This window comes from Equus przewalskii, chromosome 21, assembly GCF_037783145.1.
Source record: "Equus przewalskii isolate Varuska chromosome 21, EquPr2, whole genome shotgun sequence".
NCBI classification, from domain to species: domain Eukaryota; kingdom Metazoa; phylum Chordata; class Mammalia; order Perissodactyla; family Equidae; genus Equus; species Equus przewalskii.
This window is the reverse complement of record NC_091851.1, coordinates 20,297,220-20,407,547: the sequence shown is the minus strand read 5'-3', so window position 1 is coordinate 20,407,547 and position 110,328 is coordinate 20,297,220. Positions and strand designations below refer to the sequence as shown.

The window sequence follows — 110,328 nt, the reverse complement described above, 5'->3', positions numbered from 1 at the left end:
CTCTAAAAGCAGCTCCCCTCCTTTGTTTTCTGGTTTCGCCTATGGTTTGCCATAGCATGCACACCCCGAATTGTCATTGTTTTAGCTATTCTCTCATAAGCTCATTTTGAGATAAAATAACAGGCAAAATTGCTTTTTAAGTTGACAATAGTTATATATTCAGTAAAAATTAGTTAGCACCTTCTGTGTCAGGGAGTCTCCAGAATAGTAAGAAAGTGGCAAGTGCTATGAGGAAGTTACGGATGAGATGCCATGGGGATTCTGCAAAGGGGAGTAAATTTCTCAATTTATACTTTGTATTTCTACTAGGTAGAAATGCTGAGAAGTTTGGAGGTAAAATGAGGATGTTCCATCCCTCCACACAATAAAAAGTCTGGGAAGATGTATTCCTGCCCGTCAGTCTAATCCAGCCGCTGCGACAATTCCCAGACTTGGACTCCCCGGCTGACCTCCTCCACTAGCTGGAGCAGGAGCATCTGCTAAGGGTAGTTTTCTCTTCCTTTTGTTTTCAGAAACCCTTCCTTAACTTCCTTAAGTAGAAGGGGAGGCGTCTGCGTACCCTCCTTACGTGTTAATCCACTAGGTTAGAGAGTAAGCGTGTTTCATGAGGTCGTAGGGAATTGGCTTTGAAAGTCAGAGGGCATTTGAGCTCCCCACCCACCCCGGGGTGTGCCCTTGGGTAAGTCTCTGAGCCTCAGTTTCCTCATCTTTGAAACAAGGCTAGTAACACCTAGGGCGGTCGTGATGATTATATGAGATATGGCACTTAAAGGACCCAGCAATACCTGGTGGAGAACAAGTGCTCAAAAATGTTAGCGGCTCTATCGACACCATCATCATTGTTATTACATTGTTAGCTTCCAAAAGACAGGGTAATCTTTTGTAGCCTGTTCCTCTCTTTGTTGCCTAGGACATAGTAGGGACCCAGCAGATGTTTGTTGAATGAACGAGCAAATCCACCCAGGAAGCTCTAGTAACAGTCAATTTCACATTGCCCTGACTAATAGCAGCTAACATTTATTGAACACTGTTCCAGAAACTGTATGACGTCCCATTGCCTCGTTTAACACACAAGTTCATTGACCTTGTCTGGCCTTCTGATTTGACTCCTGCAGCGTTGGTGTCGTTGATTGCAGATGGTGACGTCTGCTGCAGATTTCTGTATTATTTCCGTGAGGCCGACAGCAGCATCATTTCTGTAGCATAGCCACTGCTGAGATAGGAGTCTGGTGTCATGCTGACGTCAGGCCCTGTGTCCTCATCTCCCCAGGGATCAGCTGGCTTCCTTGATGCAGTTTCCTCATCTCTTATTGGTGGATTGCTTGACGTTACACTCCTGAGACAGCAGGGCTCAATGCGAGTTTATGGCTGCAGCCTCGCAGCTTGCCAGGGCCCCATTTATCCTGGGATAACGTCCCGTGGCATCCCTTCCTCCTCCTGCCTCTCTGTGGCCGCTTTCAGAGCAGTGCAGCAGCTCCAGGGGAGGGCAGACCAGGGAAGGTCTTTCTAGTTCTTCTGCCCCCTCCCTGTGTGTGACTTTGGGTTAGAGAAGACTTCAGGAATCATCTAATCCAATGCTTTTTATGCCGTTCTGTGGGGTTTTAGGGTTCAAAGGAGCCCCTCCCCCAATGAGGAGCTGCTTTTGGGGGAGAAGAACTACCTGAACAGGCAGAGCCTGGGGCATCCTATCTCTGCTTCAACCAGCGTGAGCTCTGTGACGTCTTTGGGGCCTCGAGGAACAAGTTTCTTTTTATCCTTCAGTAGAAACTTTGACAGCAAGACAGCACAATGTTAGGCAGAGGCTTTGAGCAAGATCTCTATGCATTTATTTGTTCATCCAGCACATTCCCAGACACTATACTAGGGCGCTGGGGATAGAGCAGTGAACAAGAAGCTCCTGCCACCACGTAGCTTCTATTCTAGTTGGAGGAGACAGACAGGAGAATATATACCACGTAGTGCCTCTCCAAGGAGGTGACACGTGAGCAGAGACCTGGAGGAAGTGAAGGTCGTTCAGTGGCAGGAGGACGTTCCCGGCAGAGGGAATGGCCGTGCAGAGTCTCTGAGGCAGGAGGCCGGAGCAGCTGGAGAGGAGGCGATGGTGGAGCCAGTGGAAGGAGGAGAGAGGTGTGGGGTCTAGATTACTAGGAGGTTAGAGACGGTGGAAAGGACTTTAAATTTTTGTTCTGTGGGAGATGGGAAGACGCTGGAGGAGTGAGCGCAGAGGAGTGACACGACCTGATTGACAGGTCATTTGATTTGTCATTTTGATTGTGTGAATTATCGTGTTGTTCCAATGTTATACTAGGTGTCGAAGGCAATGACAAGACAAGGCCCCGATCATATTAGCTAGGAAGGCGGAAGTGATCCAGAAGGCACTGTAATAAATGACACATAAGATAGGGAAGGAAATAAGAGGTACCCCACCGTGTCGGAGAAAAACCAAGGGAACACCCCATTGGTCATGAATGCAACTGTGAGTTGATAATGACCAAAAGAGGGGACTGTGGACAGATCGCTAGGACCCCTCTCCCTGGTCTAACAGGCAAAGCTAGCAAGCAAGCTTTAAGTCAGTGCAATAAACTCCGTGCTGTGCTGTGAAGCAGCTGTTCTGTGGAGCAGCCGTGCAGGCCACCTTGAGCCTGTGTCAAGTGACCTGGCAACCCCACACCGGCTGGACAGATCCACAGCAGGAAGAGATAAAGGGGGACCTCGCTCTCACGTTTCCCAGCTGCATTTCTTAGAGACGGAGGGACTAATTAACGATCCTGGTCCTTCCTCCCTCCACACATAGCTAACATCAGCATCTCGGAACTTGTTTGATGTATAACCAAGAAATTCTTGTTTGTGTTACCCTCAATGTATAATCTAGAGAAAAGTCCGGATGCGCTCTATCTCTTTTTTAAAAATCTAGTTGTAGGTTTTTTTCTCTTCCTCTTCCCTGCACGTGCGCTGTTTGATGAAAGAGATGTAAGCTGCGCTTAAACTCGCAGTCCTCAGAGTGGCTCCATCAGAGCGCTCTGCTCAGCTGTTTGCCTGGGTTCGAACGCCTCACCCTGATTATTGAGTAAACTCCTTCACTGGTATCACCCGACTCTTTGTTTCAGCCAACAGACCTTTGTGGCTACTGGGTAGAGAATGGATTTTAGGGACCAGCATGGAAGCTGGAAGCGGAGGCCACTTAGGAGGCCGTGGAAGGAGTCCAGGTGTGAGGTGACGACAGCATGGACCGTGGCAGTGGAATGAAAAGATGAGAGGCACTCAGGTCTGAAGGTAGAGTTGAAAAGGTCTGCTAAGGAATTCCACGTTGGGTGGGAGAGAAAGAGGACCATGAATGACTCCAAGGCTCGGGGCCTGAGCCCTAGGTGAAAGGCGCCGTTTCCCGAGCTGGCGGAGGTGGGAGGGGCGACAGCAGACATCTGTCACCGTTTGCCAGTTCCACTGCTTTCCACGGCGGAGGAGGAACTGCCACATGGGGACGGTAGAGGTCTGAGACTGGAGGGGTGTTTTAGCTGAGGTTTTCCCATCATAGCGATTTGTCCCAGGTCCCACAAGCTGGATCTAGAACCTAGATCAACTGATCCCCAGTGCCAAGCCCTCCTAGTATCTATTAGTGTCAACAAAATTTCATTTCTGTTGACCGCCCCTTCGGGTTCAGGCAGCGGTGACCAGAGGCGCTGGGCCGCCAGTGGTGCGTGTTGATGCTCGACGGCTCAGTGCTGTGACGAGAGCTCATGTCATGCAGATCAGCAAGGGGGCCAGCCTTTTCTTTTCCGCAGTGGCACGCTTGGCAGAGAATTAGACAGACTGGGATACATTTGGAAGAGGAAGGTCAGAATGGCCGAGCACTGAAGACCACGCTCTGAACAGAGGCAGCCCAGAGCTGGGACGCTGACCTGGAGAAGCCCAACGGGACTGGAGCGTTTCCTCTGACGACTCAGGCCCGTGTGAGGGAACCTGCCTCCTGCTACTGCATGTTTGCTGGTTTCGATTCCATATAATTTGTAGTTCTCATATAATTAAGTATTAACTTTCAGCTCTCGATGGCCGTGGCTACTTCCCTTGGCGGGGGAGGCGTGTGACCTGGAGATGAGGTAAGCATTCCTGGTCACCACACTTTTGCCAGCATCTAACTGATGTGCGTTCCCCAGCCTGAAAATTTTGAAACAAATGGAAATAAAGATTTGTGTAACGTTTTATAACCTATTTTTTCACTTTAAAATGTATTATGAACATTTTTCTGTCATTAACTATTCTTTTAAAATAGGACTTTAATCATTGTGGTTGATTTTGCTTAGGGGGTCTGAAGTTTTAAACTGGGTCTTTTGGGTCTTGACCTTGAGGGAGATGAGATTGTTCCCATAGGGGCCTGAAATAGTGAGGCCTCACCGAAGCTGGAGAGGAGTTGAGCCGAGGGAGAAGAGAGTGGGCTGTGGCCTAGAAAGCTGGTGCCGGGGTATGGGCTGCACGCTTGTTGGCTGGGAGCCAGAGCTCTGTCCTTTGGGAGCTTCACTGTTCCATCACTTAGGAACCTGGACAGGTAACAGAATACCACGGAAAGTGCCTTAAAAAAAGCAGAGATCTTTTTCACAACAGGTCTGAATTGGGGAGTTGTCGGCATTGGTTCAGCTGCTAAATCTTGCTCTGGCAGCTCGGGCTGGGGTATCCTTTCTCTCCCCTCTTCCTTGGTAGGTTGGCTTTTGTTCTCATGGCCTCATAAGTCTGCCCTGGCTCTTGGCATCCAACCTTCATTCAAGACAGGAAGAAACAGAAAAGGAGCAATGCCAACTGGGTCTGTCTTTTTTTTTTTTTGAGGAAGATTAGCTCTGAGCTAACATCTGCTGCCAATCCTCCTCTTTTTGCTGAGGAAGACTGGCCCTGAGCTAACATCCGTGCCCATCTTCCTCTACTTTCTATGTGGGACGCCTGCCACAGCCTGGCTTGATGAGTGGTGCCATGTCCGAACCCAGGATCCTAACTGGTGAACCCTGGGTCACAGAAGCGGAATGTGTGAACTTAACCGCTACGCCACCGGGCTGGCCCCTGGGTCTGTCTCTTTTTATCAGAAAAGCAAAAGCTTTCTCAGAACCCCATCCTCATCCCCACCCCAGCAGTCTTCCACTTGGCCAAAACTATCTCACACAACTGCCCCGAGATGAAAGAGAGGCTGGGAAGTGAGTGTTGAGCATTGCAACCTTTCTTGTAAAGGCAGACAAGGGAGAAAGGGGTGGGGCAGCGCTGGCCAATGGAACTGGAATGCGAGCCATGTATGTAATTTGAAATGTTCGAGTAGCCACATTTTTTTAAAAAAAACCCAGGTGAAGTAAATGTTTAAAATATGTTTTATTTAATGCAATATATCCAAAAATCACTTCAGCATGTAGTCAATATAAAAATTATTAATGAGATATTTTGGACTTTTTTTTTATATGAAGGCTTCGAAGCCTGATGTCTATTTGACACAGACAGCACATCTCTCTTTGAACCAGTCACATGTCAAGGGCTCAGTAGCCGCATGTGACTAGTGACTAATGTATTAGACAGCACAGGTGGAGACTTGTTGAGTGAGCGAACCAACAGTGTCTTGCCAAAACTATTTTGTAGCTACTGGTTTTTTCTGTAATTGTTTTCCTTTTTCATTCTTCCAGTTGAACTTAGAAAATGCCACCTTGTCTCAGCCTGCTGAAGAGAAAGAAGTAAAGAGGATTTGGGTTTGTGTTATGACTAAAGTAATAAAGACGGGGAACTGGAACCTTCTAGGGCCAGGCAAGGGGGGAGCAGTGGAATTCAAACTTTGAGAACCTGGCATGGCACTGTGGATGGATGAGAGGAAAGGGACGTGAGAGGTAGGCTGCTTGCTGTAGTGACAAAGAGTAAAGTTCTTGTCAAAATCAAACTATATTTTTTTCTGATTACAGAAGTAAAAATGTTATGAACTATAAGGAAAACAAAATTTCCAAAAATAAAAGGTATTATAATGCTAGAGATAGTCCCTGCTAACAATTTATTTTATTTTACTAATTTTTGTCCTTATGAATACATACATTTGTTGTTGTTGTGAGTGGTGTCAAGTCAATTCCAACTCCTAGTGACCCTGTGTATAGCAGAACAGAGCCCTGCCCAGTCTTTTTTGGCCATCCTCTCACTTGCCAGCGCTGTATCAGGCAATGCTCCACTGCTATTCATAGGGTTTTCATGGCCAATTTGTTCGGAAGTAAGTGGCCAGGTCCTTCTTCCTAGTCTGTCTCAGTCTGGAAACTCTGCTGAAACCTGTCCACCATGGGTGACCCTGGTGGTATGTGAAATACCAGGGGCATAGCTTTCAGCATCAAAGGAACGCGCAGCCCCCACAGTATGACAACCGACAAATGGCTAGTGTGGTTCCCTGGCTGGGAAACAAACCTGGGCTGCAGCGGTGAGAGCGCCAAATGGTAACCACTGGACCACAGGGCGGGCTGTATACAGACATACTTAGACACGTATATATTTTGAAACAAATTGAAATAAAGATTTGCGTAACATTTTTTTCTTTTTTTATTGAGTTAAAATACACATAACATAAAATTTACCCTCTTAACCATTTTTAAGTGTGCAGTTCAGTGGCATTGTGTAACGTTTTATAACCTTTTTTCCACTTTAAAATATATTATAATGACCCTTTTTCTTTGTCATTAAATAGTCTCTTTTTTTGCTAAGTAAAATTAGCCCTGCCAATCCTCCTGTTTGCTGAGGAAGACTGGCCCTGAGCTAACATTGTGCCCATCTTCCTCTACTTTATATGTGGGGCTCCTGCCACAGCATGGCTTGACAAGCAGTGCCATGTCCGCGCTGGGATCTGAGCCGGTGAACCCTGGGCCGGCGAAGCGGAATGTGCGAACTTAACTGCTGAGCCACTGGGCCAGTTCCTAAATAGCCTCTTAAAATAGGATTTTTAATAACAGTGATGGTATAGTATTCTGTCTTGTGGGTCTCCTAGAGTTTAATGTAACCAGTTCTCTCTTGGACATTTAGGTTGTCATCAAGGTTTGCCTGTTGTACACAGTGTTGCTATAAACCTCTGCATATCTCAGCGCACATTTCTGATTTGCTGGCTGAGGGTTATGAATATTTTAAGGGAATTCATGCACGTTATCATCTTCTTGAGACTTTGTACTAACTGGGACTGCTAACAACACTGAAGGAGAGTGCTCGTTTCATGAGGAGGAGCTTTCTAACTGGGTTGCCAAAGAAAGAATGGGAGGCAGTGAGCTCTCCGTCATGAGGACTCTTGGAGCGTGGGCTACAGTCATGGTCCCAACTCTTTTTTCCTAATACTGATCATCAATTATGACGGCCTCTAAAAAGAGTGCGCCCCTCTCTGTTGGCCCCTAGGTGGACATCGCAGAGCTAGATTGTTTGGAGGAGGGGATATTATAGAAAGAAATACTGCAGTGGGGCCAGGACTGGGGTAAATGACCTTTAAGGTTTCTTCCAACCTTAATGATCTATGTATGATGCTTATATTTTTCTGATGAGTTGTCCACGTGAAGTTTCTAAGCTGATTTTGAAATGTGCTTGTCTATGCTCTCAGGAGGCTGGCACAGGGTGGTTTCCTCAAGGGCTTTTCCCAAGGTATGAGTCCTTTTGAGGTAGAAGAGATTCTCCCAGAGGATGGGAAGTGTGTCCTAAAATCAGCGTTGCGTTGTTCAACTCTTATAGATCCCGCTGATCTTCTGTCTAACGTTCTGTTAGTTGCTGGGGGCAGGGGGTGTTAAAGCCCCCAAATGTAACTGTGAATTTGTCTATTTCTGCTTTCAGCTCTCTCAGTCTTTGCTGCTTGTATTTGACACCCTGTTGTTTGGTGCCTACACATTTAGGATTGTTATATCTTGGTGGATTGATTCTTTTCTCAGTACGTAATGTCTTTCTTCGCCTCTAGTAATTTTCTTTGCTCTGAAGTCTACCTTATCAGATATTACTATAGCTACTCCTGCTTTTTAAATTTTTACTGTTTGCCTGGTGTATCTATTTACATCCTACCTATGGTTCGAACTACTTATGCTTTGAGGTTGAAGTGATATTCTTGTAAGCAGCAAAAATTTTTATCATGTTTTCTTTTTTTTAATCCACTTTGCCAATTTCTGTCTTTTGATTGATGTATTTAGACCACTTACATGTAAGATAATTATTGATATGTTAGAGCTTAGAGCCATTTTATTATTCATTTTCTATTTGGTTCCTCTGAGTCTTATTCCCCTGTTTCTCCTTTCTTGACTTCCTCTGAGTTTCTTGAATATTTTTTAGGGTTTCATCTTGATTTATTTATAATGTGTTTGAGTGTATCTCTTTGTGTAGTTTTCTTAGTGGTTGTTGGCATTACATCATCCATATGTGACTTTACCACTTCGAGTGAAGTGTGGAAACCTTACTTTCATTTAGGTCCCTCTACTTTTCCTCCTTTTAAATATCATTTACATGAGTGTCAGATAGTGTTTTATTTTTGTTTCAATCATCAAATATGATTTGTAAAACTCATGAGGAGAATAGTCTATTGTACATACCCATATTTCTGGGTTTTCCCGTCATTCCTTCTTCCTAAAGCGCCAAGATTCCTTCTTTTGTGATTTCCTTTCTGTTTGAAGAACTTCCTTTAGCCCGTCTTTAAGGGTAGGTCTACTGGTATCAAATTCTTTTAGCTTTCCTTTGCCTGAGAGTGGCTTTATTTCCCCTTTATTTATGAAGGATAATTTTGCTGGACATAGAATTCACAGTTGGCTGTTCTTTTCTTTTAGCACTTGAAAAATGTCATGCCACTTCCAGCTGGCCTCCAGGGTTTCAGATGAGAAATTGAGTGTTCAGGAAACACTCAAATTGGTGTTCCCTGTCTGTAATATATCCTGCCTTCCTGGCAGCTTACAAAATTTTTTTGTCTTTAGGTTTTGGAAGTTTAATTATTGTGTGTCTTAACATGGATTTCTTTAGCTTTATTCTCTTTGGAGTTTGCTCAACTTCTGGAATCTGTAGGTTTGTGTCTGTAAGTTTTGGAAAGTTTTCAGCCATTATTTTTTTAAAGATTTAAAGATTTTATTTTATTTTCCTTTTTCTCCCCAAAGCCCCCCAGTGCATAGTTGTATATTCTTAGTTGTGGGTCCTTCTAGTTGTGGCATGTGGGACGCCACCTCAGTGTGGCTTGACGGTACCATGTCCACACCCAGGATTCGAACCGCCTGCAGCAGAGCGTGCGAACTTACCACTCGGCCACGGGGCTGGCCCCTCAGCCATTATGTTTTGAATACTCTTTTAGCTTCCTCTCCTTCTTCTCTTCTTCTGGGGCTCCAATGATGAACGTTGGCTTTTTTTTGTTATTATCCCACAAGCCCCTGAGGCGCTGTTCATTTTTTTTTTTTTCAGTCTGTTTTCTCTCTGTTGTTCACACTGGTCAAATTCTAGTGGTCTGTCATCAGGTTCACTGATTCTATCCTGTCATCTCCTCTCTAACAGTGAGACCACCTGCTGAGATTTTTTATTTCTGTGACTGCATTTTTCACTTCTAAAATTTTCATTGACTGTTTTTTATAATTTCTGTTTCTTGTTGAGATTTCCTAGTTTTTCATTTGTTTCAAGAGAATTTGTAATTGATTGTTCTGGCATTTTTGTGACAACAGCTTTAAAGTCCTCGTCAGATAATTCTGGCATCTAATTCACTGTGACTGGCATGAGTTGATTGATTGTCCTTTCCCATTCAGTTTGTGATTTCATTGGTCCTTGGCGTAATGGGTAAGTTTTTACTGTTCCTGGACGTGTTGTCTGATTGTCAGGCTCCTTGGGGTCCTATTTAAATTTTTCATTTTAGTAGACTTTGCTGTGTTTAGGTTTAGCACGCAGGCACTGGCCTACTTTGCTGGGCTGTGGTTTCAATGACAGTTTAATTTTCAGCCTTTGCAATGTTATTTGGGCCTGTTTGGTTATCTGGTGCTGCTGGGGCTCCCATAGGCCCCTGTTGGTGCTGCCTGTCGCAGGGGAAGGGGTTTCCCCAGACTGGGGCTGCTGGGTGTCTCTTAGTTGGGTAGGGGAGTCTCAGGCCCATGGGGACAAACAGGCTTGTTAGGCCAGGTACTTGCTGAGGCAGGATCTCTTTTGTCACTGTCACCTGGCTACCCCTGTCTCTGGGTGGGGGAATGGAGTTTCAGGCCCATGGGGACAAAGAGGCTTCCTGGGCCAGGCTTCTCGTGGTGTCAGAGCCCCTCTTGCCAGCACCACTCCCCAGCCCAGTGTCTCTGGTGGGGATGAGCGTCCCAGGCTCCGCAGAAAAGGAGAGCATTTCCCTCGGCTGTACTTTTTTTCACCAGCGGGGCTCCCAGTCTGCTCCGCTTGCCGGGACTGCCAGGCCCCTCCAGTGCCGGAGGGATTCTCGTTCACTCCAGGGCAGGAATGAGCCTACCTGGGCTGCCTTTTTGTTGCTGGGTTTGGGGCCCAGGTTGCCTTCCATGTGGCGGGGGCACATAAAACAAGAACTCTTCAGTTGCTTTTGGTAAAAGCACCCTGGGCTCCTCTCCACCTTCTGCCCTTTCGCCCTGTGAGCAGTAAGTGCTTGTTGAGCGGCCCTTACAGTTGACTCCATGCCGTGCCTGGCACTTTCACTGTTTCGGAAATGCTCTGAAGTTATACCCCTGTATAGTGACTTGGGAGCCAAGCCCTGCTAGTCTTTTCAGAAACACGGCTGACAGTCATGTCGCGTTCAATCAAAACCCTGTATTTGATGGCGAGGCAGGTCCCACTTAGCAAGTACCAGGAAAACAGAAAAAAGAAAAAAGGACTTGAAAGCTCATCCTCATTGTTCCATAGGTTCACAAAAGTTCTGGGCTGCCCTCTGAGTAGAATTGCCTCTTCCCCCCTGGTGTGAATGTTTCATAAGAGCCAGGAGGTTCAGCATCCTCTGAGTTCGTAGGGAAACAAATATGAGTATAACAGACAACATCTTGGTAATTTCCTGCCATCATTTTTGGCATACTTTTATCTCAAAAAAAAGTCTACTTGTTTATTGTCAACACAGAGCCTCCTTCCTTTAAAATGCTTACTTGTCAGTGTAGCTTTGGGTTTTGATTTTGTTAAAGAAAAGGCTGTGACATAATACGCATCCTCTGCCCAGCGTGGCTTTCCTTGTCTGCCTGTGTGAAGCCTATCTTCCTTCAGGTCCAACTGTTTACTGCTCCTGTGAAGCCTTCCCAACCGCTCCTGCCCTACTCGGAAGTCCTCACTGTAGCATCTGAGCCATGCAATTCCATACTGTGTTGCTCTCTCTCCTGCAAGGGCATTGAACTCCCGCTCTCCCGCTTACTGTATTATTAAATCCTGTGTAGAATAAAATCCAAAATCTTTTCATGCTCTTTAAGGGCCTACATGGTCCTACTACCCTGCAATCTCCTCCCTCTGCCTAAACCCCCTTGCCCTTCCTGATCCTTGACATGACACACACACACACACACACACACACACACACACACTGTTGTCCCCAGTGTCTGGAACTGTGCCTGGTGCAAAAGCACTCAATGAATATCTATTGAATAATTAATGAATGGATTCAAATAAAGTTTACTATCTTGCCATCAAAAATGTAGTCTGTGTTTATTTTAAAACTTTAGGAAATATAAAAAAGTAGGAAAATCTTACCTAATTCCACCTTTGAGAAGCAAAATATAATTTACTCTCTTTTTAAGAAAATGTCTCTTCCTTGTCCTTTTATGATTTATGGTATATTGGTTGGTTTGTTTTATATGGTTATAGTCATAATATATTTTTGTGTAGAATTTGATCTTTTTATGTCTGTATGCCTTGCTTTTTCTAACTTTTATGTGTATTTATTTATACTGCTGCTTATTCCAAAAAGGATTGGAGGTGCTGTGATATGTGTAAGGACAGTATTTCTTTCTGTTGCCTGCAGCATGCCAGCCTGCACCTTACTCCTACCAAGTGCTCATGGAGTGAAGGAGCGAGGCTGGGGAGACTTGCTTTCCAGCAAAGGGTGGATGCGTGGTGGTATCTGACTCTAGGAAGTACCTACCAGCTGTGCCCATGGCATTGTGCCTTTAAAACCAAGTTCTGTCTCTGATCGTTTGTATGGACCCATCTGTGTTTGTCTCTCTTTTCCAAGAAGAGCATGTCTGAAGGCCTGGTCACAAGGAGTGGCCTCCCTGTAGATCAGATTATCATTCCATCCTGCAGATGTATATCACCAAAGGTGCTGTTTGCATGCGAAGAATGCTAAGCCCCAGCCCAGCAGCTGGGAGTATCTGTACTTCCTTGCCTCCCAACCCTTAGAGGCACATGCTCCTGACGCAGCCAAAACTGCCATAACCCTCCACCCTGCCAAGCTCCAGGATGCTTGGGCTGGGAGGTTGCAAAAAGGGTGACATGCGTAAGTTTCTCAGAAGCTAGGACCCTACACCGGTGCTTGTAGTTACTGGCATAAGTAGGTACACCACACTCCCTCCTGCTACAGGATCACTACACAAGTCTCTACACACACACATACACACCCCTACCTGCCCCAACCTCCTTCCCCATCAGATCTCAGCTCTGATGTTGCCTCCTCAAGGAAGCCTTCCCCGCACCCTGGATTTCATCATGTGACCTGTTAAACAAAGCACTGCATATCCTTCCTTTCTTGCACTCATCAGAATTTATAACTGTGCATGTCTTTGTATGTCCTTATCCCCCCATTAGACTGGAAGCTCAATGAGGGTAAGACCACGCCTACTTTTATTCAGTGTGTCTCTGGTGCTGAGCACCATGCCTAGAACATGATAGTGCTCAATAAATGTTTTTGAATGAATGAATAATGACATTTGGGTCGCGGCAGTAAAGAGTTCAGATTAAGAGAGTGAGCTCTGCAGCCAGATCTAGAGTCCAAACCAGTTTTGTGACCTTGGATTGTGACATAACCTCTCTGTGTCACCATTTCCCTCTCTGTAGAATGGAACCGATAATACCAGCCATCTCGGATGGTTGTTGTGAAGATCCACTGAGGGACTCCGTGTAAAGACTTCGAGCAAAGCCAGACTCATGTCCTCAACATATGTTAGCTCTTATCATGACTACCATTGTCTACTCTTTTGGCCAATAGAAATATTGCTGTGATGAATATGCTTCTATATAATCCTTGATACACTTTTTATGAGTATTGCAATAGGAGAGATTCCTAGAAATTGAATTGTTGCATCAGAGTGTTGATTTATTTGTAATTAATTTTTGTGTATAGAGCAAGGGAGGCATCTAATTCTGCACGTTTCCAAGCAGAGAGTTGTGGGAAACCAACGCCCCTGTTAGTTTCTGGGTCAGCAGAAATTAGACAACTCGACATCCAGACATGGAGTCGCTGAGGGCGCGCATTCACTTAACTCAGGTGAAGGATATCTTGATGGAGTTTTCACAGCTCCCTGTGGCCCACCTTATCCCTCTGAGGCTCTCCTAGGATTGCAGAGATTAGCATTAGGGGGATCTTCTGTATCTCCTCTGCTTGAGCTTTTATTCCCAATACTGTGAGAGGTCATGTCTTTAATGCAATAGCTCCTGACCCCACCCTACACAACAATTTACCTAGTCTGTAATAGCCCATCTACACTTGATGTCAGGATGTCTGAGTTCTTGTTATCAGATTAGCTCTGTCATAGACGTAGTACATTCCCATTTAGCATAAGTGCTCTCCATGCAATGGAAAGCTTTCTGGGCTGGCGCCTCCCCAGCAGCAGGCCAGGCCACGACCTCTCACACTAGCCAGTTGCCCAACACCATTTACCAATTTCTACTAAAATATGGGGGTCTATTTCTGGACTCTCTTCTGTTCCTCTAATTCCAGAGTAGATGTTCCTTCAATCCACCCTGTTGTTCTTGTTTCTCCAAAAAATTCTTGGTGGTAGTCTCATCCAAGAAAACTCGAGAATCAAGTTGTGCACATTGTGCCCCTAACCTCTGAAAAGTACCTGTGTGCAGATGTTCACACATGCCCACACATACACACGTTCTTACACACACGTGCTTCGACTGGAGCTGTCGCTGGAATTATATGGAACCTATGGAATCATTTGGAGGGGAGTGACTTTTTTCAATACTGTCTTCTCATCCTGAAGCATGGAATATTGTTCCTCTTATTCAGGTCTTTTGTGTTCCTCAGCAATATTTTAGAGTTCCTGTATGTAGGCCCCACACCTTTTGTACTCCTTGTTGCCGCTATCAGCAGGGCTTTCTTTAATATATTTTTTCAGTTGGTTATTCTTGGATATGGAAACATCTTCTACTTTTGCTCTCATGATGAGAGGGAACTGAGAACTTTCCAGACACACGGCTAAGCTGATTTTCACTCCTACCTTTCAGGCAGAGTGCCAAATCAAAGGCTGTAAAGAACTCCCAGGCAAAGATTAGAATAACGCAGGAGCTGTTCACAGGGCGTGAGGTCCACGATTGGCCATTAGCATCTCTCCTCGGTTTGGTTGCTGTACAGCATTGAATACAGGTCATTTGAATTGAATAGTTATAAGCATTATTCCTGAGCAGTCTCAACTGGCTTGCAGGGTAATGTGAAGGAGCCAAGGGGCAGTGATACTGAAATACCTTTTAGATGACCCAATTTTATCTGCCTGTGAAGGTTTGGTTTTTCTTAGAATGCCTGCCCTATCAGTTTTGCAACGATGATAAGGTTAGCCTACGGCTTCCGCAGTTACTCAAACTATCTTTTGACCTTCAGGGTTGTTTCCTGTTTTTTAGGGGTTTTTTTGTGAGGAAGATTGCCCCTAAGCTAACATCTCTTGCCAATCTTCCTGTTTTTGCTTGAGGAAGATTGTGGCTGAGCTAACATCTGTGCCAGTCTCCCTCTATTTTGTATGTGGGACACGGCCACAGCGTCACTTGATGAGTGTTGCTAGCTCCGCACCCAGGGTCCGAGCTTGTGAACCCCAGGCTACCCAAGTGGAGCGTGAGAACTTAACCATTACGCCACTGCGCCAACTGCTTGACCTTCAGTTTTTAGTCTTTATTATCAAGATAAGATCTTGTACTGCTCCTTATTTTTTTATAATTTAATCATTTTATTGAGATATCATTGAAATACCATACAATCCACCCAGTCGAAGTGTAAAATTCAATGGTTTTTCAGTATATTCACAGAGTTGAGCAACCATCACCACAATCAATTTTAGCACATTTTCATCACTAAGAAGAACTCCTGTGCCTACTAGCAGTCAATCCCATTTCCCTGCAATCCTCCGCAGCCCTAGGCAACCACTAACCTATTTTCTGTCTCTATAGATTTGCCTACTCTGTGCATCTTATAGAAAAGGCATCACACAATATATGGTCTTTCATGACTGGCTTCTTTCACTTAGCATAATGTGTCCAAAGTTCATCCAAATTTTAGCATCTAACAGTACTTCATTCCTTTTTATTGCTGAATAAAGTCCCACTGTATGGATACGCCACATTTTATTTATCCATTCATGAGTTCATGGACGTCCAGGTTATTTCTATTTTTTGGTTATTATGAATTATGCTGCTATGAACACCCATGTACAAGTTGTTGTGTGGACTGAGGTTTTCATTTCTCTTGGGTATATGCTAGGAGTGCAATTGCTGGATTATATAGATGATAACTCCATGTTTAACCTTTTGGGGAACTGTCGAACTGTTTTCCAAAGCAACTGCCCCATGGTACGTTCCCACCAGGATCATATGAGGGCTCCAATTTCTCCAACCTCACCAAAACTTGTTATTATCTGTCTTTTTGATTATAGCCCTCCTATAATGGTGAGTGTGAGGTGGTATCTCATTGTGGTTGTTTTGTTTTGTTTTTTTAAACAATATCCTTTTTAAAGAGTTTATTTTTCCTTTTTCTCCCAAAGCCCCCCAGTACATAGTTGTGTATTTTTAGTTGTGGGTCCTTTTAGTTGTGGCGTGTGGGACGCCACCTCACCTTGGCTTGATGAGCACTGCCACACCCACACCCAGGATCTGAACTAACGAAACCCTGGGCCGCCGAAGCGGGGCATGTGAACCCACCTACTCGGCCATTGTTATTCTGGCAGAAGAAATGAGACTTGAATAGAACCTCAGGAGAAAAGAAGCATCTAGAATGCATGTAGCTCATCACCAAAAAAGAAAAGTGGTTATTTAAACATCTCAATCAACCATATATCCTTGTTACAAGTATTTCAAAACTCAGAATTAAATTACGACATGAACTTTTTCCTAGAGGCCCTTATTAATTATTAACTCTTAGTGTCTTGTATGTGTCCTATCTGACATGAAAATGCTCTCTATAGCCTGGAAAGTTCTCTATGAACACGTGTTAATTGATAAGATGGAAGTGTTAAGAGTAGATGGGTGAGGAGGAAGTACTGGGAGTATACTTAAGATAAAGATTGCTAAATTTAGGGAAGAAACACCTATAGGACTCAGATGTCTTAGAGAATAATCTACAGGGGGAAAAAAGAGAAAATAAATAGGGAGTTAAACAAGGATGAGAGAAAAATGGGAGAAACAGTCAATACTTCCATCAGTGGGGGCCTGTAAGACCCGAGTTTAGGGAGAATTGGAGAAAGCCTGTGCTGTGACATGTAATAGAGCGATGGCAGCTGCCTTTTACTCCATGCCTGCTACGTGAAAGGCACGAGGCCAAGTGTGTCACAGGATTATTATGTTGACTCCTTCCAGGACCCCTCCCCATTTTACAGTGAAGAAAACGGGGCCCAGAGGGGTTATGTAACTTGTCCAAAGTTCATAGGTGGCATCTGAAACCAAGGCTTTCTGAATCTTAACCGCTCAGAACTCTGGCTGTTTCTTCAAGGTGATGGACTATAGAGGGAATATTCCACTGTGCGTAGAAATAGAATTTGGGTGGAACTAGGAAGAAAATAGAAATTTCTTAATAAACTGCCAAGAGAAAGACCCAGATGAGGCAAGGCTAGACTCCGATAACTATATCAAAGAATTCAGACTAAGGATTCTCTAAAATAAAAAAAAGAAGACTAACTCTTGCAACAACTGAAACGGTCTTTATAATTGTATGGGAAGATCAGTTAACTGCTCTCACGTGTAAGTATGTGGAGATTGTGTGAGCAGCCCCCCTTGCTGAGCCCTTTGTCACCCCGTAAGCTCTCCCCTCCATAGTTGAGTAGGGTTGTTACTTTCAAGACTAGTGAAGTTCTGTTTTCCTGGGAGGAGTAAGGAGTATTCTGGAAAGAATAAGAAGAAAAAGACTATGTGGCCAATGGCAAAGCTCTAGGAGAAAACCAGTCCGTCCAATGATGAGGAATTGATAGTAAAGGGCTTGCCACGCCGTTTTTTTACCCCAGCCCGTGGCAGCAAGGAAAATCATGACCTGTAGCGCAAAAAGGCCATCACCCCTAGCCCCACCCCACCCCTCACCATTTCTCAGAGATGCATGGCTTAGCACTTGGCGACACTGGCAGTTTTGAGAGCAGAGTCAGTCTGAGGAACCACTGCTTGTCCTAACAGCTCCTCTCTGAGACACACCCTTATGACGGAGACCCCTGGGGCCAGGGCCTGGCCAGGAGAAGGAGCAGATGCTTCAGCTGGGCAGCTTGGGGATTATAACGATCAAAAGCCCTTGGTGCATCCGTCTTCACTCATCGCGTGTTAATTGGGGCTACTTTGACTTCTGGCCTGGGTGGAAGATTCGTCCTGCGCCTCCTTTAAGAGGCTTTGTGACATCAGCCTTTGTTTCCTCTGTTGGGATTTGTCTCAGGAGAATCCCAAACCATTCCATTATGGAGCAATCGCAGAGCCACAGACCAACCGTCAGACGAGTAAGCACCTAGAGATCACGCAGTCAGCACTGAGCATGCTGTCAGAGCTCTGTCAAGGAGCAGCTGGCTTTAGGCGCACCACGAAGCTGGTGAGACACCGTCATGAGACAGGTGCAGCTGTCGGAGCACACCTTACTCCCACCACACCTTTTTTCTGGGAAGCTCTATGTTTCTTTAATTTTAATTTTTTTTATTTTTGGTGTATGTGTGAGGAAGATTGGCATTGAACTAACATCTGTGCCAGTCTTCCTCTATTTCGTATGTGGGATACTGCCACAGCATGGCTTGATGAGCCGTGTGCAGGTCCATGTCCAGGATCCGAACCCACAAACTCCAGACCGCCAAAGAGGAGTGCGCAAACTTAACCACTGTGCCACCAGGCCAGCCCCTCCAGGGTTTTTTTAGACAAATGCTTAATGTTTTATCTTCGTTTGGAACTGTGATAGAGAGAGGGTGGAGGGTGGTGAGGAGGACAGAGGGGCCATGCAGCTGTAGGTTCTGAGCATCTCTCCCACCCCACCTTCATCTGAGGGTTCCTGTGACCACCCCCAGGTTCCCTAATTTCCTAGAAGGACTCAGAGGACTCAGCATATAGTTTACTCATGGCTAAGATTTATTACAGGGAAAGGATTCAAAGCAGAATCAACGAAGGGAAAACGTACATGGGATGAGTTCCGGAGGAAACCGGGAGCCAGCGTCTGAGAGCCCTCTCTCAGCAGAGGCACGCAGGATGTGCTTAATTCCTCCAGCAACAAATTGTGACAACACATGTCAGATGCTGTCGACCAGGAAACTCGTGGGAGACTCACTGCCCAAGATTTTTACTGGGGGCTGGTCACATAGACACCCCCTGCCTAGCATGTACCCAAGTTCCAGACTTCCAGAAGGAAAACAGGTGTTCAGCATAAACTATGTTGTTGGCATGAACAGCGAGCCCCCTTTATCACCCAGGGAGAGTTTCACAACAGTTCAGGGAACTGCTTGCCAGTCAAGTTCCCAGACGTCCGTCAGCCAGGGGCCAACCTCGCACAGCAGGCCTTTCGAAGGATAAGCCATCTCAGGCCTGCTGTGTTCGTTTCTGCATGGAAAGGAAATCACATTTCATTCTTTATTCAGTCAGAACTCAGTGTCGCCATCAATAAGGTGCAGTCCTAGACTCACGTTTCTAATCGGCCATCTCTAAGATCTCATTGGCCCCGCATTCTGTCTCTGTCTCTTGTGTACATTCTATTAGCGAGCAGCCCCTCCATCTTTCCTCTCCCCAGGTTATTCTTAACTTCCGCCTCTGTTCTACCTTTCACGACTCACTGGTTGCCACGTCCTGTAGTTTCTAGAGCTTAAATCTCTCTCAGACTTCTTACCCCCACCGCCACCTCCTCTGCTGACCTTCTGTCCTCTTCCTCTGGGGCAGTCGCTTTTTACTAGGTCTTTCTCTATAACCCCACCCATCCACTTTTTTTTTCCCCACCCGCCATCCATGATGGACTGCTGCCAGACTTCTTTTCAGTTTTTCTTTTTCTTAAAAACCATTTTTTTCACTTTTTGTTGTTCTGAAGCAGTTTAAGACTCATGAAACTAATGTTTTTATTTGCAACAATAATGCAGCCACATGGTAAAAATTCAAATAGGACCAAAGAGTATGCAATGAAAAGTTAAGTTCTCTTTCCTCCTACCCCCGCTGCCCTTCCACAGAGGCGCACGTGTTGACACTTTGTTGGAAACCCTTCCAGAAGTGTCCCCCACCTGTACAAGCATGTGTAAGGAGGGATGTCCCTGAAATACACTTGCTTTCCACACTGCCATACGGATGGGAATACGCCACATACACGGGGCCACACTCTACTCTTTTCTTGTAATATGTTACCTCCGGGAGCTTTCCTTATCTGAACACGCTGATCTCATTTTTTTTTTTTTTTTTTTTTGAAGCACCAGAGTATTCTATTGTGCGAGTGCAATTTATTTAACCGGTTCTCTCTTGATGGACGTTTAAGTTATTTCTAGGATCTTGCTATGCTGAAGAGTTATCTTTGAAAACGCAGGTCTGACCTGCCCTTCCCTGGCTCAGGCATCTTAAATGACTCCAATTGTTTACAGCTACGCCTCCGGCTGGAAGCCAGGCACGGAAGCAGATGTGCCTGGAGTTCTGTGTAGAAAAATGATAATTGAGCTGGTAAGTGATTAAAATTTTTTGTATGAAAACAACACAATTGTATTATGGTGTAGAATATAGAATTCTCGTGAGTTTTTCAGATGGTAGTAGAAGACGTCAAAAGAATTCATCAAGCCACACTCCCAGACTTCTCTAAAAGCTCATGTTGTCCTTTCTGGCCTAAAGGACATTAGTGGGAAGGTCTGGGGACCCAAGTCCGCAGGATAGAGCCCCAACTTCCTGGCGCAGGTGTGGGAGTGCTCATAGCTTCTGACTCCGGCGGAATCCATCTGTCTACCCTTACCGTCCACTTCTCCCCGTGTATTCTGTGTCTCACATTCACAGAACTACGTGCTCTCCCCTAGTTCCTTTGCCCAGAAGCTTTCTGTCCTTCTCATCCGATATACTGCCCATCCCGAGAGAAGCAGTTCAGCACAGCCTCTGAAGCCAGGCCACCTGGATTTAAATCCTGCCTGTGCCACATTTTTAGCTATGTGATCTTGGGCAAGCTCCTTAACCTCTCTGAGCCTCACTGACCTCATTCATAAAATGCAGGTACTAAAGGTGCTTGGTAAGATTGTACTGAGGTTTAAGTGGGTTAATATACGTAAAGCGCTTAGAACAGTACTTGGTACATGCTAAGTGCTATATAAAGGTATTGCTATTAATGTTATTATTATTTTTATTATTCAAGGTCCAGTTTCCATGATTCCCCCACGTCTCTTCTCCCTAGGTATTTGCACATTATTCCGTACCTTCTTTCTCTTCCCTTTAGAGAGTGTTCTCATGGAGAAAGGGGACCTGCCTCTTTATCTTTAAATCCCCAGTGTTTAATACATAATGGATAATCCATGGACGTTGCTTAGATGGTCACTGAATGAGATAGTGATTATAACAATAATGGTCTGAATTCTAGTACCTGTCATCATTTCCTTGTCCTGTCCATTTGTTGATGCAGTAACTGATGATGGGTTTTTTTCACGTCCTTAGTAGGGTTTGCAGTGAAAACATCCCTCTAGAAACCGTTTCTATTAAACCAGTGTTTCTCGAGCTGTGTTCGTACTTACAGTTATTCTCCTAAAACCAGTTCCATGGACAAATAAATCTGAGAAATTCTAGGTCACACAAAACCAACCAGACTCTCTTTACTATAGCACTTCTCAGAGCCTTACTAAGCTAGTTCACGTCCAGGAGGGGGTGGGCGGAATGCGACATAAAGTTAGCAAATTTCTTAACTTTTTTTAACCAGAGGACATTTTTCTCAGAATGTTATCAACATCTAGTGGGACTAGTTCTTTGGAATGACGCTGATGAAAAACTGCACCAACTCAACCTCATCCTCTCCTAGAGCTGCCTGGCCTGGGGCTTGGGCGTGCTGCCATTATGTCACCAAGTAATTGCCCTCTGTGGTCCCAGGCCTGGAGAGGTCTGTACTTCTCTCCAAAAACTCTTATCCAAGAACATCTGTGGCAGCTCATTTATCCATTCAGTAAAGATTATTGAGTTTCTGCTGTATGCACTCACCTTGGAGAAAATGGGATGCTTAACGGCAAGCAAGGAACTAGGATTCAGAACAGAGACCTTTTGGATGTGGAGACAGTGGGGCCCTCTGCTGGCTGCCCAGGGAACTGGGACAGAGTTGGTTTCTCTGCTCCAGACCTCTCCGTGGGTAGGTGGATAGGTGAGTAGCTTGGGGTCTCCAGAGTGGTAATTTAAAAAAATGTTTGAGTTCAAACAGCCAGCTGGAGGCAGCCTGGAAGCAGTATTTTCCCACTGCATCACGCTGCCTCTGAAGCTCAAGTTTCTGAGCCAGAGAAACACAGACACACAGTATAAGCAAGGAAGAATTTATTTCATGGAGCAGCCTGGGGTCCTTGAACTTGTTCAGGGACATGATAGGTTAGATATCTTTCCCACTTGCGCTCTCCTATCGATGATCCCAGATCATGTTTATTTACATAAATATCTGTCTTCTGGTTGCTTCCATCTTTGACCACTCTTGGTGAAGATGTGTGTGGCCTGAGATGCGCCGCAGTCAAAGCAGGGCGCACTTTAGAAGCCAGAGGGCTGTAGCTGTGGTTTGCCAGCCTGGCAATTGCTGATGGGAGGAAAGCAGGACAGCGAGAGTGGTGCCTCCAGACTGTGAGTGAGTTTGCGGTCCTGTGGTTCCTGAAGCTCCGTGTGAATACTAAGCCAACAGGAATGTAACACACACACACTGCAGATTAGAGTGATACAGGCCAGCCACTCTCGCTCGAGGCTTCTCACAGCCGCCCAGCCTGCTCACCCGGGGCCCAAGGCATGCTCCCCGAGGCACCAGGTGTTAATGTCATGGAACCGACGTCCACTCCCCAGGAACGGTGCTGCTCAGTGTCCTCGACAACGTCTCTCCGCTTTCTGAACGAAGTCCATGCACCCACCACGCGCCCCCCTGGTTCGTCACCCGCTCCAGCCCGCCTTTCCCAACTTCTCTTCTGATCTCCCTCTATCCTGGCTCCTGCTCTGCCGAGAACATGCCCTGTGCTTCCCCCATCCTGGAGCGTTTGCCTGCAACTTTCTTCCCTCTGCCTCTGCCTGCTGAGATCCTACGACTTTTCCACGGCCTGTGAAACAGTCAGGTCGGGGCGCAGCTGCATGGAAGAGAAGTTCAGCTACACTGGCTGAACCAAGTAGGGGTAAAATCGTCCCGCACAACAAGAAGCTCTGGGGCAGGCAGGCGAGGGGTGGGATGACAGCTCCACCCTGGGTTCCTTCCAGGAACCAGGCTCTTTCCATCTTCCCCACGCCTTGGTGATAGCTGCTGGAGTCTCAGCATTACCCACATTCCAGCCAGAAAGAAAGAGGCAGAAGCTGTCCTGAAAGAAACCTGCTCAAGTCTCATTGGCCAGAAAGGGGTCACCTACCCACCCCCAACTGCGAGGGCGTCGCGGAAGGCTTTTAGCTTTCTAGCCTCTATGGGCCGGCTAGAAGGGAGTTGGAATGAGTGTCTAATGATTCAACCTGTTTTAAATATTGCCTCCTCCCTGAAGCCTTTTCCAAGCCTCTGAAACTTCCTTAGCTTTCATGGAACACGTGCAGACCTGTTTTAGAGCGCTTACGTTGTTCCCTGCCTTATACACCTGTCTTACCTTTCCTTCAGGATTATAAGCTTCTCAAGCATGACGAATGAGTCCTTCACATCCTGTTTCCATTGTAGCTCCTTTAGGATTGATGTGTGATTTCAGCTCCATTCTCGTGTGTCCTTCCTCCGTCTCTCCTTTTCCTCAAATGCACCCATTAGACCTTCCATCAGGGTGTTTATTTCAACTGAGTTGAATTAAAAGGGAGAACCATGGTGTGGTTACTGGAAGCCTGTTGGATTTACGTGTTGGGTTTGGTGTTGGGTTGGCAGGCCTGAATCTGATGCCCGGTTTCACTGTATGACTTTGTATGAGTCGAAGGGCCTTTTTGCACCTGTTTCCTCATCTGCAAAATTAGGAGATTGAATTAGATGGTCTCAAAGTTTTCTTCCAGCTTTAAGAACCTAAAGCTTCTGATGGGTGGCAGCGATTAACTGCCCTAGGGCCTACATGGAGGTAGAGCCCATTCAGGCCCAGTGGGAGCCAATGGAACAGGGAACTGAGAAGTCCAGCACTTCTTACTCAGGGCACAGCGTATGGGCCCAGGCCAAGCTCAGAGGGGCAGGAAGGTGAGGAGCAGAAATTGAAAAGAGACTGGGCCAGAGCAGCATGGCTAGGAAGCTGGGGATGAGAGGTTAGTCCTGCTGTCAGCAGGCAAGAGCAATCTGGGGAGGTCATGTTTCAGGAAACAGACAACCTCCGATCCACAAATCTTGAAGCCTCACCTCCTGACGACAAGAGAAGGGCTCTCACGAAGACCTCCTTTAGATGCAGGGGAGCAGAGCCCACATCTGGCATCGTATGTCAGCTGGAACGGGTCACCAGTGCATCTATCTAAAATTCCTACATGGGATAAGGAAGCAAGACTTACGGCTTGAAGACCCAGGTCTGCCCTTGTGTTTCTCTGAACAAGTTAAATGTCCTCTGTGAGTTTCAGATTCCTACCTGTAGAAGATAGGCCCTGGCATCTATCACTAATGTTTCAATTTGTAGTACTGGAACAAAAACAGATTAAAAGCTGGAACAGCTTCCTAAGGCATCAAGTCCTCCTCTTGGCCAGAAATACTTCATGATTTGTGGGGTCCCTGAAGCATCTCTGAAGACTCCTGTGGCCGCAGGGAAAATCACTAGACTCGGTGACCTTGGGCTCCCTCCCTGCTCAGCTGCTCGATGACCCTGTGCCTTTTCTGATTATGGTTACAGCTTTTTCTTTTTTTTCACATTTTCTATCTACCATAGTTTGACCCCAAGTACCGGCATCTTTTACAAGAGATAATTGAGTTAAGAAGGTCTCATCATGGCTTGTGATTTCAAGCTGACGTGTTTCACCTCTCACAATGCTTCTTTCTGACCGTTCTTCATTCTCTTTATTGAAGTTTTCATTTGCCCTTCCCCACCCCACAGTCTCCTTTGTCCTGACCGCAGACACTCATTCACGAGATGGGATGACAAAACAGGCTGTCCCCAGCCCTCGTCTCCAGGTTCAATGAGTCACAGGCAGGCAGCGAAGCTGAGGCTGAAAAGAAACCTCACACCTGGATGAGGCTGCTGATTCTGCTCGATGCCGCACCTCAGCGGTGGAAGATGCTGACTCTAGTGTTTTATTCATGTGGTCTCTTGGGGGAAAAACATTTTGAGGTTGGTTTCACAAGTGACCTGCTGGACTGGTTTCTCTAGAGTTGTCCAGCCCAAAATTTGTGATTCTTCCTTCTCTTCTTTCAACTTATTAATAATAATAACAATGACAACAACAATGATATTCCACTGTCATTTATACGGTGTCTGTTAGGTTCCAGGCCTGGACTAGACGCTCCACATCCATCGTCTTTAATTCTCATTACTTTAGAAAGTAGGTATTATTGTCCCCATTTTGCAGATGAGTAAATCTCATGGAAATTAAGTCCTTTGCTCCAAGTTGCCCCGCTAGTAAAAAGCAGAGTCTGGATTCTAACCCAAGTCTGTCTGATTCCAGTACTCACGTTCTTTCTACCGCCCCGTAAAGAGATGGTGTGCCTTTTTTGGGTGTTAGGAGTTTGTGCCCATTTTGATAAATAGAGTAAAAAGGAAGAGAGCAGAGAAAAAGCTACTGATAATGTTAAAACTATTACAAAGTTACTTGGAAATGAAGTGAGAAAAAAGCGTAAAGCAAATCTTATTTCTGGGGCGAAACCACAGATCAACGTAGGTGCAAACATATCCGTTATCTCATTTAATCCTCCTGACAGCCCCATGAGGCAGGGGTTGTCACAACCAGAACCTTTTGCTGACAACGGATCAATGAATTGTCGCTTGAACACCTACTGTGTGCCAGGTTATTCTTGGGATCTGGGTGGGATACAGAGATGACTGAAACAGGGGTTACATGCAATCTTTATTTTGTTTTATTTTCATTTTTTTCCCACAACGAATTTATCATGAGAAAAGATTATCTTCCCCCATCCAAAAAATGACAAGACAAGAAAAAAAGTTAGACCATGCCCTTTTAGAGAGATCAAAGTCTAGGAGAAGAGACAGATGTGCACAGTGAACCAACATCCGTGGCAGATCATGGTAAATTTTGTCCAAGAATACACACGGAAGGGACAGTTTTGACCCTGGGAGCAGGAGCCCTTTCGATGCTCTGTGAATTAGCAGCAAGAATAATCCTCGTCCAGCCTGCCTCACAGGATGGTTGTGAAAGTTCGACAGATGGACAAAAGCTCTCAAATCCTGCACATCCTGTAAAGGGTTGTTATTCCTGCTCAGGTTTGCCAGTAGAGTTGGGAGTCTTAGTCATTCTGTTCCCCGGGGCGGTTGTGCTGGGTCTGGGGTCATCTGAGGACTGTCCTCTCAACAGTGTTGTGAGCCCTGGAGCTCATGTTGGGTGTGGCAGCCCCAGTAGCCACTGAGTTCAGTCCTCTTGCTGTGCTCATTCTCGCCCTCATTCCCTTTCTCTCCATCCTCTTGGATTGTGCTCCCTTCTTCGCTCCTAGAAATCTCTTTAATCCTCCTTGTCCTTTTTCCAGACTGTGGTGGTGTCCCCAAGACCAGCCCAGGACGCAGCACACAGCTGCGCTCACAGCTATGATTTATTACCGTGGAAGGAGGCAGCGCCAGATCAGCCAAGGGAAAAGGTGCGGGGAGCAGAGGCCAGGGGAGACCAGGCCCAGGCTTTCGGGCTGCTAACTGACTCTCACGCAGGGTGTACTTCATTCCTGCAGTAACCAACTGTGACTACACATGTGAAATGTTGCCCACCATGGAAGCTCACCTGAGCCTCGGGGTCCATGATTATGTCGGGGGTCCACCACCTAGGTACCCTCTGCCTAGCACGCACCAAAATCCTGGACTGCCAGAAGGAAAGCGGACGTTCAGCAGAAACCACATTGTTTGTATGAGCAGCTCAGCATGGTGAGCCACTCTTCATTTTGGTAATGGTGAGAACACTCCCCAAATCCGTGTTCCCAAATCACAGCCAAGGGCTACACCTGCGAGCAGGTCTTTCTAAAAATGGCGGTCTCGGGCCTGCTACGTTCGCTCATCTGCACAGTCCACCCCCTGGGCTCTTGGCCAAGGCATCTTTACAGCAAAATTGTCATGTCCAGGAGCCCATGCAGCAGAGTGAGACCGCCCAGCAGTCTTGATCTCAGACAGGCCCCTTAGGGGTGCTCGACGGAGCCACTTAAAACAAAGCCCAGTCACCACACCAGGTGGCTTTCTCCTTATGTGTTGGTGTGAGCCTTTGTTACCAGCCCGAGGCATTGCTGACATACAGCACAGCTTGGACCGTAAGTCGAAGCTGACCTGAAGCTTTCCAGGACTGAGGCGGTGACAGGAGGAACACACAGAAAGAACGCAGCCCAGAGGCATGCGTCGTACCCCTGGAAACAAAGAGCTGACAATCACTGGGGCACGCCAAGCAGGACATGCATTAGTCAGGCAGCACCAGTCAACAGGGACCCCAGTGTGGTCTCCCACCACGGGAACTCCCACCACTGGCTTCCAGCTCCAGCCAATTAATTCCATTCAGCCCTCGGATTCAGAGGGACTGCCTGAGGCCGTCAGTGACAAACGGTTTGCTTGTCGGTGACACCAGCTCGTCTGCTCAGGAGTGTGGATGTGTCTGGAGGTGTTCTGCGTGCGAAGTGGGGGAGCAGGGCCCCCTGCTGACCGGCAGCCATGGGCTGTCAGTGTGATCAGAGAGGCTCAGCCGTCAGTTTGAGTCGAAAGCTTTCCCGAAGCTTGGAAAGGCAGTTCAGGGAGCATTCCTTCAGGAAGAGGGGAAGCTTCGAGGGGCTGTCATGAAAAACAGCATTTGTGCTCCCCTGCGCCTCCCTAGGTGCCAGGGTTTTTGTTTTTTCTCTCTTGTCTCCAACTCTGTGTGTCCCATTTAGCAATCATAATGTTGCATTTTTAAAAATCTCTTACCATCATCCAAACCTTTCACCTGGAACGGTTGCATGCGAGAGAAACAAAAGCATTCTCACAGAAAAACGTTTTTATACAACTGAACCAGAAAGATCATCCTGTTCAGACGTTAGAATGAAATCCTGAGTTTTCAACAGCTTTCAAAATGGGTTTCCTGAACCTCCCATCCCTTTCATCCTGATCTTTTATCCAGCGAGCTGCCTCTTCTGGAGCGTGCTGTGTTTAATAATCAAAGTGCTCGCAAGCGTGTGCACCAGGAGACGGGGCAGGAGTCAGGCGCTCGTGCAGCGCAGCCAGCTGCAGCCGACCCACGAATCTGAGTGGAACAAGCAACGGCCGTGAGGCGGCTCTTGAGAGGCGGTCAAGAGTGTAATCTGTCCGGAGAGGGCGAAGGGGTCACAAGCCAGGGAGGTGCCCTCCCCCACCTTGCAGCTTTCCGCAGTAGCCTAAGTTAAAAGGCAATCAGTCTGTCTGATGCATTTCAGATGGTCCCATCAGGGCCAAAGCCCTTCCCTGTGGACATTTGTATGTGACCCAGATGGTTCAGCCAGCATCTTACCTTCTCATAGTTCAGGCCCCCAAAGGGGTGCCCTATATCTACATGGGCCCCTGAGTTGAGGCCCTCTTCTTTGGGCCAGTGCCAGCTTTAGTTCAGCACAGCTGGGGCTGAGGCTGAGGCTGAAACAGCCGCCAGCAACTAGAATCAGGTTTCAGCTCTGAGTCAGGTCCAGGCAATTCGGATCAGGGAATTCATGACTCCGAAAAAAGCCTTGGCAGCACAAAGGGCTTGACTCTAGAGGGCCAAGGGCTGGCTTCCCAGCCCCAGGGACGACCAGCAGGTCTTTCCTAAGCTCTTCCTGTCTTGTCATTCTTAGAGTCTAAGTCGACACACTCAAAAAGTATGCACAACAGGCAAGAAAATCATCAGCCTGTAAGGGTCGGCTTTTACAAGATGTGATATGATTTATAAGAAGTCATTAGCTGCTAAAAATCTTTAAAAACTCCAAAGTGTATTTTCAGCTGGTGAGTGCCTCTCCTTTGGTGTCAGTTTCCTTTTCCCAGAGGCTCCAATAGGTAAAAATCATAGTAAACATCATCAGAATGGAGACTTACTGTTGTAATATCCAAAGAGTTTAAATCCTAATTTGCTCATTAGTGGCAAAAAAGGAGGGAAGTCGGGTCTCACTAATACTGGTTTTTTGTGGGGTTTTTTTTTGCAGTTTCCCCGATTGGGATGATCTTTCTAGCATTTATGAAATTACAAGCCTATAACACTTTTCCTCAATGTTTACCATACATCCAGATACCATAGCCACAAAATACAAAGCCATTTTTAAAACTACCCCCTCTCCTTTTGTTTCTCATTGTGAATTTACTCAAATCCCAAGCAGGAAATTCGGCATGTGCAGGGTTAACATCACAGCAGCTGGGAGAGCTTGGCTGGAATGCCAGGGGGAGGTGGCACGAAGACATGGTGGCACGAAGACATGGTGGCATTGCCCCTTCTGTTTGTTTTTCCCTCTGGTTTAAAGTTTCGCTCTGTCAAAATTGACAACAGTGAATCCATTTTAAAATGGCGTCGGAGCTGCATTTCCAGAGAAATTGCTTTGCTGTCTTGAAACTGGGGCTGGGCCAAACCTTTGGGATGGGCCAAAACAGCGACTGTTTTACAAACAATTATCTGAGAAGTCAGCAGGAGAACCGACATCCTGATCACAAAGCTGAGGACTGCGGACTCTCTGAAGGTAGAATCAATAGTCAGTCAGGGTTTAGCCAAGACTAGCTTCTGCCTCCAACTCCAATTAAAATTCTTTGTGATACAACCTCCCTTCTTTGCCTTTAAAAGCCCCGGACTTTTATTCCCTAGCAGGACACTATTTGGGTTTCTACCTGAATCTGTGCTCCCCAAATTGCAATTCTTTGATCCCGAAATAAACGCCTCTCCGCCTCTCCTTTTGGCTCTTTATTTTTAGGTTAACATAATGGTGCCAGAAAGCGGGACCTAAAATGATCTCACTTTCGTGGACTGGCATCCCCTGGAAATGGTTGGGCAGCAACTCCCCCCTTGCGTTCAGCCACTTCCACGGACAACCAGCTCCTCCGATAGTGGGACCTCTCGGGCTCGGACCTCCCTCCCTTTGGTTGAGGTCAGTGCCTCTCTTTGGGATCAGTATGGCAGCTTTTGCCATAGCAGGAGAGGGGCCAGCAGGGGATTCCCTCGTTACTGCACACACATGGCTCTTGCTGCAGGAGGATTGCCTCCACTGAGCGCTCCCAATTCGGAGGGGTTTCCCTAGGTAGAAATTCTGCTTAGACAAACTTTGTTGTGGGTTAATATGCACATGAGGTAAACACTATTGCTAAGGGACATCTTGGAAACCAAAGCTGCCAAATTGGTGGGCGTGGGTCGAGCATTTAAGAGCGCTTAGGGTACCCACCACCTCAAGAAGTCTGCCAGGATGGGATAAGTTGGTCATAGAACAGGTTAGATTGACACTAGGTCACCCACTAACCCCAAGAAAACTTCCCTACAACAAAGTACACTGTAAAAACACCACTTGATCTCAACCCCATGGCACACACATCCCTCTTAGGTATCAGTTTGGCTCCAAGAGACCCAGGGCTTAGCTAACCCTGTTAACGTGCATATAAAGAAAACCCTATTGTCATTCAAGGTCACGCTTTTCTCTACCGTGGGATTTTCGTTATCTGCTTCCCTAGGATTTCCTCCCTCAGGAACTCCAGCTGGTTTTATGTTTAAGAATTCCAGTCCTGTAAATTCTTGACCCAGTGGACCCATAATACAAAAGATGATTTAAAGTTACAGTGGCCACTTTGGGGCTCTTTAGAGCTTCCAAAACTTGTCTTTTTACATAACCAGCTTGGAAGCTGCGTATTTAAAATCAGGCTGGCAGGATGGAGCACAGTTTTCAATTGGCGTACAGACAAGAGGAATCTCAAACTGCTGCCAGCCTGAGGAGTTATGCTGACCATTAGAAGGAACGTTCCAATTGGATAAGATCATTTAAGAAACGCACTCAAAAGCCAAGGCTTTAAAATTCCAAAATAGCTTCATTGAAAGATTTGTTGCAAAAAGCTATTAAAAAATTAAGATATAAGAGGTACCGCAAAGAAAAGACTACACAAAAGTTGGTTAAGTTAGTGCCTATACGGACACCCTCATATCTACCTTCGAGGAAGGGCCCCATATGGGCCCCTCCCAGAGTTAATGAGACTGAGAGATTTTCTAGTAAACTGCTATGTTATTTCCTTAAACAGCCAAGGGGAAACTAAAGTTAAAAATTAATAGAGTTGTTTAATACTACCAGAAATATTTACTATTTTCCCCACCTGAAACCTAACAAGATAGTTGAAAGGATTTCGTAACATGATCAGAAATTTGGCCCAACTGGAAGCTGATAGTCAGAGCCTGATGGGAATTTTTTTTCTAGGCTTTTCCCCACAAAGGGAAAGAAACAAATTAGGGAAAATGTAATTGGATGGGTATGTCAGGCCTTGATGAGCAGCTAACCTCCTCTGTTTGTCTCAAAAGGCTTATAACCTCTCTGGGAATTGTTATCTAGACAATCTCCAGTTACTAAGACTAAAGGAGAAAAAAGGGGAAAGAAGCTTTTGGAGATGCAGACTACTACAGAAGCACCCTTGTACAAAAATCTAAAGAAAATTTTAAAAAGTGGAGACTAGAAAATCTTTGTTTTGCATCGGTCTGTGTGTGTCTGTGTGTCTATGTGTGTGCTATAAACATGAGATATTTTTCTACCTCCAGGTGGTATTGCCAAACTTAAGAGCCCTGTTTAATTGGCTTTAAGGTCAAACACTTGTAAGATTTGGGCATTTTAAAGTTCTCAGAAGTATAACAGAAAGTAACCCAAATGTTTTTCAAGTTCACAAGATATGGACTAATCTTTGGTAAATAGAAGCTTATTGAAGTTTGTTGGTTTGATTGAAATAGGTATGTCCTCAGAGTTATCAGCACTGGATACGATGCAGGCATGCAGCCTTTATTCTACCCGGGTTTATCAGTCAAACAAACTTATGACATCTTTGTTACAAAATGTCAGCTATAAGAATAATAACTTACAATGATGGCTGATTTTGTCTAATGTCTCATGAAGTTTTTGTAGGCAATCTAAACATAATTATTGGGAACAAACAAACTAAACAGATTTAAGTAAGATAAAAAGGTTTTGGGTGAACGTTTTAACAATAATTATGTGTTATGGAATATGTACTTAGAACAACTTCAAAACCTTTTTGGCAACTTGAAATAGAGTTTTGCAAAATTAAGTTGAATGGTGGAAACTGATCGAGTGTCTAGATCATTTCCAAATAAGATGAAACATTAGACATTCATTACTAAACATAGCTTTACCTACTTTTGGCTTCTTATTTCAGAAAAAAAGAAAAACCCTAAAAGATGTTTGGGTTTATTAATAAATGCGTTTTGTGCTGAGAAATTTTCTATGAGAAAACACATGTTTCTAGAAAGTATTTATAAATCTGCCCATCTACAGAGTGCTAATGTAAAAGGCAGTTTATAATTGTTTACTTCTTAGTTTTCACTAAAAATTAAGGTTTCTAAGGGTTAAGAATTCTAATTAATACATGTTATTCAAGGTACTAAAAATTAATAAGGGAAACATCTCTATACGAGGAAAGTAAGACATATGTTTTCAGTTAACAAAGGTGTGAGAAATGGAGATACATTCTTTGTGAAAGAGAAGGAAAATAATTTCTCCTAAGGAGAGGCCAGAAAGGAGGGAAGGCATGGGACAAATTCTGAATGTAAAAAAGAAAGTCATAAAAGGTTTGTGGGGGCTGGCCCCTTGGCACAGTGGTTAAGTTCCCACCTTCCACTTCGGTGGCCTGGGGTTCGCCAGTTCAGATCCCAGGTGTGGACGTGGCACTGCTTGTCAAGCCATGCTGTGGCAGGTGTCTCACATATAAAGTAGAGGAAGATGGGCACAGATGTTATCTCAGGGCCAGTCTTCCTCAGCAGAACAGAGGAGGACTGGTGACCGACGTTAGCTTGGGGCTAATCTTCCTCAAAAAAGAAAAAAAAAGGTTTGTGGAAGAAGAACCCTGAGAAAAGAGTTTTGTGCATGGTCAAGTCAGGTAAGATTGAAATGAATTTAATTAAATAAATGTTTTAATATTAAAAGTAAGCTGGTGCAAAATTAGCATTTGGTTTCCTCTCTTTTAAAAGGATAGTTTTTTTGGACTTTTAGTCTGGTCTTGATAAAGAAATTATGAAAGGTTTCCCTCTACCTTTGAGAAAGTCTACCTAAAAGGCAGGGATTCTATGTTTGTCAAAATAATTTCCTATGTTCAAAAAAGCTGAGGCCTTGGGGCTGGCCTGGTGGCATAGTGGTTAAGTTTGGGTGCTCTGCTTCAGCAGCCTGGGGTTCTCCAGTTCGGGTCCAGGCACGGACCTATGCACCACTTATCAAGCCATGCTGTGGGAGACGTCCTACATATAAAAATAGAGGAAGATGGGCACAGATGTCAGCTCAGTACCAATCTTCCTCAAAAAAAAAAAAAAAGAATATACTGAGGCCTCTCTATTAAGAGAACTAAGGTTTGTTTTTTGGGTTTTTTTCCCAACTGTTTAACTCTCTGTGTTTGCATTTAACATCTTTTGTTGTCACTTTGTTTAAATGGATAAACAAGTGTTATTCACAGTAACCTGTGATCCTATTTGACCAACTGTTTTATATCGCATGGCTGAATGTTATTAATATGTGTTCTAAAAATTACATGAAATTCCTAAAAATCTGCTATGTTCTGGTAAAATATCAGTCATAATTCTAGTTATTATTTTAAAATGTTTGTCACAGAAATAACCACATTTCCTTATCAGTTGCATTGTAATCAGGTCTTTAACTATACCACTTTAAGTCTTTTGTCATTTGCAAATAGTTATTGTTTTTCTCTGATGCGTTTGCAAATACGTTTCATCTTCAGAGAAGTTCACGGAAAGGACCCTGACGCTTACTCTGGAATACAGGTTTCTGATAAACTTTCAGATCATAGAACTAAACTCGGTAAGAAATTACAGAACTCTCACAGAGAGACTGATGGCTTCATAAAGCCGCTAAGAAAAGATCAAGAGCAAATATTAATTACGTGGGACTACGTGAACCGAGGATGATGCTCTAATGTTTTGTTTTTCCAGATTTAAAGAAATCTTTTCTCCTAAGCTATCAACAATTTGGTAAGATACACCTTTGTGAACAAAGATGAAACGTTTACTTTTTCTTCCTACCTGAGCCCCCCAGAATTCAGAAACTCCCAGTGAGTATTATTGTTTTCATTTAATCAGGCCAAGTTTAAACAAATTAGTTTTACTGTGATTATCTTTGGTAAAAAAATGAGGGTAATTGTAGAGAGAAAAATTATGTTTGCACCTTTGTAGATATGAGGCTCTAGTCCCGTTAATTGTCTTTGAGGTTATGTTGTCTACGTGCAGACTGGACTGCCCCAGCCTCAGGTATTGTCTTTGGTCTCACTGACTGTTAGCAGTACCCTCTTTGGAAAACATGAGCGGGGCTGGCCCTGTGGCCGAGTGGTTAAGTTCGCGCGCTCGGCTGCAGGCGGCCCAGTGTTTCGTTGGTTCGAATCCTGGGCGCGGACATGGCACTGCTCATCAAACCACGCTGAGGCAGCATCCCACATGCCACAACTAGAAGGACCCACAAGGAGGAATATACAACTATGTACCGGGGAGCTTTGGGGAGAAAAAGGAAAAAATAAAATAAAATCTTTAAAAAAAAAAAGAAAACATGAGCTGACTCCACATGAGACAGTCACCATCAGATCAGTGTCTATTTGACACAGCCTTCCTCTGACCCCTTGTTGGCTTATGCGCGTATGACCCGCTACTTTAGGTCTCTAACGTCTTATGCTCTAGCCCTTCATCAACAGGTCAAAGAAGCTTCCCTGCACCCCAACTTAAAAGATCCTGTGGGTCACAGTCTAGAGGCTGATGACTGGGTATCCTGGAAGCATCATCAGAGGAAGACACCCCTGAGCTCCACTGGAAAGGACCTTACCAAGTGCTCCTAACCACTGGCATTGCTGCAGAACTAGAAGGCATTGAACCTTGCAGATCCATCTCCCGGCTGAAGAAGGCTCTGCCTGACATCTGGTCTTGTACGAATGCTGGAGGCCTCCAGATCAAATTGACTGGGGAGAGAGGCAACTGACGCCTGAGGCAGACAGCTTCCCCCGATGGCCAGACCAGGCCTGTGCTGTCACTTGCTGTTGTTTCTTACCTTATTTTCTCCCTCTCTTTCTTGAAATGACAATACTCTTATTTGCATCTCCCAATCTATTACCAAAGGGAGAACTTTTCCTAACCGTTGGGTTTGTCATCAGAAGCCTCGTTCTGTACATGAATCTTTAGTACATTTAATGACCAATCTCTCTGCCATTCCTCCCCTAAATCCTTGTGCTAAGTGTCTAGAACTCCTCGTCGAAACAATAAAATCTTTGGTTTAGTTGACTTCATTATAATAACTCTATGATTTGTGCTCCCTTAGAGGATATTTTCACTTGTATAGAAAGACCTATGGGGAACACACTGTTTCAATCCCTGTCAAACTGGGGGTCGTTATGCAGTTGGATTTTTGGTTGCACCTATTTGGTTATCGGATCGATCGGAAACTCAGCAGTAGGCATCACCTTTGAATCTACTTCACAAACTAAAATGTGAAACTAGTTGCACACGTGGTCAAGGGTGTTCAATGCCTGGTAGCATCAACCCCAGCAAAGCTACCAGATTTGGAAAAATACTTTTTCCTTTGGTAGGCACTGCCATGAACAGATAATATGATGAGAAATTTATGTAAAACCCTGGGGAATATCGTTAAATCTATGACTAAAGCAATAGCTGCCCAAGAAAAGTCTTTGCATCCCCTTTGGAGTGTATTAGATAACAGAATCGCTCTTGATTGCCTCTTAGCAGAACAAGCTGGGGTTGTTCTGTGATAAACACCTCTTGTTGGACTTGGGTAAACACCCCTGGTGAAGCAAAAACTGAACTAGCCAAAATGTGAGCACTGGCCAAACGGTTCAATGCAATGTCCACTGACCCCCATGGCTCTTTGATCTCTTTAGCTGGCTGCTGGCAGGAATGGCCTCCTGGTTCAGGTCTTTTCTCCAACTTGGACATAGCATTTTGCTTATTATCATGGGAGTTCTCGCTGTTGTAAAACTTTGTCTCTTCTGCATGTCCTGATGTCATATAAACACCACCTGGAATGCTCAGCACTTTGGAATGATTGCTAAGGCTTAGGAGCCTTCACCTGAGAAACTTTGACGACCTACCAACAATATTTGCCCTTAAAGGAACTTGACAGTAAGGCTTTCCTCTGCCCTGGCACTCCTGCTGCTCAAACGTGGCCTAAGGAAACCACTTTCCCTCCCACATGGGACATGACATACCAAGAGTGAACCTTCCTGACAACGAGGGACCCAAGATGCTTTGATGGTTGATCAGCAATGCTTTCCAATAGTTGATCAGCAAATGCTTTCAAATGGTTGATCAGTGATGCTTTCAAAGAAAACCCTCAGTCAAAAGTGGGAAATGTCAAAATTGACAAGAGCGGAGCCATTTTAAAATGGAGTCAGAGCTGCCTTTCTAGAGAAACTGCTTTGCTGTCTTAATCCTTGGACTGGGCCAAACCTTTGGGTTGGGGCAAAACAGCAATTGTACAAGCAACTGTTTGAGAAATCAGCAGGAGAACAGACATCCTGATCACAAAGACTGAGGATGGTGGACTTTCTGAAGATAGAATCAATAGTCAATCAATGTTTAGCCGAGACTAGCTTCTGTCTCCAACTCCAGTTAAAATTCTTGATGATACAACCTCCCTTCTTTGCCTTTAAAAGCCTCTGACTTTTACTCCCTAATGGGACTCTGTCTGGGTTTCTTCCTGTATCTGTGCTCCCCAAATTGCAATTCTCTGATCCCAAAATAAACGCCTCTCTGCCTCTCCTTTTGGTTCTTTATTCCTAGGTTAACCGCTCCTGGGAACTAACTTTTCCCTCCCACTTGGAGGAAAGAACAATGCAAATTTCAATCTCTTCGGCCCACCCGAAGCTCACTTTTTGGAATAGTTGGGCCCTTTTTCCTCTTATCCAGAGGAGAGAACAAAACCAAAGGCATCACCCAGGCTGGACTTTTCCCCCCTCACTTTAGCCAGCACTGCAAAAAGCAGCGGGGGAGCCTGCAAGCTGATTCTTCCGGAGTTGACGCTTTCATTGTCAGTTTCCACGGGCAACTTTTCCCTTCACAACGGGCGGCAGCTCAGCTGCTGATTTATTCCAGCCGTGTCTCCACAGCCATCCTGACTCCTAATGTTCATCATCTCCCGCCCCTCCATCCTTCCTTTTCCCACACAGTGTTTTCGTTGTATTTCAGAGTCAGGGTCCTTCTGGTGAAGCCACTTCTGATGCTCTGAGTCGGGGCTCCCCAGGACCAGCCCAGGTTCAGTGATTCACTAGCAGGGCTGACAGGATGCAGCGGGTCGTTATACTCACAGCTGCGATTTATTACAGTGAAAGGCTACAAAGCAAAATCAGGGAAGGGACAAGGTGCAGGGAGCAAAATCCTGAGGAGAGCACGTTCAAGCTTCCGAGTCCTCCCAGGGGAGTTAATTCCTCCAGTTGCGAACTGTGACAGCAGGTGCGGGATGTTGTCTGCCCAGGAAGCTTACCTAAGCCCAGAAGCCCAAGGTTTTTATTGGAGGCCAGTCCATAGGCACTCTCTGCACTGCATGTACCAAATTTCCAGACTCCTAGAGGAAAGCATAAACCACATGGTTTGTACAAACAGTTTAGCAGAGTGGGCCACTCTCTTCATTTAGGGAATGGTGGGAACCCTCCCAAAATCTAAGTTCCCGTATAGTAATGTGAATAAGAATAAATACATTAAATTGTGGAATGTCCTGAATTCATATTTTGAGGAGCTCATTCAAGGCCCAGCCTTTGGATACAGGACAATCCCACTGATTTATTCAGTGAGCCCTATATTTTAACTTTTTAAAGTAGCCTTACATTTAACTTTTTAAACTCTTTATTCAAATGAAACCCAGTCAAGACGCAGAGGAGAGGCACTGTGGGTGCCCGGGCATGGGGGTGTCCACCCTGCTCCCTCTTACTCCTGAGGTTCCACGAAGCACAAGTGAAATCCACTGATTCAGGACGACATTATTTATCCTTCAGATGATGAAGCCAAGGCCCAGCTAAGGTCTTGCAGTCTTAGAAATAGAACCTATTGATTTGGAGTCTCAGCTCATTTCGTTATTGTTATTATTATTTTCAGTAAATTCTACTAAGTGCCTCTTGAAGAAAATGGATTAAAGCCATCATTCCTAGTAATGTCTCCAAATAACCTCACTCATTCTCAAGACCGATAAAAAAATCAGTAAACAAATGGTCTGGCCTTGGAACATTCTCCAAAGTATGCCATGCTGTGCATCTCATCACAGACCGTCAGCCTGTCCCTTAGGGTCCAGCATAAGCAGTGCATTCTCCTTCAGGCCCTGACTTCTCTTCTGCTCTCGTGGGAGTTTGTGCTTTTCCTGCATGACAGCATCCTGGGCTGGCCTGGGCTGAGGTGGTGCCTATGCTTACTTGACTTTGAAGGCAGGGACCTTAGCCCATTCGCCTCCTGGGCAGTACTTAGCTGAGCACCTTACAGGCCCAGCTAATGTTCACCGGCTTACAGGAACTGGGTGGGGTTCACCAAGGCCACTGTGTTAACTGGCAAGGAGGGGCTGGCGTCTTAGCCAGTGCTGAGAAGTTGCCTTGAAAAACATCTCTTTACTTCCTCCTTCATTTCACAGCCTGGAAGCTGTCCATAAACTGATAAAGAGGCAAATGCAGACTCGCTATCTTCTAAGTGTCTCGTGTGTTTTTCTTGCCTCCAATAAATTTCTCTGGTTGTGAGTTAGATCCGCTCCCCATAGCTGGAGATTCTAGTCTTGCTGTGAAATGGATGCTTTGACTAATGTAGTTTTTTGCTGTATCCTACCTGATGTTAAAATATTTGTGATTTGCTTTCAAGCCCAATTAGCAATAATGGGGTATTAGATTTGGAGCAGACATTAGAAGCCAGTGAGCACACTTTCCTGCCCAGATCTCCTCTCTGACACCTGGATGGTTAGCCATCTTCCCTTCTCTTTGTCCACTCTGGACAGGGAGCTGACTTGCTTTGGGTTCAGCACATTCCAGTGTTAGATAAACTCCAGCTTTGGAGAAATCTTCCTTGCACGAAGCTGCTGATGGCCTCTGATGCCGCTGCCCCCTGGGTCTTGACTCCATCCTCTGGGGTACATGAGGTACACCTCATCTCTCACATCGTCCTTCTTTGAGTTTCGAGTGTGCAGTTTTCAACCAGCCAATTTCATTTTAACATAGAACATTCATGAAGGATCCTGTGCATTTTGCCGGGGCACATAGAGTGGTGTTAGTAGATAAATGCAGTGTGGCACGTTCAGTTCAACCTAATTGTACATTGTCATGTTTAAAGGAAATCACTCTAAAGAGGATATCCTATGACTCCATTTATATGAAATTCTAGAAAAGACAAAACGATAGTGAAGTTCTGAAAGCAGATTAGTGGTGGCCGGGGGTAGGGAGCGGGAATTGGCTGTAGCAAACATGGGAACCCTCTGGGGTAAGGAAAATATTCTAGATCATCATTGTGGTGGCGAGTATACTACTGTACATTTTTCAAAACTCATCAAATTCTACACTTAAAATTTAATTTTATTGTGTGAATTGTAACGCAATAAATACGACGTTATCTCTGAAAAAAGAGAGGGAACTACAACATCCCCTTCTCTATCCTCCATCAGAAATTGTTTTCTACCGTCTGAAATGTAGATATGCAGCCAAAGCAGGTTCTGATCTGCTTTTTTTTTAACGTACATTTTATTGAAGTATAATATACATCCAGAAAAGTGCATAATCATTAGTGTACAGCTCAGTGAATTGTCACAAAGTGAACACATCCATGTAAACACCACCTAGATGAAGAAAAAAATTAGGGGCTGGCCCCGTGGCCGAGTGGTTAAGTTCGCGCGCTCCGCTGCAGGCAACCCAGTGTTTCATTGGTTCAAATCCTGGGCGCGGACATGGCACTGCTCATCAAACCACACTGAGGCAGCGTCCCACATGCCACAACTAGAAGGACCCACAACGAAGAATATACAACTATGTTCCGGGTGGGCTTTGGGGAGAAAAAGGAAAAAAATAAAATCTTAAAAAAAAAAGAAAAAAATTACCAGAATCTCAAAAGCCCCACTTGTAGACCCTTTCAGTCATTAGTCCATCTCCCCAAGGGTAACCGCTGTTGTGACTTCTAACACCATGATTTGTTTTGCTTGTTCTTGAACTTCATATGAATGGAATCATGTAGCATGTTGTTTTTTTTTTTTGAGGAAGATTAGCCCTGAGCTGACATCTGCTGCTAATCCCCTTCTTTTTGCTGAGGAAGACTGGTCCTGAGCTAACATCCGTGCCCATCTTCCTCTACTTCGTATGTGGGACTCCTACCACAACATGGCTTGCCAAGCGGTGCCATGTCTGCACCTGAGATCTGAACCGGCAAACCCTGGGCCACCAAAGTGGAACATGCAAACTTAACTGCTGCACCACCCGGCCGGCCCCAACATGTTCTCTTTTTTATCTGGCTTCTTTTGTTCATCATGATATATGTGAGACCCATCCACGATGTTGTGCATAGTTTGTTCATTTTTATTGTCCTATATTATTCTACTTTTGTAATTTTGTTTATCCATTCTTTTTTTTTTTTTTGAGGAAAATTAGCCCTGAGCTAAGCTAACATCTGCTGCCAACCCTCCTCTTTTTGCTAAGGAAGACTGACCCCGAGCTAACATCTGTGCCCGTCTTCCTCTATTTTATATGTGGGACACCTGCCACAGCAGGGCTTGACAAGCAGTGCATAGGTCCACACCCGGGATCCGAACTAGTGAACACTGGGCACTGAAGCGGAACATGTGAACGTAACCACTGTGCCACTGGGCCGGCGGCCCCTGTTTATCCATTCTGATGTTGATGGAAATCTGGGTTGTTTCCAGTCTTTGGCTATTATGAAGTGTTGCTGTGAACATTCTAGTAAAGTCATGCACTGCACTAAGATGTTTCGGTCAGGTGCCGGCCCAGTGGCGCAGCAGTTAAGTGCACACATTCCACTTTGGCAGCCCGGGGTTCACCGGTTCGGATCCAGGGTGCGGACATGGCACTGCTTGGCAAGCCATGCTGAGGTAGGCGTCCCACATATAGAGTGGAGGAAGATGGCCACGGATGTTAGCTCAGGGCCAGTCTTCCTCAGCAAAAAGAGGAGGATTGGCAGCAGAAGTCAGCTCAGGGCTAATCTTCCTCAAAAAAAAAAAAAATGATGTTTTGGTCAAGGACAGACCGCATATAGGACAGCGGTCCCACAAGGTTAGTACCATATAGCCTAGGTGCGTAGGAGGCTATACCATGTAGGTTTGTGTAAGTACTGTAGGGAAGGAAGAAATTTTCCCCTACCCTTCTAGGTTCTTCTGGCTGGTCTAGGAATTAAGTTGACATAGACAGATTAACAGGAGAAAAACAAACAAGTTTAATAACATATACATGGGAAAAACCCTGGGAAACTGAGTAACTTGCCAAAATGGCCAAAGCCCTCACCTTAATACCATCCTTAGCTAAAGACAAAAGAAGATGTTGGGGGTGGGGAGAGTCAGGGACATCAAAGAAAAGGAAAGCAATTCCCAGGTAGCTGAAAAGAAGCAAACGTTTGGAAAACAGGTGTTTGTTTGGCTACACAGAAACAAGAACACAGAGGGGGACACAACAAACAGGCTTTTCTAGGCTCCTCCCTGTCTACCACCTACTTCATGTTATGCTAAGGTGATAGCGTGGTTCCTGAGACAGGGTTTTTTAATCTGAATTTTTTTAGACAACTAAGAGAGAGGTAACAAGAAAAACTTTCTGTCTTTTGTTTCTTAAAATGAATCAGACTAAAATAATCCTCATGTTAAAGAGACACATTTTGGGGCAGGGAATTTTGTTCCCCTTTAGGACATTGTATGATGCTCAAGCAACAACAAAATTGCCTAGCGACACATTTCTCAGAACGTGTCCTCATCGTTAAGCGATGTGTGACTGTACTTGTCTCTTGGTGAACATAGGTAGGTAATCCTGTTGAGTATACATCTGGGAGTGGAATCGCTGAGTCATTGGGTATGCATATGTTCATTTTACTAGACGCTGCCAAACATTATTCCAGAATAGTTCTGTTTTACACACCCACAAGCAGAGTGTAAGAGTTTCAGTTGCTGCCCATCCTTGTTAACATTTGTTATTGTCTATTCTTTTCATTTTAGCCATTCTGGTGGGTGGAAGTGGTATTACATTAGAGTTTTAATTTGTATTTCCTGATGACTCATGAAATTGAGCACCTTTTTAATGCTTATTTGTCATTTGGATAGCCTCTTTTATGAAAGGCTTGTTCAAGTCTTTCTCCCACTTTTCTGTTGGGTTTTCTGCCTTTTTGATCTGCTTTTAAAATAGTAATTTTCTCCAACATGGTAATGTAGTAGTGACTTTTATAACAAACTTTTCAGGTACAAATCTACAGCTTCTTTATTGTTGCTTTTTAAATTTTTTTTTAATATTTTATTTTTTCTTCTTTCTCCCCAAAGCCCCCCAGTACATAGTTGTACATTTTTAGTTGTGGGTCCTTCTAGTTGTGGCATGTGGGATGCTGCCTCAGCATGGCTTGATGAGTGGGACCATGTCCGTGCCCGGGATCCGAACCGGTGAACCCCGGGCTGCCAAAGTGGAATGTGTGCACTTAACCACTCAGCCATGGGGCTGGCCCCTTTTATTGCCTTTTTTAAGAAAAATGTATTGAAGTCCTAGGAGATGATGAAATTTTAATCCTAGAATGAACCTAACACCCCAATTATAAAATCTATTTTGAAGACTTTTGTGGGACCCATACTGTGTCTCCAGCCTTGTGTTGGTTTGTGCTGATAACAAGGACAAAAGGTAAGGAAAGAGGCCCTGGGCACCCAGCTGAAGTTCATCTTATAAACCAAGAGGAGAAACTGAGGCCCAGAGAGATGACTGTCTGAGGTCACCCAGCACAGCAGTCCTCTTACTAAAGTATCTAAAACAGCAGGAGAGACCCGGAAGGCACTTTACTGGAGCCCAAAGAGTTTTCCTGAGTCAAGCTAACCCAGCCTTACTCTACAGTCAGCGAGAAAGTCTTTGCTCATCAAAATTCTACTCTTCCTTCAAGGTCCAGCTCAGATGTGGTCTCTTTGCGAATCTTTGTGGTCTCTTGCTGATCTTTCCAGCCAGACTCAATCTTTCCCGTGATCTCGGTCCTGGTTGGGTGGTAGCATTTACCCAGTTCTCTCTTGAACTATCTGTAGATCTGTCTTGCTGCCTGTGAAAGGTGGTGGGCTCCTGGGGAGGCAGGCTTGGCTTGTTTCTTTTTGTTGGGGATGATAGGGAAGAGGTTTGCATGAATCAGTTGCTCAGTACAAGTCTGAATGGAATTGCATCACCTCTAAGGAGAAAGGACCCCAGGGACTGTATGTTCCATGAAGCAATTGTCGGGCACATTCATGTGGAATTGATAGGTATCTTTATTTAGGAGGAGTGACTCTTGCACTTTTGAGAATAGGATCATGGGCCCCAGGGTCATCCAGAATGGACTTTCCTTGGTAGGACGCCCAGGGGTGTGAGAGCTGCACCGCAGGTCCCTGCCAGTCTGGCCTTGGTGGCTAACCTCTCCCCTGCTCCTGCACCAGCCAGAGGTCTCATGTAGAATCCAGAGCTGCTGCGAGGGCAGGATCGTAGAAGGGAGCCTTGGAACTCAAGTTACGCAAAGGCAGGCAAGCTAAGGTTAACTGGGAGAGTAAGGACACCGGGGCGAGGGGAGGCTAAACCCCCTCCTGCCTCCTTCTTCTTCCTGTTTCTTGCCCAAGGACCCCAGGTCCCTGGTTGGCAGCCCCAGCAGCATGACAGTAGCTGCAAGGGTGTGTGCAAGCATCTTTCTTCAGCTTCCCTTGCAGTCTAAGCTGCCCTGCCCGCTCTCCACCCCGACCCTCCCAGTGCTCAGGGTGACTGCACAGTGGCGAGACACAGGATGTGGGGAAACTTGTCATGTCATCACTCAGGCAGGGCTCAGCCTTGGAGTCCCCAGGACTGCCATGTGCCAACATCCAGGATTTGTGCATCGTATGCCTATTAAGGGAGCAGGCCTGACCTCAGCAGGAATTTCTTTGGACTTGAGGGGATAAAATCTTTTCTAACAGCCTGATCAATGGTCCCTGCAACAGACATAGAAGGTCTGGGGAGATGCTGTGGACAGCGTCCTTCCTGATTCCTGATTCTTAGAGGGAGAAGAGGTGAGCCAGGAAGGGAGGAAGGAAGAGCGCTCACAGACTCCTAGAATTTGGGGTTTTTGTTTGTTTTTTAACTCATTAGGGCCATATAATCAAATTAATGGAAAGGAAACAAAGAACCAGAGAAGCCAAGTAATTGGTTAGAGGCAAAACTTGGACTAGAACCCAGAACATGAGACATGAAAACTGGAAGGGCAATGGGGCTGGGGAAAAACTGGTTCTTGGTCGCTGCTGCGTGTCTGTCGAACGCTGTCCAGGCTGCGCCTGTGTTTCCTCATTTACTCCGTGTGACAATCCTGTTAAATCAATATCACGTCATTTTACACATCCACTCACATTTCAAAAAAAAATGAAGTGCCTACGATACTGCCCTGCACAGTCCTTGGCAGTGGGGCTGCAAGAAGGATGGAGACAGAGAGGGTCTCTGCCTATGGCGCTTGGGGAGGATGATCAGGGAAAGGAGCAGTTACGAAGCATTTTGTGGTTATGACAGAAGGAGTTCAGAGTGCTATGGGAGCACTGAGAGGGGTCCCAACTCAGAATTGGGGAGTCAGGGACGGCTTCCTAAGGATCCGAAGGGACCTGCAGTGACCAGACACAAGATATGAGGATGGAGATGGGTGGGTCCAGAAGATGAGAAATGAAGCGAGAGACGTAGGCAGACACCAGCCCCTGGTGGGCCTGGTAAGAAGTTTGGACTTATCCTAAGATCGATGGAAAGGTTTTAAGGGATGGGATGATGGCATCAGATGTCTCTGTCCTTCAGTGAGGAGGGTCCCCCGGAGGGGTTGGGACTAGAAGCGGGGAGATAAGCTGGGGGACCATAGCGTGATCCACAGCAGCAAGAAGAGTAACCTGAACTAGGATAGTGTCGGGGGGACGGAGAGAAATGGGTGAATCAAAGAATCAACTTAGGAATCACCAGACTCGATGACCGATGGTCTGTGAGGGGTGGGGAGCTGGAGGAATCCGGCGTGACTTTCAAGTTTTGTCCTGGGCAGCAGTGTCATGGCAGTGCTGCCATCTACTCAGTTCCCAGATGGGAGATTGAAGCTCGCAGAAGTAGCTCGTCCAAGTTCCAACGGCTCTCAATGGTAGAGCTGGGACTCAAACCCATCCTGCTTGACATCTTCCTAATTCCAGTGATTTTGGAATCCTCCTGTTCATGATTATCTGCACAACAGCCACCAACAGCTTTGGCCAAAGCACACGGGAGGTGTAGCTTCTGCAGACTTATTTTGAGCCTTTGGTGTTAACTTGAAAGAAATGTTAAGAACCTCACCACCCAACCACCTGGTGCAGAGAGCTATTCACTATCCCCAAACGAAGCCTGGCTTAATGGAAGAAGCACTAACTTGGGTTAGGAGACCTGGGGTCAAGTCCTGCTCCGGCCACATCACATACCTTCTCTGGGCCTCACGTTCCCAACCTGAGAATTAAGGGGACTCATTCTCAGTTGACCTCTAACAGCCATTTCAGCAGCAACTTCTAAGATTCGACATGCCTTGGGGGCTGGCAATGAACTTAAGCATGTATGGTCATTAGCTAGAGGCTTCCGGGGGCCATTTAGTTTGACTTTCTAAATGATGTGTTATTCGCCTCTAAAGGCTCCCAGCTGTGGCCCATGTAAGCTGGGGCGTGCACAGGCCCCCTGGCATGTTGATCAACTGGGAATCTGCCGCATGAGCTGCCGAGAAGTGTCTTGAACATTCTCTAATGACCCCAGTGTGAAATAAGGATTGAGAACCACTGTCTTGAGGACCCCGGGGAAATCACCCATGTGTTCGTCAGCCGCAGGAGGCTGGTGGGAAGGACTGGTGGCTTCCACAGAAGAAAATCACCGTGCAAAGAGTCAGGCATTCCAGAGCAGGCAGGGAAGTGAAGGCGTGGCTGAGAGTTAATCCTGACTCAGTCTCTAAAATGTGTTCCTGGTGCCACAGAAAAAGGAGAGGTAGGGAAATGAGGTAAGAGTTCCAGGCTCTCCCCCCGTAGCTCCTCTCTCTTCATCCCCTCAAAGCATCTTCCCATCTCTCTGCTCCTCAAGCTTCAGCACGAGTATTGTTGCTCTCATCAGGACCAGAGAGGAAGATGACTTGCCACAAGTCCCATGAGAGAGGAAGACAGAAAATACTCTGGGTGGTTCTGAATAAAGCGAGATTATGTCCGGTCAAGAGATAGGAGAAGACTGTGTGAGAGCGGTACTTCATGAGATAGAAGTCCTCTGCTCTTAATAATGACTTAAATTTCATCAGCAAGAATCTGTCAACAAACACATCTGTGTACCCACTCTGGCGGGCTCCGTACCTCCAGGAGATGCAAACAGGAAAGATACAGACTTTGACCTTTACCCTCCAGATCAGAGGAAGTGATGGGCAAGAAAACATGCAGGCATGGTGCACTGTGAGAGGCTCTGGGAGCCCAGAGAAGGAGGGCCATTAAAGCTCAGGCCAGGCAGTCCAGGAAGGCTTCCCGGAGGAGTTGGCCCTTGAGCTGAGTTTTGAATTATCCAGGTAGAAAGGTGCGTGTGGAGGTGGAAGGGAGGTAGTGATGCCATTACAGTGTTTTATAAAATCCAAGGCCCTTATCCATCCATTATGTCATTTGGTGTTGCTGTGATGCTGGTTGGGAAGTTCATAGATTGATATTTCCATTTGGACCTCCAGACCCAGGACTAGGACGGAAGGCTATTCTCATCATTACAGAAGGAGGATCAGAGACTCTCATTCGACAAACACAGTGTTTATTGAAGGCATCTTCCTGTGTTGCTATTATGTCTATCCGTTATCTCACTAAGTCTCTCTAGTAGCTTGTGAAATGGATGGAGTTTTCTGTATTTTATAAAGGAGGAGGCCGAGGCTTCGAGAGATCGACTTCTCCATCGACACTCATGCACTTCATGGCTAAGCAGGGACTTCCTGGATTAAGATGAAGAATATAGGGTCTGGGTCGGGGGCGGGGTGAGGAAAGGCTGGTGGCGCAGCGGTTAAGTTTGCACGTTCCACTTCGGTGGCCTGAGTTCGCTGGTTCAGATCCCGGGTGCGAACATGGCACTGCTTTGCATGCCATGCTGTGGTAAGCATCCCACATATAACGTAGAGGAAGATGGGCATGTATGTTAGCTCAGGGCCAGTCTTCCTCAGCAAAAGAAAAAAAAAAAAAAAGGATTGGCAGCAGATGTTAGCTCACTTGCTAAAAAAAAAAGATGAAGAATATATTAATAAATAGTCCTACAGTGGGGCTTTCTTTTACCGCATCCGCCTGCTATATGCAGACTCAAAGGAGGGCTGAAGATGATGATGATGATGGACCTCACCCACTCCCTATTTCATCTCAGTTTGGCTGTAACGACCCAGCAACACTCATGACAATGAGATTGTTTTCATTTGCTATGGATAATTATAACCATGCCGCCCTAGCAAGCTTCTCTAACTCAACTCTAACTTAGAAGATGTCACAGCAGAGTGAATGACGTCCAGGGTTTAAGCATAGCGCCCACTTGATCTTTTCAGCTGGATTTCAAGTGGTGAGCCGGAGAGGTGGGTACTGAACTTTGCCGGAGCTCCCTAAGCTCTCCAGGCAGTGCTGGTTGATTCTAAAGATGCAGTGGCTCCCAGGGGTAGGGATGTGTCTGTTCAAGGTGATTTATTTCCAGGGAAGCGCAGCAGAATGTGGAGACTTGCGAAGGATGCATACTGGTTCACAATAATGTTCTGCAAACTGGCTTTGAGAAAAACTAGATGGTTTTACACTTTTCCTTGTAACTAAAATAGACGTTGGTCCAGTACAAGGAGAAGAACCATGGCTGTGAATTTTAGATGCACAGGAAAACTGCCAGGAGAGTGGTGGAGAGGGGAGGAAGGCTTTAATTTTTTAAAAATTAAGTTATAATTTACATACAGTACAATTCACCCTTTTCAGTATACAATTCTCCAAGTTTTGACAAATGCATAGAGCCGTGGAACCGCCACCACATGCGGGTCTAGAACCGCTCCGTCAGCCCCCAATTTTCTCTTTTCCCTTTGCAGCCAGCCCCTCCCAGCTCAGCCCCTGACAACCACTGGTCCGTTTTCTGTCCCTGTAGTTTTGCCTTTTCTATGTCTCATGATGGAATCACATAGATGTGGCTTTTGAGAGACTTTTCACCGTATACTTTTTGTGCCTCTTTGTAATTTTGTACCATGTGTATATATTAAAAACAGTACCTATTTTTTGAAAGTAAAAATCATGCTTCTAAATAATCCATGAGGTAAAAAGAAAACCCAGTGAAAATTGTAAAATATTTAGAGCTGATTAATAAAATAGCATTGATGAAATAGGTTTTGATACTATCATGCCCAAGGGAAGATGCAACAAAAGCGATACTTGGAGGACAATTCGTAAGCTTAAGTGCATTTATGAGAAAACAAAGATGTTTTTTAAGAACCTAAGGTGTTTTATTTTAAAAGCCAGAGAAAGAAAAAAAAGTAAACCCAAAGAAACTAGGATTATAAATAATCAAGATATTATTGAATAATTAATAAATAAAGAAGAAAAATAAATAGTAATAAAAATACGTATGATTTGTATATTGATGGACAAACCAACTTAGCGTGGTGCAATGAACACTGACTTAAGACCTTTGAGCCTCAGTTTCCCCAGATGGAGAAAATAATACCACCTCTCCTCAGCAGTGGGTAAGACTTCTGCCAATAAGGATGTGGCCGTGATAGCACTTCCTTTTCTGTGTGCGTGGGTATACACGATAATTATAGTGGGGACTAGGGTGTGCCATTAGGGAGGTTTCTCTTCAAGATACGACACATGTATCCCCTTAACTGGATTTCTCTTTTCTCTACCACTTTACATCTTTCCTTTCCTCCTGCACTGTTGATCTGCACTAGACAGACAGCACAGAAAAGGAACTGGGGCCACGGAGCCTTTGTCAGGCCAGTGGGAGCTCACGCACTGGATTCTGGGGTGCCCTGAGACAAGAGCTACGGCCCTGAATTAGGAGACCAAGATTCTACCACTTTCTAGCTGTGTGATCATGAACAAGCCTCTTAGCCTCTTTGAGTTTTACGTCTTTATCTGTCTAACGGGATCATAAAAATGCCCATATTACAGAGCTGTTAAGAGAATCAAATGAGATGATGTATCTGAAAGTATTTTATAAATCGCAAAGAGCTATAAAAATGTCAGTTAGCATGGTAATTATTTTTATTAAAACTTGTTCACTGAGACTATGTTCTAAAAATACTTCCCCGGTTCTCAGGGTGACTTCTGTGCCTGTGGCAGTGGGGGTTGAATGGTGGCCCTTCTGATCGCATCCCGGGTTGGTTGGCCAGCTGCCCAGCCAGCTACCAAAACCTCTCGGATTTCCCAGCTTTACAGGCATGTGGTTAAGCACAGGGCAATTGAAACTTTAGGGAAAGGATTAAGTAGAGAAAAGAGGGGGGAGTATTTCTTTTTCATTGCAAAGAAAGTTAGTTTCCTTTACCTTTGTTTCCTAGGTTCTTGGCTAGCCTGAAGAATTTTTATTGAAAGCTTAACAATTCGTATATGATTCTTTTTCTAAAATGTCTGTACACTAGATTACAGTGCTGTTCAATAGAACTATAATGCAAGCCACAAATACAAGCCATAAATAGAATTTAAAATTTTCCGGTAGCCGCATTAAAAAAGAAACAAATGTGGTGGATTTTAATTTTTTTTTGAACCCGGTATATCCAAACTGTCAGCGTTTGAACATGTAGTCAATATAAGAAATTAGTAATGAGACATTTTACAATATTTTTTCACACCGATTCTTCAAAATTTGAGACTCACTTCTAGCCATCTCAATTTGAACCCATCACATTTCAAGTGCCCAGTAGTCACTCATATGGCTGTGGCTGTCACGCTGGACAGTACGGGACTAGAGATTAGGCTTTGCTTCCAAAGAGTAGAAAACATGGCACGAATCTAAGTAGCTTCTTGCAGAGCATAGTGAGGGGAGAGAAAGGAGGACCAGATTTGGGTTCATTTGGTCATTCGTTCATCAAGTATTTATTGAGTATCTACTTTATGCCGAGCACCGTGGTCTCAGCTCTGCAGCCAACTCATTCGATGACTTTGGGCAAGTCACTTCCCTCCTCAGGGCCTCAGGCTCCCTGTTCCACCTTTGGGAAAATCCAGATACCCATATGGGAAGGAGAGAAATGTTTACACCGGCTGGAGGAAAATGCATCTGGGGGGCTGGCCTGGTGGCATAGTGGTTAAGTTTGCACTCCACTTGGGGGCCCCAGGGTTTGCCAGTTTGGATCCGGGGAGCAGATCTACATACTGCTCATCAAGCCATACTGTGGCAGGCATCCTACATACAAAATAGAGGAACATTGGCACAGATGTTAGCTCAGTGACAATCTTCCTCAAGCAAAAAGAGGAAGACTGGCAACAGATGCGAGCTCAGGGCCAGTCTTCCTCACCAAAAAAGGAAAGAAAATGCATCCAGAAATCATTAGCTTTCTGGTGGAGTTTTAAGAGGGAGTCAGAGGGCTGGCCCTGTGGCTGAGTGGTTACGTTAGTGCACTCCGCTTTGGAGGCCCAGGGTTTCGCTGGTTTGGATCCTGGGCATGGGCATGGTACTGCTCATCAAGCCATGCTGAGGCAGCGTCCCACACAGCAGAACTAGAAGGACCCACAACTGGAATATACAACTACGTACTGGGGGGCTTTAGGGAGAAGAAGAAAGAAAAACAAAAGATTGGCAACAGATGTTAGCACAGGGCCAATCTTTAAAATAAATAAATAAATAAAAGGGAGTCAATACCAATCACTTTCATTGATTGTGTTGATGGAGCTCTCGCAATCCTTTTGTTATTAATTTCAAAAGTGGATCAACCCCGTAGGATTTTACTGGAGGAGCTAATCACACAAGTCTTATGCCTGGAAACGGCGCTTTGTAGTGCTGGTGGTGTCACCAAGGACCCTGATTTCTTTATCAGTGTCTTATTGACCACCTTTTTAGGGAGGGCCTAAAGGAGTACTAATAAAACAAGTCATAAATTCCTTGGTGACACCAAGTGCTCTATAAATGCTAAGTGGTCATTTCCATCTATCGGTAGATTTGACTCCAGGAAGACGTCTAGGAGGTGTTGCAAGGAATGGTGCTAGGACTGTTTCGGCAACATCATTAAGACTTTGAAACAGTCTCATTCATTAACTTGTAGGTGACCATGACTTAGGCAGGACTGAGGCTTAAACAGGGAGAGGAAATCGAGTTTCACCTCCCGGGAACAGGGTGGCATTAGCCATCCAGCTCGGCCATCAGGTGAAATCAGATTTCGACTTCTGCGTTGGGAGAATGATTCAACACAAGTATTTAGAAACAGATAGAATGACCTAGAAAATAGAACTGTTGGAAACATTAAGTAGATAAGGATCAGAAAATCAGATGCCGTCGCTTGTGGTTGCAGCCCAAGCCAGCAGTGGGAATCAGGAAGCCCGGAGACAGGCAGACATCACAAATGGTAATGCAAGATCAGGGGTAAGCGTGGAAAAATAATCCTGGACGTTAGTATGTGGCCTTATAACTTTGCAAAGCGCTTTCACAACACTGTCTCATTGGAGTGTGGTAACAGCTCTGTGTGGTAAGCAGGCCGTGTATTACAATCCTCGCTCTACAGATAAAGAGACAGAGGCTTATAGGCAATGGGGCAAAGGTGTCTGTAAGAGGAATGGGTTTTTGTTTAGCATCGCTTCATCTTCCTGCCTTCCTAAGCTTCCCCAGAACAGAAAAGTGGCCTGATGCCTTGTACCACAATGTGCAGAGCTTCTCAGAAGAGCGTGTGTCTAGAGAGGTCCTAGCAGTTACGCAGACCCGCAGGGAACTGACGAGAGCTCGAGCGTAGAAGGAGGCTGGCCTCCACTCTCTCATCAACGCACAGACTCTTCCCTGTGGACAGAATGGAAGGAAAGGAAAAGAGCTGTTCTCAGCTGGCATATTTCCAGTGGCATCAGCCTCAAAAGAAGTGGCATCATTGCTAAGAGACACTTCCCTAGAACTGGACACAATGGGCTTCATTAGACAGGAAAAAATATTCTAAATCCTGTCTTATACACAACGATCCCTTGTCTTCACAATGCACCTTATAACTTAGGAAACTCCTTTAGCTGTCTCTCAATGACTCCACGCACGCAGCATTTCACAAGTGGAGAACCTCTTGTACACAGTGATTTGTCGAGTGAACAAATGAATCAACCAGTCTCCACTTCATAGATGAGAAAACTGAGGTCCAAAGAGGTCCAGTGGTTTGTCCCAGTGAGGGAACCATAATTGAAACCCCTGTTTTCTGAGTTCAAGCCTGGTTGTGTTCCTGTATGAGCTCTCCCTGGAGAGCTGGTTTCTGAACACACACCGTGGACTATCCCTGAGGGAAACAGTCCTGCTTTCCGTGAAGTGAGGATTTGGGGGTATCTCAGGTCTCTCTGATCGTTCCTAATCACTTACATTTCTGTAAATTCAATCATTATTCACTCTCTCTGGAGGAGTTGTAAAGAGACCAAATTGGCATTCTGCTTCCCAAAGAGCCCAAGGCAGAGTGAAGATGGCAGTAAATAGTAGTCAAATTTCTAATCATCCATCAGGAAACCAAAGCAGAAAGATGAATTCGTGAGCCATCAATCACAAGGGTAAAATAATGCCAGCTTGGCAAAGGGAGTGGAAAAAATATATCCACACATGTACTCCCTAAAGCACCCCAAGCAGCACCTGGTACTGAAATCCTGGTTTCTGGCACAGATTTCTCAACAGAGAAGACAGGGCTTATTTATTCCCAGGGAATTTCATGGCTGAAGAGCGAAATCTTAGAAGTTTAGAACCCCAGGTATTTATTACTAAGCCCCAAAGGAGGAAGGACAGTGTCAACGGTGAGGAAAAGGATGTGGTTTCTACAAATCCAGAGGTGTTTGGAGAGATGTACAAATTGTTTCTTTCAGGAAAGATTCAGGCACTACTGGAAAACCTCTACCGAGAAGGGCAACCATCCTCTTATCAGGAATTTTCCAGAATTCAAGTCTCCAAATTGAGAGGAACCTTAAATTGACCATCTCGTATAACCCCATTGACCCTGGCCCATCTGCCAACTGTCTCCAAAACATTTCTGTCACGGTCATCAAGCCTCCATTTGTCCTTCTGTGGTGGACAAAGGCACCAGCCCTTGCAGCACTGTCCCTCTTTATCTGAGTTCAGGAAAGGGTTGCCCCTAGGTTGAACCCAAACCTGCCACCCAGATACTTCTACATTGCAGCCCATTGCACACAAAGCTAATCCCTCTTCAATGTGACGGCCCGTCAGCTGCTGCAGAGTGTAATCCACATGCTTCTGTCCCATGCCACTAAGCATCTCCAAGCTAGATCTCTTGAGTCAGAGGGTGGTCCCTCAAAACATTCCAGGAAGAATTGGGTTTCCAGACCCTTTATCATCACAGCCATCCGCCTGGCCAAATTTCAGCATTGAAAGCTGGACTCCAGAGACTGTCTGACCTGCAGAGGGCACTTCCTCTAGGATGGTTACTTGACACCTACCTCTGACCTCAGAAAAATGCCCACTAAGTAGGGACGGATCGCAGGATGGGAGGGTGGCCTCTGATCTCAGGGCTGGGAGCTTTAGCAATGGTTGGGTCCGCAGCCTAGGACTGTTCCGGGTTGTCCAGGCAACAGGCAGCACCATGTCAATACCTGAGTACTGTAGTACTAGGGCCTGGCCCTGGGCCACGCTTGTGGCTGTGGGCCCAGCAGGAGGCGAGGATCCCTCAGGGCCAGGCCGACTCTGCCTTCCTGCAGCTCAGGCGGCAGCCCCATCAGACCCACTCTTGCCCCAGCAAGTTAGTTGTAATCTATACTCTGCCAGCAGCACGGCCTGCCCATCCTGGGCCTTGAGTCTCTCGAACACAGGTTTTAGAACCTCAAGAGAGAAAATGTGCCCAGCAAATGGCCAGGGGCATTTGGCCAGGGGTAGAGCAGGGGCACTGAGAGGCAGCTGGGTGTCAGCCATGCTCTGACCTTTGACATGAAACTCCCTCCCATGGAGCATCCACAGCACTTCAGACCTAAAGGAAGCATCGCAAAGCCACTTCCTGCTTCAAGCACCCAGTCCTGGTCTTTTCTAGGATCCAGCGTGCGGGCTCCATTGCAGGAGGGCACTGGATACGAGCACTTCCCATCCTCCCCCCATTGCTCGCAGCTGGAATGCAAGCTCAAAAACTCCAATAACTTAAGTATCACATTGGACCTAAAATGTGAGCCATCGGATCGAGTGGGCACCCCATGCTGAGGCTCGAGGACTGTGAGATCTCGGCGTCCAGGCCTCCCCGTCCCCATGTGTAGTGTGGTTTGGATTAGTCAGTCACCAAGATCTCTTCCAGCTCTGACTTTCTGTGATCGCTCTGCCGTCAGACACCCCAGGAATCAGCTGAGCTTACACTGCAGAGTGATTTCAGCCACTGTTAGCAGAAACAAGAAGGAATCTATACATCCCATTACTGGGTATCTATCCTAAGAACCTGAAATCAGAAATCCCAAGAGTCCCTTGCACCCCTATGTTCATCGCAGCATTATTTACAATAGCCAAGACGTGGAACCAACCTACATGCCCAGAAACTGATGATTGGATAAAGAAGATGTGGTATATATACACAATGGAATACTACTCAGCCATAAAAAAAGACAAAATTGGCCCATTCACAGCAACGTGGATGGACCTCGAGGGTATTATGTTAAGCGAAATAAGCCAGTCAGAGAAAGACGAACTCTATATGACTCCACTCATAGGTGGAAGTTAGTATATTGACAAGCAGATCTGATCGGTGGTTACCAGGGAAAAGGGGGGTGGGGGGAGGGCACAAAGGCGGAAGTGGTGTACCCACAACATGACTAACAAAAATGTACAACTGAAATCTCACAAGGTTGTAATCTATCATAACATTACTAAAAAAAAAAAAAAGAAGAAGAAGGAATCTATATTTCTGCCAATTGCTTCGCTTACAGTCGCGAGAGAAGGGAGGGTTTTGAGGATGCGAGTGGAGATGGAGTCCTAAACCATCCTTGCTATTTATGATGGATGTGTGGGGGAGGGGGCAGGCGCTCTGGGACCTCAGGACACCTGCTGGTAGGTAGCAGGGGTAGAATCCTTTGACCTCAGTCTCCGAGGCAGCCCTCCCAGCCCCGCAAGCCTGGTTCAAGGGCAGTCCCGCGTGCCGCCACAGGTTCCTCAACACCATTGCCGCACTGCCACGCGGCTGCCTCTCCACTGTGTCTTATTTACGCCAGCGCCCAGCATGTGGTGGTACTTATCTCGTTCCTCATCACTGATGAAATGGGCAGAGTCTCTCTACTGAGACGGGAAGGCAGGACAGGAGAGAGAGGTTGCGATGTGTTTGGATTTACTCTGCAGCAGCTTGTCATATTCCTTGGGCAAGTCTCCTACCTTCGTTTTTTTTTTTGGCTTTTTGGCTTTTTGGTGAGGAAGATTGGCCCTGAGCTAACATCTGTTGGCAATCTTCCTCTTGTTTTTTTTTTCTCCCCAAAGCCCCAGTACATAGTTGTCTACCCTAGTTCTAAATCATTCCAGTTCTTCTGTGTGGGACGCCGCCACAGCGTGTCTTGATGAGTGGTGTGTAGGTCTGTGGCCAGGATCCAAACCGGCGAAAGCTGGGCAGCCAAAGCGGAGTGCACAAACTTAACCACTTGGCCATGGGGTCGGCCCCCTACCTTCCTTTTGGTACTTAAAATAAAGGAGTCTGATTAGGTGAATATTTTCCAAATTATTCTGTAAAATTCTGGTTTCTCAGATATTTTACAGGAGAATAAACAGTCTCCGTGGGTAGTTTGGATGATGTAGCACGCTACAGGTCCCTCTTGGACAGTCACACATGTGTTAAATATTAAAGGCTCTGAGAAGTCCTGCTGCAAAGGCATCTATTTGATTTCACTTAAGCCAACTTTCTCTAAAATCTTCCGGCCTCCTCCTCCCCCTGTCTGAGGAACCAGTGTCGTGAAGTACAGAGCCTGGGAAATCTTGATGATTTCCCAAGCCTGGTATAGTGAAAAGACCATGGACTTTGGGGTCAGACAGACCTGGGTTCAAATCTTGGCTTTGCCTGTTAGTAGCTGTGTGGCCTTAAGTAAGTTAACTTGTCTTTCCAGGCTTGCTCTCCTCATCTGTGAAATGAGCGTGATAACACCTAATCCTTAAGGCTGGAGGTTGAGTATTATTATTATTATTATTATTATTATTGTTTAAAGATTTTATTTTTCCATGTTCTTCCAAAGTCCCCTGGTACATAGTTGTGTATTTTTAGTTGTGGGTCCTTCTAGTTGTGGCATGTGGGACGCCGCCTCAGCACGGCCTAATGAGCAGTGCCATGTCCGCGTCCAGGATTCGAACTGACAAAACCCTGGGCCTCCAAAGCAGAGTACACAAAATTAACCACTTGGCCACAGGCCCGACCCCAGTTGTTGAGAGTATTAAATGAGATAACAGCTATCAACCGTCTAGTACACATAGTACACATAGTATGTGTCTAGTACACGTAGTAGGCCTGTACCAAGTATCAGTTCCTTTGACCCACTACTTCTGACATTCTTCTGCCACCTCCCACCCCCATGCCCCCCAGAATCAGAGCCAGCCACCGGCAGGGCAGACAACGTAGCAGAGGGGTGTGCCGAGTCCGTGTCCTCACATGACCCTGAATGTGTTCTCTCAGCTTCACAGAAGGACCACACCCCAGCAGAACCCAGGTGAAGGGGCCGAGAGGGAGGCAGAAGAGAATCCTGCCCTTCTTTGCCAAGTGGCGTGTCCTCTCTGTGCTAGGCAACTAGATGCTGGTGATGAAAACAGAAGATGAGAGAATGCTTTCAAACTGTTCCAGAATAAATGCCCGTTGTCATAAACCTGCCACCTAAAGTCAAAGACACTTCTCAGGCTTCAATTCGAGGGCAAAGCCTAGACCTGTGTGCCTGGACAGGAAGCTGAAACAAAGGCGGTTGTCCGAGTGATGGCAAACAGAAAGGGCAGGGCTCAGGAGGGCTTCCGGGAGCTCTGCCACCAGCACAGCCATTACAGCATCTGCCCTTGGAGCAAAGCCACCACTTGACAAAACACAAATCAACATCAGATTGGTGCCAGACATGGGGCTTGATTGTCGTGGAGGAAACCGGGAGCCTGCGAGGGAGGCAAGAAGAGATAGCGGGGCTTGGCTCCTCGTAGGAACTGAACGAGCTGGTCGGGTCGTTGCGTCGGAATCCCCGTGGACTGATCTGGTTTTTGTACAGCTCTTTTCTTCCTCCCGTCCCACGGTAGGGCCATGTGAGGAGAAAGGACATGGGCCTGAGAGACATCGTGGCCTCCAGTCTTACTCTGCCTTTCTAGTTTCATGACCTGGAGCAAGAGCCCCTCTGAACATTGGTTTCCTCATGTGTAGGCTAAGGACAACCATCTTTGTCCATAGAGTGCTTGCAAAGACAGAATGGGCTAATCTACATGTATCCCGAAGTGTGGTACAAATAACTCTGATATGGGGACAAGGATTTTTTAATTTTAAGAGTTAGGTTTATTTAAATATGCATTAGAAAAATGATTAACACAGCAAACCTTGTTATGGATATTATTGATTGGTACAAGGCTAAAGTAGGTATGTGTGTTGAAGGGAAAAAAGAAAAGAGGGTTGATTTCAAGACAAATACTAAGGAAATAATGCCAGAGCTGGTGTGTAGATATGCTGTGTGAATGACTGAAGCGGGGGACGCTCTGCACAGAACCCAATGCGGTGGCCGGCACAGGGCATACGCTGAAGGGCATCTCTCCTTCCTTCTCTTCCACTCCCAAGAGAGGAAGGAGAGCAGGAAAGGAAGGGAGGAATGAGGGAGGCAGCAAATCCCCTTACTATGTACCTCCCTAACTGGTAGGTCTGCCTCAGCCCTCCTCTTCGCTTTCCACTTTCCCTCGGTGTACGAATTGCCTCCTGACCTGTTCCGTCCCAGACGTGCTTCTTAGTTCTCCCGTGAGGACCTGACTTTTGCCGTTAGTCTTCTGATATAATCAGGCATCAGGAGCTCTAAGCACCGCTACCAAATCCTTCTGCAACACGGTCCAATACGTCTTCCAGAGCATTCCAGGACATAGACATTTTAATGGACATGAGAGAGAAAGAAACAGAGACAGAGAGACAGAGAGTCAGAGACAGCGAGACAGAGAGTACGAGAGTTACTTATGGGAGGAGAGAAGAACAGGACTCAGGCGTGGAGGGTTGTGGGGACAGTAGAGTCATATCGTGACTCTTGAGTCTGGGACAGTCTCGAGTGTCTTCCTGTTTCTTAGTTGGGCTTTTTTTTTTTCTGTCTCTCTCTCGAGGAAGCGAAAATCTAAAGAGGGCAAGTGACTTGCCCAAGGAAACAGTAAGTTCCTAAGCCTGGATATCTCAATTCTGGGTCCTATTTCTTTGCTTTCTGTCCTAACGGGAAATAGGGGTACAGTCCTAGGGGAACCAAAGCCATTCTCCTTAAAACTAGTCTCTGCTGCTAAAAACAAAACAGAAACAAAACGCATGGACTAAATATCTCCAAAATCCAGACTCTCAGGTCAGGGCCCAGCCCTTAACGTGACGCAGGTGAGTGGCCCCAGAGGAAGAATCCCCTTCCTGGAGCAGAACTGTCATCGCACGAGAGGGGGCAGAATGGGAGAGAGATATGACTCAAATGTCACAGACGCTCGCTGTTCCTACTGAAAGTAGTAGACTTTCTTAAATAAGTGTTTTTCCATTTGCTGTATGGCTTTAGAACAATTTCCGGAGACTTTAAATGGTCTTTTATAATTCTCTACTAGTTAAATGGTTGTTTCGTTGGGGGAGTCCATTGAGTTCCCCACTTCACTGTTCACATAGTCACATCTCACATTGTGACTTTTTTCTCCCCTTATTTCAAGGCTTTGTTTGCTTTCTATGTTTTTTTTTTCTTGAAAAGACAATACATGACCACTCCACACCTATTAGAATGGCCAAAATCCAGAGCACTGACAACACCAAGTGCTGGCGCGATTGTGGAGCAAAAACTCTCACTCATTGCTGGTAGGAACGCAAAACAAATAGCTGCTTTGGAAGACAGTTTGAAAGTTTCTCACAAAAGTAAACACACTCTTACCATGCGATCCAGAAATCAGGCTCCTTGGTATTTACCCAAAGGGGTTAAAAACTTAAGTCTACACAAAAACCCACACACAGACGTTTACAGCAGCTTTCTTCATAATTGCCAAAACCTTGGAAGCAACCAAGATGTCCTTCAGTAGGTGGATGGATAAATAAACTGTGGTACATCCAGACCATGGAATATTATTCAGCACTAAAAAGAAATGAGAGCCAGCCTGGTGGCACAGTGGTTAAGTGCAAACATTCTGCTTCGGCGGCCTGGGCTCGCTGGTTGGGATCCCGGGTGTGGACACGGCACTGCTTGGCAAGCCGTGCTGTGGCAGCCATCCCATATATAAAGTAGAGAAGATGGGCACAGATGTTAGCTCAGGGCCAGTCTTCCTCAGCAAAGAGGGGAGAATTGGCAGCAGATGTTAGCTCAGGGCTAATCTTCCTCAAAAAAAAAGAAAAAAAAAGAAATGAGTTATCAAGACCTGGAGGAACTTTAAGTGCATATTACTAAGTGGAAGAAGCCAATCTGAAAAGGCTACAGACTATAGGATTACTACTACATGACATTCTGGAAAAGGCAAAGCTATGGGGACAGTAAGAGGATCCGTGGTTGCCAGGGTTTGGAGAAGGAGAGATGAATAGGCAGGGCACCTGGGATTTTTAGGGAAGGACAAATACTCTGTGGGATACCATAATACATGTCGATATACGTCTGTCCAAGTCCATGGAACGTACAACACCAAGACTGAACCCGGATGCAAACCATGGACTTCGGGAGACTACGATGTGTCAGCGTAGCTTCATCAGTTGTAGCAAATGTGCCCTCTGGGAGGATGTTGGTAATGAGGAGGCTATGCATGTGTGGGGGCAGAGGACATATGGGAAATCTCTGTACCTTCCCCTCCATTTTGCTGTGAGCTTAAAACTATTCTAAAAAGATAAAGATTTAATAATAGTAATTAAGAAAAAACAATACATGTATGACAGACACTGCTAATTGCCAAGCCCATATCCATTCTTTACATTCTTACTAACAGAACCCCAATTTTGCATGGGATGGCAGTATGTCCAGTAAGAAAATTCTATTTCCCAGCCTCTCTTAGTCGCCTAATTCTGAGCAACGAGATGTAAGCAGAAGCTGCTGAGGCAGACTTCCAGAAAATTTCTTTAAAGGGGTCAGAATCAGCAGGCAATGCTCTTTGCCTTCTACCTCCACACCTGAAGCACAGAGGTCATGCCTGGTGGTACAGCAGCTGTCTGTGAGCTTGTGACCTGACCGCGGGCCACAGTCTCAGGATGGTGGGACAGAGAGCTGGAAGGAGCCTGGGTCCCTAATAACATGGAACCAGCTCTAGACAGCCTGCCCTAGACTTTTCATTTAGTAAGAAAAATAAAACCGCTTGATTGTTCAAGTCGCCATTCCTTGGGTCTCTGTTACACACAGTGAATAGAAATTCCTAACTTAATACGTATTCAGTAAAAAAAAAAAAAAAAAAAAATCAATGGGTAAACAGCGAAAAGTCTGTCTCTTTGTGTCCTTAACCATCAGGCTCATAGGTCCTTTCCCCAGAGAAAAATCACTTTTGGCTGCTCCTTTTAAATTTTTCCAGATATTGTCTAAGTACATACAGGTGCATGTAAGCATAATTGTGCATCTATTTTTTTAAGGCTCTTTTGATGATAATTTACATCTAGAATCCTAACATTTAGGAGTTGGGGGGTGTGAAACACGTGAAGGTGATTTTGTTCAGAGATTCTCAGCAAGGGTCAGAGTGGTGGGCGTGGCCGCGCTGGTTGACAGTCACTGAGACTGATGGGAGGTGTTTTTGACGAGTGTGAGTAGAGCATGTGATGGTGTAGGGGCTGAAGAAAAGGTTGAGACCTACTGATTTAGACCGAGCTCCTCGTTTCCCAAGGTCCCAGAGTGAGTGAGTGAGTGACAGAGCCAGGACTAGAACCTCAGTCTCCAGCTATCTAATTTAGTGCTCCAATTTCACCCAGACTAATCAGTGAGGACAGACTCAGAGCCTGAGGAAGTCCTCCTAGGCGCTTTGCTGCAGGGCAGAAGATGAAGAGAGGCCAAGTATGCGGGGCCTGTTGGTAGCAGATAGTGGCTAGAAAATTCGTTATTTGGTCCTGCGCTGTAATTGACTTGAAATTCCATTTCCTTTCATGTTCCCTGTGCACAAGTCCTATGACTATTGCCACATCTCTAAGAGCATTTGGACTTGCCAGATCTTTACATTCCAGAGAGGTGAACAGAGCCTTTCCCAGAACTTCCTCCTTTCCTGTTGTCCTGACTCCTCCCAGAGAGAGGGTTCTAGTATGATACGCAAGTGACTCTTCTAATTTAAAGTTATTGCTTCCTTGCTGTGAAGGCCCATGTTATGCCAGGACAAGCCTTGGCCTTCTGCATTTTATATGGATCAATAAAATGGATGCATGAAACTAAGATCTAAATCTGTTGCATGGGAAATTCCTACTTGTCCTTGAGAATTAAAGAAACTTTAGTCTTGGATAAACTTGGCGAAGCCCAAAATTGCCAGTCAGATCCAGCCAAGAGCCAATACTCAAATTATAAAATAATTCCCTAATGCGTCATCTGGTGCTGGCTCCATTTTTATTTGCCTCAATCAGTATGTAACAAGATCAAATCAAAATGGAAAGTGCACCCTTTGGCTCATTCACAGCTGCCTCGTTTGAGAAGATATTGACGAGCTTGATAGTTAGGGCGTGATGGTTAGGGGGACGTGGCGAGTGAGAAGAGTTGATCACATCTGATCAAGCCTCTTCAAGGTGCTGCTCCCCTGCCTTTTCTCTGCTGAAAATGCCCTTTCCTCCAATTTTTGTTTGTTTATACCTACCTTTGAAGGCCTGGATCAAATGCTCTCTCTTCCGTAAATCTCTTCTGGAGTCCTTATTCCATTTTGATTGCTGACCTCTCACAGAAGGTGAACCTACAAGGCCCTATGGTGTATCTTAGTCACGTGTATTCTCTCTAGTCTCCTCTGTGAGACTGTCCACTCTTTAAAGGCAGGAATTCTATTTTATTAATACTTTTTTAGAAAAAAGAAAACATTTCTTTCTTGTTACATAATTTATGTGTATTCCTTATAGACACCTGACAATGTGGCAAAGCAAAATCAGGGAACACAAACCATTTGTATTTTATTGTACAACATTCTAGGCTTTTAAAATTCCTACCTTTGCTATAAGGATATATCAAAATTGGATCATCCCATACATAAAGTTTTAAAGTCTGCTTTTATACGACTATGTCATTAACATCTTTCTGTGATGATACGGTCATTTCTTAAAAATGGAAATATGTTGTCTGATTATAAAATATGTGCTGATTGTAAAAAATTGAGAAAGCATAGAATTGAGAGATTATATTTTCATCACACCACGTAGACCACTTTTTACGTTCTAGAATGTAGTCCTTTATATACTACATACTAGATTTTTTTCTGTGAGAGCGAGGATGTGTATATGTGTCACTTTCACATATATTTATTTAAATATGTTCATTCATGCATACAATTTTGTTTTTGACTATGTTGTGAACATCTTTCAACGTCAAATCCCTAAGATCAACATTTTTCATATCTACATAGATAATGTGTGGATCTGCCACAATTTAATAAATTTCTTGTTACTGAGCAATGACATTTTTTCCAAAATACTTCCTTTTATTAACCAATGTTATGGATCGTCCTTTTATACGCATTTGTATACATTCAGGTTTACAGGTTTTGGTACAAATTGCCCTCCATAAAAAGTACTCGTTTTTCCATTTCTCAAAATGTCTAAAGAGAGCCTTGCACATGGTGGACGTGATGAATGTTGGGTGGGTGAAGGAATGGAATCCAGAAGAAATTCTTTACCCCTCCCTCTAATCTTTCTTCTTTTCTTTACAGACTTGTGGGTGATCTATTCATTCTTCAGGCACCATGGGAAGGGCTCAGATTACAGGCAGATCTTGTGTAAACTAACCATTCAGTTCTCTTATCACTTTGATGGCTGGGAAATGAATCCTGAGAGGGTGCCCTTGCTCTGAGTCTGCCGGTGGGTGAGCCGCGGGGCAGGGGTGAGCCGCAGGGCGGGGGCAGAGGGGGCTCCCTGAGGCTGTCAGACTCCCAGCCCAGCCTCTGCCTTCCCCCACTTACCACATTCCCGGGACAGCCCTTCTTCCCTTCCCAAACCTTTAGGTTTCTTCCTAAATCAGATCTATATTCTGGCAGCTTAAGCTATGTCAGATGGCAAATATTATGCACAACATTGTACTTACAGTTACCACAGAGCATCCGCCACACATGATCTTGGACCTACTCTTTTCTGATACTCATTTATTATCAGTGCCTAACATGAAGTGGAGAAGAAGGAGCAAGATATTTGGAATCCAAAGTTTTAGATTTGAGTCTGGCTTCTGCTGAAACACACCACCTACCTGGACATCCATTTTCTCCCTGGCAAGATGGCAGTGCTCTAAAACCTGCTTCCTGGGAACCGGGTAAGGACCAGGGGAGACGGTGAATGTGAAAGCACATTTTGTGATAATTGTACAAATGTGTAATGATGTTAATAATATTTCCTGCTATGGATAACACTGAAAAAATATTTCCCTAATCTTGTATGCCCGACCCCTTCAGCTTTGCTAGGATGGGTTTCTCAATTGAAAACCAGGAAGGGACTAAAACGGAGTGTTGGGAAGAGCAGAGTACGGAGCTGGAAAGCCTGCAATCTAGTTCCAGGTGATTTGGGCCTCAGTGTTCTCATGGGTAAGGGGAACAAGTTGGACAGAAGGACCCCTGAACACTTCCGGCCCTGAGAAGCAGGTCAGTTACTCTGTGACCTTAGGCAAGTCATTTCGCGGAAGGCCTTGGTTTCCTCATCTATAAAATGAAGGGTTTGGGGTGATGACCTCTCTGGTCTTCTCCTTTCTGGGCATTTACACAACCGTGGTGGCCTGCCCTGACTTCCCTGTCCTCTAGCGTGCTCTTGGTGCCAGCGCTCTGACGCAAACTCGACCTTCCGGGCTGTGGCCTTGGAGCCCACAGGTGGGCAGCTGTGGTTTCTTCTCCTCCCCCTGGTTTTTCCACTGCATGCTCACAAATGGTTGAGTGACAGCTTGGCGGAACAAACCAAGGCTTCCATCAAGAGGCCCGGAACACATGGTGAGCGGGGACTGCCCCTCATCTGCCTTCCGCTGCCCCGGGATTATGCATCCTCATTCTGTTTCAGGGTGGAACTAGCCTCTCTGGCCCTTTCCCACTGTCCTCAGGCGCTGTGCGTTCCAGATGAACTCATCTGCAGTCTTGTCCCGGGACAGGCTGCATGCTCTCCTCCACTCTTTCTCCTCCTGCCTGGAAGGTTCTGTGATCTTTGCCTTTGGGGCATACCTGAAACACCTCCTCCTCAATAAATAACTCATCTTTATCTCCACGATCAGTATCAACGCTCCTTCTGAACTCTTTCCACAAGTGGTATGCACCTCTTCTTAGTTCTTATCAGTTTCTGTCCTTTAAGAAAAGTATCATTGTGCCCTATCTTCTGGAAGGCTGGGCGTCTCCTAGTGCTGACCACCCACCCTTACAACCGGGCATATGATGACACGAGTGCTGACATGAGCTATGAGGGACTTGTGCATGTCTACTCTTTCTTCAAAGTTTTGCTTTGTTTTATTTCTTCGTTTGGGTGGGAGTGGAAAATTTGGCATAAATACATTGAAGTCAAGGCTTCGCTGTTAGTCCTTGAGGGCCCTGCCTTCCTGATCTGCTCTGAGTTACTAACACCACCATTGCCAGCGTCAGTAACAAAGTCTCCTGAACGAAAGACCCAGAAAGACCCAGGTTCACTGACCTGGAGGATTCGTCAGGGACAGAGTGGCATAGATGGGGCCTCTGTGATCGGGTCAACCCCGGCTCAGGTCTTGATGTTGCTACTTGTTAGTTACGTAACATTCTCGTGTTACTTAGCTTCTCTAAGCCTCTGGTCTCTTAACTATAAATTGAAGTCGTAATCTCTCCCTTGTAGGGTTGTCATGAGGCTTAAAAGTTAGCTGATGTGAAACTCTTAACACAGAGCCTGGCACCAGGAAATGGTGGCCAGCCATGCAGATTTGCATATTCCTCTCCCAAAGGAATGTCACTAAGAGATTTAGACTGTCTTCTTAGGTGCCTGTTGAGTGACAGGGCGTTGTTCGAGAGGCTCAGAGGTGGGGAAGTCAGTGCATCTTGTCTTCCATGAAGGGCTTTTACGGATGTTCTCTCATGATTCCAAAGAATGGTCTAGAGGGCAAGTAGTGCAGTTTCGTTATACCCATTTTTCAGAGGAGAAACCTTAGGCTCAGAGAAGTTAAGTGATTTGCTCAAGGTCCGTCTGATTATAAAAATACGTGCTCATAGAAGTTAGAATGTGGCTCTGAGACTGAAACCTGGGTTTGCTTGTCTCATTGCAAACCCGCTTTCCACAACACACTGGACTGATCAGGAGGAGGGGGAGACTTGCTTTGGGCCTTGGTCACGATGAGACCTGGATACAGGAGGCATAGGGAAGGTGTTCCAGGCGGGGGCATTTTATAAATAGGTGTAGAGCCAGCGACAATCAGACTGGGTTCAGGGAAACATGATTAGACATGTCTTACTGAGTAGCAGAGTTCATGCAGGAGTGGTAGAAAATAATGGAGTCAAGGTTGAACATACACTGAGGGGGCCTTGAATGCCAGACTAAGAACTTTGGGCTGTAATAGGCCATGGGGAGCCACTGAAGACCTCAGAGGAGGGGAGTAGCATGATCTCACCATCAAGAATGGTTGAAGAGAGCCGGCCGGGTGGTGCAGCCACTAAGTGCGCATGTTCACTTCAGCGGCCCGGGGTTCGCCGGTTTGGATCCTGGGTGCAGACATGGCACGGCTCAGCAAGCCATGCTGTGGTAGGCATCCCACGTATAAAGCAGAGGAAGATGGGCACAGATGTTAGCTCAGGGCCAGTCTTCCTCAGCAAAAAGAGGAGGATTGGCAGCAGATGTTAGCTCAGGGCTAATCTTCCTCAAAAAAAAAAAAAAAGAATGGTTGAAGAAACCAAGGTTTAACCTAGAAAAGAGGAGACTTGTTGGGAAGGAGGAGATGTTTGCCAGACTAGGGAGAACATGATCTTGTTGGATGACAGAAGCCCCAGACTTGTTTCACGTGGGCCCAGAGAGAGGTCGGGGGAGGAGCAGAGACGATCAGTGGGCAGAAGCTCGAGAGAGACAAATTCTCAGTTCAAATGAGGAAGAACTTTCTGGTCCTTTCAATGAACTTTAACCCCAGTTTACTGAGAGTCCGTCACAGGCCATGGGCAGTGGCGCCCTGGGGATGGAGCAGTGACCCGTACGGAAGAAAGTCCTGCCCTCCTGGAGCTCCTGTGAAATGGAAGAAGATGGGTCTTAAACAGAGTTTTCAAGACACACACGTGAGGAAAAGGGATTCTTGTGCTGGGAGAAAGCCTGGGTCTGTGACTTCTCGTGAGATTCTGTGCCTCTCCACGCGTTGTGAAATCTTCAGCAACCCTAAATCCCTTAATTATAGGGAAGAAAAGGCAAATGATCAACTAGTGTCTCGTTGTTTAAAACGCACATATTTGCATGTTCCATCTTAACTGGAGTCGGAGCTGCAGGGCGTGGCCAGGCAGGAATTTCGTCCTGCGCGCAGCCGGGTGACTCCACCTATGAATTGAAAATCATTTAGCTGAAATTGTGACATAGCATGCAAATTATGGCCCGCCTGCAGGTTGGGGCTGTGGCAGTGGCTGCGGGGGCCGTGGAGCAGTCCTCCGGCAGCTAATGCAAAGTTGACTCAGGGCAGACTCCCTTCGGAGCGGTGGAGGCGGGCTGCTGGGCAGTTAGCAGGCTAAAGCGCCGCCGGCTGGAGCAGCAGAGAGGGACAGAGAGAAGCTGGCCCTGACGTGTGTGCAACACCACCCTCCACAGAAGAGTGTCACAGCCACAATTCCACGGTTCTGAGCCTCTCCGCAGGAGGTGCGTGGGCAGGCTGGCAAGGAAACGGAGGCTCAGAGAAGTGAAAGAGCTCCCCAACGTGACACCGTGGGCAAGCCACGGAGCCCAGCTTTCAGTTGTGGTCTTCTGAATCCAACTTGGGCATGTTTCCACCACACGACTTTGGGGTCAAGATTGATCAGCTACAGATCCTTCCAGGGGAAGACCAAATGGTCAGTGGTCAGGCACCGCTGTCCACACTTGTGGGTCCCATTGCAAAATCTGCAACACTCGGGACCATGGGATTCTTTAAGGACAATAAGAATACTAAGGGGCTGGCCCAGTGGCACAGTGGTTAAGTGTGCACATTCCCCTTTGGCGGCCTGGGGTTCACCGGTTCGGATCCCGGGTGTGGACAAGGCACCGCTTGGCAAGCCATGCTGTGGCAGGCGTCCTGCATACAAAGTGGAGGAAGATGGGCACGGGTGTTAGCTCAGGGCCAGCCTTCCTCAGCAAAAAGAGGAGGATTGGCGGCAGATGTTAGCTCAGGGCTAATCTTCGTCAAAGAAAATAAATAAATAAATAAAATTTTGTTTTAAAAAAAGAAAACTAACAATATCAGTGCTAATTTATTACCCCAGGCTGTGCCAGAGGCTGTGTCAGCACTTTACATTCACTGTCCCCTTTAATTCTCACAGCAGTTCTACCTCAGTTTTACAGAAGGGGAAATGGGGGCTCTGAGAGGTGACGTGACTTGGTGGAGCCAGAATTCGGACCCATGTCTGTGTGACCTCAGGATTCTTCTCCAAGGGCATCACTGCCTCCCTGTCACCTCTGCAGGTTGCCTTACTAGGTCATTCAAAGGAATGCCCAGGGTCCAATTTTCCTTGGCTCCCAGGCCAACAACAACAGCAGTAATAATAATAAATAAAAACCCTTCATTTCTGTAAACACGCTTCGGAGCATGCGGATCACTTTCTCATCCATTCATCCCATTTGATTCACATAGCTCTTGGGGTTTCTGGCAGGACTGACTGAGCATAAGGCGGGTCCTGCCCAGGGTCATAGCTAGTGCCATGGCAGAGGCCAGGACCCGCACTCGAACCTCCTACTCAGGGTCCAGCACCCCTTGCCATACCTCTCTCCACCCTCTGCTCTCTTCTTGGTCATCTGCCAGAGCCAACAGCGGCCACATTCTCCTGGCACGGATGCAGAGCCTGGGAAAGGCTGAGATGCCACCTCATTTAGGCAGCGGACTTCCAGATTAAGCAAACAGACTTGGAAGTAAGTCGCTCACATGTGGGTGCGAATCTCCTGGTTGCATAGATGCGGATTAACTCATTTCTCCCCAGTAGGATAACAAAAATAATATGTCATAGGATGGATCTGAAGATGAGAAGAGGCAATATATGTGAAGTGTTTAGCCAGTGCCTGCCCGTGGCGAGCAGGAAACTGATGGTGGTGATTATTTCCATCTTTACGTTGACTGATTCATTTATTCAAAAATCTATGTGCTCCCGCCGTGTGGCGAGCCCATGCGAGGATCTGAGAGTACGTGAATAACATGCAGTCTGTGCCCTCGGAGAGCTCAGTCTGGGGATGGGGCAGACACAAACAGACCACTCCAGGGCAGTGAGATACACGTGGTGACAGAGGTCCTAGAGTGTGCAGAACGCTGTGGGGGCCCAGAGGAGGAGAGGACGTTGATCCTCTTTTCCAACCACGTCTATTCAGTCCCACCTTTCTCAAAATCCAGCGTTCCCGCCTTCTTCCTAAAGACCTAACCTTGTTGTCATGGTGCCAGGTCTTCATTCCCACTCCAGTTCTGGGGGAAGCCTTGAGAACTTTCTTCTCCGTTAGGAATCCTTGAAGCATTATCTTTTTTTTTTTTTTTAACTCTCTTATCTATCACAGGAAACCTGTGTTCTTGTAAATAACCACAATAGGATCTTTTGAAAACCATATCCCCTTGAAAACAACAAAAAAGCAAGCAAAAATGTAGACTGTCAGAATGCCCCAGACTCCCTTTTTCTCCTGATGGAGAAGCTGGGTGCAGGAGAAGTTATGGCTCAGCCTCCAGCCTTAGACAGCACATGGCGGAACCTGGATGAAACCGTGTCGTGACCGCAAGTTCAGTGGCTGTCCTGCCGCCTCATTAAAAAGAACAGTTCCCCACCCCCACCTAACCTGGGATCAAACTGACGTTCAGCTCCTGATGATATCTCGGTTTAATCCAGGACGGCACACATCCATGCGCTTTCCACCTGCATCGCCTTGGGTGACTATTCCCACCACTTGGTACTCTGAGAAGGGCGGGCGTGATTCCCTCAGTCACAGACAGGGCTTCAAGTTTTAATGATGGCCCAGAGCCCAGCCAGCATCTGAACTCAGTGCTTCCAATCCCCAATCAACTGCTCTTTCTGCTACACTGCAACCCTGAACAGCCGCGCTGTGCTGAGCATCTCACACTCCTTGTGCAGGTGGAAAACACCCATATGGTGTCTAGCGAGAAAGGGCTAAGCAATTTTCTGCTTCTGGGTTTGGTGGAGACATTTCTTTGACCAGAGGACTTCTCACACCAGTTCTGGACAAGATGCTTCAAAAAAAGCGTGACATCACTTCCTAAACCCTACAATCCAGGAAGTTGTTTATCTTTGAAAAAGATCATAAAAGTGAACTCTTTGCATGTCTTTCTTATCTCCCCTCTTCTCCCCAAACTGGTCTTGCCCAACAGGATGACCTTCCACTGGGTGACAAGTATGTCGTAAGTGAAACGTTTACAGGCACTACAGGAATGACCTGGTGCCTCGCCCACCTCATTAGAATCCTAATTGGGGTGTGTCGGAGAGGCTTCTATATATGGTACAGCCATCCCCGGCAGCCCGTCTCCCCACTGACCGTGCCATTCCCAGACGAGCCGGAGAAGAGGCAGAGGAAGGAGAAACATGAGTGGTGAGTGCGTGGCGTCTTCTCTACAGGTCCTTGCTGGAAGCCTGTGCTTCTCCTGAACCTCCGCAGAGACCAGAGCGTCCAGCTCCAGACAGTTGCCTTGGGGGCTCTGATGGCTGGATCTTAGTATTTTAGGGTTCTATTCTTTCTCAGTGGCTACCTAGTCCCTCAGCTTGGTCCCAGGTATACATGTTTGGAATGTAGTCCTGCATAATGGGCAGGGCATTCAACCCAGCTGGAGGTCACATCTGCTTAGACAGACGGATGAGCTTTGCCGTGTCAAGCCGGCTGGCACCTGCTCCCCGTGTTTCTCAATGCGGTTTTACCCAACTGTCAGTAACATAGGCAAAGAGAAGCACATCTCAGAGCTATAAGGGAGCGAGAGAGTGACAGCATGTGAGTTGATTTAAAAGAAACCATCCTCAGCACTGGAATGCTCCCAAGTAAACTCACGTCCAGAAGTACCGGCAGCCTCTTTAAAAGTGACCTGATGAGCTGAAACCTCCCAGTGGCAGAAGGAGCCGGTGCACCAAAGACCGTCTCTACGAGCAGCACCAGGGAAGGGGGGTGGACGAGAACAAGAAGTGCAGGTTTTCTTGCTCTGCGGTCACCCTCGAGGATCTGGGCTCTTGTTAGACAGCACCCCTGCTAAGCAGCATGCTAATTATTGCCTGTCACGGGGTGCTCAGCCTGGTGGGTTGACAGCGACGCCAAACCCAAACAAGGCATGAGTCAAACCTGTAAAATATTGTGAATGGCGGTTAGGACCGCGAGAAGGTTTGCCAAAGAAATCCCCAAGCCTGATGCAAAAGGCAAATGGCGCTTACTCCCAAAATCACAAAGATCAGGACAGGGTGGCTGCAAAAATAGGTCCCCTTCCCTGTCCCCCGCTTCCTCCTGGGAACATACAGCATTGCTGGGTTGCCAAAAGAGGAGCTCTGGATCCCGTAGGCTTTAGCAAGAGGGGATGTCAGCTGTCACCCAGGCCATCTCCCTCCCTCCAGGAGGAGCAGGAAGCTGAGGCCCAGGAGGGGGTAGACACTTGCCAGGGTCACACAGAGTGTTGGTAGGAGAGCCCGGGCTGGGTTCCAGCAGCAACATTTCCACCGTGTCCTGCTACCAGAGTGGAGTGCATAAAAGAGTGCGTGTGACATCTGGGACCCAGGAAAGCTATACTGAGACTGGTTTCTCATTTGAACTCTGTTACCAACTGCTTACGTGTCCCCTGCTGCCACGGAGCCTCAGGTTCCAACTGCAAGACGAAAGGCTTGAAATCAGTAGGTTTTAGGCTCTTTCCAGTACTGACTGCTCTCTCGCCATGAGAGGAAACCAGGGACAGAGAGCCGAGGGCCTGGCATGTGCTCACCCCTGGGAGCATGCACACTCACGTGGCTCTGAGGCCCTGCAGGGGGCCTGTGACTAGCCCGCCCACTGTAAGCCCCTCTTGACATCCCAAGGGGCCCGCTGTGTCAGTGCCTGTGACTCATGGAGACACTGAGCTCTTAGAACCCAACGCCTAAATCAACTGGGTGTTCTAAGGTCACAGCAGAATGTGGACAATGGCTGGATGGGAGAAAATCAATTTTTAAAAGAGGCGAGGGAGAGACAGGCAAATACCTTCATTCCTTTAAATTTGTCACACACATAGTTCCTAGCTCAGCAACCACTCAGCCAGGTGGTGCTCAGTAAGTGTTCGCTGAATGAATGAATGTACCTGTTGGATGCGTAGGGAAAGGAGTCACGGTAGGTGCAAGGGGAACAGATGGATGAGATGCAGTCTCTGTCCTCAGTGAGCTCACAGCCTGATAGTGCTTGGTGACATCAGTTCAGAGGCAAGTGGCCTGCAAGGTGGACTGTCACTCAGCTGCATCCAGTTACAGACCAAGTGTTCTGGGTGCCAAGAGAAGGAGATTCATCCGGGCCAGGGCTGAGATAAAGAAGACCCTGGGAAGCAGATGGCATTGGTCATGGACGATGAGTCAGTCTTGGTCAGGAGTAGTTTTGTGGGGTGAGGAGTGTTTTGGGCAGAGGGAACAGGAAAATAAATGGAGGTGGGTTGGCAGCTGTGACCCAGGGGACCAGCAGAGTCCTCACATTGAGAGGACTCTGTGTCCAGCTCTTAATTTAAGGTTCTTGTTAGAGTCGGTGGGGGTTCAGTTCTTCCGTCTCCTGGTGGAGAGGGCAGGTGGGCCGTGGGTGGGGATGATGGTGGGGAAGCCCTGGCAGTGTTTTGCACCAGTACTGTGGCATCCTCTGCCTACTGCCCACCGAGGCCTGAGCCTGAGTGGACAGGAATACAGGCTGTGAACACAGACAGCAGGCCCAGTGTGGACGGAAAGCATTGTTCCCCATGCCCAAAGCCACTCGGAGACCCTGGGTCAGAGGCAGAGTCCTCAGGGGACAAGCTTGAACCGCAGCCTCTGCCTGCAGGAGGCCAGAACCTCTGTTCTGAAGACCAATGCTCTGTCCCGCTAAGGCGGGAAGCTTCCTTGCCAACTGCTTTACTGGGCAGGGCTCTGGTCTCGGCTCCAGGGACCTACTCCTCTGGCCTCACTCTCCAGTCTGCAGAGGCCCTGTGTCATTCTGGGCTGTGGGCCTGCCACAAAATGTTTTTCCTTGGTGCTGGGACACCGGTGGCTCTTTCTCCTGCAGAAGCAGTCAGGAATTCCTCCGGGGTTCCCGCCTCCTCCTCGTCTGTAAATCTTCCAGGAGCATCTGGGCTCTCCTCCCACTGGGCAATGGCTTCGTGTTTCAGCCACCTGGACAGGAGCAATAGCTACGCTCTCTCTGAAAGCGGATCAGCCCTCTGGGCTCAGAGGCTCATGGCTCCAGCTGCTCAACGTTTGAAATAAGGATGAGCTGCCTCTTCTCTGCTCCAGTCCCACCCGCTTTCTCTCACCTGCAGCAGCAGCTGCTCCCTGTTTATCAGATAGACTTGCCAGCGGCGGCCTCCCGCCTGGAAGGAGGGCTGCCAGAGTTTCAGCCTTTGCTATCTAGGATTATACACAGAGGTAGACTAGCTGAAGGGTTACGAGTGCACATCTGACACGCTCTGGCTTGAGTCTCAGCTCTCTCCCTACCAGCCGAGTGATCTGGGGCAGGCTGTTGAACTTGCGTGACTCAGTTTCCCCACCTCTAAAATGGGGTTATTGTGATATCTACCTCCTAGGTGCTCAGTCCACATAGCTTCTTGTTCCTTTGGAACTTCTATGAGCCTGTTTTCCCCTTGCCTTGGCGGTCTAAAGAAAAACCCTCTGAGATGAAGTCTGCTTTCTAATCAAGGATGATGCCCAGGGGAACCTCTCCCACTAGAAGCCTGCCCGCCCCCTTGCCTGCGCCCTTCACATTCCCAAGTGCCCCAATGTGCTGTGCTCATTCACCTCAAGTGGCTTCTCACCCTGCCTCCTCCCTGCTGGGCTGTGCTCCTCTGACTGGCAGTCATTCTCCTCCCCAGGGCCCACATGCCGGCCTGGGGTGTGAGCTGAAGGAGGAAATTCTTTTCCCTATCACTTGGGAGTGGAGGGAAGGAGGCCCCAGGGATTTTGGTAGGGGCAGAGAGATGAGTTGAGAAGGGGTCTGCATTCCCTAGCGACCTGATCTTCCTCCCTTGTCAGAAGGAGGCAGTGATTTCCCCGGGGCCTCCCTCCCAGAGCTGCCATGTGGCTCAGGTGAGATAATTAGCATGAAAGAGCTCGGGTGAGTGTAAAATGATATATAGGCCTAAAGTAATGATTCTCAGTCCTGGCTGCATATTAGAATCACCAGAATTCTAAAAAGAAATACCAATGCTGTCCCTAACCCAGAGATTCTAATTTAATTGTCTAGGATGGGGTTCAGGCCAAAATAACACTCTCCAGGCGATCCTCACATGCAGCAAGGGGCGTGGACTGGTCTGAGAGGTTCCAAACTCTTTGGAAGTGAAGGGGGCCGGGGTCCTTCCTTCCACTCCTCTCCCTCTGACCACGTGATAGGAGGCAGGCAGTAGGCTATGGGTGGCCCTTTCTCTCTGGGGCTTCCTGGAACTGTGCCCAGTCACTGCCACCACAACCACCTTGGCTGGCTGCGGGACGGCAGCTTGGAGTCATGTGTGGTCAGGCAAAACTGGCTTCCAGGCTGGGCTTGGGTCCAGGCTCTGCCTGAGCGTGTAATATTTGGCAAGTGACATCACCTGACTAGACTTCCAAATCCTTCATCTGTGAAATGGGAATAGCAGCCTCGTAGGGTTTTTATAACTAATAAAGGACATACGTAGGAAAAATGCTTGGCACAGAGCCTGGCATGTCAGAGACCCTCAATGGCAGCTGGTAAAAAGAAGCTCACACCCCCCTCTATCCTGTGTCACTGTTGCCATTATGTGTGGGATCCCAAGGCATTTGTCCCCACCCCACCCCACTTCTGGGGACCCAGGTGCTAGTGATGGGTACTTGTTGGATCCAGATAACAAGCCCATGAGGGAGGATGTTCAGGCCTCACCATCCCCTTCTACAGCTGGGGAAAGTACAATCCAGAAATGCTGAGGCCTTGCCCGAGGCCTCTCAGCTTTCCAGACCATCAGTCTAGTCCAGGTTCATTCGCTTCATCCCAGGGAGCCTCACCAGCCCCTCACTCGGCCAGACCCCTGGCTTCCCCCCGCCTGCGTGCCAAGAAATTGTACCACCCGTGCTGCCAAGGGACTGTGAATGTCTGAATGTGGGGAAGAGAGAAAGGGAAAGACACAGGTGAGAGAGAGAGAGAGGGAGAGCCAAGAGGACAGCACCTGTGTTCCTGGAGCCCGTGAGGGGGATGTTCCCTGTGCCCAGAGGGGAGGGAGGGGACGCTGGGAATGGCTTACAGTCCCTCAGTGACCAGGATCGAAGACCCAGCTTCTGGGCCAAGCTCTGCTTCTAAACTACTCGTAACCTCAGCAGATGGCTCCCTTTCTCCAGGCCTCCACCTTCTTTTCCGTAATATGGGAATATTGGCGGGCATCATTGTTTTTCATGCTGCTGGCTGTCACCCATGAGCAGGTTGCTAAATCGATTTAGTGGCTTATAACCAGCAATTTTTTAAAAGTGAAGTAGAAGACAAAATATCAATACGTTGTGCATAGCAAGGGTTAGCATCGTTTTGTGAAACGTTGCATCAGCTGGCGATCCGTGTGTGTAAACATTGTGTAAAATAGATTTCTTAATATGGTTTCTATCAAAAAAGCTTGCAGACCGTTGGTGAGATGATTTTTAGTACGTCTATCAGCCCTAATTATATAGTATATATATAGTATATCTATCAGCCTGTCTTTGTCTAGAGAAGAGACATAGGGCCTAGAGCCCGAGCAGGTGGGAGAGCAGCAGCCACTGGAGTATCAGTTATGTCTGGTTGGGCCACCTGCCAGCAGCTCTATGCTGTGGTCCTCGTGGGAATAGGTGGCGAAAACCCCAGTCACATACCCGCAACCAAGTCACACTCACCTGCCTGCTGCAGGTGACTCGATTGTAGAGCCAGGTGGACTGAGATGGCAGCTGAGTGGCCCCCTCTCCCAGTCGGAATCTGTTCTGTGCTTCCCGTGTTACCCCTGCCAAAGGTGGACCACAGAATAAGTTGGGGGAGGGGCTTACATTATCAGGTATATATAATTAGGCTTGGCTGCGAATGACAGCCCAAATGACAATGGCTTAGAGAAATAAGCAAGACAGAGTTCACGTCTTCCTGCCACCATGGTCTTGCTGCAGGCGGTTTGGAGTGAGTAGAGCAGCAACACCAGGCGCAGGGGCCCCGGCTCTGTGCAGCCCCCACACTGCCGTCCCTGGGGCACGCTTGGTCTAAGCTGGCCACCAGCGCTCTGTCCACATCACACCCACGGGCGGGCAACAGGATGGAAGAAGAGGGAAGTGAACAGGCTGAGGGCATTTGCCAACTGTTTTGAAAAAGTGGTTTCCTCAAGAGAACTGAAAACAGGTGTTCAGACAGATACTTACATGAGAACGTTCACAGCAGCACAGAGCCAAAGGGTGGAAACAGCCCGATGGTCCCTCAGCCGATGAAGGGATAAACAAGACGTGGCATATCCACACAACAGAATATTATTCAGCCATAAAAATGTGTGAACTACTGAGAAATGCTGCCACACAGATGAACCTTGAAAACGTTATTCTAAGTGAAAGAAACCAGACCAAAGGCCACATATTTGTGTGATTCCATTTATATGAATTTGCCAGATTTCAAATATCAGAAAGTGGATTTGTGGTTGCCAGAAGCTGGAGTTGGGGGGAACGGGGAGTGACTGCTAACGGGTAGGGGGGGGTTCTTTGCGGGATGATGAAAAAGTTCTGAAACTAGATGGTGGTGATGGTTGCACAGCATTGTGAATGTACTAAATGCCACTGAATTGTACACTTTAAAGTGGTTAAAATGGCGAAGTTTAAGTTCTGTGAATTTTTCCTCAATTTAAAAAAGAAAAAGAAGTTTCCTGGAAATTAACACATATAGCTTCCTCCTACAAGTCATTGGCCAGAACTCATTCACATGACCCCTGCGCTCGGGAGCCTGGGAAATGTAGTGCCCATTAATATGGGGCCTTTTACTATCAAGAAAGAAGGAGCGAGTGAATATTGGGATGACATTTAGCACATCTGCCACCTTATGGTTGCTGGTGGCATTGATACTCTCAGTGAAAAAAAAAAAAAATTGGAGAAATTGCCCCAGGCCTGACACTGGAGTTTAGCGGTAACTCAGGGAAGTGGCATGGAATTTTGAACAGGGCACTGGAATGAGGGTCCAGAGATGTCCCACTGTGAGCAGATCACCTCTCAGGGCCTCCATGTCCTCACATCCAGAGTAAGGGTGGGGAGTACATGATCTGTCTCCAAGGTTTCTTTTCCCTCTGATGTTTTTTAAGTGTCCAAGTTGAAGAGTCAATTGTAGGGGCCATGCCACGCCCCTTGCATCCCTTCCCTTCATCCAGGGCAGCGCAGAGAACAGCCCTGAGGTGCTTAGATAGCCATGAAGTTGTAAGAGAAGAACCTTGGACGGTTGTGTACCTCCCCCACCCCCTGCCCTTTCTCTTCCAGAACACACTCCGGCAGAGGCGCTGTGACTACTGCTACGTCAAGGGGCGGCGGGTGCAGGGAACAAAGGAATCAAGATAACCCACAGACAGGATCCTCCCATCCTTGATTTGGGGGCTGGCAGAGCCAATCCCAGGGTGCAGGGGCCGGACAAGGACTGAGGGCGGCAGCCGGGGGAAGGAGAAAGGCTTCAGAAACCATGCCGGAGGCTTTATGAGCCTGCTCTCAACGTGCCCCTCCCATTCCAGGATTCCGAGGCAGGCTGCTGCCCTTTCATCTGCCTCCCATGTAGAATACCCTTTTGGAACACGTTTTTCCCTTCCAGGTGCTCACTCTCTCCTCTGTATCAGGATACAAATGCCGGGGGGAGGACAATGCCTAGTGAGGGCCCCTCACCACCTGGGTAGCTTCTGGACTGACGGTCTTGCATGGGTCTCCCTCCCGGGTGGAGAATTGGGGACCATGGCAACAGAGGACAGCCAGAAAGACCTGGGTTAGAATCCTGGCTCTGCCAATTACTCAGATAAGATGTTTGTCTCTCTGAGCATCAGCTTCCAGGTCCTGTCAGGCTTCCGTCGAACATATATGTCAAGTGCTCTGTATACTGTTAATAGCAGTTGACGTACAGTAGACTGATGACAGACATGAGTCCTGCTTTTCCTCACCCTCCAGCTCAGAGAAGCCTTGCATATCCCACAAGCACATGATGGGGAACAAGCCTCCTTCTGGCCGGGCTCACGCTCACCGGGGCTCACAGGAGAGGCAGAAATGACCATCACGGTCACTGTGCTTGTCTCACCCACTGCTAAAGTCCTTTGAGGGTTAAAACTACTCTTCATACATTTTCATACCCGCTCCACTGTTCCTAACGTAGTGTCCTACAGATAGTAGGTACTCTCTATATACTTATTGAGTGGATGTCCCGTATTCACCTTTCCTTATGGGCTAATTTTGAGCTATTGTCATGATGGTCATTGTATGACATTTGTTTTTTGTTTGTTCATTTGGTTCCCTCATTCATTTGTTTATCTCTTTGTCCTAATACAGTCAAGCAATGTGCTAGGCTTCAGAATATAAAGATCAAGATGGCACATTCAGATGGAGAGAGACCCATATAAATAAGAGTTGTGCCTGGCGCCGGGATGAGCCACCACCCTCCCATTATACTGTGGCCTCACTGCACAGGCAGAGGCTAGTTTGGTTTGCAGAGGAATGGGTGATGGAACATCTCAAACGTAACTCGAAGGAATAAAATTTCTCAAAAGGTTTATATAGGCTAAACCTCACACATCATGGTATCTCGCATGAGCCTTTCTCAGTTTAGCTCCATCACCTCCACCATCATGACAGAAGAAGTGTGAGGGGTTGGATTTCGAGGTGCGTGTCCTCAGGGTCTTATCCTGCGTGTCCTCAGGGTCTTATCCAGAGAGCTCATGAACTTTTGACCTGCTCCTATATGCTACTCTTGCCAGTGAGCTTTTGAAGTCCCTTCCAGAAAAGTGCTTGCCCAATCTCTCAGCCTAGAAATGCTGCTCAGAGTCATGTGATCCTCCCCAGCATCAGGGGTCCAGGCCAAGACCCGGGCATTGCACGTGTAGAGAAAGTCAAGAAGACACAAGGAAATGTTTGCTGGATGTTGGAGTGGTTAGAGGCACTGACATCTGGGGAGACGCAAAAGGGAAAGCAAGCAGGCCAGACCAGGGTGGTGGATTTGAGAGAAGGAGCTTCTCCCAGTTCAGTGTGAACCGCCAACCACAAAGTGATGATGCTAAAAATGGATGGAATGTGCGTGCTCTGGTTACACAGTTCTCCTGGCAAGTTGGGTGAAGGTGTACTGAGCACACGGCCTGTTCCTTGAGGGCTGAGTGACAGTTGGCCAGGCGGAGGGGACAGATATTCTCAGCAGTGTGAATATTATGTGCAGAGGCTCAGCCACCTGAAAGGGCGGCCTGGGAAGAAGTTGTGAGGTGCTTGCTATGTCAGTTAAGGTCTTTGGATTTTAATGCGATTCTTCCTAGAAGTTTGGCTCTGGCCCAAGGATCCCTGCCCAAAAGCTGTCCCTTTGGTAACTTACACCTTTCCCCAGGCCACCATTCCAGGACCTCAGGCTCTCTTTTCTGTCTTACAGCTTTAGAACCCCAGAGTATCAACTGGCAGATGACCTCCAACCGGCGGGCACACAACACACACAATTTCTACGACCAGGAGCTCATCTTGCGGAGAGGCCAAGCCTTCAATTTCTTATTGAGCTTGAACCGAAATCTCAGCTCTGGAGAAAGGCTGGGGTTCATAGCCTCCACAGGTACCGGCTTCTCACCCCTACACACACACCTGAGAGGCCCTTGGAGCTGTGCATCCAAGGGCTGGTGGTGGTGACCCTGGGGGCACTGGGCTCTGGGCTCTAGCCCAGCTCTGCCATTGACTCGGTATGATTTTGGGTAAGTTTCTGCCTATCTCTGAGCTCAAGAGTCCAAGTCTCCAAATCAAGAGGGATTTGGGCTACATGGTCTCTCCACTTGCTTCCAGCACTGTAACGGGGCTTCATTGGACGACATCCCCCAAAGGGCCCCTGTGGTTGTATCTGATCTCTCCCCACAGTCTGGCCAGGGCTACTTGGGTTCCATTGTCCTCTGTCTTCTTTTGCAGGGCCTAACGCCTCAGAGTCGGCCAAGACAAAGGCTGTATTTCCACTCTCCAACAGCGGAAGTGGCGGCGGCTGGAGTGCACAGCTCGTGTCCAGTCAGGACAAAGTTCTGACCATCTCCATCCTCACTCCTGCCAATGCGCCCATAGGATTGTATACCCTGAACCTACAGATCTTCTCCCATGGCAAAGAGTTCACTCTGAAACTTGGCACTTTCATACTGCTCTTTAACCCCTGGTTGCAAGGTAAGCACCAAACCGTCCATATTTCCAGCCATCAGGTAAGCAGTGCCCGTGAAAGGAGATGAGGGGAATGATTCTCATGGGGTCAGGTTTGATTATGGGAAGTTTGTGGGATATGGAAAGAGCATAGAAGCTAGAAGTCAGAAGCTATGTGTTCGAGTCCCGGCTCTGCCACATAACCCGTGGCAGTCACTGTAAGCTGTGTGAGTCTGGGCAGTCACTCTACCTCTCTGAGCCTCAAATTCCTCACCATTAAATGGGCATCTTGCTGTTTCCTCTGGGGCTATTGCAGGGATCTCATGAGCTTTTACAAACTGCATAGTATGATGTAATTATAAGGGACAATGACTGCAGTACAACTCTGCAACGTGGAGGTAGCTTCCTGCTTGAAGGAGCAAGTGTCTCATTCTGGGGTCTCATTTTCAGACCCTCCAGTTATCCCAGCTTCTCTCTCAAGCTCGTAGTTCTCACAATATGAGTTGGAGGCATTATAGACGAAGGCTTCTTTCTTTAGTGAAGTTTAGGGGAAGGGTTGCAGGTGTGGCTTGCTCCAGCCCCCAGGCCAGTACTCAGGAGTGGGAGGAGGACTGGTTTCTACAGTCCTCTGTAGGATTCTCGTCCCTGATATCTGATTTTTGTGTCAAACAGCGGATAGCGTCTTTATGAGTAACCGAGCTGAGAGGGAGGAGTACGTTCAGGAAGATGCCGGCATCATCTATGTGGGGAGCGCAAATCGAATTGGCATGATGGGCTGGAACTTTGGACAGGTAAAAAGGTCATAAGGAGGCTGGGGTAACGTCTCTATGACCCAAGAATCTCAGCAGCTGTCCCCACAGATAGGTGGAAGTTCCCAAATCTGTCCATTTGCCTGCCCTTCTATTCATTCATTCATTCAGAAAGACATTTATTGACCACCTACTGTGTGCCGGGCCATGGACTGCACACTAAGGACACAGGAGATGGATAAGAAAGATTTTCTGTCTTTGAGGGGGTCATAATCTAATGGACAAACAGGTGAATAACCACATTGATGCAGTGAAGTGTTATTGGTGCCCCGATGCACAAATGAGGGTAAGGCCCAGGAGAGACACCTGGCCCCCAGGAGGGACAATAACAGAGTTTGTTATTAATTCCCTGTAAGAATGTGATGGAACTTTCTTGGTGTGTGCGTTTGGCCTTTCAAAACCGTACCCTCTTGGTCCTTCCTTACTGTGACCCCCCCCCCCCCCATTTGAGTTCCCAGGTTTGTTCAGCCTAGAAAATGTTCAAGAATTCCCTGCGCTTTTTCCTTTTGCCAGCAGACAAACGAAAGTATAAGAATGAGATACCTCGGATGGGCTGCCCTGGATGTCCGGGAGGGGCTGCGTAGGCGCAGGCTCTGCCCGTCTCCAGACCCCATTCTGCAGTCAACCAGAGCAAGTCTGCTCTATATATTATATGTTGGCTTTCCATTTCAAATTTCATTGGAAGGAAGAAAAAAGAAAAAAAAAAAAGGGTAGGAACATAGAGTGTGTCCAGGAGTGGAAAGGAAGCTACTTTTGATGGCATGGTCTGGGCGAGCCTCTCTCAGGCAGGAACTTTTGATCAGAAACCTGAAGAAGACAAGGGAGCCAGATGGATATCTCGGGGAAAAGCATTGGAGGCAGAAGGAACAGCACATGCAAAGGCTCTCAGGCAAGAGAGAGCTGGGCCTTCTTTGTCTGAGAAGCAACAGCTAAAAACAAGTCTTATTTTGTGAAAATAGCTTCAAATACCTCTTTTAGCGAGATATTTTGTCTTTATGATTACCTCCCCAGGAGTCTAAGTAACATGCTTAAGGTCACAGTCAGAGCTGGATGGAAACTGTGAGACAAGCTTGGCCCAGGCCCTTGTTATACAGATGGAGAAACTGAGGCCCAGACAAGCTAAGGGATTTGCTCGCAAGTTCACAACTGTGAGGGAGTCCTATGCACGTTAGAGGTCTCAGCACAGGGCCTCCCGTGTAGCAGGAGCTCTGGGGTAGTCTGCAGGGTGGAAGGTGGGTGAGAGGGTCATTCCTCAGGAGCTCTCAGTTCTGGAGCCCACGGAGCAAAGGCGCCCAGGCCGTTCCCGCGTTCTCAGTGGTGTAGCTCCCTTCATCAGCCGACACCGCTTGTCCTTTCTTTCCTTCTAACGGATGATCCCATTTTGAGCAGTTTGAAGAAGGCATTCTGAACATTTCCCTCGCGGTCCTGGATCACAGTCTGAATTTCCGCCGCGACCCTGCTACTGACGTGGCCCGCAGGAGCGACCCTAAATACGTTGGCCGTGTGCTGAGCGCAATGGTGAGTGGTAGGACAAGCATAACAACCAGTTGTCACCATGTATCAAACCCAACTGTGGGTTAGGCCCCCACGCTGTTCCCATGTGTCATCTGGTGGCTCTTACGGTCCCCATTTTACACACGTGGGGCCTGAGGCTCCTCCAACTTAAAGGGCTCGCCTGAGACACACAGCGAGCGAACAGCAGAGGCAGACCTGGCCCCAGGCCTCCCTGGCTCCAAGCCCTTTCCACTGGAAACTGAGGCCTTTCTCAGATGACGAGGGGACCTGTCCTTTTGGTGGCTGCCAGGGCCAGGAGGATGCAAAGCTGACACTTTGCTCCATCACTGGGCCTCCTAGGAAAGGGGGTGAGTTCCCCAGTGAGGCCGAAGTGTCAACCTCCTTGCTTGATCCATCCCCTCCACAGCAGGGAGTGAGAATGTCAGACTGGGCAGGCCGTGGGCCAGCGCTCTCAGGACCGAGACGGGGGCCTGAAGCCCAGGGAGCCGAGTGAGTCAAAGTCAAAGCAGAGCAAGGCCTCGAGCTGCCTGCCCAGGGCCTCTTTCACTCACCCAGTCCGTCCACGTGAGCGACCTGCCCCACCCCCAACACACACACACACACACACACACACACACACAGTTACACACGCGGATCCTGGAGGAATCTATCACTCCACCCTCAGTGTGTAGAGAACATCTCCATCAGAAAGTATCCAAACACAGGATCCACCTGCTCAAAAGTAACAAATAAAAAGCTAAATATCAGAGAGTTTAATTTTAACTCTCTGAAATTAAATAATTACCTGGAAGTGTCTTTGAGTTTTCTTTTTCTTTCTTTCTCTTTTTTTTTGGGGGGGGGGGGCGGGTTATGGACTAGGCATTTTTTAGTCTCTTTACTTTTTTTCCTTTCTTTTTGGTGAGGAAGATTGTCACTGAGCTAACATCTGTGCCAATCTTCTCTATTTTATGTGGGACGCCACCACAGCATGGCTTGACAAGTGGTGCTAAGTCCACGCCTGGGATCCAAACATGCAAACCTTGGGCCACTGAAGCAGAGCATGTGAACTTAACCACCATGCCACCAGGCCGGCCCCGGTCTCTTTACTTTCGAGTTAGAGAATATCCAAGCTAATGAGCTAGTTACATGGTTAGAAATTCCAACAATCTTTTGACCACATGATAAATATCTGAGAGTAATCAGAGAGGGCTTCCTGGAGGAGCAGTCTTAAACCGAGCCTTGCAGAAAAGGAGTGGGGAGGCCCTGAAGAGATGGGTGGCAGGAGCCAGGGCAGCTGGGGAAGAGTGAGGAGAGGAAGTGGGGCCTGGGCCGAACCGTGAAAACCAAAGAGGCCCGGGAACGGAGGGGTGAAACCAAGGCCAAGGTTAAGGCAAGCTGGCATTCAGGGCTATTTACGAGCTGAGCCTCCACGGCCCAGGAGCGGGTGGGTGAGGCCAGGCGGCTTCAGCAGCAGCTGACTCACCGTCTCCCTCCGGACAAACCACTTTATCTCCACGCCAGTTTCCTGCCTGCTGCTCTCTCCAGACCTGGTTGGGCCGGGCCCTGAGCTAATTAGGGCCTGTGCAGGACTTTGAAATGTCCCCTTCCAGCCAGAGATGACCCTGCCGATTGCCACTTTGGTGGCTGGAGCACCTGTGACTCAGGAGCCCCCCCTCTTTGGAGAGGGAACAGGACTCACAGGCTCAGGGAGCCCTGGGGACCCCGGCCCAGCCCCTCACTGTGTGGTTGGGGTAAATGCAGCTCCAAGTTTCATAAACTGAACACTTGGCTGCTGGAAGACAGACGACAGCCTGTGTGTTTCTGACTTTCCCTGTACTGGGATATGAAGAACAAAGGCCCAGAGAGGGACATTGACTTGCCCGCAGTCACAGAGCTGACAAGCGTCAAGGCTGGGCGTGTCATCAGGTTTCTCCTTCCTTCTTTCCCTTTTAACTTTATATTATGGCAAAGTTCAGACCTTCACCAAAGGAAAAGGAAAAGGAACTCCTCTGTACCCATCACCAGCTTCAGGGCTTCCCCACTCAAGGCCGGTCTTGTTTCATCTCTGATCCCCTCCTTCACAGGTTATTTGATAAATCCCAGACCTTATAGCATCTCATCCACAAATATTTGAATACGTGTCTCTAAAAGACAATGTGACCCAGGTCCCTTGATTTCTAGTCCAGTGCTCTTTTCACACTGCATTGTGGTTGCATTATTTATACAAGAATCAGGCCTTAAGTCGAATGAATGAATGAACAAATGAAAGCAACATTCCATCTTTATTCTTTCCAAGAAGAAAGTAGTTGCTAAAGTTCTTAAGTGATCTTTTTATTTATTTATTTTTTTAAATTTGACCTGTATTTTATCTTTTCTTTTTTGCTGGATAAGATTCTCTCTGAGCTAACGTCTGTTGCCAATCTTCCTCTTTTTTTCCCCCCAAAGCCCAAGTACATAGTTGTATATTCTAGCTATGGGTCCTTCTAGTTCTTCTTTGTGAGCTGCCGCCATAGCACAGCTACTGACAGACAAGTGACGTGGTTCTGCACCCAGGAACCAAACCCAGGCCACCAAAGTGGAGTGTGCTGAACTTTAACCACTAGACCATCAGGGCTGGTTCTACGTGATCCTTTTAGAAGAACAGTTCACCAAAAGAGAGTTTCAAATCATGGACCCCCTTGTCCATGACACGTGTGACAGCCCAGGAGTTCTGGCAAGAAAGTGTCTGCAGGCTGGTTTTCTGACCATGCCGTGCTACTGACAAGCCATGAAGCCTGTTTTCCATGTGAGCCTGCTGCACTGGAGTGATGTTTGGGTTAGGGGCAATCAAACATGGCCTGTTAAGTAAGTGCTTTCAAATTCTTAAACTGCTTGATACCCCTAGGGGATCATCATTACAATTATCGACCTCCAATCACCGAGAAAGATGCAGAAAATGTATCCGACGGCTCCCTGGCTTCCTTCCTCATCTCCCCACTTTGTGCCCTGAACACTGCACGTCGCTCTCTGTGCTGATTCATTGGGGGGTTTTTCCTGCCCAGATCAATGGGAATGACGACAATGGTGTGATTTCTGGGAACTGGAGCGGCGACTACAGTGGGGGCCGGGACCCAAGGAACTGGAACGGCAGTGTGGAGATCCTCAAGGCGTGGAAAAGCTCTGGCTTCAGACCAGTCCGATTTGGCCAGTGCTGGGTCTTTGCTGGGACCTTCAACACAGGTACTCCGGGTTGCCGTGCCTTGGCTGGGTCGGCGGGCAGCCGTGGGGTACCCCGAGGTCCCGGCCTCACTGTAGCTCCTCAGGCTGCCCCTTGACTTGCAGTGCTGCGGTCTCTGGGGATTCCTGCCCGCGTGATCACCAACTTCAACTCAGCTCACGACACAGACCGAAACCTCAGCGTGGATGTGTACTACGACCCCATGGGCAATCCCTTGGACAAAGGCCGGGACAGTGTATGGTGAGTCTCTGACCCCTTCTGAGCAGCTTCTTGCTCTCCCCAGCCCCTGGGCCTCAGTTCCAAACGGGAGTTGGGAGGCAGGTAACATGTCAATACAAGGCTTAGCATGGAGATTCTGACAATGCTCATTACACATCTAGCGAGACCCAAAACAATGCTTCTCGTGGTTCTGCACAGTCTGATGATCCCCTCTATCTTGCTGCCAGATGAAGGGTCTGACGGCATTGAAAGATATGATTCCTGGGCTCTGTGAAACCGCCCTGAATTTATAGGCTCCATTAGATGCTATGCTACTTTAGAAGATAAACCTTGAAACTATTGATTTTCCAGTAATAAATACAAATTTATCTTATTTCAGGCAACCCATATGACTCACGTGATTTCTTAAAGAAAAGCAACACAGTTTCTCTTACACGTATATACAATTTTATGTATCTTGGTTGATAGAATAAAATGTTCGTTTATTCTGCATTCCAACAGAAAATAAGAAGCTTTATATGTAATTGGGCATATATATTTCTAACCATAACTATGCCATGTGCACGTGTATTTACACACACACGTATATATATGAAATGTATAATAGATGCCAACTGGAAATAGGTTATATGAAACTTATAGACACGTCTATAACTTCATATAGCAGTATATACACATAAAATAGATATTGTTACAGCTATTTAAGGTTATAGCATATGCCAAATTATTACCAGATGGCAACTGAAAATGATTAGGTCTTCATCTGTATATACACATAAATATCTACGTGTCTATGTATATGGATTACTACACACATATGTCAATAACCCATCGTTTTAGTCCATTTCAGAGGATACACACACACACATAATCAGAAGCATATATACGGCTAGATAACCTGATAGCGGATGCCATCTTATTTCCAGATTTTTGACTTTGAGATAGTCCATATAAAATATTCTTTATGACTTATTATTCCCAGAAAAAGTAGGTCCCAACTTTTCTGAAATGTGCTTAGTGTAACTAATGGAATAAAGTCAAAGGAAAATAAAAATTACCGAAAACAGCTGTTAAAACAAATAAACAACCACCCTGTGCCAACAACTGAGTGACATAAGCGTCTCCTCCCCTCTGAAGGAGAGTGAGGCCACGTAATTCACCCGAGGTCTCATGGATTCCAGGCTTTAATGGGGTAGAGAAAGCTTAGTTCAGAATGCTCTTTCTTGATCTGTACATATACAACTTTCTCTCTAATGACATTGCTACTTATAGCAAAGTTTCGTCTTCCAGCTTGTCATAAGTGAGTATCTTTCCTTCTTGTGGGTTTTTCTTTTGTTGTTGTTGGATCCAAAATCCCACTGCGGCCTGTTCTGATGGTTGGAGCAGTGCCATTCCTGGCCTCGATTTCCTTCACAAAAGGAGATGGCTGGTCCAACAAGATGACTGATTGGGGCAGGGGGGTCCCTTCTGGCATAACCCTTCTGTGATTATCCTGCACCTCAGCAGCTGCAGAGAGACCAGAAGGCTTGAGACTCGGTCCCTCTACCAAGAGCATTTATGGTGCTGTTGTGGGAGTGGGGAAGCTGTTAGCAGAGGCTGATGAATGACACTGGGTGGTGTGCGGTGCGCCCGTGAGTGATTCAGACAGTAAGCACTGTGGGAACTCAGGGAGGGAGTGGTCAAAGGCTTTCTGGGAGCAGGAAGGTGGGGCTTTTAAGCTGAATTTGGAATTAGAACCCAGATCTCTGGGTTACTGGTTCACGCCACCACCTCATATTAGCTTCATAATTCATTCCCAATATAATCACCCTGGGGCAAGACTGGGCCCATGGAGACGTTCCAAAGTGTCTCTACTGTCATTTCTTTTGGCCTCATTGGAGGGCGTCAGGCCCAAAAGCTCTGATCTTTTGCTAGGAGCCTCATCGCTCCTCACCCTCCCACGCCCACCAGCCTTCTCTAAACCTCCTCAGCAAACAGTGGGAGCTGACGGTCCCTCCCTGCCCCACGCCCTGCTGGCTGTGGGTAGGGAACCAGCCCCGGATGGCATGTGGACAGAGAGCCCTGAGTCCCAGTAGCAGCCTCACTTCCACTTTGCTCTGGGACTTGTGTAAGCCACGTCGTCATTCTGGTCCCAAGTTTCCCCATGAGAGAAATATAAGGGCTGGGCTAGGACGAGATGTTCACTTGAGTCTCTTACCAGCTTTAATTTTTCGATTCTCTGCAGCTTCAGCTCACTCCACTTTTTGTATGAGAGCTACTGATCCCAAGGGAGCCATCTCGTTCTTTCTACAGAGATCCCACCCAGGGGGACAAGCTAAACCACCAGTCATTTTCTGCCTGGAGTGAAATTATTAACCTATTTTTATAAAGACAGAAACCTTTAATCTGAATCTTTGTATGTTGCAAATGTTGAAAGCTTTTAGAACTTTGTTCAGATTTGCCTAAAGTAAAAGAATGTAAGGATCAAGTGAGAGGTTAAGCATCTGATAGTGCTTAATAATAACAGCAACTCCTAATAATTTCTTGGACAACCGTTGTGTGCCAGGTGCTGTTCTAAGTGCTTACGTGTACGCATCAGAAATGATGAGGTGGGCGCTGTTATGATCACCCCCATTTTATAGTTGAGGAAGCTGCCACAGAGCCATTCCCCAAGGGCACGTAACTAGAAAATGGTGGTGCTGGGATTTGAACCCAGGCAGCTTTGTAAACTGTAAAGCACCAGAGAGATGCCGAGAGTGTTATCATTATTCCCGACTGATCTTAACCTGGAGAAATCTGACAGCTCTTACCTTGAGATTTTCCCGGTTGGCTGGACCCCAGTCAGGGCTCTGGTTGTGCTGGGTGCTATCCAACCCACTCAGAGGGAGAAGCTGGGTTCTTCGGTTCCCACTTAGGCAGCAAATGCCACTTCCCTAGAAGAGTAAACATGGTCTCAGGGGCTCAGTGACGAGAAACGGCTTGCCCAAAGTCAAACTGAATCGGCGTCCAAGCTGGCAGTGGAACACAGGACCCTCCCAAGTCAGAGAACGGCAGGACTGGGAGCGACCCCAGAGAGGGAACTGCTCGTTTCATCAATGAGAAAACAAAGACCCAAAGAGAGTAAGGGTAAACAGCTGGAGACATTTAGAAGCTCTAAATAAGTGTATGACTTTACATAAGTTCCTTAACTTTTCTGTGCCTCAGTTTCCCATCTGTAAAATGAAGGGCTAGATCTGGGGACTTCAGCAATTTCTTCCAGGCCTTTCTTTTAATCACGTTGACAGCATCCAGTGGGGTGCATTTTCTCCTAAGCCATTCTGCTCATGCCAGTGGTTTGGCTTAAGAGGCGCAAGGCTCTGGGATAGTCACTTCCTGAGAGTCAGGATGCTTCTCGGGGAGCTTGGTTTGGGATGCCTCTTTTATATGGTTCCCTTCTGGGCCCCTATAAAGACGGTCTCTGGAGTGTGCTCAGTCGCTGAGCAGCAACCAGCGCATTTGGAACAGTTTGGCCAAGGTTCTCTTTACTAGACATTTCTGGCTTGCTTTCTTAATTCATTTGACTTGACTCTCCAATTTCTAGAGTCACAGACCTGACTCTACTTATAGATTTTGTAGAGCTCCAAGGCGGAAGGCACATGGCGATTGCCCAACCCCGTGGCCCCGGGAGGTGGAGTCAGCCAGTTCTGGAGAAGAGCTGTTGGCACCCACACCTTGGCTCAAGCGCCTGGCTCCTAAAGCAATCTCTCCACGGTTATCAGCATCCACTAATACTTAGCCAGTCCCCAACACACCGAGAGCAGCTCATTCAGACCCCAGCAAAGAAACCAAGGCTGCAAGCGTGCCCCAGGCCCCAGAACAATTCGATCCAGCCAACATGATTAAGTATGCGCTGTATGCCAGACCTGCACCGGGCACTGGGCACCGAGGGGAGTGAGATGCAGGGAACCAGGTTAGAGGAGGTCACAGCTGCATGAGAAGATTGGCGACCATGGAGTAGAAGAAGTCAGATAAGTGAATTATGGGCAAGATGCAGAGGTGTGGTTGGCATCCTCTCAGCAAGTCAAGAAAAGGTTTTTTTGGAGGAGGCAGGATCTGAACTGCATCTGGAAAGACAAAAAGGCCTATTTACCACCAAAAGGGGGAGGGATTTGGGGTCGCTTTCTAGACAGGGTCTCCTGATGTGGTGAATTTTAAAGATAAACATAACTCAGTTGCCGTCTCCAGGGCGGTGGTTTATAAACTTCAAAGGCTGAATTAGAATTGATTTGGGTGGAAGGAGGTAGGAGGGGCAGGAATCTGCATCTCTAATACATGCCTCAGGTAATTCTGATACCTACAGCCTGTCTTTTTCCCCAACTCCCACTCCTGAAACCCTCAAGACGGGAACAGAACCCAAGGCCGGATGTAGGAGAGAGTGTGGCACACAACCAGAAACAAACCAGGATTTCCATGATGGTGGCCTTGGGCGTTTGAAAGGCCCATAGCTTCCAAATAGGTATGAGTAAGGCGCTGGCTTCTGAATGAGGGAGGAACCAGGATGTGTTTGTTATCTGCATTATCTTAACTTCCCACCTTGCAAACAGGGATTAAAACACAGCTACTTACCAATTTTTTTTGCCAACCCATCCTTCCCCTTGGGTTCTCTGCCAGGAACACAACGAACGTGAAATTTGGTGTTCCTCTGCTTTCTCATCCCTCTCTTGTGCCTTTCAGCCTTCCAGGGTCACCTTCCCACACTCCTGCTTTTTCTTTGGTGAATCCTAACCGATTTCACAGGCCCTTTCAGAAAGACATCTTGTGGATCTTCCTGGAGACAATTTTTATAAGTTTTTTTCATAATTACAGGAAATTTCAGAACATATGAAGAAGTAAAGGTCATCTGTAATCTTACTGTTCGCCTACTCTTAATATTTGATCATTTTCTATCCAATCTGGTCTCTGTGCGCTGTTGTTGATTATAGAATTGGCATTATGCATTTTACAGGGCAGGAGGACAAGAGAGAGTATATGACAGGTACATCTGACTTTTTCCCGCACCTGGAAACCAACCCCTTTAAAACTTCAACCACAGTTTTAAATCATGTGATTTTGACTAAACACTCTATCATGAGCATTTCCCCCAAGTCATGAAATACTCTTCAGAAATAAGATTTTGAATGTATCATACTCCATTGAATGGTTAAACCACTATCTCTTTCCCTACTGGTTACTCTTCCCTATCCGCTCTTTTCCTCCTATACACAACACCGTAATGAGCATCCTTGAATGTAATCTTGGGCACATCTGTGCTCCATCCCACAAAAACGACTCCTAGGAATGGTGTATCCTGGGTTAAAGGGAATGAACATTTTAAAGGCTCATGACACCTATTGCTGTTGTGTTTCAGAAGGATTACGATGACCTAGGTTTCGTTACAGGAATGAATAAGAGTATTCTTTCTTCCCACTCGTATGATTGGTTGGTATTATTTTTAATTATCTGTTTGTTCACCTCTTATGGCCTTCTCCCTTTCTGTCTTGATTTGGAGCTTACTTTTCACATCTCCCCTTGCTCCCTGAAGGATGTCACAGGGTCACGTTGTACCTGATAAGTGCTTAAGGGGCACTTCCAACTCCTTTGACACCTGGATAGTGTAGAACTCCCCCACACCCACTTAGCCTATCAGATTCCCACAGGGAACCGCTTCCAACACATAAAATGAAAACAATCTCTTCCTGATTATAAAATAATAAAAAATAAATAAATAAAGAGAGCCATTAGTAATATAACTACCCAAAGAAAAACACTAATAGCATTTTGAAATAGATCCTTCCAGATATTTTGTTCTGTTTATATTCACACGCGTTAGATGTATGTGCATTGAGTTTTAATTTCCCAAATGGGATCAAGTTAAACAGTCTATTTTATCATTTTTATATCTTTCTATGTCAATAAATAAAAATTTAGAGAGACAGTACCGTTTGGTAGTTAAAAGCATGCACCCTGAAGCCCTTCTGCCTGGGTTCAAGTCCCACTCTGATAATTTCCTTGCTGTGAGACCTTGAACAAGTTACTTAACTTCTCTGTGTCTCAGTTTCCAGAATTACTGAATGGGGATAATAATTATTCTATCTTAGGAGAGTGTTGTGAGGATTAAATGAGTTAATATATGTAAGGCAGTTAGAATACTTAACTTTCTAAGTTGACTTTTACTGTCTTAGCTGATGTTGTGTAAATAATATATATTTTAAATATTCATTTATTCCGTAATTAAAGAATTACAAAAGTGATGAGTAATTCTCATTATAGAAAGTGTAAACTTTACAGAAATAATGTAAAAATTCAGTATGCACCCAAATTTATCCATATATACAATATATACACCACACTGTTATCTAAACTGTCGTTATCTAAGATACCAACTGTTACTGATTTTTTATGGATAGTTTTCTAAATCCAAACAGGTTCATCACATTTGTATGCATTTTTATAAACTTATACATATAGATATGTACCTACACACTATTTTGTAACTTGCTTTTCTTATTTGTTGATATATTTTAAACATATTTCTACGTAAGTGCTAGGTTGGTTTCGCTCATTCTTTTGGACAGGTGTGTGATGTGCTGTCACATGGCTCTGCCACAATTTATCCAACTGTCCCTTATTGATGCACTTTTCCTCCATCATGTTTGCTATTGCCAACAATTTTCTATGTTGGTACATCTCCATGCACTCACATGAGTTTTTTCCTCTCTTTTTTTTTTTTTAAAGATTGGCACCTGGGCTAACAGCTGTTGCCAATCTTTTTTTTTTTCTGCTTTATCTCCCCAAACTCCCCCTGTCCACAGTTGTATATCTTAGTTGCATTTCCTTCTAGTTGTGGGATGTGGGACGCCGCCTCAACATGGCCTGATGAGCGGTGCCATGTCTGTGCCCAGGATCCGAACCCTGGGCCGCCGCTGCAGAGCGCGTGAACTTAACCACTCGGCCATGGAGCCGGCCCCTCTCTCTTTTTTTTTTGAGGAAGATTAGCCCTGAGCTAACTGCTGCCGATTCTCCTCTTTTTGCTGAGGAAGACTGGCCCTGAGCTAACAGCCATGCCCATCTTCCTCTACTTTATATGTGGGATGCCTACCACAGCATGGTGTGCCAAGTGGTACCATGTCCGCACCTGGGATTCGAACTGGCAAACCCCAGGCCACCAAAGTGGAATGTGTGACCGCTGTGCCACTGGGCCTGCCCCCAACATGAGTTTTTTAATAGGAGAAATTTCTAGAAGTGGAATTACTGGCTCAGTGGGTACGTAGATTTTTAAAGGTTTTTCATGCTCACTGCCAAATTGCCCTCCACAATGTCATACCAATTTAAACTCCCACCAGCGCTGTATGACAGTGCTTGTTTTTCCACACCTGGAAATGAGCATCGTCCAACAATGTGGATCATCCTATGCTTTCATCTTTGTCAGTTTAATAGGTGTAACAGTATCTCTTTGTCATTTTAATTTTCTTTTAATGGTAGTAAGGTTGAAACGATTTTCATATGGTCAGTGATCATTTGTATTTCTTACAGAAATTGCTGGCTCATTGTCCTTTATTGACATGTTTGACTTTTTCTTTTGTGTTTTTTTCTTATTGATTTGTAAGTTCCTTATGATATTAATTATAGTAAATCTCTGTCTAGTGCATATGTTGCATAGATTTTCTCTACTTTATTGATTTTTTCCAATCTTTTGTCTCTCTCCTTTAGACTGGACAATTTCTACTGATCTATCTTCAAATTTACAAACTCTTTCCTCTGTCATCTGTATTCTGGTAGTAAGCCCATCCACAGAATTGTTTAATTTCACCTATTGGTCTTTTTTCCAGTTAAAAATTACCATCTGGTTCTTTTTTTATATTTTCTATTTCTTTTCTAAGAGTTCCTCTCTTTCCATTTATTATGAGCATATTTTCCTTTATTTCATTGAGCATAGTTATAACACTTGCTTTAAAGTCCTTATCCAATAATTCCAACATCTGGATTATCTTAGTGTCAGTCCCTGTTGATTGTTTTTTCCCTTGAAGATGTCACATTTTTCTGGTTCTTTGTGTGTTGAGTCACTTGGGACTGTATCCTGGACGTTGGCTATGTCTGGATTCTGTTATTTTGCCTCAGCAGTCTACCTGAGAAAGACTCAAACTGCAAACTCTGCCTCACCAGTGGCGGGCAGCAGCTCAAGTCCCCGTTCAGGTCTTCCATCTTTAGCTGAGGCTTGTAGTCTGCCTCATACATGCATGGTTCAGAGGTTGCCCAGAAGCTTGGGTGAAGTTTATATACAAATTCGGGGTCCCCTTTCTCTCTTTCCTCTCCAGGACTTCTCCCTCACTCTCTAGCAACCCTGGTTGACCCAGACTCTGTTTCTTGGCTCTTCTGGTCAGAAAGATGTGGGCTGTCTGTTAGGGTTGTTAATGCCCTAAACCTGATTCCAACTGTGGCCTGTCCTCAGGGCAAAGTCAGCAGAAGTGCAACTTGTCCCATGCTGTTCCCGTGCTCCAAGTTTTGACTCCCTTGCAAATCCTCCTTCTTTGTTCACTCTTAGACAGTTCTCTTTTGTATTTTTTCAGTTGATTGTCATCTGCAGAAGGGCCCATCTGTTGTGTGCCTACTCCTCCATATTGGAAACAGAAGTACAGTTTGTTTGCTTGTTTGGTATATGCAAGTTTAATATTTTTACCTGGTCAAATTTATCAGTCTTCCTTTAGGGCTTCTGAAGTTAGCACTCTGTTTAAAACTATCTTCTCCACATCTTGAGTATAAAACATTTTTTCAAGTTGGATAGACTTCTGTTGGACTTACATTTTCTTCTAGGTGGACTGAAAATTGCCAAAGCCAGTGTTAGTATAGTTGCAGTGGGAGTGAAGGTGAGGAGAGAAGATGGCAGAATCAAGGGACAGAATGAATAAGACTTTGGCTAGTTGGCTGTCCCTGGTAAGGGAGGGGAGCCATGACTTGGACATACAGATTGGGAGACAAGGGGATGCCATTGACGAAGAACATTTTAGGACTGGAATCTGTCATTCTTCAATCCAGACCTCAGCCCAGAGGCTTTGTGGCTCTCAGACCGGTGGCTCTTGCTGCAGCCACATTCATTTTCAGCCCAGAGGAAATACAGAAGTGTACGCCAAGAGGACACACAAGAGAAAGCTGTGTGGGTCTGCCTGCTGGGTCTCTGGCTCTAACCTAGATCTGTTCTGCTCCTCAGAAAGGCAGGAGAACATGGTGGTTGAGGACCTAGGCTTTGGAGTTAGGCATGCCAAACTTTGACTCTGCCATTGTCAGCTGCTTAACCTCTCTGTGCCTCAGTTTCCCCGTTTATGAGAAGGGCATAAAAATAGCGCCCATTTCATAGTGCTGTGAGGATTTAAGTGAGGCAATGCTCGCCAAGCTTTAGCAGAGCAGCTGGCACAGAGTAAACTTATTGGATGAGTATTAGGGCGTTGCACTGTCAGATCCCAGATATGGGATTTTGCCACCTGCCTGCTGTGTGGCCTCAGGCAAGCTCTGCAGCCTGTGCTTCTGTCTACAGGAATTTCCATGTCTGGAATGAAGCCTGGTTTGTGCGGACTGACCTGGGCCCCTCGTACAATGGATGGCAGGTTCTGGATGCCACCCCCCAAGAGAGGAGCCAAGGTAACTCTCCCAGCCCCCTGATGGCCCCCTTCTCTGGACCAGGCTCTAAGTCATGGCCTCCCAATTCTTCACGGTAATGGACAGCGGCACAGCAAGGTCGTGCAAGTCCTCTCCATCTCTGGAAGGCACCACGGGATTAAAACAAAAATATTTCCAAAGTAGATTTCCCCTCCTATTTTGCTTGGCTCAGGCTGCTATTCAAATGGGTGCCTTGCCTGTGCCCACACGGCTGCCGTTGCTGTTGCAGAGGCCCTGGCACGTGCCAGGCAGCAAAGGAAAGAAGCTGTCCTCTGCCAACAGCGATTTCCCTGCAACGCCCTAGGAGCGTATCCCTTTCAGCACAGAAACCTCCTGGTCCCCCCATCACCTTGGGATTTAGTCCAAATTCCCCGGCTCAGCTCGGCCCCCAGCACCTCTCTTACCTGCACACATGTCCTTCTGCCTGGCTGAGTGCTCCTTTGCACAGGCTGGCCTCGTCCCTGTTGCTGGGCTCCCAGGGCTCTGCTCCCACCTCTGACCTCTCCTCCCTCCTCCCCCAGCTCTGCAGGACCCTTCCCTCTTCCCTCCTGTGACATCTAGAGCATGTCCTGTCTGTTTCCTTCATTTTTGGTTGTTTCTTTCAACTTAAAAAAATTAATTATAAAGTCATATGTGCGCATGGGTAAAAAAATTTTCAAACCGTTCCAAAAGGACTTAGAATGAAAGTTCAGTCTCACCCACTCCCGTAACTGCAGGCTGTTCACCAGAGGCAATGAGCGGTACTAGACTGGGGACATTTGGGATAGGGGGACGTTCCAGATAGTTTCTAGGTCATTGTTTTTCAGACTTTTTGCTGCAACCCATTAATGATTATAAAATCAAGTTAGTGGGTTGTGACCATCATTTTGAGAAACGAAATAGCATGACATGGAAAGGGGTGGGGGAAGGAAAGGAAAAGGGAAGAAAGTATCAGAAAACACTATAAGAATAAGTATTGTCCTGTGAAACTTGTGTTTCAGGATCATATATGTGCCACGATATAAAATCTATTTATTTCTAGAGGTCATGGTAAAAGAAAGTTGGAAGACACAGTTCCAGGCATATAAAAGTGTGTGTGTGTGTGTGTGTGTGTCTGTGTGTGTGTCTGTGTATCTTTTTTGCTTATTTGTTTTGTTAACACAAATGGAATAACACTCTTCTTTCTATTATGCTGCCCCTTCCTTTTTTCAGCTGGGCACTTCAGGAATGAAACTGTATCTGTATATTTATGTCTGTGTCTGTATCTCTGTCTATCCATCCGTCCATCTGTTCATCCATCTACCTACCCACCTGCCCATCCATCCATTCATCCACCCATCTATCTACCGCTCTATCTATCAGAGGTACCTATGCTGAGAGCTACAGAGGGAGGTGATGTTCAGGGCTTTGGAGCTCAGAGGAGCAAGAAACCCCTGTGGGCTGGGTGTTTGGGAAAGTCTTCTAGGAATAGGGGGCGATGATTCAGGAAGGATGGTTTGCAAGGGTAGAAAAGAAGCAGCCCTGAGCTCAAGAAAGCAAGACTTTCCTCTTTAGGAACCAGGAATTCCGCACTCACAGAATGCAGGGTTGGGCTGGCCTTCTGTGGAGGTGGAGTCTGACCAGGGTGTCCTTGCAGAGGATAGCAATAACCCAGGACGGTTTCTGCTGAGTGCCAAATGCGGGTGCAGACTGTCGGGGCTGAAGGAGTTTGGCGGGGTAGAGTCAGGGGAGTTGAGCGGTTGTGGGCGACCCCCAGAGGAGCAGGCCCAGGGATGGGCTGTTGCAGTCCTGCCTGGCTTTGGTATGCATCCAACCTGTGCACCCTGGCCACCAGGGGTGTTCCAGTGCGGCCCGGCTTCCGTTTTTGGTGTCCGAGAGGGCGACGTGGACAAGGACTTCGACATGCCCTTCGTCTTCGCGGAGGTTAATGCCGACCGCATCACCTGGATCTACGATGCCTACACCGGCACCCAGAAGCAGAGTTCCTCGGATTCTCGCAGCGTCGGCAAGTACATCAGCACCAAAGCGGTGGGCAGCAGCTCTCGCGTGGACGTCACCGAGAAGTACAAGTACCCAGAAGGTAGGAGGGGCGCTGACGGGCGGTGCCACCCACGGCTTGATCGTGGAAAGACAGCTTTGAGGGTGGAGAAGGGAAAATTCCTCCCGTTCCTGATGCATTCTCAGCCAGTTCTGCCTGAAAGGCAGGACCGCTCCCCAGGCACCTAACACCCAACTTCCCAGACTATTTCCAGTGGGGACAGAACCATCGCAGGCAGACGCGGTGCTGGTGGAAGTTTGGGGCAGGGCACAGGGAACTGGCAGTCCAGCTCATCTCCAGCTGTGTCCCTTTGCCAGTTGCACAACTCGGGTGACAGCACTGTGACTGAACATTACGGGGAGAAACGGCCCCCATGAGAGGCCCCAAGGACTTTAGGAGAAATGTCTCAGTCAGTCCACTCCCCTAGCCTCCAAAAAATACAAGCAGGAAACACTATCTGAACAAAGAAATAGACACAGTCCCCGCGGACATGGGCCTGTGCCTGTGCGCATCAGAGGCCTGCGAGGAGCCAGATGAGGTGGGACTATGTCGTGAGGAGAACCCCGAGTCCCTGGAATCCTAAGCATCCTCGTGAATGCTGGTCCTCCTGGAGTCACCTGGCGGGCTGGTTGCTGCAAGGCCACCTTTAACCCAAATTACTTTTGTTGTGCTATTTCTGAAGTTGCTTTTAGACTCAGCAACCTCTCTCTCTGAGGATCCTCGGTGGTGATGGAGGTTCTGCACTGGAAGGGGATGCTCATTTTCAGAAACAGCCAGAGTAAATTAATGCTTGCTCTGGCAGGTCACAGTCACTCCTTCATGGGGTCAACATTTCACTCATTTTTTTTTTTTTTTTGAGGAAGATTAGCCCTGACTAATATCTACCGCCAATCCTCCTCTTTTTGCTGAGGAAGACTGGCCCTGAGCTAACATCCATGCCCATCTTCCTCTACTTTATATGTGGGACGCCTACCACAGCATGGCATGCCATGCCAAGCAGTGCCATGTCCACACCCGGGATCTGAACCAGCAAACCCCAGGCTGCCGAAGTAGAACGTGCGAACTTAATCACTGTGCCACTGGGCTGGCCCCTCACTCATTTTTGAAAGAGTTGTTTCAGTTGATCCTCACAGTTGGTTCTGAGGGGGTCAAGAAAAGTGCTCTCTAAAGGTGCCCTCAGTGCCCCCTGAAGCAAACCCTAAATCTCTGGGCACCTGCTGACTTTGGTGTTGGCTGCATTTTACAAAAGAGGAAAGCTGAGCGCAGGAGACAGGGTCTGACTCCACGTCCAGGTGGGTGACCCCTCTGAGTAGTGGTATCTGTGGACATTTCGAGGCATCTCTCTAGGGTAATGAGATTGGCGGCCTCAATTTGGCCCCCATCTGCCTGTGCAGGATGTTGCCGCCGTTGGGGTCAGATGGCCCTTCTCTCAGTCAGTAGACACGTGCTGAGACCCTCTTCCAGGAGTCTGCTCCATGCCGGGCTCTGGAGAGGCAGTGAAGAGCACTGCCCATGGGGCCCGTGTCCCACAGTGCTCACAGGCTGGGGGGAAGGCAGATGTAGGTCAAGTATTTTCCACTTGTCATGATGTAGAGACAAGTGTTGGGGCCAGGGAACAAATAACCCAGGGCAGGAGGTGAGCACCAGTCCTCCCACTGATAACTGGGTGACCTTAGGAAGCATTCTTGGCATTTCTGATCCCTCGGCTCCTCATCTGTAAAGTCAGAATAGCAGTGCTGACTTCAGTAGGATTTTTTTTAAAGATTTTATTTTTCCTTTTTCTCCCAAAGCCCCCCGGTACATAGTTGTATATTTTTAGTTGTGGGCCCTTCTAGTTGTGGCATATGGGACACCACGTCAGCTTGACTTGACAAGCAGTTCCATGTCCGCGCCCAGGATTCGAACTGGCGAAACCCTCAGCCGCCAAAGTGCAGCGCGTGACCTTAACCACTCGGCCACAGGGCCAGCCCCTTCAGTAGGATTTACATGAGCTCGTGTGCATAAAGCACCAAGGCCAGGGCCTCATACATAGTGAGGACTCAATAAATAGCGGTGATTTTTATCAACTTGAACATCTGCAGCCTCATTGGAATAATGACCTCCCAAGGTGACTTTTGAAATGCCCTGCTTACATGGCTGTATGATTCTGCGGGCTTCCCTACCTTACTGTCACCCCTTGATTCTGCTTCTCGGGGCTCTGGCTGTCCCACCCAAACCTCCTAGCGATGGAGAGTGGCCAAGCTGTGGGCAGGCTGGTGGCATCCCCATAGGATTCCCAACACTGCCCAAGCCTCTGCGTGACAGCAGGTGATCACCCTGCCTCTGCTGGCCAGTTCTCCTTATCTAATGATGCCAGCTTGTCCCTGAGGGCCCCAGGGAGAAAAAGCTCATAAAATGGGTTGCTAAGCATTTGTGCAATAGCAACATCAAGGAAGAAAACAGCAGGAAGCTTCGTTGTGAGTAAGCCCAGGCAGGTGACCTATATAGGTATCTAGGCTCTGAGCCTCGTGTGCAAACACGCCTGCTTCGAGCTCCTGGGCCCAGAAGGCTCAGCTCGCTGCACAGACATCAGCCGTGGGTGTGGACTTACAGCTTGGCAAGAGAATGGGAAGGCACCAGAAGGAACCCAGCCCACCAGGAGCTATCAGCTTGGGTAATCTGGCTGCCTGCCTCGTTTTCAGTAGGGTGTGTGGGAGGAGGCTTGGACGGTGGGTCTAGACACCTGGCAACTGGCCTCCTGTGTGCCTCTAATCCCCAGATTAGACAGACGCTTGGACCAGTTGCTTCTCCTCTTAGGGCCTTAATTCTAACATGATGAGCCTGGATGAGTTGGACTCTGAGGTCTCTGCCATTTGTTACACGTAACTTATGGGAAAGGCCTGGCTGAGTTGTAAAGTCCGTAGACTTTATAGACTGTAGGGCCGGCCCGGTGGCGCAGGGGTTAAGTGCGCACGTTGTGCTTCAGCGGCCCAGGGTTCGCCGGTTCGGATCCCGGGTGCGGACATGGCACCGCTTGGCAGGCGTCCCACGTATAGAGGAAGATGGGCACAGATGTTAGCTCAGGGCCAGTCTTCCTCAGCAAAAAGAGGAGGATTGGCAGCAGTTAGCTCAGGGCTGATCTTCCTCAAAAAAATAAATAAATAAAACAAAAATTAAAAAATATAGACTGTAAAGTGTTAAAGGCTTACAGTGAGTCACCTGGTGTTTTAGAAATTTCACAGGTTGGTTGGGGAAGGTGGGGGCAGTAAGCAGGGTCTGCAGATATAAACATGGCAGTTCTTCTTTGTGTGCCTCTGTCTGTGTTCCTGGAAGGCCAGCACCTTCTCCCTGACAGGGGGTCTGTCTACGGGTCACCTCGGGGATCCCCACGTGGACTGTGTGGTCAACGTGGCTCAGAGACTTAGAGTTGGTTACTCAGCTCCTGGTGCCCAAGAGCCATGATCTCCAGGGCACATCGGAGCCACTCCCCAGGGGCTGTTTGTCCCATCACATTCAGTAGCACGCAAAAGCTCAGTCGGAGTCGGAAAACCCATCCTTTGTGTTTCTTTTTTTTTTTCCTTTTAAAGATTGGCACCTGAGGTAACAACCGTTGCCAATCTTTTTTTTTTTTTTCCTGCTTCATCTACCCAAACCCCCCCTCCCCGTACATAGTTGTACATCTTAGCTGTGGGTCCTTCCAGTTGTGGCATGTGGGATACCGCCTCAACATGACCTGACAAGCAGCGCCATGTCCATGCCCAGGATCCGAACCCTGGGCCACCGCAGCGGAGCGCGCAAACTTAACCACTCGGCCACAGGGTCGGCCTCTCCTTTGTGTTTCTAAAACCTGAACTGTCTCAACAATTTAAACTTGTCATAACTTGGAACCATACCAACCATGCAAAGTTCTCGTCAACTGACGCAGACAACGGTGCCACTTCGTCCCTCAAAGCGCTTTTGGAAACAAGGCAGAACAACACAGTAAAGCAATTTGAAGAAAGTTTTTAATGAAGTCAATGCTACATCATAAACTTGTTTCAGGTTTTTTTGCTTATGAACTCTTTCTAACCTTTTTCAGCTCAATTTTTATTTATTTTAAAATTAACTGTTCTTTAAGTCTCACAGGAGACTTTTTATCAGAAAAAAAAAAGAAATCTAACCTAATTAGTCTAAGCAAAATATCGAGCCGTATGGTCTAATTTTATGCAGGTCCTGATGAGGCTTGCCCTGCAGCTCCTTGGCAATTTAGAGCTGATGGAGAAGCACCAGAGACCAATTGGTCCGTGAGCCTTGTGTTAAGGAGGATGAAACAGAGTCCTGGAGAGGTCGGACCTTGCTCAGATCAGAATCGTTTTGCGAGCAGCAGCGGAAGCCTTAGTCCTAGGCTGCCCTTCCAGGCGGGGCGCTGTCCTTTGTCCAGGTTGCCACCGCATCCCTGAGATGCTTCTCTCTTTTCTCGTCACACAGGTTCCAGCCAGGAAAGACAAGTGTTTGGAAAGGCTTTGGGAAAACTTAAACCCCGTGCCTCGTTTGGCGCAACATCTGCGGGAAGCGTCGAAAGTGAGGAACAGACGCCCAGCATCTCTGGGACATTCAAGGTCGCTGGCATCCTGGAAGTAGGCAGAGAAGTCAACCTGGCCCTGTTGCTCAAAAACCTGACGGACGACGTGAAGATGGTGTCTGTGAACATGACGGCCTGGACCATCGTCTACAATGGCACGCTCATACACGAGGTGTGGAAGGACTCCGTCACGATATCCCTGGATCCCAAAGAAGGTAACTCATCCTGGAGGCTGTTGGGGTGCCGCGCATCTGGGTAGCTGATATCCCGGGGCTGGAGAGTTCCTATTGGAACTGACTCAGCCGACTAGGGAGCAGCACATGGCCTCTGTGGTTAAACCTTGGGCTTTGAAGTTTTGAAAGTTGCTGTCATGGTGTACAGCACAAGTCAGGGCGGTGCCAACCAAAATCCTTTGACACCCTGGGGGAGGAAGGAGGGAAGCTTTGGCAGTTAATAGACACATGCAATCTCCCTTATGGATATATTCCACTCCACACAGTGTGCAGAGTTCTTCCTTATGTATGACCTCAGTTGACCTTCTTTTTTTTTTAATTTTATTTTTCTTTTTCTCCCCAAAGCCCCCCGGTACACTAGCTGTGTATTTTTAGTTGTGGATCCTTCTAGTTGTGGCATATGGGACACCGCCTCAGCATGGCTTGATGAGCGGTGCCATGTCCTCGCCCAGGATCCGAACCGGCGAAACCCTGGGCCACCGAGGCAGAGTGTGCGAACTTAACCACTCGGCCACAGGGCCAGCCCTCAGTTGACCTTCTTAAAAAAACAGATTTCAGTATTCCCATTTTACAGAGGCAGAAACTGAGACTTGGAGAGATTGTGACTTGCTTAAAAATTAAGTGCTGGGGCCAGCCCAGTGGTGTAGTAGTTAAGTTTACACACTCTGCTTTGGTGACCCCCAGGTTCGTAGGTTCTGATCCTGGGTACTGACCTACACAGCGCTCACCAAACCATGCTGTGGTGGCCATGTTGTATGGTCGCACATACAAACTAGAGGAAGACTGGCATAGATGTTAGCTCAGGGCAATCTTCCTCAACAAAAACCAACAAACAAAAACATTGAATGTCATAGCCAGTAAGGGGCAGTGCCGGGGTCTCGGTCCTAGGTGTCCTGATTCTAAATCCAGTGCCACCCCCCCCTTCTTCAAGGTTGTATTGCTGCCACCCCTCCCATATGCCACCCTCCACCCCACCCCCCTCCACCCCACCCTACAATGAATCACTTTTCAGGTCTGACCCTGGAAGGGCTGCAATATACTCCAGGGTCTTGAACCCTTGCCCAATGTTCCCCTCCACCTGCCAGGGGGTCAGTGGAGTCTCCTGGCTCCTGATGACAGGGATGGGTTTTCTTGGAGGTTGGAGAATTTGGGAGGAACAGTGACTCCTTGCTCGTGGGTAGCACAGACGGGAAGGGAGCAAGGTGGAGCGGAGAAAGGCTGGTGCTGTGGAAGGGTTAGAATGCAGGTGTGCCCACATTGGCAAAATCCTTCCAGCTGTTATGAAAAGTTTGGACTTAAAAGCAGAGTAACAAGGGCGGGGTGGCTATTTGCTTCACAGAGGGAACTAATAAGTGTTTAATTACACAGCCCGTCTTGAAAGAACTCTGTCTGCAGAGAGACTGAGATTGCTGCACCTGTCAGAAGGCAGCACCCCCTAGCAACCTGTCTTCGGGCAGAATTTTGGCAGAGATCTTCCCCATACCGGAAGCAACTGCCTGGCTCTGACTTACCTTCAAAACTCAAGGGAAGAGCTATTTTTATAGGCCAAAAGTAATTCACGTGAGGGACATCGCTTAAAAAATAACGTACTTCTGCAGCAGGGTGAAATAGGAAGAGGGGAAGAGGCAGGTGAAGTGATCCTGGAGGCCAACACTGTCACCTACTTTCTGGGGGACCCTGTTGAGTACCCTTCCCTTTCTGAGCCTCCACATTCACTGTCCGAGTGGGTCAGACCAACTGACGTAAGGGCCGGTCGTCTCCACATTTGCGGCAGCCTGGCAAACTCCTCCAGCACTGAAAGCAGAGGCAGCATCCCCCTCACAGTCTTACCGCGAAGAATACATGACCCTGGGTGCTGGGCAGCCCCCGCAAGCCGCCAGGCACGGGCGCATGAGGGAGAGGAGGCCGTGCCCTGGACCACAGAGGAGAGAGAGGGCCCTGTGGCCTGCGGCATCCCAGATGGGCCTTGAAGCTTGGGGAGGAGCCAGAGAGGTGGAGAGAAGCTGGGGAAGGCATTTCCCTCTGAGGGAAGCGTGTGCGTGGAAGCGTGGAGGTGACAACATGCCTATTTTGTCAGAGGAACCCTGAGAGGTGCAGAGGTTTTTATAAGGAGGAGGCGAGTGGGGCTCAGTGACGCAGGGCCAGGTTGAAGGGTCTGGACTTTATTCAGCGAGGAGTCACGGGAGATCTTTGAAGTGACATGGAAGAGGAGTGACGTGATTTGAGGGAAAGAAGCTACTTGTAAAGCCTTGTCTGACTGGTGCATGTGGATGGCTTAGAAACAGGAGACATCAGAGGTGCGAGGTGGTTGGGATGCTGTTGCAATAGAAGCTCAGGCTATTGGATGACCTGGGAGGATCCTAAGCACTTAGTCAGCCAAGCCTGGCTTCCCTTCCTAGTCATGATTGTGTTGTCGTTGTTATTGTTATCATCGTTAGGCAATCAGCGAACATTGAGACGCTTCCCTGCCTCTTAGAAGGAAACTTGCTCTCTGACAGTCTCCAGGATGGGGAGGAAGCATCAGCCCCTACAGGCCCATGCTCCCAAGTCTGACCAGCCAGCCAGAGTCCTGGTCTCTCTCTCTCTCTGGCCCTTGCTCTGCAGCCTGCCCAGAACAGGCGCATGTTTCCCACAGGGCCTGGCCCAGGGAGGGCTCAGGCAGGCCCTGGGCTACAGATATTCCCGGCCAGCTCACACTGCTTTGGCTTGGCATCAGCTCTTAAGGTTTCAGAAGCCAACCCCACTCCCTCTCACTCTGCTCCCCTGGCTTCTCCTGCCAGAGAAACGGCATCCCGTGAAGATCTCATATGCTCAGTATGAGAAGTACCTGAAGGCGGACAACATGATCCGGACCACAGCCGTGTGCCAGGTCACCGACGAGCCCGAGGTGGTGGTGGAGAGGGACGTCATCCTGGACAACCCCACCCTGACCCTGGAGGTAAAGGGATGGTGAAAGGGTGCCTCCCCAGCCAGCCCAACCCGTGCAGGCCCTGCCGACCCCCTGAGCCACAGTCGCAGATCAGAGGGAATGCCCTTTCCTGCTGAGAGGGGCAGAGAACGGAGCCCAGCTCAGGTCCAGCCTCTGCCAAATGGATGGGACAAGAGTTCTGGCTCAGACCAGTGTCCTTGCTTCCTGTCTGGTGAGATGAACAGGCACACTGCCCTGAGGCTTCTTTGGTTCTGGTTCCAGACCCCCTGGGGACATCAGCTCTGGAGCCGCTGGAGGGACTCTTCAGCTCACTGCCCGTCTCACTCAGCTCTGAGCATCTGCTGTGTTCTGGGCTGTGCCAGGCTCAGGAATCACAGGGGACCCGAGGGGTGGGTCCTGCCTTCAGGGAGCCCATGACCCAGGCCCCAGACAAGTTTGTGGAGCAAATCAGAAATGGGCAAAACTCACATGCATCTCTCCACTCTCTAGACCCCAGGGTTACAGAATCGTGGACCCTTAGGAGCCTAGTCTCCTGCTCCCATACCCTTCTGTTTCACGCATGAGTAAACTGAGGCCCAGAGAGGAGAAAGGAACAGCCAGTTACTGCCAGAGTCAGAGCTAGTCCTCAGGCCCTGGGACTCCCAGCCCAGGGCCCTTTCCAGGGCATCTGGGCAGGTCGGTAGCCAGTAATGCCATCTTCGCAGTGGTTGAGAATGAGGATGGTTCTGTCTCTGCTTCGAGAGCTTGCTTTTGGCTGCAGACTCTGCTCCCAGGAGCCCTGACATGTGAGGACTTGCAGGCCTGCAGGAGGCACCTGGGGCGCCTGCATCCCCCCGTCAGCTCCAGGGCCAGGAGTACATGTGCTGACTCCAAGCCTGTCCCTGTCCCCCAGCCCAGGGTGGAGGCTGCTACAGCCACGCAGCACCACTCTGAGGGGTGAAAGGCTGGCAGGCCAGGACAGGCAGATGGATGGGCAGAGGACCACAGGGTCCCACAGAGAGCCTCCTGGGTCAGGCTCCTCCTGCATCTGCTGTATCTGCCGTCGGCCCCAGCTGTCTAGATAGCAGATTACGTTTTTCTGCCCAGTCATAATGCCACCAGCCCCAGATTTCTAGAGAAGCCAGATAGTTGTCCCTCCCTCCCTAAGCTGCAGGCGTTCCTGACCTCAGACAGGGCGCAGGGGGACCCAGGGCACCTGCTCCTGTGTGGGCAGCCTGCGATTGAGCCCTTTCACTGCCCTGGCTGATCTGGACTGTGCTTCAGGGTGGGGGGTGGTCCCCACCTCAGGGGCTAGGGAGCCAGTGACCAGACGGCCAGTCTGGAGGAAAGCAGAGGGACAGTGGCTCAGACCTTGGGCCTGTAACCTTGCATCCAGGCCCCACCATTTATCAGCAGTGACACTGACTAAGTCCCTGAGTCTCTGAGTCTCAGTTGCTCCAACTCTGTTACGGAGATAATAAAATATTTCCCTTGTAGGGTGTCACTTCCTCAGGGAAGTCTTTCCTGACCCCCCTCCCAGTGAGGCCTGGTCCCCGGTTGCACACCCTCAGGGCCTGTGTCCTCTTACTTCACAGCATTTGTTCTAGATGAAATTATACCTTTGTGTGTGCAATTGTTTGGCTGCGGTCTCATAGCAGACGGTAAATTCCACGAGGGGAGGTGCCCCCCTGTTCTGGGCCCGTCACCGTCTCCCTGGTACAATATCTTAGAAGCTAATCAGCGTTTGTAAAACAGAAACAGGCCTGGAACAGAGCGACTTGGCTCCGAGCTTGCGTTCTTCCCCTGCCCACGAGGGTTTTCATTGTCCTTCCATGCTTATCCCCTGCGTGTTGAAGCCTCTCCTGCTTCCCAGGGCGTTTCCAAGAACCGTGCCCCATCTCTGTGCATGTGATGGACAGCCGAGTGCTGATTCCCGGTCCTGAGGCTGGGAAGGGATGCTAGGTAGCAGCCAGCTCGGTTATGAAAACATTCTGCATTTCAATGATCAGTGTTTAAACGAAGGTAGTTTTTCCCCATTGTACTCCCTTATCCAACGTCCTCAAACCTTATAGCTTTATCTCTCAGTCAACACTTTGCTCTGCATCTTTGCGATTTCCATATCAAGTCAGTTTTGTCTTTAAAGAGACCGTAATAACTTTAGAAAGGAAATCAGCATACACACAGGCTAGAAATGTGCCATTGAGAGCGTTCTTATTTAATCTTTTTAAAAGACATCCAATCTTTCTTCTTTTGGGCATCTTTGTGTGAATTTCCTCCTAACACATTCTGTCCTCTCCATCAGCCTCGGAGAATCAAGACATTCTTGTGTTGATTGAATGAATCAATGCAGAGCTCATTCAGAGCAGGGCACATATTTTTAAACTCATGAGAGTGATCTTTATGAAAAGATAATAATTTGGGTAAAATCCCATTATCTCATCTGGCGCTGATTGGCGGTTAGCACTGAGGACCTCAGACTGTAGAATCAGACCAGGAAATGAGAACTTTGTTCCAAAGGGTGATGATGTCCTCCACGTTGGCCCATGAAAAATGACAATCAGACACAGGGTCTGGTGGCCCTTACCCGCTGCCTTGGATGCAGGTACAGATTTGAGGCAATAGGACAGGGTGGTAAGCAGCAATAAAGAAAGAAAAACAAATACATGGAAATCTCAAATCGAATATCAGTGTGAAAAATATGGCACTGTTTCTGTAGCCTTGTCGCATCCCGGGGGCGTAGAATTATGCTTCCCCCTTCCGGTTATGTCATACCCTTACAGGAGTTCCGTGGGAGAAATTATGTATAGATCACGGTCTCTAAAATGTTTCAGTTATGCACAGATTTATTATTGCAGGCCTAGCAAGAAGACCAAAGGCTCTGGAACCAAGGAGGCCCTGGGTATTCAATCCATCTGAACCGCAGCTTTATTACTGTCAAATGGTTGCTGTGAGGATCAGGGGCAAGAGAAAGAAAAAGCAGCACCTATAGTGACCCTCAAAAGAAGAAGAAAAGGAATCCACCAGCCATATGATTTCAGTTTGCATTTCCAAAATGCTTTCTTGCCATCCCATCCGTGGTCTCTTTGGGTCCCTCCCAGCCCAGGGAGGAAGGCAGGAGGGATGCTTAGCCCATTTATCAGATGAGGAAGTTGAGGCCCAGAGGGGTGATACGTCTGCCCACTCATGGCTGCTCTTGGCCAACCACAGGTTTTTGTTTTGGGAGCAGGTTGTTTTCTGACTGGAAACCTGGGCTTCTCCAGCCCCTGACCAAGAACAGTGTGGTGCTGGAGCCCTGTCCAGACCACAACGTGCATGTAGGGAAACTTTGGGCTCCGGAAGTTTAGGACATCACTGGACTGGGGTGTCATCAGAGGAGACTGGCCTGAATTGATGTCCTGTGCAGAGGAGAGGGTCTGAGCAGGCTCAGGCCTCCCAGGGAGGGGGCCTCCAGCCTTGAAGGGAAGAAACAGGACCAGTGAGTGGGAGGTTCGAGGAAAGTACTGGGATTAAGTTCAGAACGAAACATTTCCCAACTCTCAGAGCAACCCCCAGTGGAGGTGGGCTGTCCTGGGAAGTGGGGGCTGCCCTTCCCTGATGAGCTGGGGAAAGGGCCTGTGCGCCAGCAGGGCAGTTAAAGTGCTGTCAGCCACTAGGATGTGCCGCCTCTCCCTCTGAGCCTGGGCGTCCTGTCTGGAGCATGGGGATGATAGCGGTTCCCTAGGGACCCCTGCCTGGATGTCCCTGGCACTTAGGACTAAATAAATGGTCCTCCGTTCTCAGTGATATCTTCCGCATCACCAAGTTGCCCACCTGGCTGCCTTGCTCTCACAGAGCGGCAGGTGAGACAGCAGCTCGGGACCCTGACTCGTCAACCCCTCTCCCCGCAGGTGCTGGATGAGGTCCGGGTGCAGAAGCCCGTGCACGTGCAGATGCTGTTCTCTAACCCCCTGGACGAGCCGGTGAAGAACTGCGTGCTGCTGGTGGAGGGGAGCGGCCTGCTGCTGGGGAGCCTCAAGATTGAGTGAGTCTCAGGCCTGAGGAGCCAGTGGGAATGGCAAGAAGGGGGCAGAGGGGGCGTCCCCAGATCCCCCCCGGGCAAGGCAGACAGAGTTCCTCCAGCCTCGAAACTCAACAATCTGCATGTAGGGGTACACATTTGCATTGGGTTTTGGGTTCACCAAAGCTGAACTCCTGGGAAGGTCAGGACACCAAAGCTTGGAGCTGGTCCTCAGGGCTTAGCCTGTTTGGAAGATCAGGGGACCCCCACCTTCCCCTGCTGAGGGATAACCCAGGGCTGGAGGGGCCTCATAACCCAAAGTGGCAGCTAGAGGGATCTGAGGGAGCAGTAACCTTGTCCAGCCCCCACCAGAGCAGGACTGAGGCCTCAGAAGGCCTGTCCAGCCTGAGCTCCGTGAATCTTACCATCTACTGTGTCCTTCCCCATCAGCGTGCCAGCTCTGCGCCCCAAGGAGCGGTCCCGGGTACGTTTTGAGATCCTGCCCACCCGGAGTGGCACCAAGCAGCTGCTTGCTGACTTCTCCTGCGACAAGTTCCCTGCAATCAAGGCCATGCTGTCCATCGACGTGGCTGAGTGAAGGGCTCAGGCGGCCCCCATACAAACTTGGGTAACACAGAGCAGGCAGGGCTCACCTGTGGAGTGAGCCCCCTGCCCATGCTGTCCAGCCTGGGAAACCCACTCCGTCCCCCAAGGCGGCCTGGACGTGGACCTCCAGCCTCCAGCACACAACCCCCCTCACTCTCAGGCTGGGCTGGCTTCACCCTGGCCCGTGACTTGATCACTTTTGCACATTCCCTGGCTGTTTCTCCCTGAGGCTGCCTGCTCTGTGAGCCCCATGGCACCCCCCCGCCCCAACCCTCACGCCCATCAATGCTGCAGGACAGAGTGGCACCTGACCCAGCGACCCTCCGAATGGATGCTCAGGGAGAAGACGGTCTGGACTGTTTGCTGATCCCCAGCCTGCAGTTGGGACATTCGTGCTACTCCCTCAGGCCACTGTGGAGGGGAGGGGATGGTTAACCATCTGTCATGGCACTCGCATCCTTATACGCAAAATAAATGTTAAAAAGCGCAATCGCGTAGCACCAACTTTCCAAGACTTCTGCTTTGCCTGTGGTGGTGGAGGAGGAGAGAGAGGGGCTGGAGCCATGTCCTTCTGGAGACGAGATGACCTTGGGGAGGCCTTGTTCTGCGTGATGTGATGTCCAAAGGAAGTGGGCTTGTTCTGTGTGGCTCCAGTTGCAAAACTAGGGAGATGTTTCAAGTTTAGGAAAACTTTCCAATGTGATGTCCCAAACTAGCTCAGCCTGCCTTGGGA

At 47.4% G+C, this 110,328-nt stretch overlaps 1 protein-coding gene across 1 annotated transcript; it reads left to right on the top strand.

The window, feature by feature from the left end:
* The first annotated feature begins 69,798 nt into the window (after positions 1-69,798).
* On the top strand, positions 69,799-110,085 carry TGM3 (transglutaminase 3). The gene is made up of 13 exons (XM_070588970.1): positions 69,799-70,005; positions 79,174-79,347; positions 79,692-79,934; positions 80,580-80,698; positions 82,106-82,234; positions 85,252-85,429; positions 85,532-85,667; positions 95,173-95,276; positions 97,108-97,353; positions 101,758-102,066; positions 104,865-105,022; positions 108,880-109,013; positions 109,440-110,085. Exons 1-13 carry the CDS (start codon positions 69,999-70,001, stop codon positions 109,585-109,587), a joined length of 2,085 nt encoding a protein of 694 aa, XP_070445071.1. The 5' UTR covers positions 69,799-69,998; the 3' UTR covers positions 109,588-110,085.
* Positions 110,086-110,328: the final 243 nt, after the last annotated feature.

Coding starts and splice junctions, on each gene's coding strand:
- TGM3 (XM_070588970.1), top strand. Junction 79,348..79,691: donor GGGGTTCATAGCCTCCACAG/GTACCGGCTTCT, acceptor CTTCTTTTGCAG/GGCCTAACGCCTCAGAGTCG. Junction 95,277..97,107: donor CCCCCAAGAGAGGAGCCAAG/GTAACTCTCCCA, acceptor CCTGGCCACCAG/GGGTGTTCCAGTGCGGCCCG.